General features: G+C 45.5%; 1 protein-coding gene across 1 annotated transcript; it reads left to right on the forward strand.

The window, feature by feature from the left end:
* The first annotated feature begins 11,945 nt into the window (after window positions 1-11,945).
* On the forward strand, window positions 11,946-88,725 carry NSG2 (neuronal vesicle trafficking associated 2). Its single transcript, XM_052659246.1, has 6 exons — window positions 11,946-12,025; window positions 15,186-15,277; window positions 16,170-16,320; window positions 35,341-35,424; window positions 85,007-85,117; window positions 88,534-88,725. The coding sequence occupies exons 3-6, from the start codon at window positions 16,192-16,194 to the stop codon at window positions 88,723-88,725; spliced, it is 516 nt and encodes a 171-aa protein (XP_052515206.1). The 5' UTR covers window positions 11,946-12,025; window positions 15,186-15,277; window positions 16,170-16,191.
* The last annotated feature ends 55,454 nt before the right edge of the window (window positions 88,726-144,179 follow it).

Below are 144,179 nucleotides of genomic sequence, written 5' to 3' on the forward strand. Positions count from 1 at the left end.
CAAGAGACAGAGACCAATTGAAAACTGAATTATCTTAACACAAGTCATACCAAATCATTACCAAACATGTACTACCCACTCCCGCCTGAAGGTGGGAGTCAATTATCAATATATAATGATCTAGGGTAGAGCTTCCAAGTACTGCATTTCAGACTCTTTTGTTGACCATGATGGCTACTCCATTTCTTCTAAGGGATTCCTGCCCACAGTAGTAGATATAATGGTCATCTGAGTTAAATTCACCTATTCCAGTCAATTTTAGTTCTCTGATTCCTAGAATGTCGATGTTCACTTTTGCCATCTCTTGTTTGACCACTTCCAATTTGCCTTGATTCATGGACCTAACTTTCCAGGTTCCTATGCAATATTGCTCTTTACAGCATCGGACCTTGCTTCTATCACCAGTCACATCCACAACTGGGTATTGTTTTTGCTTTGGCTCCATCCCTTCATTCTTTCTGGAGTTATATCTCCACTGATCTGCAATAGCATATTGGGCACCTACTGACCTGGGGAGTTCCTCTTTTGGTATCCTATCATTTTGCCTTTTCATACTGTTCATGGGGTTCTCAAGGCAAGAATACTGAAGTGGTTTGCCATTTCCTTCTCCAGTGGACCACATTCTGTCAGACCTCTGCACCATAACCCGTCCATCTTGGGTGGCTCTGCACGGCATAGCTTAGTTTCATATCTCTTCACTGCCACTCCAGCAAAGCGCAGCCACTGCTCCTTACCTTAGACGAGGGGTATCTCCTCATGGCCACTCCTCCTGACCTTGAACGTGGAGTAGCTCCTCTTGGCCCGTGCAGCCACCGCTCCTTGGACAGAACAATCTGTTTGTTTCCAAGGCAAACCATACAATATCACAGTAATCCAAGCCTATGCCCCAAACAATAACACTGAAGAAGCTGAAGCTGAACGGTTCTATGAAGACCTATGAGACCTTTTAGAACTAACACCCAAAAAAGATGTCCTTTTCATTACAGGGGACTGGAATGCAAAAGTAGGAAGTCAAGAAACATCTGGAGTAACAGGCACATTTGGCCTTGGAGTACGGAATGAAGTGGGGCAAAGGCTAATAGAGTTTTGCCAAGAGAACACACTGGTCATATCAAACACCCTCTTCCAACAACACAAGAGAAGACTCTACACATGGACATCATCAGATGGTCAACACCAAAATCAGATTGATTATATTCTTTGCAGCCAAAGATGGAGAAGATCTATACAGTCAGTAAAAACAAGACCAGGAGCTGACTGTGGCTCAGATCATGAACTCCTTATTGCCAAATTCAGACTTAAATTGAAGAAAGTAGGGAAAACCACTAGACCATTCAGATATGACCTAAATCAAATCCCTTATGATTATACAGTGGAAGTAAGAAATAGTTTTAAGGGTCTAGATCTGATAGACAGAGTGCCTGATGAGCTATGGACGGAGGTTTGTGACACTGTACAGGAAACAGGGATCAAGACCATCCCCATGGAATAGAAATGCAAAAAAGTAAAATGTCTGTCTGGGGAGGGCTTACAAATAGCTGTGAAAAGAAGAGAGGCGAAAAACAAAGGAGAAAAGGAAAGATATAAGCATCTGAATGCAGAGTTCCAAAGAATAGCAAGGAGAGATAATAAAGCCTTACTCAGCAATCAATGCAAAGAAATGGAAAACAACAGAACGAGAAAGACTAGAGATCTCTTCAAGAAAATTAGAGACACCAAGGGAACATTTCATGCAAAGATGGGCTCGATAAAGGACAGAAAGGGTCTGGACCTAACAGAAGCAGAATATATTAAGAAGAGGTGGCAATAATACACAGAAGAACTGTACGAAAAAAGAGCTTCATGACCCAGATAATCATGATGGTGTGATCACTCACCTAGAGCCAGACATCCTAGAATGTGAAGTCAAGTGGGCCCTAGAAAGCATCACTACAAACAAAGCTAGTGGAGATGATGGAATTCCAGTTGAGCTATTTCAAATCCTGAAAGATGATGCTGTGAAAGTGCTGCACTCAATATGCCAGCAAATTTGGAAAACTCAGCAGTGGCCACAGGACTGGAAAAGGTCAAAAGAAAGGCAATGTCAAAGAGTGTTCAAACTACTGCACAATTGCACTCATCTCACACACTAGCAGAGTAATGCTCCAAATTCTCCAAGCCAGGCTTCAACAATATGTGAACCGTGAACTTCCAGATTCAAGCTGAATTTAGAAAAAGCAGAGGAACCAGAGATCAAATTGCCAACATCTATTAGATCATTGAAAAAGCAAGAGAGTTGCAGAAAAACATCTACCTCTGCTTTATTGACTATGCCAAAGCCTTTGACTGTGTGGATCACAACAAACTGTGGAAAATTCTAAAAGAGATGGGAATACCAGACACCTGACCTGCCTCTTGAGAAACCTATATGCAGGTCAGGAAGCAACAGTTAGAACTGGACATGGAACAACAGACTGGTTCCAAATAGGAAAAGGAGTATGTCAAGGCTGTATGTTGTCACCCTGCTTATTTAACTTATATGCAGAATACATCATAAGAAACGCTGGGCTGGAAGAAGCACAAGCTGGAATCAAGATTGCTGGGAGAAATATCAATAACCTCGGATATGCAGATGACACCACCCTTATGGCAGAAAGTGAAGAGGAGCTAAAGAGCCTCTTGAAGAAAGTGAAAGAGAGTGAAAAGGTTGGCTTAAAACTCAACATTCAGAAAACTAAGGTCATGGCATCTGGTCCCATCACTTCATGGGAAGTAGATGGGGAAACAGTGGAAGCAGTGTCAGATTTTATTTGTTTTGGGCTCCAAAATCACTGCAGATGGTGACTGCAGCCATGAAATTGAAAGACGCTTACTCCTTGAAAAGAAAGTTATGACCAACCTACATAGCACATTGAAAAGCAGAGACATTACTTTTCCAACAAAGGTCTGTCTAGTCAAGGCTATTGTTTTTCCAGTGGTCGTGTATGGATGTGAGTTGGACTGTGAAGAAAGCTGAGCACTGAAGAATTGATGCTTTTGAACTGTGGTATTGGAAAAGACTCTTGTGAGTGCCTTGGACTGCAGGGAGATCCAACCAGTCCATTCTAAAGGAGATCAGTCCTGTGTGTTCATTGGAATGACTGATGCTGAAGCTAAAACTCCAATATTTTGGCCACCTCATGCGAAGAGTTGAGTCATTGGAAAAAAACTCTGATGCTGGGAGGGATTGGGGGCAGGAGGAGAGGGGACAACAGAGGATGAGATGGCTGGATGGCATCACTGACTCGATGGACATGAGTCTGAGTAAACTCTGGGAGTTGGTGATGGACAGGGAGGCCTGGCATGCTGCAATTCATGGGGTCGCAAAGAGTTGTACATGACTGCCTGAACTGAACTGAGGGTAGAGCTTGTGGAGGAGTGGTGATATCCAGCCCTAACTTATATGAGTCTCGTTGCAGTGAGACATTCATTTTTCACTCATTCATTTATATGTAATATTTGCTGAATCCATATCATGCTCCTGAATCTGTTCTAGACCTGGGGAAGCAGAAGTAAAAAAATATGCAGAAATCCATATCTGTAGGGAAAGACATAAAATAATTAAAATGTATAGTATAAGAAAAAAATGCTATGGAGAAAAATAAAGGAGATGAGGGTATGTCAAGGGAGGCACTATTAGGGAGATGAGAAGACATCACGTAGATGGTTACATTTAGATAAAAACTTAAGTCATACATGCAGAAGCAGCATAGAACGTTTGGGTAGAGGTCAAGGACCTCTGAGGCTGGAGATTAGGAAAGAAAAACAGGAAGAGTTCTGGTGGAGTAAGAAAGGTATGGTAGAAGATGAGGGGAGAGGGTAGAAAAGTGAAGTATACTGTTTTGAGGACTTCCCATAGATGGAAAGCTATTGAAAAGTTTTGAGCAGAGAATTGCCAAGAACGGACTAACATTTAACAGAACTGCTTTGGCAACTGCTTTGAGAATGGATTAGAAGGAGGCAGACCTTTCTTATATGAGAGGGACAGTTTTTCTTCCATTCTTTAATATGGACTTAAAAAGTCAAGCAAGTGAAATTTCTCTACAAAAAGGAGCTTTTCATTGGAATTTGCAAATATAAGCTCTCACTCCTTGGTGTAGATAGATACATAGTCCATCTTTTGGGACGGGTCACTCATATTCTTCTTGCACTTCAGGAATGACAGGTACATGAAAAATTGCTAAACATCACTAATCATCAGGGAAATGTAAATCAAAGCCACAATGAAATACCAGATCACACTGCTAGGATAGCTGTTATCAAAAAGGTAAAAGATAACAAATATTGGGAAGTGTGTGGAGACAAGGTGACCCTTGTGCACTGTTGATGGAAATGTTCATCTACTAGGGAAAAAGTATGGAGGTTCCTAATAAAATAAAAAATAGAATTACCATATGACCAGCAGTCCCACTTCTGGGTATATACCCAAGGGAAATGAAGTCACTATCTCGAAGTAATAGCTGCACTATATAACATGTTAATTTGATACATTTCTATGTTATAATATGATTGTCCTTGTAGCAAAAATTAGCACCTCTATCACATTACATAATTTTTTTTCTTTTTAGTAGTTGTTATTTCAGTCTTTATGTTCTCATATAATGCTCAAAATTCTCCAAGCCAGGCTTCAGCAATATGTGAACCGTGAACTCCCTGATGTTCAAGCTGGTTTTAGAAAAGGCAGAGGAACCAGAGATCAAATTGCCAACATCTGCTGGATCATGGAAAAAGCAAGAGAGTTCCAGAAAAACATCTATTTCTAGTTTATTGACTATGCCAAAGCCTTTGACTGTGTGGATCACAATAAACTGTGGAAAATTCTACGAGAGATAGGAATACCTGCCTCTTGAGAAACCTATATGCAGGTCAGGAAGCAACAGTTAGAACTGGACATGGAACAACAGACTGGTTCCAAATAGGAAAAGGAGTACATCAAGGCTGTATATTGTCACCCTGCTTATTTAACTTATATGCAGAGTACATCATGAGAAAGGCTGGACTGGAAGAAACACAAGCTGGAATCAAGATTGCTGGGAGAAATATCAATCACCTCAGATATGCAGATGACACCACCCTTATGGCAGAAAGTGAAGAGGAACTAAAAAGCCTCTTGATGAAAGTGAAAGAGAAGAGTGAAAAATTTGGCTTAAAGCTCAACATTCAGAAAATGAAAATCATGGCATCTGGTCCCATCACTTTATGGGAAGTAGATGGGGAAACAGTGGAAACAGTGTCAGACTTTATTTTTTTGGACTCCAAAATCACTGCAGATGATGACTGCAGCCGTGAAATTAAAAGATGCTTACTCCTTGGAAGAAAAGTTATGACCAACCTAGATAGCATATTCAAAAGCAGAGACATTACTTTGCCGACTAAGGTCAGTCTAGTTAAGGCTATGGTTTTTCCTGTGGTCATGTATGGATGTGAGAGCTGGACTGTGAAGAAGGCTGAGCGCCGAAGAATTGATGCTTTTGAACTGTGGTGTTGGAGAAGACTCTTGCGAGTCCCTTGGACTGCAAGGAGACCCAACCAGTCCATTCTGAAGGAGATCAGCCCTGGGATTTCTTTGGAAGGACTGATGGTGAAGCTGAAACTCCAGTACTATGGCCACCTCATCTGAAGAGTTGACTCATTGGAAAAGACTCTGATGCTGGGAGGCATTGGGGGCAGAAGGAGAAGGGGACAACAGAGGATGAGATGGCTAGATGGCATCACTGACTTGATGGGCGTGAATCTGAGTGAACTCCGGGAGTTGGTGATGGACAGGGAGGCCTGGTGTGCTGTGATTCATGGGGTCGCAAAGAGTTGGACACGACTGAGCGACTGAACTGAACTGAACTGAATAGTTGAAATCATAATATCTAATACAATTTTGATTCCTCTTTTTACTCAACGTTATAAACACTTCCCATGTTATTCACTATTCTACTACATTTTTAAAGACTGCATACTATTTCACAACATGGGATGAACCAAAGTTCACCTATTCACCCCTTGGTTGTTGTTATTTAGGTTCCAAGAACTCAGTCCCTACTCTCACTAAACTGTAATTACGTAGATAATCATATATTTTTGAGAAAAGGTATTTAAGCATAGAGGAAGGAGCGCTGAGTACAAGAGAAGCTGATAGAGTCTAGCGTCTCAGAGACTTCTCTGAGGGAGTAATATTTAAATGACTCTGAAGACTCCTGAGACAGTAATTAAAGGAGTGGAAAGGGCATGCCCTCGAGCACACCACAGGGGAGACATCAGGTGAGAAGTCACCTGGGTGGGAAAGGAGTGTGTATTTGGAAGGTCAGTAAAGCTGAAATGCAGTTTCAAGGGGAAGAGTGACAGCAGGTGAAGTTTGTGGAGTAGTCAGGGGAGAAATCATAAAAGAGCCTTACAGTCTTAAGTTTGAGGTTTGGGTCTTTATCTTAAAAGAAAAGAAAAGCTTCTCAAGGGTTCTGAGCAAGGAAGCAACTCTACCAGAATTTTATTTTATAGAAGTTGCTTGGACTATTGTCTGAAGAATAGATTGGTGGAGAGGAAAGCACAGTTGTTAGAAAGCTTGTTGGGTAGGGAGGTGGAGTGCACTTAGGGAGAGTCATGGACAAAGGGAAGGGCGGACTGCTGTGAGAAACACTTGGGAGGGAGAAGAAGCAGGGCTTGATGATCGGATGCGGGACTGAGGAAAACGTCAGGAGCTCCTCGCGGTTTTCTGGGCCAGCAATGGGGACAATGGGGCAGGTCACCGAAAGACGATGCAGCAGAAGGAGCAGCTTGCGGGAGGCATCGGCTTTGGTTTGGGACATGTTGAGATGCAGGTAGCTGTGTACCATTCAAGTGCAGATGTCAAGGAAATAGCTGTCGATAGGGTCTGGAGTCCAGAACAAATCTGTCTGCTGGAATCTAAGAGTTACAAATATATAAATGCCGTTTGAAGTCTCGGGGTGTGGTGGTCACGTGAGGAAGTATGACGTGAAGACAGACGAGGACAGAGCCTGTGGCAGATGCCACGCTCCTAGATAGATCCCCCCTTCAGGCTGGGAAGTCTGGCCGTTGTTCCTCATCTGCTAGCTAACAGCCTTAGCTATTCACCCTCTCCAGGAATTGCCCTTGGCTCAAGAGTGACAGCTTGCCAAGGCCCCGCCCTCTTGGGGAAGGGCGCTCATCTGCATCTCAACTCAGCACAACTACAAAGGGCTTATCCCAGCTTTATAGGTAGTGTTGATGTTGGCTGAGGGCTTCCTCGGGACTGTTTCACCATTCAAGTTCTCCCTCTAACCAGTTCTGCTTTCTTCCCTTCTGTTCGTTTTCCTGAGAGCACTCCTGAGTAAACTTTGTGCATTCAAAACTCTGAAAATCAGCTTTTTGAGGAATCCGTCCCACAACAAAACTTTCTGCTCAACTGGGACTAATTTTACAACTGAGACTGGGAAGGCTTTTGTTGGAAGAGACAGACAACTTGATCGATCATTTAATAGGAAAAGAGTCCCATGGAATGCCTTCTAAAAACAGATTTCCAGGCAAAATTCAAAAACTTCCTCAAAAAGCCTTTGTTCTTATCAGCTTATTTCTTTCTAAGTGGATCCCCAGACCTTAATTGGAAAGGTTCTTTGTGAGCCTTCCTGCCTGAACTAAGCTGGTGTCAATTTTCACCCCCAGGGCTTGCCTCCTCTAGTGTCTCCTTCATCTATTTCTAGCCAATCAGAGGAGAAATGTGGGCTGGCCTTTCTGCCATTTGCCTTTCTGCCTCTTCATTGTCCTTTTTCCCTTTAAATCAAAAGTAGGCAATGTCTGCTTCCCTTTTTAAGAAGAAAGAGAATCTCAAGCTTTTCATAGCTTTCTGACTGCCATTATTCGAAATTTAAATATAGAGCACCTAGCAATAATATAGCCATAGCTTCCTTTTATACTTGCCTCTGGGAGATTCTTAGGACAGATTTCTAGAAAGCTTATGTTCCTATCATACTATTAAATTTTGAATACATTCTTAAATTGACAACAAGATTTAGAATGAGACATCTAAAGTGCTTTTATCATTTCTTTCATTGGAGGTGTATCTATGCATGGAAACAAAACAAAACAGATTTTAAGTGCTAAGATATATTAAAAACCAATCACAGAAGCATCACAGATCCTTTGAAACTTATGTATGTAGAATTATTATTTTCAGATAAGTCATCATCAAGCCCATTGGAAAATGGCTCACATTGTATTCACTTTTCTTCCATTTCCAATTCTGACAAGAGTGTAACAGGAAATGGAAATAAAGGAGGAAAATATGCATTAGTGAAAATAAAAACTTGGATTTAACATCTGATACATATGGGAGAAATGAGAGGCAGGAGAGGAGAAGAAATACATGTGAGCTAATTATCTCATTTTGCATGTAGTGGGTATCAAAATAATCTGTTTTATTCTGAAGGCTAGGAGATGAATGTCTATTCAAATCTTTTTTTTTTTTTGACATATTAAAAAATAACTTCAGAGATGATTTTAAAGAATTATTTGTGTCTTCCAAGTTACTGGTGGAAAAAAGTTCATCTAGGGTTACTGTAGCAAAAGTGTATTGTAGGAAAACAATGAAGGAGATCGAAAGGAACTATCAAAATGATAATAAGTACAGGACAATACACATCATGGTAAGTGTTAACTGCTGCTGCTAAGTCGCTTCAGTCGTGTCCGACTCTGTGCAACGCTGTAGATGGCAGCCCACCAGGCTCCCCCGTCCCTGGGATTCTCCAGGCAAGAACACTGGGGTGGGTTGCCATTTCCTTTTCCAATGCGTGAAAGTGAAAAGTGAAAGGGAAGTCACTCAGTCGTGTCCGACTCTTAGCGACCCCAGGGACTGCAGCCCACCAGGCTCCTCCGTCCATGGGATTTTCCAGGCAAGAGTAGTAGAGTGGGGTGCCATTGCCTTCTCCAAGTGTTAATTATAAGGAGTTAAATTCCCATATTAAAAAAAAGTTACTTAAAGTGACCTCATCAAGAAAGTTCAATTATAAAATACTTGTTCAGTCGCTAACTCAGGTCTGACTCTCTGCAACCCATGAACTGTAGCGCACCTTGAAGGCTTTCCTGTCATTCACTATTTCCCTGAGCTTGCTCAAACTCATGTCCACTGAGTCAGTGATGCCATCCAGCTATTTCATCCTCTGTTGCCCCTTTCTCCTCTTGCTCTCAATCTTCCCAGCATCAGGATCTTTTCCAGTGAGTCAGTTCTTTGCATCAGGTGGCCAAAGTATTGGTGCTTCAGCTTCAGCATCAGTTCTTCCAATGACTATTCAGGGTTGATTTTCTTTAGGATTTACTAGTTTGATCTCCTTGCAGTCCAAGGGACTCTCAAGAGTCTTCTCCCAGGACCATAGTTCAAAAGTATCAATTATTTGGCCCTGAGACTTCCTTATGGTCCAACTCACATACATACATGACTACTGGAAAAATCATAGCTTTGATGAGACAGACCGTTGTCGGCAAGGTGATGTCTCTGCTTTTTAATATGCCGTCTAGTTTCATCATAGCTGGCATTTCACATGATGAGGTCTGCACAGAAGTTAAAGAAGTGGGGTGACAATATACAGCTTTGATGTACTTCTTTCCCAATTTTGAACCAGTCTGTTGTTTCATGTCTGGTTCTGTTGCTTCTAGTTCTGCATACATTTCTCAGGAAGAAGGTAAGGTGGTCTGGTATTCCCATCTCTTTAAGAATTTTCCACAGTTTCTTGTGATTCACACAAATTCTTTAGCATAGTCAATGAAGCTTTTTTTTTTTTTAATTCCCTTGCTTTTTCTATGATCCAGCAGATGTTGGCAATTTGATCTGCCTTTTCCAAATCCAGCTCGTACATCTGGAAGTTCACAGTTCACGTACTGCTGAAGCCTAGCTTGAAGGATTCTGAGCATTATCTTGCTATATGTGAAATGAGTGCAATTGTACAAAAATTTGAACATTTTTTGGCATTGTCTTTCTTTGGGATTGGAATGAAAACTGACCTTTTCTAGTCCTGTGGCCACTGCTGAGTTCTCGAAATTTGCTGGCATACTGACTGCAGCAGTTTAACAGCATTGTCTTTTAGGATTTGAAATAGCTCAACTAGAATCCCATCACCTCCACTAGCTCTGTTTGTAGTAATACTTCTTAAGGCCCCCTTGATGTTACACTTCAGGATGTCTGGCTCTAGGTGAGTGACCACACCGATGTGGTTATCTGGGTCATTAGGATTTTTTTTATACAGCTTTTCTGTGTATTCTTGCCACCTCTTCTTAAACTTCTGCTTCTGTTAGGTCCATACCATTTCTGTCCTTCATTGTACCCATCTTTGCATGAAATGTTTCTTTGGTATCTCTTAATTTTCTTGAAGAGAGCTCTAGTCTTTCCCATTCTATTGTTTTCCTCTGTTTGGAAGAGTAAAATACAAACTACAGAAGGAAGGGTTTGCAATTACATTTTATACAAACAAGAATTCAAATCATGAAACATTAATTATGACTAATAGGTTATTTTCTTACTCCTTGGAAGAAAAGTTATGACCAACCTAGACAGCATATTCAAAAGCAGAGACATTACTTTGCCAACAAAGGTCCGTCTAGTCAAGGCTGTGGTTTTTCCAGTAGTCATGTATGGATGTGAGAGTTGGACTGTGAAGAAAGCTGAGTGGTGAAGAATTGATGCGTTTGAACTGTGGTGTTGGAGAAGACTCTTGAGAGTCCCTTGGACTGCAAGGAGATCCAACCAGTCCATTCTGAAGGAGATCAGCCCTGGGATTTCTTTGGAAGGAATGATGCTAAAGCTGAAACTCCAGTACTTTGGCCACCTCATGTGAAGAGTTGACTCACTGGAAAAGACTCTGATGCTGGGAGGGATTGGGGGGAGGAGGAAAAGGGGATGACAGAGGATGAGATGGCTGGATGGCATCACTGACTCGACGAACATGAGTTTGAGTGAACTCCGGGCGTTGGTGATGGACAGGGAGGCCTAGCATGCTGTGATTCATGGGGTCACAAAGAGTCGGACACGACTGAGTGACTGAGCAGAACTGAACTGAACTGAATAGGTTTACATCTATAAGCAAAACCTGTAGGATGTGGCATCAAGGAGAAATATCACAGCAATAATGGAAAATAGCAACACCCCTCTCTCATTTCTTGATAGATAAATAAGTAAAAAATCAATGAGAGTATAGAAGATTTAAATAACTTAAGGAAGAGACTTGAGTTAATAGTTATGTATAATAATCTGTATTTATATACAATATGATTTCTTTCCTTATGCTCAGAGGATTTTAGCTGAAACAGTTCATATGTTAGGCTACAAAGAAAATTTAATACATTCCCCAAAGCAGAAAATATACAGAAAACAGTCTTGGACTACATGCAGTGAAACTAGAAACTAGTCTCAAGAGATATAAATTAGCAACCGTGAGAGTCAAACATTTAAAAATTAAAATGAAACAAAATTCTATTACTGAATGACTTGAGTCAAAGACACAAATATTCAGTTACACACTATTTGAAGGAGGATAATAAAAAGCATCACTAATCAGAGATACATTAAAGTAATAGCATTAATTTCTTTCATTATAAAACAGAAAGCAAATCAAAACTAGATATTTATCTGGGGAAGCTCAAAACAGAAAAATGGGGTAAAAATAAGGGAGTAAAGAATAAGAAAATAATTTTAAAAAATAAATTGATAGGTTATAAAACTAAAAAAAGCCCTGAAAGCTAGTTATAAAAAAATGATTATCTAATAATTGAATAATAAGAATAAATACTTGTTTTTCACTTTTAGGTATTGTTCTATGCAGTGTGTGTGTGTGTGTGTGTGTTTGCTGTGCTTAGTTGCTCAATCATGTCTGACTCTTTGCACCCCATGGACTGTAGCCCACCAGGCTCCTCTGTCCATGGGGATTCTCCAGGCAAGCATGCTGCAGTGGGTTGCCATGGCCTCCTCCAGGGGGTTTTTCCAACCCAGGGATCAAACCCAGGCCTCCCGCATTGCAAGCGGATTCTTTATCACCAGGTAAGCCCATATATATAATGTGAAAGTGAAAGTGAAGTCGCTCAGTGGTGTCCAGCTCTGCGGCCCCACAGACTGTAGCCCCACAGGCTCCTTGGTCCATGGGATTCTCTAGGCATGAATACTGGAGTGGGTTGCTATTTCCTTCTCCAGGGGATCTTCTTGACCCAGGGATTGAGCCCAGTTTTCCTGCATTGTAAGCAGACGCTTTACCGTCTGAGCTACCAAGGAAAGCTTTCTTCATATATATACATACATATGTATATATATAGTGATATATATGTATATATGTATATATATATAAATATACTTATCCAATCCTTATAATGACTCTGTGAATTATTGCTGCTGCTGCTGCTGCTAAGTCACTTCAGTCGTGTCCGACTCTGTGCGACCCCATAGACGGCAGCCCACCAGGCTCGCCTCTCCCTGGGATTCTCCAGGCAAGAACACTGGAGTGGGTTGCCATTGCCTTCTCCAATGCGTGAAAGTGAAGTCACTCAGTCATGTCTGACTCTTAGTGACCCCATAGACTGCAGCCTACCAGGCTCCTCCATCTATGGGATTTTCCAGGCAAGAGTACTGGAGTGGGGTGCCATTGCCTTCTCCGAATTATTGCTAGTACCATCAATTTACAATTAGGACATCCAGGCATAGAGAGGTTAGGTAACTTTTACCTAAATCAGAAATATAGCAAGTGACAGAGCTGCGATTTAATCTCACCTGTCTCTTTTGAGTCAGGTCAGTTTCTCTGTGAAATCCTTCGACCCTTCAGTAACCAGTTGTCTTGGTGATGTCATCACTAACATTGTATTTGGAGACAGACCCAGAAAGATGATCTTGGGGGTCAGGGAAGATGTGGTACTAACTTCTTCACTATTGAATCTAAGTTTCATGACTTTGATCACATTGGGGTCAAACTTGGGCAGCATGACAGAGGCAGCTGGTGTCAGATAAACTCAGATGTGGGAGGAGAGAAGAAAAGTTGCACTGTGACTTCCTCTGAGCTGAAAGCCGAAAGCCTAACCCAGTACCTCTGTGTTCCATTTCCTGCCTTCTTTTGGGCTATTTGAACTTTATTTTTATTGTATTTCATTTAAACTTATATGTCACATTTTGGACTTTCCTTTTGGTATATTTTTGGTTATGCTAGGGATTACAATAAGCATACTTAAATTTTTACAGTTTAATTGGAATCAATACTTTACCACTTCAAGTGGAATACAGAAATAATACCATCAGATTGGCCCCTTTACCCTTCACTTATTGTCTTATAGACTATATCTACATCCACATACTTGGAGAACCTCATGACAAAATGGCATTATTTTTGTTGTCAATTGTCAAACATCTTTTCCAGGGCTCTACAAGAGAATAATTGTCCATTATATTAAACACCCCTCATATCATTCTCCAACAAGGGGCTTCTCTACATCACTACAGACCCCCATTTCTTTCTGCACCCTCTCTCCTGGCCTCAAATATCAAGAATCCTGGATTTTACACGAGGCAGGCCCTTATCCTGGACCTTACTAGATTCTCAGGTCCTGTGGTTCTCTGCTTGTGACTCTGTCATAAGCTGTGTTAAAGGGACTTCCCTGTTCCTTTGGAGGCAGCAGTAATAGGATCAAGTAAGTACAAGTGTTCACAGCTGCTTCCATTATGTTGCCCTTAGTGCTTGCACCTGAAAATCACCCAGGTCTTTGGGAAAGCAGGGAATGGAGGGCTCACATTTATTGGAATACCTCCCTCTTATGTGTATGCATTCTTCTATTAATAGAAGTGTCCCACTCAGCTCTGATGCAATATAGCCTCTATTGTCTCAGAAACATCTCTTTTTCTATATACAAACACACATTCACACACACACATACACACACACCCATTTCATTCCTAAACAGTACAGGTAATATATGTGTTTTCTCCTGGCATTTTAACTAGGAGAGTGTATGCTATGCTCCATATGTGAACACCAACCAAGGTGACCAAATAATTTATCGTGCAAGCTGGGATACTTTTGACAGTCAAAGAGGATGCTATTACTTACACCAAGACCTTATGAAGTACATCATAAACAGCATTGCAGCTGGGAATGAATGGCCAGTGGTGGTGTGGATGCATCTGGGAGAAACTAGTGGAAACAGTCTTGACCTCAGAGGACTGAAAGGGCCTGTAAGAGCAATCTCCAGGGATGAAACAGTTTAACCATTCAGAACCCTGTCCCTGAGCTGAAAGGGGCTTCCTTGAGTGCAATATCTTCTCATATTCACAACTGCTTGGCAAGGGAGATGTTATTATACCCACATCAGAGATAAAGAAGGCTTGGAGAGGGAATTCAAAATGTCCCCACAGCTGAAACTTCATAGAACTGACTCCAGCACTTTGCCCTCTCTGATTCCAGACACCAACCTAGAAGCTCTGTCATGTGGACTGCACACACACTTTGACAGCAGTGGCTCAGGGTTCAGATACCTGGTGCTCAGCTAGCTCTGTGACCTTAGCTGACCTGCATGGTCACAGCATTGTGAGAAAAGGTGCTTACACTTATGCACTGCTAGTCATGCACCTTGCTCTGAGCTAAGTGCTTTCTGCAAGTTATCACATTCACACTTCACTCTAACCCCATCATGTAGGCACTATTAGAAATCGCGATTTGCAAATGAGAGAAATAGTCTGAAATAACCTGGAAAAGGGCCCAGTGCATGGGAGATACTCAATAAATATTAGTTCTCCTTTCCATACACAGGTCAGAGCACGGAGTTAAGTCCTGAACAATTCTGTCTTTCATAATATTGTCCTGGAAAGTCTTCTGAGTGGTCCCTTTTCATAATGAATATGCCGCCTCCTCCAGTTTTTCTAAAGGCTCAAGGATTGCTTGTATAATAAGACGGTGCCTATTAATTTCTTTCTTTCTTTTTTTAATGGCCAGAATCCCTCCCACTTTCTTGAAACCATTTTGTCCCATGCTGTGGTTGTGGCCATGCATGAGAAACAGCAGGTGGTGCCAGATGACAGATGGTGTGGGAGCCCGTTTCCCGGTGGGAGGGGGCGCGAGCGAGCGAGCGAGCGAGCAAGCGGGCAGACAGCTGCCAGGAGCCCGCTCGCTGGCGCCTCGCTCTCAGAAGCTCCCAATCCAGACGCACGCAAGGCGCTGTCCTTTCAGCACCACAAGCTCCGGCTGAGGAGGCAGGACTCCCGGCTGTCCTCCTCTTCAAACTGGTTTGAATCTGCTCTGACCCCGGAGAGTGCTGCACAGTAAGTAGGCATTTGTTTTTGCTATAACCACTCCCCAGTATCCTCCAACCCTTGCCCATCCCTTTCACCCCCACAACAACCCTATTTTGTCTAATAATGTTCCAGTCAGCAGGATTGACAAGAAAAATTCAGTTGTATTGGGCTTCTGGGGGTGGGGTGGGAACACCGTTTGACTTCCAAGGGAGCTGGAAAGAAATAAATGTGATTTGTTTATTTAGTTGGCAATCTTGCAATACGGGGGTTGCTAACTTTCCGTGGAACCAAAAAAAAAAAAAAATGGCCCTTTGCTATTGAGGAAATGGAGGCATTCCATGGCTGAATAACAGGATCAGGTTCAAGCCAGTCCTTTTTTGTTTTAAGAAATTGTATCTCCTGTACAACCTACGTATTGTGTAAAAGGGTATACTACACATAGAGGCATTGAATGTATTTATTGTATTTTAGGGAGATTAATGGGGGAAAAACACAATATAATAAAATAGCAATCAAGATAGTAAGGTGAAATTTATCATACTGCAGGATGACCCAGAATAATAGGATTTATTTTTTCACTAAGAATTAGCTTTCCACTGAGATTATGTGATTATGTTAGCTCTGTGTCTTGGCTAATTTTTTAAGGTTGTATATTTTGTGTATAAGACTGGGATTTTCCTTGAGTTCCTCAAATTTGAAAGCTGGTAAGTGCCATAGGCAGGTGGTATTTCTTGATGATTAAAGAAGTTTTCCTGGATAATAGGGATCATGTCAGGAAATCTAGCAGAAGACCAATGACTATGTCTACACTGAAGCCACCAGAGTGGAGCTGTTGAGGGCAGCGCTGTCTTCTCTGTCGTCAGCCCTCTCTTTCCTGCCTCTCTCCCCACTATAACTAGAATTCTACTGCTTGTCCTAGGTCTGGGAAGAAAGGCATCAGAATGGTGAAGCTGAACAGTAACCCCAGTGAGAAGGGAGCCAAACCACCTTCGGTTGAGGACGGCTTCCAGACCGTCCCTCTCATCACGCCCCTGGAGGTTAATCACTTACAGCTGCCTGCTCCGGAAAAGGTAAAGCAGGTGCTCTGGTTCTCATCAGCAGCCCCTGTGCTCCCCTCATCTCAGGAAATAAAGCAGCAAGAAAATTCCACCTCCCTCAAACCCCTTCATTCCCTTATCAGCCAAATACGTTCCCCTTCTTGTAAAACGTAGGTATTCCTTCTAGAGACATGACACCTCTTGTGTTGTTTCAGGTTTATGGTAAGTGCTTGTCCATGATTTTGTTCACATATGTAGGCAAAAAAATTAACCTTTCTTTTAAAAAGTTTTATCATAGTGGATGAATACTAATAAGCTTCCAGATTTGAAGAAAAAGAAAATGGTCTTGATTATTTGGGGAAGGGCTTTTAAAAATTGACTGCTACAAATCTGAGGTCAGAGAATTGGATGCAGTCCAACAAGCATTTAGTTTGCACCCGCTAAAGCCCTGTTCCTACCCTGGAAGTTGGATATAAAAACACACATTACAAAATCCCTCATCAATATGAGACTTAAATTAATATAAAGCATCATGGTAAAAGCAATGCCTGAGCGTTACGAAGATTGTGAGATCACTGGGATGGAAACAACTAAATTCTGTTGTGGCAGAGAGGGAACTGGGAGGACAGGTTAGGTCAGCTGCAGAGGGGAACATTTGAAATTGGAGGCCATTGGAGGGAAAGGCATTTAAGGCAAAGGGCACAAATGTGCAAAGCATGGAGAGCTTTGGGGAAATAGCATGACTGGAATAGAGTGTTTTTTGGGAGGCGTGGCTGGAAATGAGTGACTGGCTGATGGCACATCTCCTGACGTGGGAGGAGTCCATGAAGAATGGAGGTGAGCGTTTATACAAAAGTGGGAGAGTCATTCTATGAGCACAGGTGGGAGAAGTGATATTAAGATCCCTCTGAGAGAACTTGGGGTTTTATAATGTGAGCTTTTGCATGCCATAAGAGATAGATTAGGAGGCAAATGATGAAGTTCCCTAGCTGAAGAGTGAACAATGGATCATTCCATTTGTTTGATTTTCTCATTGGCATCTCCAGGAAGGCATTGTGTGTCTTAACCAATTGGCTCTATCCAGTGAACAGAAGAGAAGCCAAAGCTAGATAAAGGGCCTGGCTGATTGGCTGAGGGTTGAGTCATCTGTTTTGAAAGTGCAGAGGTTGTCAATATGAAAATATGCATAGGGGTTCCAGAAATAAAGAATCACGGAGCCATCCTGAGAAACTGATAAGGCCTTTTGAAGATAAAATTTGCTAACAGGCAGTTAACACTGTTACTGTGAAGGAGTAATATTAATTGGGTATTAGTTACCTGTAGAGCAGAGGTTCTCAGTTTGTGACTGTATGTTAGGGTTAACTGGGGAACCTTTGAAAATCCTGATACCTAGGCCACACCCCAGAACAATTATATCAGGATCTCTGGGGGGTGAGACCCAAGCATCACTATTAACTAAACCTTCCCAGGTGGACTCCTGTGTGCCGCCAAAGTTGAGAACCACTGTGCTAGAGGCATGTTGCCTGGGGATTATACATCCATCCACGTCTGCAGGCAAAAGGTGGAGGAGGATCAGAGAAATTTGGCGATTTATCCAAGCTCACAGAGGAGTAACTGGCAATGCTGGAATTTGATCGCAGATTTAGTGGAAACTGAGGAGAAGCAGAGGGGATATTTGCTCAAGGTTTTGCGAAGTTTTAGGAAGAATCTTTCCGCTTTAGTCTCAAGGATCTTTACGTACCTGAGAGGCATGCAAGGAAAAGGGACTGTGGTGAGGTTACCTCTCCCCTCAACTCTACACACACCTGCGGGCCATCCAGAGATATCGTGGTCTCTGTCACCCCTTTCTCCTCACCCCATTCCCCACCTCCAAGGGCTTCTTTCTCTCCTTGTGACAGGAAATGTGCCTGATAACCACTGAGCCAGTCCAGATGTGCCAAAAAACTGTCCCAAAGCCTGAAGATAAGTACATCGTGGACTTGCATGCATGCAAAAGGAAACCAGTGCATCTTGGAGGGTGAAAATCCCTGAGTGGACACATCCCCCGGGGGCACCTCACAGACTTTGGCAGGTGTCCTTAACAGAGTCTTCATACCAGGTGGACCTCAGTGTCCTCCATGAAGTGAGGAGGGTCACACCTACTTCATAATGGTCGGGGCAGTGTTAGATTTAGCCTTATATATACAGTGCCTGGCACAAAACTAGCCATACGAGAATAATAACTATCATTTTCATGTGCTACTTATGGTAGATTTTAAGTCAGAAGTACACACATACACACAGACACAGAATTTCCTTTCATCCTTTCAGTAGTTAATAGGATCTAATAAAGGAGTTGCTCCTTTAATCCCGTTTTTAAAGATGATGAAACTCAGGCATGGTGGTAAAGTCACTTCCCAAATCCCAGAGTTGATAAGCCTCCTGGAAGACCCAGAGCCCAGGCAGTGCTCAGCAGGAATAGGGGGCCAGCTGGCCCAGCCTCAGCCTCCTCATGGGTGGAGGGAGCACTCCACCTCACAGGGCTTTAGAGAGGGCGAGGCGAGTTCTGGCACATTTGTCAGCCCTCTCATTAGGTCCAGCCAGATGGTGAGGGTTTAAAGCTAAAAAGGTTATCAGAAAGGCGTATATTAGACCCCAATATTATGAGTTTTCTTCCTGAAAACGTAAAATACAGAGTGTGCTTTGGCATGTAATACTGACAATTATTTCTAGATTTGTCCACTGAATACTCTTAGTATGGAATGTGAGCTTCTGGGGGAAAGGTTTTGGAGGCTAAGTGGAGAGGATGAGTATGTCTGAAGCCCTTGCTCTGGGCTAGAAATGGGCCATGCAGGGCATTCACAGCTATGGTTTCAATTAATCTTCCCAGCAACCCTATGAGGTGGGTATTAGTGCACCCATTTCACTGGTGGGGAAACTGAGGCTTGGGTCAATAGACATGCTCAAGCTTCACAGAGAGAGTGGAAGAGCTGAGTTTGGAAGCCCAGTGCCCCTGACACCTCGGTTTCCCCTTCTGCACCTTGCTGCCTTCAATAACGAGAAACTTCCCACCCCAGGCAGTGCTTCTTCAGACTCTACATCCCTTCATCCCTGGCTGAGGGTCCTTGTTGCGCTCTCTTGGGCCTGCAGGTAAGGCCTGGGGCCATCCTGGAAAGAGAGCATCACAGCCTCCAATGCTCCCTCTGTCCCCAGTGCTGGAGGAGCTGTGCCTGCCTTAGGAGAGGAGGCCTGTGTCTGTTCCCCCGCCTCTTCTATCACTCTGATCAGTCCTCCAGCTGTGATCAGTCCTTCTCCCTTGGAAAGCATTTCCAGTGCCCCCCACAGGGCACAGTCCTCCCCACAGCGTGCAGTCCTCAAATCCTGACCTTGACACTCCAGGTCCTCCCTCACCTGCTCCACTGGCTTCCATTCCTACCACTTCTCACTTTGTACCTTGAACACGAGCATGGCAGAACTACCTCGAGCATTGTTCTCAGCCAGGGGGTGACTCCCCTCCCTCCTGGAGGGACATTTGGCTGTGTCTAGAGACACTTTTCGGTTGTGACAATAAGGTGGGGGTGCTGCTTTGGGCCAGAAATGCTGGTAAATGCATGACAATGCACAAAATGCCACCCCTGAAGAATTGTCCTGCCCAAAATGTCCACAGTGCTGAGGTTGAAAAACCAGCCCTGAAATTTTCCATACTCTCCAGGGTGTTTCTTGCTCCCTCCTCCTTGCCCACGCCATTCCTTCTGCCCAGAATGCCCTGCTTGTCCCTTTTCCTGTCTGATAAGCCAGTGGTCATGGCAGCTCGAAACCCAGTTCAGATGGCAGCTCTCCTGGACACCTTCCCTGGCCACTCATAATTATAGCTAAGGTTACACTTACTATGCTGGAAGGAACTCATTTTTTCATTCACTCATCCATCGTTTCTATGGGGCACCTTCTATGTGCTGGGCACCACGTTAGGCTATACATACACAGCCAGGAAAAGTCAGGCATGGTCATTACTTTCATGGAGCTTCTAGTCCCAGTGAGAAAGGGGGTCTTCAAACAGGCCAGCACACAAATAGAAGTTCAGAGATGCAGCTTGCAAGAAGGGCTATTAAGGAAAGAGTAAGATGCTAGATTGTAAAGGCTAAGACTTAAGAGGGCTTAATTATGGTGGAACAGTGGTCAGGGAAGGTCCTTCTGAAGAAGCAACCCTGGCTGAGAGCTGGAGGGTTGGGGGTGGCGAGGGAGGTAGAGGCAGAGGGGTCAGCATGCGGATAGGCCCCGAGGGGAGAAGAAGGACAGTCAGGGTCGAGTTGCCTGGGTGCACTGAGTGGGGGGCGATGTGGCATGCGAGGTGCAGTGGGACGCCAGTTCACATGGTACATTTTTGGAAGGGGTTTAAAGAAGTCAAGTAACAGAATCAGATTTCTATTTTAGGAAGATTCCCCTGGCTGCTGTGGGCTTCCCTACGGCCTGTTCTCTTCTTCCTCCTTTCTTCCAATCCATCTCCCAAATGAGCCAGCACCAGAGAAATTTACCCCAAATAGAGGCTCCTGGGTTTCTACCTGCACCCTCCCCTCCATGAGTCGGGGAAGAGAAGAGTGGAGGGCAGGAGATCGACTAGAAAGTCTCTGCTGTGTTTGTGATTGGCAACAGAAATGGGGAGATGGACAGATTGATTATGACAGTGCTGGGTCAGCCCTGAGGAGCTTTTCCCACCAGGCCTGAGGGTCCTGGCTCTGTCTCATCTTTGTAGCCTTGGTTCTGGCATATGGTGGGAAACCAGAAATGATGGCTGAATGAGACCCCTGGCCCCTTGCCTAGGGTAAAGGTAGGCTTAGCTAATCCATTTAAATCTAAGCAGTTTGGTAGCTCTCTCCAGGCCATGGTAGCAAGCTCTTGAGAAGCTGGGACATCAGTCTGTAGATACCAAATTCCAGGATGTGCCTTTGGTTTATTTAAGTGACCCAGATAATGGCACAACTCCTCTATGAGGTCATGACCACTATATCCATATGAAAACAGGCTCAGAGAACTAAAATACTATCCTAGGACATACCAAAAGAAAACAGGGCAACCAAGATCTGCACCCAGGAGTCTGGAAATGCCAGCTAAAGGATGGTTATTCCCCTGAAAGCAAGCCAGATAGGCACAGCCCTCCTTGGCAAAGGCCCAGATGAATCATGTATTCAGCCAGCTGCGAGGCTCTAGGCAGTTTGTTCCTTTCCTTTCTACTGATTACTAAATCTTTACACGTCCCACAGGAGGTTGGCTCACCTGCCTGTGGGAGGAAAGGAATGCAGACCTTAAAAGATCGATTATTAATGTTTGGCACACTTCACATTTTGTGTGGTAGACCACATGTGCTTTGTTGTCCTAGAGACTTGTATTCAAATCTCAGCTAAACTATTCATGTACTGTGTGGCTTTAGGCAAGTTGCTTGGTATCTCTGGGCCTTTTTTTTTTTTTCCTTTCTGTGAAATGAGCGTAATAGCTACCTAACAGGGTTACTGTGAGGAAACAAGTGAAAATTGTCTAATGACACAAACATGGGGCTCATTGACAGTTTCCTTTCTCTCCTTGGATATTCAGACTGTGTCTCCCAAAAGTGACATTTTTGGAGGATGACTATTAAAGTAAAACTTGCTGAGAAGGATGGGGTTTCAGTGGTAGAGGTTCAGGGTTTGATGGAGCAGATCTGGAAAGAAAGGAGCAAAGGAGACGTTGCTCCTGTCACTGGTCCTGAATGCCTTCTTGGTCTTTGTCGTGGCTTCACCAGAGGATTTATTTTTCTCCCTGCTACACAGGATCAGAGGACCATCAGCCTTTCCCTGGGAAGCAGAAAATGCATATCCCTGCAGATTCCAGGCTGATAGAGCCCCCTTGTTCTGCTCTTCAGGGGCTCACAAGAGGCAGATTGTGCATCACCCCAAATTGGGGCAAGGGCTCGGACTAGGTGATTCCAACAAATAGACAGAAAGTGACCAATAAGCAGCTTAAAAATTCTTTATAATTTAAAACAGAAGAATTTTAAATGGAGCATAGCATCTTACATATCTGATTGGCAATAAATAAATAAATAAAGTGATAATGCCCAGTGTTGCTAACGCTAGGGGAAAGCAGATCTTCTTGTTGCACTCTGCTTGGTTATATAATTTGATGCAGTGGTTTTTAGAGGGTATTTGGACATTGCTTATAAATTAAAACTGTATATCCCATTTAATTGGTATGTTGCTACTGGCACCAGAAATTTATCCTATGGATATATTTTTCGAATCTGCAAAGCCATATATGTATGTGGCGATTGGAGCGGTTAAACAAATGTTCTATGAGATTGAAGTGGTTAAATAAACCATAGTGCATGGATGAGGAAAAGTAAGCAATTGTTATAAGGATGAGACAGATTTGCTTGTGTTTGTGCTAATGTGGAAAAAGCAACAGACACACTGCTCCTTTAAAACAGCTTTGAAGAATGTGGCATGGAGCCCCATTTGTGGAAATATGGGTGTATGTTTCACTCTTATAAAACAGTCTTGAAAAGACACACAAAAACCATCGAATGGTTAGGGACTATGACTGGGGTGTTTGGGGACTACAGATGGGGTGGTTGAGGCCCATTTGAAGACTGTGTGTGTATATATATATAATTCTACAAGTTTCATACTTATTTTTTTACCATGAGGATATATCAAATTTTATATATTTTTTAATAAATCACCTCCGTTTCACAGATGGTGAAGCAATCTCAGAGAGCTGAAGTGCCTTACTTGCTTATGTTTACGCACAGAGAGACAGTGAGCTAGTGAGCCAATGTCCCTGCAAGCAAAGGGGGGCCTATACAGAGACACATGCATTGTAACAATGCAGTTGGCATTGTTACAAATCCTAATTCTACCACCTACTTACTGTGTGACCCTGGGCAAGTTTACTAACCACTCTGTCCCTCTGTTTTCTTATTAAAATGAGGACAGTAGTATCTTCCTTTAAGAAGTGTTTAAAGGGTAAAATGAGAAAATGCAATGTCGAATGTCTATCACAGTACCTGGCATAGGGTAGGTGCTTAATGCAAGGTTGTTTTGATTGTTGTTACCATCATCACCATCAATTCAGTCCCATAGTTCCTGGAGTGCACAGGGGTGCAAGAAGGGTTGAACAGTGAGGTGGGCTGAGCTTCTGCCCTGTAGAGGATGGGTCTGGATGGCAGAGCTATGGACCTCGCTGTAGGGACTCCAGCCCAGGCAACAAGCCTCTGCTCAAAGCAGGAGCTGGCAGTTCCTGTAGCACCAATGAAGAGCCCCTCATCTTCCCCAGCTATATGCCTTGTCACAGAGTTGAAGAGTCATAGACTCACTGGGCTAGTCCATCCATATGTGGCCTTCCTGGCCAATATTCCATTCTACCCTGAGAAATCAAAGGCCCAGCAAGGAAAAGAGATTTGAGCACACAGGAAAGAGCCCTGGACTGGGAGTCAGCAGGTCCATACTAGAATCTTTGCTGTGTGACCTGCAGCAAATCCCTCCCCCTTTCTGGGCTCCCATGATCCCATCTGTGGATTGGTGGGATTGGACGATACTACCACTAATGTCCTTTGAACACCGATATCTTACTTGTGTTCTGGGCCTAGTACCAAACTTCAAGGGCCCAGGGAGAGACTCAAACCCAAAGAGATGGAGTGTGAGTTGAGGAGTGAGGTGGTAAGTGGGAGAAAGTTCCCAGATATGTACCCAGGCCCCACTAGGGTAGCTTCACCTCGTCTCTTTAGGTGCAGGATTCACTCATTAGGGCATTCATTCAATAGCATTTATAGAGCATCAGGTGCCACAGAATTCGAGTTTGAGTGCTACGATTTTTGAATGATGACCTTACTAGTGGCAATTGATCTGAGCCAGAAGCCCAGGCTCAAGCCTTGAGTCAGCCCATTAGTGGTTATGTGAGGTTGTGCAGTCATTTCTGCTCCCCAAGACTCCGACTCTTGTAAAATGGGGATACTCTCTCCTTCCTCAAAGTGATTGAAAGGATTGTCTGAGATATAGGATGTAAAGCTTTTGGTACAGTGCCAGGCACATAGCAGGTACCTTAAAAATTATAGAAAAGAGCATCATATTCTTCAGTTCTTCCAGCTCAACCACTTACCTGTCATTTGATCACAGGCAAGTGACTGAAGTCTCTGAGGCTAAATTTCCTCATCTGAAAGATGGGCATAATAATGATCTTAAAGGAGAGATGTGAAGGTCAGAGAGAATCTCTAAGTTGGGGAGAGGGTATGAGACTTTGTGAGTACACATGAGTAGCACCATGTCTGGCACACAGGAGGTGCTCAGAGGCTAGCCGTTCATTGTCCTGCTCCGAACTTCTCTCTTTGCTGCAAGAATGAGCTGAAAGGTACAGCTTAGATCTATTTCTGGCCTGTGCCAGTCCAGCTCATAAAAATACAATTATGCTCCTTGTCAGCACTTCTGCACCTTTATTTATTGTCCCTGCCAATCCTAGGGCCTCTTCATGTGGGAACCTCTTCACTATTGATAATCCTGGGAAGTAGTATTTTAAATTTTTATGATCTGCACTTTGCGCCATCTGAACCACCATGTATTACCTGGCCTTGCCAGCGAAGGGGGAATATGTCCAGACAAGGGGCCCTTTCGGATGAATAATTTATCCCATTTTCACAATGCCAATTATGTTAAATTATGTTCTTCATATCAACTGCCAACAGAACAATAGGGACTGATGCATTGATATGAAAAGAAAACAAATTTATTTCTTTGCCTAAATTCAAAATGATATTTGAAAACCAGGAGTTTCATTCTTCCAAGTATCTATAAAATCCTACTTTTAATAAAAACAAGTAGAAAGAATTTTTCTTTCCCCCCTCCCCACTTTTTCATTACATTTCAGTTATTAATCAAGCAGCTCAGAGCTCCATTTTGCTCCATTTTTTTTTCAACTGCAGAAAATAGAACCTTTTTACCAAATTTGTTTTCTCTCTTCTCTCTTTCTTTGCATAAGCAAGCTGATTCCTCCAAGGTACAATTAATAATGATTGGCTAACATTTCTTATGCTTTCTCCTTCATAGTACTAAAAAAAGTCACTGTTACTATGTCTCCTTTTATAGAAAGGCTCTGTTTCTGGCGGCAGTCCACGAGAACAGCACACCACGCTTCATGACATGCCCAATAGCTGGTTGATTCCAGTAACTGTAAGGCTGTTTTTTCTTGCTCTCTGCATCTCTCCAGTGTATCTCCATTGTGCCAGAGGCTTCTCCTCTAATTGTAATGCCTGCCTGGAAAGCCATTACCTGGTTTATAAACCTTCCTTAGCTCCTCGCTGCTCTTGAGTTCATCTTTAATATGCAAGGCAAGGCATGCAGAGCCTCGGCTTACCCCTCGCTTCACCCACTCTGTTCCCAGTCCACTCAAAGCTACATCTTTGTGGTCCTCCCAGGTCCAGCCTCCTGGATGTCTTCTGAATGTTTGCTGGCTGATGCTCTCTTAGTCTAGAAAGCTCTTTTTATTTGGATTTTGGGAGGCAAGGATGGAAGCAAGGAAGATGGTCAGAGCAAACGTTCGTGGCGAGAGGATGACGCTCTGGACTCGGGCAGTGTAACTGGACAAATGGGTTTATTTGAGAGAAAGTTTTGAGGAAGCAGAGACTAGTGGTGGTGGGATAGATTTGGAGACTGAAGGGAAGGGAGGGATCATGAGAGACTCCTGTATATGACTTGACATAAACATGGCTTATCATGCTGCTATTTTTCTTAGCTAGGGATTACACAAGAGAGAGAATGTCAAGGGCAAGATGGTTGGGGCAGGTGAGTCAGGGAACCCAAGAGCTTTGCTGTGGACATGATAAATTCAGGTGTGTCTGTCCAAGGGCAAACACCCAGTAGGGTAATCTAAATGCTGAGGCAAACATCCAGTAGGGTAATCTGAATGCTGAATAGGGTCTGAATTGGAGATATAAATTTGAGACTTATGAGAATAAAGATGGAGCTTGAAGTGATAGGAGTAAGAACCTTCAGAAGGAATTTGTAGGAAAGAAGTATCCCGTGGCCTAACCCGGAGAGATTCTAATGCTGAGAGGTTAAGCAGAGTGGGTGGGACTTGAGGAGGAAACTGAGGAGGGATGGTCAGTGAGCAGGAAGAGGACCATGGACCTGGGGGGAGGACCTTTATGGAGGAGTGAGTGAGAAAGCCTGTCAAATACAACTGAGAGGTTGAAAACGACCAGTCCAGAGGACTGCCCATTTGTTCCAGGCAAACAGGCAAAGACCTGCTTTTGATGTGGAGAAGGGGTTCTAATAAGCTAATATTTCCTTGGGAACGTGAACGTGAAGTCGCTCAGTCGTGTCCGACTCTTTGCGACCCCATGGACTGTAGCCTACCAGGTTCCTCTGTCCATGGGATTTTCCAGGCAATAGTACTGGAGTGGATTGCCATTTCCTTCTCCAAGGGATCTTCCCAACCCAGGGATCGAACCTGGGTCTCCCGCATCGTAGACAGATGCTTTACCATCTGAGCCCCCAGGGAAGCAAAGGTAAAATATTAGCTGGGCTGCTTTTGGAGAAAGTATGGCTTAGCTAAAGGGAGGAGCAGATGACTGAGGATGGACATGGGGTCAGGGGCCCCTTTGTCTGTTGGCCTACTTTGAACCTGGTGGTTTGGGAAGTGTTCTGAAGCCAAAAGAAGTGTTTTCATTAGTAACTCATTCAGAGCATAAGCAACATTGCTTAGGTGTTCAGGGCAAAGCAGGACGTGGAGGGCTATGACCCCAACTCTACTAAAATCAGCATCTCTCCTATTACTGTAAATGGTAGTTCTGCTCTGCTCTGCTAAGTCGCTTCAGTCGTGTCTGACTCTGTGCGACCCCATAGACAGCAGCCCATCAGGCTCCCCTGTCCCTGGGATTCTCCAGGCAAGAACACTGGACTGGGTTGCCATTTCCTTCTCCAATGCATGAAAGTGAAAAGTGAAAGGGAAGTCACTCAGTCGTGTCCGACTCTTCGCGACCCCATGGACTGCAGCCTACCAGGCTCCTCTGTCCATGGGATTTTCCAGGCAAGAGCCTTCTCCGAAATGGTAATTGGGATGCTATATATATATATAGTATTATATATGTATGTACTATATAGTGTACATGTATAGTATATATATTTGTTTAGATCATATAACAGAGAAGGCAATGGCAACCCACTCCAGTACTCTTGCCTGGAAAATCTCATGGATGGAGGAGCCTGGTAGGCTGCAGTCCATGGGGTCTCTAGGAGTTGGACATGACTGAGCGACTTCCCTTTCACTTTTCACTTTCATGCAATGGAGAAGGAAATGGCAACCCACTCCAGTGTTCTTGCCTGGAGAATCCCAGGGATGGGGGAGCCTGGTGGGCTGCCGTCTATGGGGTCACGAAGAGTCGGACACGACTGAAGCGGCTCAGCAGCAGTAGAAGATCATATAAAAATTATTTCATTTATATTGAACTTGATACAAATGAAATCACAGGATATAAAAAAATGTTTTGCATCAGATTTCTTCAGTTTAATGTAATGCCTGTGAGATTCACCCATGTGTGTAGCATTGCTGTGTAACATTCCATCTTATGAGTAAACCACAATTTATCCATTCTCCTATTAATAGACATTTGAGTTGTTCTCAGTTTGGGCTATCATGAAAAAAAGTGGTTGTGAACATTTTTGTATGTATCTTTGGGTGGATCCATCATATTCTGAGGTGATTTTTTTTTTTGCTGGTGCCAAGAAAATCTATTGCTTTTGTTATGATTTTAGTACTTGGCCATCTTACTAAATTCTAATAGCTTTTCAGTTCGTGTTCTTGGAACACACTTGTATCAGATAGAAAGCTTTTCACACCAAATATCAGAAAACCCAGCATAAATTGGATTAAGGCCCAAAGAGTAAGATTTGACTCCTCTACCCCTGCCCCATGACCGCAGGGTTCAGTATGGGTCTGGTTTCAGGCAAGGTATGATCCAGGATGTCATCAGGGCTCACTTCCATTTCTCCGGGCTCCTCTTGACTCTGTCCTCTTTTATATGCTGCCTTTGACCTCATCCTGGCTTCTCCTCATAGTAGCAACAAATGCATCAACTGTTTCAGAATGAGGTCCTCACTATACAATCCAGAGGAAGACCATGCTCTTTAGGGAACACTCATAAAGAGCAAGGAGGCTTCTTCCCCCAAGTTCCCAGTCAGTATTGCCTCATATACTTTTCTTTTTTTTTTAAATAACCACACCTGACTGGCTTGTTTTATTGGAGAAGAGGACGTGGAGTTAACAATGTGAATGAAGACAGTTGGAACCTGAGGTTGGGAAGAACACCCTCCCCTCCCCAAACAAGCCCACTGCCCCAAATGAAAAATAACCAACTATGGGAGAGCAGCTGAGACAGCGACTGGGGGGCAGGGGAAGGACCATGCGTGTGCTGGGAGGGCCCAGAGGCAGCAGCTGCATGAATTCGCAAGTATGTCTCTGAATCTTCCATCTAGGTCTGTATAAACATAAAGATACGCTGTTCGCTTGTCTCCCCTTCTCTTCCTTCTGCTCCGTGCTGCGTGCTGTGGTCCCAGCTCCTCTTTCCACATGAGGGCGAAGGGAAGGGGATGATGAGCAAGTCATCGCTGGATGGCTATCAGACTCACATCCATCAGCTTCTGGATCTTCTGTGCTATCACAGGATTCTTTAAGTGTTTGCTGAGCGCCTGTGGGTCCTTCTGTTCCAGGATGAGCCGCATGGCCGGGTCACTCATTATTTGCTGCGCCTCCGGTCGGCCATGGCCCGCCGCTTCATATCTTCAGGGCTGCCGTGTCGGTTGTACTGGGCCATCATGCAGCGCTGGTGACCATCTGCGGCCTCCTTACCGTTGAGTCCAGGTCGAGTGCTTTCTGGTAGACATCCATGGCTTTCAAGTAGTCCTTCATCGCCTCCAGTGAGGCTGCTTTCCGGGTATAACCCTTGATGAAGGTTGGCTCCAGCTGGATGCACTCCTCACAGTCCTTGAGCGCCAGCTGGAACTCCAGGAGCTTGGTGTAGCGGGCAGCTCGGTTGCTATACAGTTTGGCATCTCTGGGGTTCTGTTTGATGGCTTCCATGTAGAGCTTCATGGCCTGGGGGTAGTCCTCTTTCTGAAAACACTCATTGCCTTTGTTCTTCTCCTCCAGGGCCAGGTCAGGATTTATGTAGGCCAGCTGCTCTTGCTCCTTCAAGATTTTCTCTGCCTGTTGGCATTTCTTGAGCACATTTGGGGTTCGGTGCTCTGCCAGAGACTTGTTATAGAAATGGATGGCATCCTTGTACTTTTCTTCTTTGAAATAAGAGTTGCCAGTTCGTGCATAAGCTTTGGCAATCTGTCAGTAGTCTTATTGGTTTTCTTGGCCCCCTTCAATGGCCTTCTCACAAAGCTCCCTGCGTTGGCCATAGTCACCCTTTTCGAAGTACACGGCTGCTTGGTTGGTTATGTAAGTCATATTGGTGAGATCCAGGTCCTTGGCTCTGTCATAGTGCTTCAAGGCTGTGTCAAAGTCCTTCTTCTTATAGGCTTCATTCCCCAGCTCTTTTCCTTTCAGCCCCTGCTTCTTATTCTCTGGAAGATCTTCTTCCATTGGCTCTGGTTTTGTCTCCTTTTTGGGAGGAGGTGGTGGTGGAGGTGTTGCAACTTCCTCCCCTTCGTCCATACTGCCCAGATCAACTCCGAGCAGGACGCTAAGAGCAGTCATGATCCAGGGATCTTGCAGTTTCGTGCCCAGGTCGGAAGGCTTGTTCCGCAGCTGCTCCATCAGTTCCCGGTAGGTAGGATCTGCGGGCAGAGTCTTGGTCCTGGGATCACTCTCCAACTTCTGGTACAGATTAGGCATGTTGAAAGGGTTCATGAATTTCCTTTCTGCCAACCGGGCCTCCATACTCTGTAAACCTCCTTTGAACTGAGGATTGTTTGCTTCTTGTGTTAAACCCTCCTCATAGGTTTGCTTGGCTTCTTCAAATCGGTTTAAGAATCCAAGAGCCACTGCTTTTCATGAATAGCCCTGGCCCCAGTCAGGCTTTAGGTCAACGGTTCTGCAGCCGTCCTCATACACCTTCTGGTAGTCTCCTTTCTTGGCATAGGCAGCTCTGCGATTGCTGTAGAGCACATGTTTCTGGGGGTCTAACTTAATGGCTTCGGAGTAGCACTGTAACGCATCGTCAATGTTGCCAGCACTCAGGGCCTTGTTGCCTTTCTCATTGAGCTCATTTACCTGCTCCATTGCTCGGTCTGGAACCCCACTGAATAGACTCCATCGGCTCCATGTTCCCAACCGCCTCCTATGCTTTGATCCAAATTGGATAACATGTGCATCTCTGAGTCAATCAAATTTTGTGATCAATAGAACAGTATGTTCTGATTGGCCTAACTTAATTAGGGACCATCCTTGTCCTCAAGGAAGGCAACAGTTCCACCAAACCACATGGCTGTTACATAGGACAGGGCTCTTGAAAGGAGGATTGGGGGCTTTTGATTGAAGAAGGGAATGGATACTAGAGAAACAACCACAAAATATTTATTATGGCATTTATAGCAGAATGATATGCCTGTAATGGTTATTCATTGTCTCATTTCAGCAGTAATATTTGTTTAGCTTTGTCCCTGTCTCAACACGTTGACTGCTGCGTGAGGTCTTTTAAATTAAATAGAATGATATAAATGGTCTAGAACTCTTTGAGATGTTTTGAGAAAGATGTCTATAAAATAGAAGGGCAGAGGAGAAGACCAAGTAGCAAATGCTTCTTGACGTTTGATGTGTGATGCTTGAGATGAGTCTGATGGCTAAGGATCTAGAAATGAACAAGTCTAGTTAAGAGATGGTTGAGATGGATTTGACAATGTGGGGAGGAATTTTGGTTTTTCTGTTTTTATGTAACCAGTTACCAAAGTTTTAGTACCTCAAAACAACACAAATTTATCACCTCACAGGTCAGAAACCTCACAGGTTTTTATAGGTCAGAAGTCCAGTCACAATTTAGGTGGGTTGTCTGCTCAGGAGGGTCTCACAGTTCTGAAGTCAAGGTTTTAGCTGGGCTGCATTTTACCTGATGCTTGGGGTCCTTTTCCAAGCTCATGCCAGTTATTGGCAGAATTCAGTTCTTGTGGTTGTAGGACTGAAGTGCCATTTTCCTGCATGACCTTACTATTGGCCCGGGTCATTTTCAGCTCCCAGAGTCCACCCTCAGGCATTGGCTGCATAGCCCTCTCCAACATGTTGACTTACTTGAAGGCCAGAAGGAGCATCTCCCTCCAGTCTGCTCTGACGGAGTTTTAGATAGCATAGCATACTCGTGGGAGTGACTGTGCCATCATATTCATGGGTCCTGTCCACACTGTTGAGGAAGGAGATTATATGGGGGTGGGCATAGACTGGGAAGTTTGGGGACTATCTTAGAATGCTGTCTAGCATAAAAGGCAAAGGCAATTATTGCCCCAAGTTTTATGGGTTACATAGCACACTGACCAGGAAATTTACTAAGCTTAGAAATAGATGCTGAGCTGTATTATAATATGTTTATATATACATGCACACATCAGGCATGTATACACATATAACATGAAGAATTGGGAGAAGAAATTATAATTCCCAGTTTGTAAATATTTTAAGAAATGATCAGACATCTAAATATTCTATACATTTCATAACCTGCCAGTTGATCTAGTACTATCCCAACAATTTTTAATGATTACATTTTGTAGAACATCTTTTAAGTTCACAAAACACCAGCATATTTCATTTGGCCCTTCCTAGAATATTGTGAGTTTCTAATAGAAACAGCTAGCCTGTGGAGGCCACACAGCCATCTCTAGAGGGTTTCCCTGGTAGCTCAGCTGGTAAAGAATCCACCTGCAATGCAGGAGACCCCAGTTTGATTCCTGGGTCAGGAAGATCCCCAGGAAAAGGGATGTGACGTGCTGCGCTTAGTCACTTGAGGAAGGATAGGCTACCCATTCCAGTATTCCTGGGCTTCCTTGGTGGCTCAGACGGTAAAGAATCTGCCTGCATGTAGGAGACCCCAGTTTGATTCCTGGATCAGGAAGATCCCCAGGAAAAGGGATGTGACGTGCTGCGCTTAGTCACTTGAGGAAGGATAGGCTACCCATTCCAGTATTCCTGGGCTTCCCTGGTGGCTCAGATGGTAAAGAATCTGCCTGCATGTAGGAGACCTAGGTTCAATCCCTGGGTTGGGAAGACCCCCTGGAGGAGGGCATGGTGACCCACTCCAGTATTCTTGCCTGGAGAATCCCCATGGACAGAGGAGCCTGGTGGGCTACAGTCCACGGGGTCGCCAAGGGCCGGACACGACTGAGCGACTAAGCACGGCACAGCCTATGAGCTGTGCCTTTGCGTTTGCCCTTGGAGTTATATTAGCTCTCAATTCTTCCTTATACACTGAAGTTCATGTGACACCGAAGCACCCAAACACCGAGGCCACATGCTGCTTCACACTTTAGTTTCTTAAACCACGTGGTTCACTTTGCATAAAATGTCTTGGCTTGTTCTCTCAGGAAAACTGTATTCATCCTTGAAAGCCTCCCTTTTTAGACCATGCTTGAAGAGCATCATTCTTGAGAAATCCTTGTGTTGTTCTGTAAGGGCTGGATACAGGCTGACATGTGCAAGCCAGGCCCAAGCTACATCTGCTTCAGACATCTACTGGAAAAACATTTGGCAGCACTCAGAGGCAGTGTTTCAAAAAACATTTATTATTGAATAAACGATGTGAGTGCTTGACTTATATTGACTCATATAAGCCTCCTAAAAATTCAACCAGGTAGTTATGGTTATTTCCCATTTAATGGATGAGAAAACTAAGACACAGAACGCTCAGTGCTAGAGTTGGGATTCAAACATATTGTGCAATCTTTCATCTCCCTACAATATTGACAATGTCAGTATTTGCCCCACAACACAGAATTGAGAGAGCGCCTGTCAAGTGCTCAGTGTCTGCCGTACAGTACATTTGCAAAGCATGAGGGATATTTTTTTACTTGTGGCAAGGAGGCTTCTGTTTTCTTCTTCTTTAGAGCAGGAGATGGAGAAAAATTGAACATTCCCTAACCCCATTTTCGCCCCAAACCCCTCACCCTTGTTTGACTGTATCATTTCTTAGTTTAAGGAAGCCAGGGATCACTTTTTGTTGTTTGGAGGAGCAGAATTGAGAGAGGGGGAGCACAGCACCAGAATTTACATCTGCAAATGAATTCTGTGTGTCAGGGAGGGAGTGGTGTTTTCCATGGGCTGGGACCCAGATCCTCCCTAACCAACATATTTAAGTGCCACACAGGAGATGTTCAATCATGGAAGTTCCTCCCCTACCCCTTCCTTGTGAGCTGTATTTTGTCCACAGTATGCCTCAGAGACCCTAAAGAGCATTCTTCATAGAATTCTTGCAGGAGTCCATACACTTGACTGTCATTTCTAGGAAAACTTGGGGTGAAAGTTTTCAGTGAAAATTCAGTTAGTTTAAGCTCTAATGGGAAGACTGATGATAGTTAGCAGATTGCTTCCTTTGAGCTGTGTTACCTTGGATACCAAGTATGACTTGGCAGTCCTCTGCTTCAGTTTCCCTTTCAGGAGAATGGAAATAGTAGTGGTTTATGGATAAGGTATATGGAGAGCTTGATCTAGCCCTGGCACATAATAAACTATTCCAAAAATTTTGCCCATTATCATCTCATTTAACTCTCAAAACAATCTTGTTAAATAGGGGTTTTGATTATGATCATTGTCCTTACTTTCCAGGTGAGACCTCAAGGCTCAGACAGCTCCTGTGTTCCCCCATGACACCGTGGCACTCAGCAATAGTTATTGATTATCTGTCAAGTTCCTTTTTTCCTTCCACTTTGCCTACACTGTGGGATGAAGTTCCATAAATGTCTTGGCAGGTTGACAGCTTATCTTGAAAAGATATTAGCCACCTCTGCAAAATATTCAGACTTCAGAAAAATAAGATGGTACAATAGATTCAATAGACCTTTATATTTTGCTTCGTGGAAGTCTCCAAATTAAACTGGAATTAAGTATATGTGCAAAAGTTTAGCTACAAGATGTTCATCATAACTTGCTTAGATAATCCAAACTGTGGAAACACCCTACATGTTCAACGGTCAATAATGGTTAGAGTAACTGTAGTAACACATACAATGAAACATAAAGGGACATCGAAAGGCAAACTAAAGTCATACATTTGTCTACATGGGAAAAAATGTTAGTGTAGTGTTGTGTGATAAAATGAAGTGCCAGTCCATTTCACAAAAATATATTTGTATAAATAGCTAATCAGTTCAGTTCAGTTCCGTTCAGTCACTCAGTCGTGTCTGACTCTTTGCAACCCCATGCAGCACTCCAGGCCTCCCTGTCCATCACCATCTCCCGGAGTCACTCAAACTCACGTCCATCAAGTTGGTGATGTCATCCAGCCATCTCATCCTCTGTCGTCCCCTTCTCCTCCTGCCCCCAATCCCTCCCAGCATCAGAGTCTTTTCCAATGAGTCAACTCTTCGCATGAGGTGGCCAAAGTACTGGAGTTTCAGCTTTAGCATGATTCCTTCCAAAGAACACTCAGGACTGATCTCCTTTAGAATGGACTGGTTGGATCTCCTTGCAGTCCAAAGGACTCTCAAGAATCTTTTCCAACACCACAGTTCAAAAGCATCAATTCTTCGGTGTTTAGCTTTCTTCAGAGTCCAACTCTCACATCCATACATGACCACTGGAAAAACCATAGCCTTGACTAAATGGACCTTTGTAGGCAAAGTAATGTCTCTGCTTTTGAATATGCTCATAAATACAATATAATACATATATATGCATGTAAAAACATCTGAAAAGGTGTGACCAGAATTGTGACCTATGGTTGTCTCTGCTGGAATGGGAAAATATTATGGATGATTTGAATTTTTAATTTTCTTGTGTGTGTTTGAGGAAGTGTGTGTTTTCTGATCTTTATGCAATATATAGTAAATTCTAGTTACTAAAAAAAAAAAAAGGAAGAGAAAACTCTTCCAAGTATTTATGTGTGCTAACACTGGTTGATCATTTTAGGTGATTGTGAAGACAAGAACAGAATATCAGCCTGAACAGAAGAACAAAGGGAAGTTCCGGGTGCCGAAAATCGCCGAATTTACGGTCAGTGTCGTGATGGTGTAACAGGAAGACTGCACATGAGTCACTGAGTCTAGTCAAATAACAAAACTCTGCCTCTTGAGGATGAATTGGCCTTTCTCTTGCCCCGAAATGTTCAGACAATTTGAGAACTGTTAAATGTGTCTCATTTCTTCTTTTACCTCCGGTCCCTGTCTCTCTGCCTTTCCATCACAGTCTCCAGGAAATGTGATGGAAATGTGTAAAGAAACATAAATTGTAGACAGTGGCTGATTGCAACAAGTACAAAAATGACGAAGGGAGAGAAAAGTTGACTTAGTGGTGAAAACTAGATGATTGAGTTTCTGTTTCTTGGTGGAGGGGTCACTAGGATAACTGAGGAGTATATATCACTGTGATGAATTGCATGAAGGAGCCATGAGACCTGCTCTGCAAAGATGTACGGAGGCACCTCGGGAAAGTACCATGGGGAAGTCACTTAGGACTTAGGGCCCTGAGGCTGGAGGGGAGTTGGACCCAACACTGAATAGGCATAAGGGCAGTGAATCTGGGCTCTGGGAGAGGTGTGGGGAGCAGGCAGAGAGGAGGCAGGAGAAATAGGCAGAGGGCAGACAATCCTAGGCCTCATATGCTGTAAGGAGGAATTTGGGTTTTTATGAAGATACCCTAGAAGGACTTCAGGTAAAGGAAGGACATGATTACAGTTGGTTTTTGGAAAAAGCAGACTGGCTTTTACATGACTAACAGAGTGTAGTGGGCAAGAGGGAACATGCAGAGACTGCTGGGCTACTGCATTTGTCCATGTTCAAACACCAGTAGTGGCTTTGAGAAGGATGGTGAGTAGATTAGAGACCTGAAAAATGTTTTGGAGGCAAAATCTGCCATGGAGGCAGTAGAATAAGTGGTTCTGTAGAAGGATGCTGGAGCAGTCTGGCTGGGCTTGAGCTCTGGTTTCTGCCTCATACCAGCCATGTGGCCACAAGCAAGGCAGTTGTTGTTTAGTTGCTAAGCCATGCCTGACTCTTTCCAGCCCCATAGACTGTAGCCCACCAAGTTCCTCTGTCCATGGAATTTCCCAGGCAAGAATACTGGAGTGGGTAGCCATTTCCTTCTCTAGGAGATCTTCCTGACCCAGGGATCAAATCCATGTCTCCTGCATTGGCGGGTGAATAATCTTTACCACTGAGCCACTTAGGAAGTACAAGCAAGTCTGTAAACTTCACTTATCAAAGGGAGATACCAGAAGGTTACTGTGAGGATGACGTACAGAATACATGCAAAGCAGATGAAGTACGTGACTAATAGCAGCTATTTCATGTCAACTGTGGCTCAGGGGCTTTGGACGTGGAAACAGTCCTTGGTTGCTTGTCTGGGGATTGGAGTATGTATGCGGGTATGTATGCTGGTCTGCTCCTGTCCTTGTCTTTCTCCTTGCTGAATCTGTATTAGAGCAGCTGGGTGTGTGAGCCTGGGAGGGAGCATGGCACCTCTGTGTACATCCCCCAGCATGTTGGACTTCCCTGGATGTTGACCCCCTCTTAGAGGGCAAGGATTGCTTTTATTTCTGACTATGGCTTTAGTGTCTGGCACACAGCATGGGCCAAGTGAACTTGGACCTGGCCTGAACTGCATGCAAGTACCTGCCTGCAAGAGCTAGCAGGTAGCCATGAGGGGAGGGTGGGAGTGTCTTGGTACACAGTGTAGGGGGACCAGGCCAGGGAGTGAAGCTGACCTGTCCTCCTAGCAGCAGAGATCATCAGAAATACATTCAGATTCATGAGCACAGGTGTTTACTGCAATGTTATTTGTCAACTCAAAGCATTGGAAACAATGCTAGGTTTTCAGCAACTTCCTCATGATTCCATATGTAAGACCACATGCGTAGGATGGAGTAATTCAACAATTTTTTAAGAACCACTTTTGCAGGGCGAGTAGTTTACTCTGAAATATGGGCTCGTGAGATATTTTCTTCTTTCTTTTACATTCCCAATTCTACAAGAGCATGACTTATTACAATAATCAGAAAAAAATTAGAAGCATTTAAAAATTTTGCTCGTTTTACCAAATAGAGGGTTACAGTTTTTGATGGAATTAATCCTTATTTAGCAATCATTTAAAATGATGGTTATGAAGACATGTGATAATTTGGGCAGATTCTTATTATAGAGGAGGTTGAGTGAAAAAAGCAGAGATTAAAATTGTATGTTTTCTATGATTGGAATTATGAAAAAACTGCAAGTATATAGAGGAAAGAAATGTCTCAGTGTCATCTGTGGCTGTGTCATCAGCAGTGGCGTTGGGACCACGTTGTTTCATTTCTGTTTCCTCTTTGTTGGCAACTTCTGGTGATGTGGCTGTTTTATCATATGGTAAACATCATACCATATCATGAGGCCCATGGGTCCCTGAGAGGCTGATATAATCCCATTTTTTTTCAAGAGGATCTTTAGCTCAGAGCAGCAATGCAACCTCCTCCCCCACTAGCAAGTGGCCGGGACTGTCTGTTCATCCACGCAGCCTGCCATAGGTAACTATGGGTTAGAACAGAAATGAGTCAGCCAAGAAAAAATGAGTAGTTCATCAGGGATCAGGGCCTATGGAAGCCCATCCCCCAGCCCCCCACAACTTGACTCATTTGGTCCTGGGGGTGGGAAAAAAGGGTGCTGGGATTCGGGGTCAGTCCTTTGTCAGCACTGGTGTGGGTGGAGGGCCCTGCCACTTGGAACAAAATGGAAGGAATGGAGCAAATTTGTTTGCTTTTGTAAAGCTGCGAGCATCCATTTGACCAGCTTTTCACTTCCTTAATGAGAGCTTCCCCTGGGCCGTGTGGAGGATGTTTCTACTGGGGTGATGGTTGATGCTGCAGTCTAAGGAGGAGGCTGGTGGTGACTGAGAGGAGTCTGAGGGTCTGAGCGTCAGGTGCAGGGGCACTCAGGCATCCAGGTGGGCTGTTACAGAGGTGAACTTGCAGGACTTGTTCCTGGTTGGAGAATCAGGGGCTCCATCAGGAGCTTCTGGGTGCTTGGCTTGGCTGACTGGATAGGAGATGGGGGACTGGCCAGTGGGGAACACGTTGAGTGGAGGGCGTGCGGGCACCATGGGAGAGGTGGTTGGGGGAGGAGTCTGTCTGGCCACCCTTGGATGTAACTAGTCTGGAGCTCAGGATGGAAATTGAGGCTAGGGAACTGGAGCTTGAAGTCAGAAAATTCCCAGTTCATTTCAGAGAGCATAATGCTGATAAACAATGGCCAGGCGCCCCCTCCAGGATATCACCCACGGCAGAAGTAACCATGGGGATGACAAAGATGCATCTGACCCTTATTCCCAGTACCTTCGAGGAGGTGGAACAGCTTGTGACTTCACAGCTCAAATCTGAGCTGGGGAGATCAGCTCATAGCAATTGTACCTTGAGAGAGAATGAGAGGAGAGAGCAGGGAGGGAGAGAGGAATGGAGAAAGATTGAAAGAATCGCCTGGATTTTTTTTTTTTTTAACATGAAGGCTCTTGCAGTCATTGCCAAGGGTCACAGACTTGCGAGAATGTTCATCAGGCTTCTTTGAGAAGATGGGAGCATGCAAAGAGAAGCCCTGCCTTCTTTCTTGGTCCTGGGAGGTGGAGTTTCTTCTGAAGCTGATTTTTTTTCGCTGTGAAAGGCGCTGTTTGTCCCCAGGTTCACCTGAGAGAAGAAACTTGAGTCTTGCATTTGGAAGCGGTGCTAAACTGAGGAGAGGTATTCTAGGGAACACCTGTACTTTGGGACTAGATTCACCTGGCAACTCAGGTCATGTCCCTGTCACCTCTTAGCTTCATGACCTTGGGAATTCCCTTCACCTCTCTGAGCTCTTGATTCCTCATCAATTAACTGAGACACAGTCTTGAGATAGCCCGAATTGTAAGTTCTTGGAGCACTCTAGTTCTCAATGAATGATCATTTTATTCTCTTCCTGTTCGGATCTCTTTCCTTCATCCTGGGTTCTTAGTTTCCTGCCTAATTAGCTGGGTTTTGACAATTGGTTGAGACAGACCTGGTCTTCCCTTTCCTGGCTTTTCCTCCTGGGAAAGTGACTGGATAAACCTGGAGGAACTGTTCTACTGCTGCTGCTAAGTCGCTTCAGTTGTGTCCGACTCTGTGCGACCCCAGGGACGGCAGCCCACCAGGCTTCCCTGTCCCTGGGATTCTCCAGGCAAGAACACTGGACTGGGTTGCCATTTCCTTCTCCAACGCATGAAAGTGAAAAGTGAAAGTGAAGTCGCTCAGTCGTGTCCAACTCCTAGCGACCCCACGGACTGCAGCCCACCAGGCCCCTCCGTCCATGGGATTTGCCAGGCCAGAGTCCTGGAGCGGCTGCCATCGCCTTCTCCGGGAGGAGCTGTTCTAAGAGTAGCCAATTCAATGTCAGAACCCATGGGCCGCCTCTGGCTCTCTACAGTGACCTCGGGGGCCATCTCTTTGCCTTTGGGGAATGCAGGCAGTAGTTTTTGGTAAGCTACTTCTCAACACATCAGTTATAACATGAATAATCCTAGCACTTGTGAGAAATGCCTTTATATCCACTTTTCAGGTTGATGACAACCTTATGTACTACTACTCTTATTATTATCAGTACCACTTTTATTATTACCTCCATTATCACTACTCTTATTATTACCTCCATTTTATGGATGAGGAAACAGATGCTCAAAGAAGTGAAGTGTTTGGCAAGGCCACGCAGCAAGGACATTTAAGGACAAATAAGAACCCAGAACTATGGCTCCATTACCCTATTTTCTCTGCTATACCTCGATGACACCCTGCCCAGCTGTGGCTTGCCTGACTTCCTCCCTTTCTGCCCTTTCTCCCCTTTTGTTTTTGTCTTTATAAAATTTGCACTGTGCTGCATTGGATGTGTTGCTGGGAGACACACAGAGGTGCAAGACAAAAGCCTTGCTCTGGAGGAGCTTGCAAATGTGTGGTTTAGACAAGAAGATGCCAACCAACTTCTTGTCTGTGTCCTTGTAGGGTCACCTCCTCTGAGATGCCTCCCCTGATCTTCCGAGTCTGATGCCTCCTCTGAGCTCTGCAGGTCATCAGGGGGTCATGCATACTACTGTGTTGTTGCTACTCTGGTACCTTCAGCCTCTGGTCCCTGGAGGGTAGGGTCGCAGTGGCCCACTCATGTGTTCTCAGTTCTCAGAAGAGGGTATAGTATAGAGTGAGTGTCAGGTGTGCTGCAAGTTGAGCCCCACCCAGCCTTGGGACTGCCTCAGCATCCAACCCTGATAATACATCCTGAGTCAGGATTCAGAAAACCTGCCCCTGGTGGCTACGACCTGGGCAAACTCAGACTGGAGGGTGTCCAGGTATGTGAGGAAAGATCCTGAGGGTGCCTGAAGACCAGACCCTGAGCACAGTCAGTGGGGAGAATGCAGGGTGCAAGGGACGCATCAGGGCAAAGGGACCAGACCTCACCATTCCTGTCAGGCAAATGGACACATTACGTAAAACTGGTGGCGGAGAATTAGAAGTGAGAAGCTAGCAGTTTTTAAAGAGTTGGTGTCTGTGGCTTGTTGCTAAAAACAAGCAGCAACAGCACACCAATAAAACAAACAGAAACAGATACCCAGCTGAAGCCTCGGAACTAATATTACAGGATATTGACTTAGTGTTCCATCCACTTGTCAGTCCACTCACTGTCTGAGGCTTGTGCTCTGCTTTCGACCTGACCTGTGGTTGGCACTATGTAAGATATCGCACTGCATGACCCCAGCACACCAGGCTGGTGAGATCGTCACCCTGGTCGCAGGTGAGGCAAACAGGCTCACAGAAGCTGGGCATTCTCCCGAGTTCCATGCCCAGGAGGCTGTGGAGCCAGGCTGTACTTGCAGGCCTTAGCAGGGGCCTTGGCTGGGCGTAAGGGGTGAGGGAAGCTGCCGCCAGGGGAAGGGGAGCCCGGCTACCAGGGAATCACAGGCAGGGGCTGCTGCCGTGCCCAGCGAGCTGCGTCTTTCCTTCTGCTCTTCCTCTTCTGGCCAAAGGCTGGGGGTGCTGGCACTCTGTGTCAGGCCACCGCTCTGCTCACCTCCACCCAGCACTACACGGGGGAGTGCCAGAGCCAGTCTCCCCAGGAGGGTGGCCCGTCCACAGTCGGCAGAGCCCAGGCCCCTCTCCCGCCTGCAGGGCTCCGGTCACACGCTTTCTGCTCTGCTCTCTGTCCCACTCGTCATCTGCTGGCCCAGCCTCCTTCAGCTCCCGCTGCCTCCTTTTTCAGCCCCTCCTGCCCATTCTCCTCTCTCCCCACAGGAAGACTCTTCCTAATGCATGAATGGATGCATACAGACATGATACATTTGCTGTCCTTCCAACATCCCACGGCTTCCACGGGTGCCCTGCTCATTTGCCTCCTCCCACAGGTGCCCTCACCTGCCCAAAGTCCTGGTCCTTTCCTCGTAACATACGTCGTATGCCTCCCCGTCTTTTTCATGCTGTCTCTTCCAACCAAACTGCCTTACCTGCCTCCACCATTGGGCCAACTCCCTTCTCACCCCTCAGCACCCAACTCAAATGGCCCTGCCTATGAAGGCTTGCCTGCCTACCCACGTGCAGTCTGTCCTTCCCCCTCGGGATTCCCACACCTGCTGTATAACCTTCCAGTGACACACTGTTGGCATCGACTTTACCCGCTGTGTCTCCCACTATCTTCATCTTTGCACCCCAAAAGCCTAGTGAATGCTTGGCCACCCTAGGCACCAAATGATATCTTTAGTAAATAGGCAGGTAAATGAACAAACAAACAAAAAACCCCATGGTTGATGGAAGAACTCCATGGTGATAAATACCAGAGCTCTGGCTGACTCATTTTCAATGTATTTATTTAAAATTGGGGCCATATTTTTGCTTCTAAGCTTCTTGCTGATGACACATTCTCATAGATGTCCTCTTCCTGATATCACATTCCCCAGGAGGTGAGACCTCTTTTATAGCTTTGCCATTTGCTTCTTCCAGTTTTTCATCAAAATCCCAGGGGCTGCCTTCCATTGATGGGATTCTAATATTTGCTGACAGCAGCAAAAGGAGATAAGCGATTTTACTTTATTATCTGTTGTCTTGGTTTTTATTGCTCTCTTATTTTTTTTAATTTTGAGAAACACTTTAGGTAAGTTATTAAAAACACTGCCTGCTGGGTTAGGAGCAGAGTCATTAACTGGCATGAAGAGAATTTGCATGTGAGTGCTTGGTGGAAAAAAAAAAGGCTGTAAGAGTGTTTGATGTTTATTATTGCACTTCTGGCTAGGGTTTTATTGAAAATCAGAACAAAGATGTTTATGGCTGGGTGCTTTCTCTTGGCCTCATGAAATTGTACCATTGGAGTAACCTTGAAAAACATATATTATTGAGAATTGAAAAGCGAATGCAGCTTATTATTATTATTTTTTTTAAACAAAACATGTCTCTGGGAGAGAAAACGTCTGTGGCGCTGTCTCAGGCGGAATGTGCTCAGGGTGTGAGGCACATGCAAGCCCTGGCTGACGCGGTAACAGCTCCACTCCAGAGCCTGATGACTGGGCTGCTGTTATTGCCAGCTTCTCATTCTCATTGATTCAAACACTGGCACATAAATGCTGTAATAAAGCAAGTTACTTGCTAGTGAGTTTGGTATAGAAGACTCCTAGAATTTAGTGAATATTTTTATTTCCTGTGGGACTCCTGAGGGAGTTGGCCGATTTAAAGTCTGCACACCAGTTGTTAAACTGTTGCAAGTATGTAACCAAGCTTTGGGGGAATATTTATACCATGGAAATGAGCAAACACTGAATCATGCATCATCCTCCTTTCCCAGCCCAGGGCAGTTAACCAGCACACTTGCGTGAAGGGCAGTACAGAAAAGGGGAAATCCGTGGGTTGGAGGTTTGACACTGTGAGTTTATATGAACTAGAGCAAGTCATTTCAGGTCTCTGAACCTGCATTTCCCAAGCTGTAAAATAAGACAATGCTGTCTGCACCATAGGCCTGGCCTGAGGACAAAATGAGATAACATAAACCCCACAGAAGCTTCAGAAACGTGAATTTCCTCCTGTTTCATTTTTGGGAAGTTGGTCATGCGACTGGATGGAATGCTCCCACCTAGGGCGGGCCTCAGTGGGGAGCCACAGCTGGCTCCATCTCACTAGGCCCTCCTTCTCAACACCCTGGCTCAGTTCTTTCTCCTCGCCCACCCTTTCCACCAGGCCAGCTTTTGACCTTCCAGTTCCATCCCACCTTCGCCTTTCCACCTTTGTGTAGTTAAGACAACCATCAGATCTTGCTTGAGAAATCCTTGGTGGCCCCCACGTCCTGTCGGCAACAGTGTGAGGTTTTAGCATGGTAGTGCAGGCTCTGGCAACCCACTCCAGTGTTCTTGCCTGGAGAGTCCCAGGGACGGGGGAGCCTGGTGGGCTGCCGTCTATGGGGTCACACAGAGTCAGACACGACTGAGCGACTCAGCAGCAGCAGCAGCAGGCTCTCCCAGAGGTGGCCCTTGCTGCTCGTCCCTCTGCCATTCCCTGTGTTTCAGTGCTTCAGGCCTCTCTCAGTTCTACAAAACCCCCTCTCCTTTCACTTCTCCTGGTCTTTGCCCATGCAGTTTCCTCTGGCTCGATTGCCTACATTTTCTGCCTTGTGACCCAGACCAGGTCTCACCTCCTTCTGAAATTTACCCTTGATTCCCCAAGTCACTTTCTCATCTGGATTCCCAGAGTCCCAGCCCTTCCTGCACCCATCACTCCCCTGAGACGGCACGTTGACTTCACCTAGAGTTCCCGTGATACCTGGTTGGATTGCTGAAAGTAGTGAAGGGCTTCATAAAGTTTTCTCACATCCCCTGCTGGGATAATAAAAGCAAGATAGATGTTCATGGACAGTGAAACAAGAATTTAAAAATTATTGTTTTTACTTAATTGATTTCATTGAGCTCTTATTATGTGCTGTGTAGTTTGCTAGTCATTTTCCATTTTATCTTTACTCTAACTTATGAAGTAGGCATTGTTTTTGATGTACAGGTAAGGAAACTGAGGATCAGTGAGGTTAGCTAAGATGCTCAACGTCACACAGCTAATAAGTCAGGCTTTCTGGCTCAGAGGGGTATGTTTGTCTATGATGTGCATATATGTTTGTGTGTGTGTCCTTTTGTCTGTATCAGCTTCCAAATCAGGAAACCCTGCACATATGGGGAATTGGCTAAATTAAACTAAACTGAAAAGTGGTTTACTAGAATACTAAAATTTTGCTGCCTATCCCTATTTGCCAAGCATTAGGCCAATTTTTCTTTGGCTCTCTTTTTTTCTTCTCTTTAAATACCCTGCTTGGCCAAGTCCTAAAAGCATTGATCCAAAAGGAAAAAGAGAAGCAAACATTTCCCGAGGGAGAAATGCTATTTTCCTCATGGCTTGCCATGTGGCTTGCCTCCTGGTCCCCTCACACAGGGGAGGGTTAAGCTCCTGACTTCCTCACCCTCTGGGCCTCTGCTGCGGCACTGCATGATTCTTTTAAATGGGACTTAAAAAAAAATTATGATATTTAAGCTCCTGGAACTGTCAGAGGAAGACAGGTCCTAACAAAGTGATTGTCTGTGAGCTTTGTCGTGTCACCACCATGTTCTATAATTATAAGGAAACGTCGTCATAGCAACTGCCACAGAGGCCTGGCTTCCTCTCAGAGATGCTGGCAAGCTCCTCAGCTCTGTGATCCGAACAACTGCGGGGGAGTTTGTTTCTCTGAAGGGATTCAGCTCTCTCTTGGGCAGTAATCGTGAACTCATTCTAAGTCTCCGCAACCTGTGCTCAGTTTCACTCTACAGTCTGACGGACTTGAGTTCAAACGCCAGTCTGAGAACTCACTAGCTGTGTGAGCATGTCACCTTACTTCCCTGAGCCTCAGTTTCCTTTTTAGGAATATGAGTAAGCTTGCCAATGCCCACCTCTGAGGGTTGTTGTAATAATTGTGTTTAGGATGTGCCAGGCAGAGTGCCTGGCACACAGACACTCAAATATATATATTGGACATCTTCCCCTTCACCTCTTCACTGCTAACAAATGAAAAATATTGAATTAGAGAAGTATGGATGTTTCCTATTATTATTATTAATAATATTATTATTAATTTTCTATTATTATTAATTTTTCTATTATTATTATTTTTCTATTATTATTATTTTTGTTAGCATTTCTATTATTATTAATTTTCTATTATTAATTATTATTAATAATTATTATTTCTATTATTATTTTCTATTATTATTAATATTTAATTATTATTAATTATTATTTCTATTATTATTTTCTATTATTATTACTTTTGTTAGCATTTGTATCTAGAAAAACAAGTAAATAGAAATTCTAGGCTGAATAATTTATATCAAGGAGAGAGAGGTAAAAAGAGAGGAGAGAGGAAAAACAAATGAATATTCAGCTAGATGAAACTAAATTTGCTTTATTTTTTTCTTATCTTTTTTCTTTAATTTTTCATTTTACTTTGGAGCATAGTTGATTAACAATATTGTTTTAGTTTCAGGTGTACAACAAATATATCTATTCTTTTTCAAATTCTTTTATCTAAAAAGAAATGACAGAAATGAACTTACCTACAAAAACAGAAAGAGACTCACAGACTCAGAGAATGAACTTATGGTTGCTGGGGGGGGGAAGGGATAGTTACAGAAAGAGACTCACAGACTTAGAGAATGGACTTATGGTTGCTGGAGGGGAGGGATAGTTAGGGAGTTTGGGAAGGTCATGTACACACTGCTATATTCAAAATGGATAACCAGCAAGGACCTGTTATTGTAGGTCCTTGTCAGTTATCTTATTTTAAATACAGCAGTGTGTACCTGTCAATCCCTCACTTCAGTCTAGCCCTATCCCTACTCCTTCCCCACTGGTAACCGTTAAGTTCCTTCTCTAAGTCTGTGAGTCTGGTTTGTAAATAAGTTCATTTCTGTCGTGTTTTTTTTTTTTTAAGATTCCATATATAAGTGATATCATATGATATTTGTCTTTCTGTGTCTCACTTCACTTAGTATGATAATCGTTAGGTCTATCCATGTGAAACTGATATTTAGAATTCCTCCAACACTTTAAAAAAAATTGCATTTCTCTGAGGCTAAGAAAAAAGATATCTAATCTCTAAAAAATATTCTAACCCGAGTAAGGAAACCTGGTTTCTAGTCTTAGTCTCTGAGCTTCCGTTTTCTCATCTGTAAAACGAGGAAGTTGAGTGGGAGGGTCCCCAGGGGCGCTTCCGTCTGAGATGTTCTAAGGCAGTGCTTTCCATCAGGGATGACTTTGTTCCCCAGGAGACATTTTTGGTTGTCACCAGTCTGTGTGTGCATTTGCATATATCTGTGCTACTGGTATCTAGTAGGTTAAGTAAGGCCAGAGATGCTGTGGCCTTAAATATCCTATGATGAACAGGACAGCTCCCCACAATGAAGCATTACCCTACCTAAAATATCAATAGTGCTGAGGCTGAGAAAAACTTGGCCCAGGATTTATCACTATATTTGTTGGTCTGAAAATGGGAATTATGCCCCTGTCACCCCACCGTGACATATCAGATTTGTTGAATATTCAGTTTCTTATCCTAGCTGTCTCCTGGAGATTTGAAGCCCTAGAAAAATTAGTAAGGGTAAAAACAAGACCTCTCAAGGTCCTAAGGGACTTGATAAAATACGAGATAGTCACAGAAAGTGGGAAAAATGAGCTCTCTTGAATTTTCTTTTCCCTTGGTACCGCATAACACTTAATGGATCAAAGGCGATTGTTCACGGGCAAAGTAAAATGTACACAATGCAATTTTAAATCCATAAATAGCTTTATTATCTTTATAGATAGGATAAAAATAAGTCATGTTTATATTTCAACTGCATCCCTCATTTTCCAGCTTGTCTTTGATTTTGACATTCCAAGTCCTAGCCAGTGTTTGTCTCTTCTGAGAGTCATGTGTGACCACCTTCCCCGGCTGCTTAAAACCCTTCTGGGGCTTTCCCTGGCCTTCAGGGTGAAATCTAAACTCTTAAGTCTACTAACCCTGGTCCTCAGAACCTCTTTCTCATCTCTTCAACCTCCTCTCCTTTCTCACTTTGCACCCCTCCCACCAACCTAAATTACTCATGGAATGCTGGACACACTCTGCCCTATCCTGCATCCACTCCTCCAAACAGCTGTTTCTCCCGCCCTGAATGCTTTTTTCTCTGCCATGGTCTAGCATGTACGTTTTCGTCTCATAGGCTGGCTCACACATCCCCTTCCGGGTGAAGCCTGTTCTAACAGCCCCTCCTCGCTTCCCCACTGTCAGCTGTGGTCCTGCCCCTTTCTTCCTCCAGGACCTCACTCACTCGGGAATTTGTCAGCTGGACCTCCTCCTTGCAGTTGTTTTCTTACATGTGTTTTCTCTGGCCCTATGAAAGCCTGGGCTCCTGAGGACAGACACCACCCTTGGTTCACTTCTGAATCCTCTACTGTGACTATCAACCCTGGGACCTTAGGGGTCAGTAACTTTTAAAATATGAGTAAGAATTGGATGAAGGTACTCAACGGTACAAACTTCCATTTATAAAAAGATAAATACTAGGGGTGTAATGTACAACATGATAAATATAATTAATGTTGCGGTATGTTACATGTGAAAGTTGGTAAGAGTAAATCCTAAGAGTATTCATCACACGGAGAAACTTTTTCTTTTATTTTGTATTCATACGAGATGATGGATGTTCACTAAATTTATTGTAGCAGTCATTTCATAAGGTATGTAAGTCAAATGATTATGCTGTCCACCTGAAACTTATTCAGTGCTATATGTCAATTATATCTCAATAAAACTGGGAGAAATAAAGAACGCAAAAGTTTTGGAGATTTTGTGTAGGAAATGCCCATTGAAGAGCACTCAGATTGCTGGGTAGAGAAAACTTTACACAGATAAGAAGTTGAAGATAACTAAAACCTGCTTTAAACTATAAAAAAGTAATACATATAGTACATGCACAAAATTCCAACAGTATAGAAAGGCAAAAACTGAAAAAATATCTCCCCTTCTCTCCATAATCCTTTCATCCAAACTATCCATTGTCCATGTCTGTGCTATCCAAATTAGAAGTTTCTAGCCTAGCCATGTGTGGCTATATATATTTAAATTAATAAAAATAAACTAAAATTCAAAATTTAATTCCTGAGTCACGCAAGCCACATTTCAAGTGCTCGATAATCACGTAAGTCTAGCAGCTACCATACGGGACAGATTTACAGGGCGTCACCATATTGTGGAAAGCTCTGTTGAATAGCCCAGGAACATCGCCTTGTGTTTCTATCCAGAAGCGCTTTCTTACACATCAGCACATACAGATAAATGCATATGCACATTTGATATTCTTTTTCTCAAATGAGACCATTTTACATACCTGGCTTTTTCTTTTCCCTTAATAATGTATCTCAGATATCTTTCCACATTAGCACATTGGACTCCTTTTTTATTCTTGTTAATGACTGTAGCTTCCCTGGTGGCTCAGAGGTTAAAGCATCTGCATGCAATGCGGGAGACCTGGATTCGACCCCTGGAGAAGGAAATGGCAACTCACTCCAGTCCTCTTGCCTGGAGAATCCCATAGATGGAGGAGCCTGGTGGGCTACAATCCGCGGGGTCGCAAAGAGTCGGACACGACTGAGCGACTTCACATTCACTTTCACTTTTCAATGACTGTAGACTGAGGATTTCTGCAATCTTTCTCAATCAGTCCCCTATTGTTTTAGCTTTCAGTCTTTTGCTGCTAAGAGCTCTGCTTCGGTAAATTTCCTAGTATGTGTGTTTTCACATACACACACCTTTCGTATATTTCTACAAGTATATTTGTAAGGTATGAGAATCTTTATCATAAAAGCTTCCAGAGTGAATGTGAGTCTTCAATTTTAATAAATTTTGCCAAATTACCTTCCAAAAAGTTCCCAATAATCTATACATCCTCCTTCGTGCCTACAAATGTGTTTTTCCCCACGTTGCCAGCATCTGTTTTAATTATGTTTAATAGTTTCACTGGAAGATTGGATATATTTCCTTGGGATAAACAGTAATGGAAAAGAGTATGAAAAGAATGTCTATACGTATATAACGGGGTCACTTTACTGTACAACAGAGATTGGCCAACATTGTAAATCAACTGTATTTCAAAAATTAAAAAATTAAATTAAATTTTAAAGAAAGTTTCATCAATCTGATGGGTAGAAAATGGCTCTTCACCTTTGCTTCAGTTTGTATGTCTTTCATTACTGATGAGAGTGTGCCTTTTCCCACATACCAGTTGACTGTTTAATGCATCCTTCCTGGAACATACCCTGCTTGGTGAGACCATTTGCTGTTCCTTCCTGGCGATTTGCATGGCCTCTTCCAGAAGCTGAGAACTTAGTCATTCTCATTTATTTAGGATTTTCTCAGTTGTCCTTTGCCTTTTTGTTCTGTTTATGGTACAACTTCTTTCTTCAGCCTGCGGTATTTCTTACTTTTGCTTTAACTCAAATTAATCACAGGCTCCTGAAGGCTTAAAGGAAATTATGGGTACATTTGACACTATAAAAATTAAAGCCTTCTCTCACCATAAACTCATGTTTTCTTCTGCTACTTTTGTGATTTTATGTTAATGTTTGGATTCATCTGGAATTTGTAAACAGTAGAGTAGGAGTCCAGTTTTCCTTCTTTTTGAATGGCAGTTTGACAGTTGATCTGATTATTCCTTCGTCCTTCCTGTTTGACTTGACATGCCAAGTTTTTTAGATATTGCATATGCATTTGAGTTTACTTCTCTGCACTTTTCTTCCATGGATCTGACAATTATTTGGTATCAATAACTGAGAGAATGCCAAACTGTTTCAATTAATAGTTCTATAATACTTCTTTAAAATCTGCATATTAAAAATCTGTATTCTTCTACTTTTTGAGAACTCTCAATCCATTCTTGCACACTTACTTTTCCAGATACATATTAATGTATCTTTAGGTCCCAAAACTCTTGTTAACTTTCACATTTGGGTTACATGAATTCAAAGATTAGCTTGAAGAGGACTACATCTTTATTTAGCCTATTTATTTAAAAAAAATTTTGTATTGGACTATAGTTGATTTGCAATGTTATGTTGCTTTCTGTGGTACAACAAAGTAGATCAGTTATCCATATACATATACCCACTCTTTAAGATTCTGTTTCCATATAGGTCATTACAGAGTGTGGAGCAGAGCTCCCCATGCTATATAGTAGGTCCTTATTAGTTATCTATATAGTAGTACATATATGTCAATCCCGAATTCCCAGTTTATCCCTCCTCTCACTTTCACCCCTGGTAACCATGATGGTTTTCTACATCTATAATTCTATTTCTGTTTTGTACAATTTTTTAGACTCTATGCATAAGAGATATCAAATAAGATTTAATTTTGCATTTGTTAAAATCTCCTTTTAAGGTTCTCTGTTAAACTTTAAAATCATCTTTACAGTTCCTATTAAATTTATTCCAAAGTATTTTACCTAATTTTTGTTGGTATCCTAAAAGGCCCTTTTCTGCCATTATATTTGCTAACTTAATTTTTATTGTTACTTATACTTAATAAAGATGCTTTGAATTTTGTACTTTTATTTGCCACCACACAGTTACCAATTTCTCTTATTGTTTCTAATAATTTTTCTAAAAATTTGACTCTTTGTCTTTTCTACATATATAATTGTATCTTCTGTCCGTAATACTAATATTGCTTCCCTTTTGGTATGTTTAGTTTTCTTATGTTATTTCCTCTTTGAAATTATCGATTCCTGGGTTGGGAAGATCCCCTGGAGAAGGAAATGGCAACCCACTCCAGTATCCTTGCCTGGAAAATCTCTTGACAGAGGGCTGCAGTCCATGGGGTCGCAAAGAGTTGGGCACGACTGAGCGACTAACACTAACTAACACTACTGTCATTTTTGCGCTGGCCAGTACTTTAGACCTACTGTTTCTAGCATCTCACCATGCACATTTTGATGATTTTTCCCCCTCAAAAGCCCTTCCTGCATTTATGGAGATGATCATATGGTTCATTTTCTTTAACCTGGTAAATTATACTGCTAGACTTTTAAATATTAATTCACTCTTACACTTCCTATTTGGTCATTGTGTATCACTGAATTCTGCTTGCTAATATGTTATTTAAAATTGTTACTTTAATAATAATGTAAAGTTTTATGAGCTTCTTTTTGTGTATGTACCATTTTTGTCAGGTAAGGTTATTAGAGTTATGCTATTTTTGTAAAGAGAATGTACATGCCTTTTCCTTTCTCCATGCTCTAAAAAATTGGAAAATGCTGAGAAATAATGATTCGTTGAGCCCTTTATATAACAAAGTTAACCCATAAAGTCATTTGGCTTAGTGTTATTGGGAGGGCATGGGTCATTTTCAGCAAATAAGTGGAGAGTTATTAATTATAAACAAATTCCATTTGTACCCAGCTATCTCTAAAGCTTTAAAAGGTGACATACGAAGTGCACTTATTGACATTCTCCTAATTGTAGCTCCCTTTAGTAATTTTTCTTGTAGTGGCCCCAGTCAGTCAATATGTATTTAGACAGTAGCCGCCATGTCCCCAGCCTTGAGGAAGGTGTGTAGGTGATTCATGGATGTACGAGGCATGGCCCCCAACCTAATGTTCCCGGGATGCTGGCACACAGCTGAAACCTCCATTTGTATGAATTTGATTTGAAAGCAACATCATTTATCATTGAATATTAATAGAGCTCGGGGCTCTGTGTTTACAGATCCCCCTTTAGGCACACATTAGTCATCTTTGGATCGAGACTACAACTTCTCATTCCAAGCTGCAACAAATTGTCTTTCCTTTCTGTATTTGAGGGGCTTCCCTGGTAGCTTGGATAAGGCAATGGCAACCCACTCCAGTTCTCTTGCCTAGAGAATCCCAGGGACAGAGGAGCCTGGTGGGCTGCTGTCCATGGGGTTGCACAGTCGGACACCACTGAAGCGACTTAGCAGCAGCAGCAGGCTAATAGCTCAGATGGTAAAGAATCCGCCTACAATGCAGGAGACCTAGGTTCTATTCCTGGAGAAGGAAATGGCAACTCACTCCAGTATTCTTGCCTGGGAAATCCCATGGACAGAGGAGCCTGGCAGGCTACAGTCCATGGGGTTGCAGAGAGTCAGACACGACTGGGCGACTAACACACACTTTCTGAGTTTGAGCCTGCCCCATTTCTGATCCTGGTCTACAGGGTGCAGCCACCCTGGTCAGCAGTGGGTGGAGCCTGTCAGACCTACCTTATCACAGACTTTCCCCATATGAACCACTTCTCTTTACCTCCCTGAACTTTAGGCTTTTTAATCTGTAAGAAAGAGGTACTTATCTTGTTTTGTGATACTTAAATGTGACAAGATCTGTAAAGCATGGAAATACATTTGGCATCCAGTCAGTTTATCTCTCCCTCTTTATTTTTGGTTTTTCCCAAAGTAACTCAGTACTGGGCTGTGAAGAAGACACTCATGGAATACTTGTTTAGGTTTGGACTATTTTTAGAGCATTTGCCTGGTTCTCCTACCTCCCAGCTTCATGCCCTCCAATTAAATCTCCACCCATCCAATTTTATTGTAAAACAATGGAGCCATATCAGTGAATACCAGATATCAAATAGCTGTTAGCTCTCCAATGCTCACAATAAACCCTTTAGTCTGACAGCCACGCTCCTCCTTGAGCTTGCCTCTGTTTACCTTCTAAGCTTCATCTTTCATGTACCACCCACACCTCCATATCTTTGCACAGACTGTCCTCTCTGCCTGAATTACCCTTTCTCCATCTCTTCCCAGGCTAGCTTAGGAACCCCTTTTCCAGTGCTTTCTCCATCACAGTGCTTCTTGCCTTGCCTTCTGAAGCCTCCCGTAAGCACAGAGGCCACATGTGTGTCATCCTGCATCCCATGTGTCTGGTCCTGGCCCTGCTCTGGACCAGGTGTCCCACCAGGATCTGTCGTCAGGCGCGTGATTAGTCTTTGGGTTACATGGTAAAATATGGACGAGATTTTCCCCCATTTCAGTTCTCTGAGGAGCTCTGGGGACACAGTTCTTTAAAATATGAAAACGAGGCCAGGAAAATCAATTGCATTTCTTGGCTGCAGGAGACTATGGAAAGTGTGACTTTCCTGAGCATCCCAGGGCACAGTGCTATAATGGGGAGTAAGAGGCACCTTCCATGTTAATGTGGATTTAAGCAGGACCCAGACTGGAACTCACTGAACCATTCACCGTTCATGAAATTTAGGAGCAGGGATGCTCGAAAAGCCTTGCACAGCTTCTTTCTTCTTTTTAGGCAGTAATGAACTGGCTGGGAGGTCTTGCCAATGATTTTACAGTTAAACATCCACGCTCCAAGATGCCTCCTTCAATAAGTGGAAGGAGAGAGAAGGCCAGAAATATGACAGGGTGAGTAATTGATGGAACAGCCTTTGGGTTCCAGGCACTGGGCTTGCTGCATTTATCATCTCCTTTGACCTTTGTAACTGCTCTGTGATGGGGACATTATTGTAATCACTCTCTTTGAACAGAAAAAAAAAAAAAACCCAAGAAGCCAGAGGATGAAAAAGTAGTGACTTGTGACTTACCCATGGCCACACATATTCAGTTCAGTTCAGTTCAGTCGCTCAGTCATGTCCGACTCTTTGTGACCCCATGAACTGCAGCATGCCAGGCCTCCCTGTCCATCACCAACTCCTGGAGTCCACCCAAACCCATGTCCATTGAGTCAGTGATGCCATCCAACCATCTCATCCTCTGTTGTCCCCTTCTCCTCCGGCCCTCAATCTTTCCCAGCATCAGGGTCTTTTCAAATGAGTCAGCTCTTCGCATCAGGCGGTCAAAGTATTGGAGTTTCAGCTTCATCAGTCCTTCCAATGAACACCCAGAACTGATCTCCTTTAGGATGGACTGGTTGGGTCTCCTTGCAGTCCAAGGGACTCTCAAGAGTCTTCTCCAACACCACATATTAGATAGGAGCAACTTGTGCATATTCTGAGCAGTCAGTTTGTTTCTGTCTTCCGGACTCTTGAATGTTACAGTGGATCCAGTTCCTGTCTTTGGCCAGGCTTCTAAAATACCTTTCACCGATGTATTGCCCCCTGCAGCAAGTACAGGCACTGTTATAACACCTGCTTCTGATGAATACTCATCCTTGTTCCATTTTGTTATTGTCATTCAGTAGCTAAGTCATGTCTGGCTCTTTGTGACCCCATGGATTGTGGCACACCAGGCTTCCTTGTCCTTCACCATCTCCCAGAGCTGGCTTAAACTCAGGTCCATTGAGTCAGTAATGGTATCCAGCCATCTCATCCTCTGCCGCCCTCTTCTCCCCTTGCCCTCAATCTTTCTCAGCATCAGGGTCTGTTCCTGATGTTCCATTTACTGTGTTCCTGTTTTCCTTATCTGTAAAATGGGGACAATAATAATAATACCTATCATAAAAGATTGCTGTAAAGACATAATGAGGAAACCATATAAAATGCTTAGGGCAGAACCTAGCATATTGGGAGCACTTAGCAAATGTTAGTGATTACTAATCATGTAGCCTGTAAGGTGCCTTAAATTATTTCTGGAAAAACATAGGAGTGTAATGAAAATAATGAATGAAACTAGTTAAGGGCATTTATTTACTAAGCACTGATTTATCTTGCACCCACTGCAGTCAAACACAGGGGCTACCAAGATGAATCCTCAAGGGCTGGGGCCCTCAAGGAGCAAACAGCTCAGTCAAAATTCAAGTCCCGCACAAGCTTTCTCAGCTGGCTTGCAGTTTCCCAGCACGGAGTCTGTAGCTCAGAGCATCCTGCCCTCTCGGTATATCCTGTCTTGCTTTATTTTCTGTACCCAGGAAGCAGCCCTGACCTGAACCTCACCTCCCAGCCCCATGGTTTCCAGCAACCCTGCAAAGAGCAGCTTCACATATGTGAAGCACACTGACCCTTTGCTGTGGGTCACCAAGCCCAGCTCACCCTGCCAGGGGTGCTGGGAAGACACGGCCTGAGGTCACAGTTGAATAAGCTCACAAACCGGAGACCCAGATTGCAGCTACTGTAGGGAACTCATTGAGGGAAGGCAATTTCCTTAGTTTCCAAGCCTTTGCCTCCTTAATACTCTGTGGAAAGCCTTGCCTTGTTGCAGTCTGGTTGCCTGTGTGGCTCTACGGGTGATTTACTCATCTGTGTAGAGTCAGAATGGTTTATAAAAGACGTGAACTTCCATCATGTGGAGCCAGGGAGAAGGGACGAAAGGCAAGGGCCTGATACATGGTTTCCCAGTGAAACCATGGGAAAGTTAATTGAAGCTGTGACTCAACAGATGATTTTGATGAAATTAAGAGGTCCAGGCATCCTGCTATTTTAGTGACAGGATGTCAAGCAGGTGGCTTTCTGGGCAACTGCATATGGAATGTACTTCAGTAACGATGGCAGTGATGCTATCCAGCTCTGCTGGGAGCTTTATACCCAGTGTCCTTGGGAGTCCTACCAATGTGCCGGGTAGTGAGCATTATGATCAATCCCATTTTTGCAGATAAGGAGACTGAGGCTCAGAGAGGTGGCATCACTTGCCTGAGGTCACACAGCCAGTAAGTGGTGGAGCAGAGATTGGATCCAGGTCAGTGTGGTGCTAGGGCCTGGCTCGCTCTCACACCACCTGAAATTGCTTCCCTGGTAGATGTCTGAATCCCAGTCTCTGCAGAGCCACAGGTGGACTGTCACCCACCCTGGACCCTGGGCCCTTGGATGCCTTTCAGTTTCTTAACAATAAATAAAAATCATAATCACGGCAGCAGTAAACAAACTTCATGACCTATCTTCTCAGAGCCCATTTGCCTGCACGTTGGGACAGATTTGTAGCTATAGTCCCTCCCCGTGGAAATAGCAAAGCTTGTGTGACATCTTCATTTACTGAGTTTCACTGTGTGCAAAATAACCCTGGTAAGATTTGTGAGGTCTTCTGTCCTGGACTGTTATTCACAAAATGCTGGTGGTTGACCACATGGCAGTGGAAGCTCCAACCCTCTCCTTGCCTAAAGCCCAGGTGTTTCAAGTAAATGTTAGAATGAAGAGGTTCACCTTGGGCTGGCTGTGTTGCCCTGGGAAGTGCCCTCGGGAAGACAGGAATAGTAACATCTTCAAATAGTTGTGTTCAGTTCAGTTCAGTCGCTTAGTAGTGTTCGACTCTTTGTGACCCCATGGACTGCAACACACCAGGCTTCCCTGTCCATCACCAACTCCCAGAGTTCACTCAAACTCATGTCCATCGAGTCAGTGATGCCATCCAATCATCTCATGCTCTGTCGTCCCCTTCTCATGCTCTGTCGTCCCCTTCTCCTCCTGCCTTCAGTCTTTCCCAGCATCAGGGTCTTTTCAAATGAGTCAGTTTTTCACATCAGGTGGCCAGAGTATTGGAGTTTCAGCTTCAGCATCAGTCTTTCCAATGAATATTCAGGACTGATTTCCTTTAGGATGGACTGGTTGGATCTCCTTGCGGTCCAAAGGACTCTCAAGAGTCTTCTTCAACACCACAGTTAAAAAGCATTAATTCTTTGGTGCTCAGCTTTCTTTATGATCCACTTCTCACACCCATACATGACTACCAGAAAAACCATAACTTTGACTAGACAGACCTTTGTTGGCAAAGTAATGTCTCGGCTTTTTAATCTTCTGTCTAGATTGGTCATAACTTTTCTTCCAGGGAGCAAGCATCTCTTAATTTCATGGCTGCAGTCACCATCTGCAGTGATTTGGGAGCCCTGAAAGATAAAGTCTGCCACTGTTTCCCCATCTATTTTCCATGAAGTGATGGGACCAGATGCCTTGATCTTCATTTTCTGAATGTTGAGTTTTAAGCCAACTTTTTCACTCTCCTCTTTCACTTTTGTCAAGAGGCTCCTTAGTTCTTCTTCGCTTTCAGCCATAAGGGTGGTGTCATCTGTATTGCTGAGGTTATTGATATTTCTCCTGGCAATCTTGATTCCAGCCTGTGCTTCCTCCAGTCCAGCATTTCTTATGACGTACTCTGCATAGAAGTTAAATGAGCAGGTTGACAATATCCAGCCTTGTGTGGAGATTCTGTAAAGCAATGCATATAGAGCCTGGGGTCTGGCTTCTAGTAGTTGCTCAGTAAATATTAGGTCCTCCTTCTCCACGATCCCCAATCCTTTCCCCATGGTAGATAGTACTTTCAGCTGATTTCTAGAATGCACTCCAGACCTCTCTAATCCCCGCCTTGCCTGACCCAGGGTCACAGGTATTCTTGGTGTACTGACTTTCCACTCAGCCCCAGGCCAGTCACACTCCCCAGCTCATCCCCTTAGACCTGGGCACCTCCCTCTCAGAACAAATTGAGAGTATGTGCTGGTTTCAGCCATTGCTGGCTGTTTGACCCTAGACCAACCACTTTTTGGAACCATATTTCCTGTAAAATAGGTTTTAAAAGACTGACTTTACAGAGTCATTGGAAGGTTTAGAAGGAATAATGAAAGAAAGCATAGTGTTGTATCAGCTGCCCCTAGTTTGAAGATCGGGACATTTTACTTATGGACAGAATCTCCGTATGTCCTGGCAAATGCAGAACACCAGTCATATGAGGGCCTCCTTCCCATCCTTGACAGTTGTCAGGGACTGGGCAGCTGCCCCATGTCGATGCGGCACGTTCCCTCCTCTTCCCTGCGCTCCCCACCCCTGGCCCTCTTCCCTCAGTTACCTGGCTTGCACAGAGTAGGTGACCGGGAAACATCGACTCCTCCCTTTGCTAGGCACACTGGTTAAGGGGCTTCCCAGGTGGTGCTAGTGGTAAAGAACCTGCCTGCTGATGCAGGAGACAAACGAGACAAGGGTTCCATCTCTGGGTTGGGAAGCTTCCTTGGAGGTGGGCATGGCAACCCACTCCACTATTCTTGCCTGGAGAATCCCCTGGACAGAGGAGCCTGGCGGGCTACAGTCCATGAGGTCACAGAGAATCGGACATGGCTGAAGTGACTGAGCACGCACACGCGCACACTGGTTGAGATCTATATTCTACATTTGCCTTTGTTACTGATAAAGACACAACCTTCTGAAGTAAGCCCTCAGCTTCTCCCACCTGTAAGAAGTTTACTCTCAAAGATCTTAATATCCTCTGATCCAAGTTGAACAAGGGTCTGCACTTTCAAAATGAAAAAATGCTTTAGGAGGTCAGAGATTTATCTCCTACGTAAACTGGGACGTAAACTGGGCCCCAGGCCCCTGTTTCTTCTTTCTGATGATTGTGCCAATAGCAAATTAAATTGGAAAATGAGTTATTGCTTTAGAGTGTTCCAATTTAAATTGTGCTTTCTCTCTTTCAAGGGTTCCGCTGATATTAATGAATTTCTGGCTTTGGCCAGGTTCACGCTTCTGTACTGCCCCTGCCTCCGTGGGGAGTTGTCCTCTCTGGGTTCCGAAAGAGACCCTTGAGTTATTGCTCGTATAAAGTTTGAGGCCACAGATGTTTCATTTTCCCTTTCCTTTCCGAAGGCAATTTACTCGAGAGGATTCACTGGGGCCCTAGATAATAGGCCTCTTTAATGGATACTGGGGGCTTTCACGGGGAACTGACTAACCAGTCTCATGCGTAATCTTTCTGGTTTGGGATAGAGAGAACCTTGTATTCCAAACAGCTAATCTGGTAGCATCCATTCCAGAGGAAGTGCAGGGGGTGAGTAGCACACACAGCCTTGGGGTTGATGCCTGAGTTCAAAATCTACTTCATTCACTGTTTGAATTTACTTAGGCAAGTGACTTCACTTCCTCAGGCCTTTGCTGCTAAGTCGCTTCAGTCGTGTCCAACTCTGTGCGAACCCATAGACGGCAGCCCACCAGGCTCCCCCGTCCCTGGGATTCTCCAGGCAAGAGCGCTGGAGTGGGTTGCCATTGCCTTCTCCAATGCATGAAAGTGAAAAAAGAAAGTGAAGTCACTCAGTCGTGTCCGACTCTTAGCGACCCCATGGACCGCAGCCTACCAGGCTCCTCCGTCCATGGGATTTTCTAGGCAAGAGTACTGGAGTGGGGTGCCATTGCCTTCTCTGCCTCAGGTCTTTGGTTCTTCATTTATAAAATAGCAAAAAATGATAAGACCTATCTTCTAGGTTTTAAAAATTATTTATAAGAAATAAATTATATATATATATATATATATATACACACCATGTTCATTAATTCTTAATGTTTATCTTATCCCTTTCCAATGAAACCGTCTTGCTCATGGGAGCACAGTTCATAAGCAAAACCAAATCCTTGTCTAGGAACTGACCCCGACTGAGGAGTTAAACAGAATACGAGCAGTAAACAGAACAGATGTTCACCCTCCGGACCTGTCTTGCCGTTTTAGAGCTGGCATTCCTACCTGAGAGAGAACATATCAATAGAAAACATTCTGATACATTCACTTAGAAGACACTTACTGAACACTGCTTCAGACCAAAGGCATGCATGTGATCTGTGTGACCTCATGTTGCCTTTGAAAGCCTCTGGAAACTAGGGATCGTTGTAACTTCCATTTCGTAGATGAAGAAACTCGGCCTTAGAGATGTCACAGAACTTGTCTGAAGTCACCTGGGTAGCAGCGGGAGGAGCTGCCAGTGGAGGACGTATATGTTCTCAGAGTCTGCACTGGCTCTGGTCTGGATCTGGCTAGCAGTGATGGCTGTCTTCAGTCTTGTCCCAATCTTTCATAAAACCCAAAGGCAACAGTTTCTTTTCTTCTGATTAGTTCAAACATCCAACAGAAAATGCTGTAGGTCTTTGCTTTGGTCCTTCGAGTTATTTCCCATTCATAGCTATGTGCATCAGTCTGATGAGTCCAAAACAGGAGAATGAATTCCTTAGCACTGATTGAGTGGATGTGTCTGTTTGGTATGAAAAAATAAAATCACTGAAATCGTGGACCAATGGGACAGTCAGAGGGCACATGGTTTTATATCCTAAGACGTGTCTCTTCTTTCTGGATCCTCAGGACTCGTATCTCTGGGCACCGACTCGGTGCCAGGTGTTGCCCGCAGTGTTTTCACTGAGTGATCTTGTATCATCTTTACACTGATGCTCCAAGGTATCCCAGTTTCAGATCCCAGATGAGAAAGCTGAAACCCAGGAAATGTAAAAAAGGGAACCAGGAGGTGGTGGGATTAGAATACAAACATGGGCGCTTCTGGCTTCCAAGTCAGGGCTCTGGCCACTACCCCACTGAAACATATTTAGCTGACCTGGGAACATTTGTACCTGGGGGGTAGATTCAGCTTCTAGGTGCGACTGAAATGTGAGAATCGTGACCCTTGACCGAGTCAGCTGGCTGTAGGGGTCAGCCTACACACTCACAGCTGTAGACTGACAAGGGCTGGAAAGAGGTCTTAGTGCCAGTATCCTTCCACTCTTTCCTTCTGAGGCTTCTGCCAAGGAGATCTGAACATAAGGATGGACCCCAAACGGCAGATGAAGAACTACCCTACTCACCTGCCACGTGTCTGGTAATCCAGGAGGCAGCTCCTCCCGTGAGCACGGCTGGGCCTAAGGCTCAGGATGGGAGGCCCAGGTGGTTTTCTAGCTTCTCAGCCTGTTTTTCCCACCCTCACCCCAGGGAGGGATCTCATGCTGATGGATACTCACCATCCCTGGAGGGAAAACTGAGGCAGAAGGCAGGAGGGAGAGTGTTTGCTCCTAATTCTTAGTGTCGGTCTCACCAAGTGATAACCTTGGTCAAGATGCTGCAGGTGCCGGGAAGGATGGAAGGAAAAGAGATGGCACAGGCTCCTCCCATGTAGGAAGAGTGAGAACTTTACCTCCATCCGGACCCATGTGGCAAGGAGGCATGGGGTCTGGGTGCTGGGGGCAGGAAGGGAAAGGTTTACAGCTGGAACCTGATGCTGCTTTTAAGGCAGAGCGTCGGTAGTAAAGTGTAACCTTTGCTGCCAGGCTCTGAAAAATAAGATCCAGGGGAGACCAAAAAGGGGACAGCAAGGGAGCTGTATCAGAGGTCACTGAGGAGGATGATTCACTGGAAGAACTCACAGGACTCGGGGTGTAGCTATAGTACAGCTATGATTTATTGCGGTGAAAGGATACAAACCACAGGCGGCAAAGGAAAAAGGTGCAGGGACCGCACCAGAGGAAAGCAGGCGGGAGCTGGCGGAGGCCTCTCCTCCGGGAATTGCATGGGACGTGCTCACGCGCCCCAGCAAGGGGTTGTGAGCATACTCATGGAGAGTGGTGGACCAGGGAACTAGCTAGATACTCAGTGCCCAGGGCTTCTGCTGGGAGCTGGGTCACATCAGCAGACTTGCATGTACCTAAGTTCTGGACTCTGGGTTCTGGGCGCAGGAAGGGAAAGAACGCAGGTGTTCAGCATAAACCATGTTGTTTGAATAGTGTAGGCACAGCGAGTCCTTCTTACTAGTTCTGGGACTCATGGGAAATGTTAGTTGCTCAGTCTGTCCAACTCTTTGTGACCCCATGGACTGTAGCCCACCGGGCTCCTCTGTCCATGGGATTCTCCAGGCAAGAATACTGGAGTGGGTTGCCATTCTCTTCTCCAGGGGATCCTCCTGACCCAGGGATCAAAACTGGGTCTCCCGCATTACAGGCAGTTTCTTTACCATCTGAGCCACTAGGAAAGCATCATGGGAACCTTCCTGTTACCAAATTCCTGGATGCCAGCTAGCAAGTGGACCTCTCCAAGGGAAGCAGTCTCAGGCCTGCTATGTTAACTGTGTTCTGTGAAAACTCCTCCAAGACTCCTCCTAGGTAGCGAGTGTGTGCCTCTGTGTGTGTGTGTGTGTGTGTGTATGCATGTATATATGTAGGGTGGGAGGAGTGAGGAGGTGGAAGATTGGGTAGAGATTCCTTCCTTCTCGTGGACAAAAGTAGTGAATTCAATAGAGGCAGAAATGCTGCCTCCTCCAAACGTGGCCACCTTCTGTACAGAGGCAATCCCTCTGCGTGCGCTGTTGTGTTACTGGCAGGCATCGGCGCTCAGCCTTGCAGGAATTACAGGAAGACGTGGAACAGCTTATCTGGCTCAGAACCCCCCACTGGCATCCAAGCGGTGCCACACATGGGAACTTGGAGAAGATGATTTCTAATTTTCCAAACCAATTTTGCTGACCTGATTTTTTTTTTTTTTTATCAGTTCTTCTGCCAAGAAAGAGGATTGAGGAATGAAAGTAGCTTAACAGAACAGGCTATTTGGGCTGCAGGGCTGGCATCTCCGTGGAGATGAAGATGCAGGCTGCGTCTGGACAAGGCTCGGCTGGATGCAGTGAGGCAGTGATGCACCTCTGATTGTGGCCAAGACGTGTGTGGCTGGTACCCTGGGGGAGGGGACCACCTGCCCTGTGCTGGGCCTACCTCTGGGCTGGCTGAAACAAAGAGATATGTGATCTCTGAAGCTCATTTGTGTGCTTGTGGTGCTGAGCCCTGGCTGAGAGCTGGGCTGGAGGTTGGTGAGGTACAGTCCTTGCCCCCGAGAGGCTCATGGTGTGGTGGAGCAGGCTGATGGGTTTAGAAGTCGTGATGACACGGAGCAGGACATGACAGTGGCCAGGATGGAATTCGGGGGAACCCAGAGAGAACACCCTTCTGAGGGAGAGGTCTGGGGCGGCTTCCTGGGGTGTCAGGGAGACACCCTCCAGGGCAAGACAGTGGAAAGGCGTGCCAGCAGCAGAAAGCCTGGAATCTAAGCGGCTAGGCCTATACTGTGTGCATCTGTGTGTGTCTGTGCGACTGTGTTTCTCTGTCTCTGGGTGTTTGTGTGTGTGTGTGTGTGTCTGCATGTGCTTGTGTGTGCCTCTGCCTGTGTGAATCTGGGTGTATTTGTAGTGTCTGTGTTGCTGTGTATATCTGTATATTTGTATGCATTTGTCTGTGTGTGTGTATATTTATGTCTGTGTGTCTTTGGGTCTCTGTGTCTGCGTGTGTCTCTGTGTGTCTGTATTTGCCTGTGTGTGTATCTGTGTATCTGTGCATTTCTGTGTGAGTGAGAGAGGGCTCCTAGGGTCACCGTGGTTGGTGTTGTCGGATAGGTAAGCAGGACCAGAGGATTAAGCGCAGTGCCAAGGGACGAAAATGTGTTTTAGATCCCAACAGACCTGGCTCCTGGGTGTTGCTCTACGACTGATGGCCCGGAAAATCTTGACAACTATACAACTTCTGCAGTCCTCAGTTTCCTCATCTGAGAAGCAAGAACATGGGCAGTACCCACTTTATGGGACACTGGGTGGGACTGAATGAGACCCACTTTGTGCTTAATATCTGACTCTCAAGGATGTACGATTCTTGTTGCCTTCTCTTCAAAGGATGTCTGCCCTTGTCTTGATCTAACTGTACGCTCCAGGTCACTTGCATCCAAACCTCCTGGACTTAGGTTGAAATGCTGATTTGTGAATGTTGTGGAGACCAAAGGAACCTGAATCTCTAAGTGCAGGGCCCAGGACTAACACTTTCTACTTTCAGGACCCTAGAAGCTGAGAGACAGAGCGCTGCTCCGCTCCTGAGGGGCTGTTAGTCAGCCTGGGAGGACAGGTCACAGGTGATGGTAAGGCAGTATAACACCCAGCGGTCCTTGTGCTGAGGAAATAACTGAGTTAAACTTAACTCTAGTAATGCGCGGAGAAGGAAACGGCAACCCACTCCAGTGTCCTTGCCTGGAGAATCCCAGGGACGGGGAAGCCTGGTGGGCTGCCGTCTATGGGTTCGCACAGAGTCCGACATGACTGAAGCGACTTAGCAGCAGCAGCGGCAGCTAGTAACGCGCAACTGTAACAACAGCATTGCTGGCAATAAGAAGCATTAGTTTATCATGTTTGCCTTTACTTGAGTGATTTGTCATTTGCATTACTCATCTTTGTTGCACCTCATGACAGTTTTGTGCAGATTAGTGTAATGCTTTGGAGTCATTTTGTAGATGGTGAAGTTGAGACCTGTCTTGTTCTGGGATGGCCTGGACTGGGCTTGTGATGAAGTTCTCCATGATCAGAAACAGTTGGATGGGCCACAAATGGGCAAAAAGAGAAGGAGCAGGGGGGTCAGGACTTATGCAGGGAGGCACGTGGACAGAAACAAATAGCAAGCATGTAAAACTGGCCTTGAGACGGTGGCAGCGTCATAACGGGTGGTTCCTCTTGGATTTCCCGTTTTGTTCTTATAACACAATACATTGTTAGTAAAAATAAACTCTAACACAGTTATAGATTTATTGGCAAAATACGTATAGTTAGGTAACTGACTTCTGAGTTAGACAGACCTGAGTTCAAATCCTCGGTCTCCCCTCATGTAGGTAAAGTCATTCCATCTGCCTCTGATAGATAATCTGTAACATGGGCACATTGTTCATACCTTTCCCACAGATTTGCCAGAACACAAGGTGATGTGTGTGTGTTCGCTCTGGATGCTAACTGAGGTCATTACCTTGGGCTAGGCCTATGCTTTAGGGCTTCAGACACGATCAAATTCTATTTCACAACATCTGGTGGAAAGAACTAAGCCGAAGAGTTGAAAAAGCACTCAACTTGCCCAGGGCCACAGCAAGTAAGAGTCAGAACTGGACTTGAAGACTAGGCCCCCTGGAGACTCTACTCTATTTGCTGCTTGGCACTAGGGGGAGGGGTAGGAGAGTGTGTCATTTGGGCAGAATTTATGGATTCGGCGATCCTCCCCCACTTCCTACTCAAGCCCTTTTGTCACGATCTTTGGGGCCGAGCCAGGAGCATGGTGCCGGGCGGCCTAATTCTGTCTCTAGAGGTTCCAGCTGTCACATACTGAAGACGAATATCTGTTGGGCAGCTCTGTTTTTATCTCCCCACAAAGTTTTATTTCTCCGATGTGAGTGATTCTATTGCTTTGAGGTTTCCAGGGTTTGCGTTCTTCCTAACGAAGGATGGTTCATTGGGTACCATGGGGCCGAGATGGTGCAGTGCATGAATGTTAATGAAGTTCTTGTTTCCTGGCATAATGAGGGTCTAGATCAGCGCCCTGGCTTAACAGACAGTGGGAGAGTTTTTTGTTTTTCTCTTCTCTCTTCCTCACTCCTGGGGTTTCATGTCTGCTGTGGCATTATCTTCTGGGAATAAGTTTACTGGACACATCATCTCGCGTCATTGCACTGTTACAAGCCAAAGCAACTGCAGGGCAGAGAAATATTCATGGAAAGGTCTGTTAAGGTGGCGTTTAGAGTTGAGGGCTTCAGAAGCTGATAGTCCAGAGTTCCAATCAGGCTCTGTTACTTCAATAACCACCTGCACTCAGACAAGTTACTTTATGCCTTTGTGCCTCAGTGTGCAAAGCTGTAAAATGGATGTAATAATGAGGCGTATAGGGCTATCATGAGGATTAAAGGAGATATTATATAAGAAGCACCTCACACAGTACCCAGTGCCTTACTGAAGAGTCAGTAAGTGACTGCTATTATCGGTTAAGCCCAGGGACCAGGACAAGACCAGGTAATTCACAGGCATCATCTCATACAGTCATCACACCAATCTTGTGGGGTGGAATTTTTGTTTCTATTCAACAGAAGAGGAAATAGGACTTCAGAGAGAAGAAGCATTTTGTGGAAGGTCACACAGCTCATCAGAATCTGAAGCAGAATGGGAACCTTCTTGGGATAGGGCCATAGCTACTGCAGAAAACTGCATGGACATTGCCTAGAATGAAAAACCTAGTCCTCCCAGACATCAGAGAGAAGTTTCTTATCTTTTCAGGGCACAGCAGGCAGACAAGGAGGTTGCTTCATGGGAAAAGCTAATCATTTCCCGGCATCAGACAGACTGCCTCCGATGGCTCAATGCAATGATTTTATCCGGTTACTCTGTCAGGTGTGGAACAGTTAAAAGGGGCCCTAAAATTCACTCAAGGAAGTGCTTTGTGCCAAAAATGAAGAAAGAGGTGTGGCATCAAATGTGGGATGGGAAATCTGATCTGTGCCAAGTCATGAGCTGGACCACAGAGGCAAACAAGGTACAGTCCAGATAGTCATGATACAGTGGGCTGAGTGCTGTGTGGTGAAGGGAAAACAAAGTGTGGGGAGAAAACAAGTTAGCAAGGGAGGGCTTCCTAGAGGAGGTGAGATGTTGTGAGTTGGGTTTCGAAGCATGAATAGGAGTTCTCCAAGGAAAAAAGGGCTGGACATGTATACAAGAGAAATCTGTGTTGAGAAATGGCAGTCTTCCTGAGTGATTGGAGCCCTTGAAGTGCGTGCTAAAGAGCATGGCAGATGACATGGCAAGAAAGGGGAGCACACACATCTGTAGGCCATAGGCCAGGCAGTGTGGGAAAGCACCAGGTTAGTTTCCTGGGCTGCCACAACCAATTGCCACACACTGGATGAATGCAACAGAAATTTATTCTTTTGCATTTCTGGAGATCAGAATTTCAAAATCAAGGTGTAGGCAGGGCCATGCTTCCTCTGAAGCCTCTAGAGAAGGATCTGTCCTTGCCTTTTCTGGCTTCTGGTGCCTCCAGGTGTCCCTTAGCTTGTGGCTGCATCAGTTCAATCTCAGCCTCTCTAGTTCTGTGCCCTTCTCTCCTCCCCGTGTTTGTCTCCCTCTGTGTGTCTCACATAAGGGCATTTGTCCTTGCATTTAGGACCCACCTGGACAGCCCTGGATGATGTCATCTCATGATCCTTAGTTTAACTACATCTATACAGACTGGTTCCAAATAGGAAAAGGAGTACGTCAAGGCTGTATATTGTCACCCTGCTCATTTAACTTCTATGCAGAGGACATCAGGAGAAATGCTGGGCTGGAGGAAGCACAAGCTGGAATCAAGATTGCCAGGAGAAATATCAATAACCTCAGATATGCAGATGACACCACCCTTATGGCAGAAAGTGAAGAGGAACTCAAAAGCCTCTTGATGAAAGTGAAAGAGGAGAGTGAAAAAGTTGGCTTAAAGCTCAACATTCAGAAAATGAAGATCATGGCATCTGGTCCCATCACTTCATGGCAAATAGATGGGGAAACAGTGGAAACAGTGTCAGACTTTATTTTGGGGGGCTCCAAAATCCCTGCAGATGGTGACTGCAGCCATGAAATTAAAAGACGCTTACTACTTGGAAGGAAAGTTATGACCAACCTAGATAGCATGTTGAAAAGCAGAGACATTACTTTGCCAACAAAGGTCCATCTAGTCAAGGCTATGGTTTTTCCAGTGGTCATGTATGGATGCGAGAGTTGGACTGTGAAGAAAGCTGAGCGGCGAAGAATTGATGCTTTTGAACTGTGGTGTTGGAAAAGACTCTTGCGAGTCCCTTGGACTGCAAGGAGATGCAATCAGTCCATTCTAAAGGAGATCAGTCCTGGGTGTTCATTGGAAGGACAGATGCTGAAGCTGAAACTCCAGTACTTTGGCTACCTCATGCAAAGAGTTGACTCATTGGAAGAGACTCTGATGCTGGGAGGGATTGGGGGCAGGAGGAGAAGGGGACGACAGAGGATGAGATGGCTGGATGGCATCACCAACTCGATGGACATGAGTTTGAGTGAACTCCAGGAGTTGGTGATGGACAGGGAAGCCTGGCATGCTGTGATTCATGTGGTCACAAAGAGTCAGACATGACTGAGCAACTGAACTGAACTGATACAGACCTCTTTTCCAAGTAAGATGATATTTGTAGATTCTGGTGATTAATACGTGGACCTACCTGCCAGGGTCCTGCCCTGGTGGATCCAGGGTAGTTCGAAGCGGGGATGGCTTGGTGAGGAAAAACTTTTTTATTTAGAAATATAAAGAGAGATTAGAAAGAAATAGTGTAGTAGGAAAATTTAGTGGAGAAAAGAGGCTGAATAACTTGGTTTACGTGGAGAACTAATAAAACCTCAGGACAAGAGATTTGCACCATCTCTGTTAGGCCACCAGTGCCCATTTGAATAGCGGAGGGTGCCCCGCCTTGGGCTCCCTCTCTCATGGGTCTTAGAAGCCAGGGTAAATAAGTAGACATGGCGAGCCTCCACGCCCCAGATGGGAATTCAGCCTGAAAATAGAGTAAGAAAAGAAGACACGGGGGAAAACAGTCTTTCCAGTGACTGGCCCATCCTCTATTGTCCGGAAAGGCCTTTTATACTTTTGATTGTACATAGAGATCAATGGATAATACAAAATTATGCAGCGTCAGCAGCCCTGACTCTTATCAAGACCAGGCTTTCCCTCTGCATACCTAGTTGTATACACAAGTCTTAGGTGATTTACATCATCTTCTGGCCAGAAGGCCAATTAACATTTTACGGCCCTTTTCTGATAAGGGTTTGTCAACCAGAAGACTTATTTGCCTTAATAGTGTTGTTCTTCCCAAAGTCTGGTGCCATTCTCAGAAAGCACTAAATAAAGTTACATTCTTACATAGCAAGGACATAACAATTTATAACAAGGAAAAGGAGTACAGTGATTTATAACAAAGAGAAAAGTAATTAACTCAAAAGTCTAGTGTTGCTAACATCAAAAGTACTATATTCCTTTTTCTATATCCCAGTTACATTGATGAATATCCTTCAGGTGCCTAAAAGATAAAGAATATGGAGGCCTGGCAGCAGTCATTGACTCAACAGTGAAACCCGTCACCAATATAATTTTTAGCTCTTTAGAAAAGGCTCTGTATCTTTAAGATGCTTTAAGCTTTTTTGTGCCTCTCACTGTTGGGGGGCTGTAAACAATTCACAAGTTGTAAAAGTCCGGACAGACCGGTCAGCTAAGTTAGAAAGCTAGCAGAGGGGTTTAAGAAGAGACATTCTCTTTATATGCAGGAGACTGTTAACTAGATCCCTAAGTTAATTCCTTTTAGAGGCAGAAGAGTGGAAAGCACAGTACAATAAGGCAGGCAGACTCTGGTTTTGGGGGGTAGATGTTCAGGAAAACCCAGGGGGAACCCCTGAAGCCAGATCATGCCTTTGAGTATGTTTGGCTTCCTTCCTCATGACCTTAGCCATGGGCAGGATTCCTCATGCTGGCTCCTGGCACCTATCTTTTAAGAGGTCATCATTCAACACACTACAGGGCCTCCCATGCACCATCTGATTTAATCCTCAAAATTCTGAGGGGCAGATACCATTACTATTCTGCTTTACAGAAGTAGACACTTGTTGAAACAGATTAAAGGTTAACTTTAGGAGAGCAGGGACCTCCCTTCCTCAGCACTCTACTCTCAGTGTGTGGAATTCTCTGGCACATTGTAGGTGCTCAGTTAATGTTTAGTGAATAAATGCTTTATGAGGAATATATCGTAGGCTAAAAACCTAGGCCATACTTCATAGAGTCCTGACTGTATTACCTAATTATCTGTGTTACCTTGTGAAAACGACATAACCTCTCTGTGCTTTAGTCAAAAGAAATGAAAGGGCACTATCTTATGGGGCTGTTATAAGAATAAATTCATATACAGTGATGAGAAGTGTGCCTGGACATCATCAGTTCAGTTCAGTCGCTCAGCAGTGTCTGACTCTTTGCGACTCAATGGAATGCAGCATGCCAGGCCTCCTGTCCATCATCAACTCCCGGAGTCCACCCAAACCCATGTCTATTGAGTTGGTGATGCCATCCAACCATCTCATCCTCTGTCGTACCCTTTTTCTCCTGCTTTCAATCCTTCCCAGCATCAGAGTCTTTTCAAATGAGTCAGTTCTTCGCATCAGGTAGCTAAAGTATTGGAGTTTCAGCTTCAGCATCAGTTCTTTCAATGAATATTCAGGACTGATTTTCTTTAACATGGACTGGATTGATCTCCTTGCAGTCCAAGGGACTCTCAAGAGTCTTCTTCAACATCACAGTTGAAAAGAATCAATTCATTGGCGCTGAGCTTTCTTTATAGTCCAACTCTCACATCCATACATGACTACTGGAAAAACCATAGCCTGGATGAGATGGACTTTTGTTGGCAAAGTAATGTCTCTGCTTTTTAATGTGCTGTCTATGTTGGTCATAACTTTCCTTTCAAGGAGAAAGCATCTTTTAATTTCATGGCTGCAATCACCATCTGCAGTGATTTTGGAGCCCCCCCAAAATAAAGTCTGACACTGTTTCTACTGTTTCCCCATCTATTTGCCATGAAGTGATGGGACCAGATGCCATGATCTTCGTTTTCTGAATGTTGAGCTTTAAACCAACTTTTTCACTCTCCTCTTTCACTTTCATCAAGAGGCTTTTTAGTTGTTCTTCACTTTCTGCACTTCTTCACTTTTTTCTTCTTCACTTCTTCACTTTTCCTGGAGAAGGAAATGGCACCCCACTCCAGTACTCCTGCCTGGAAAATCCCATGGATGGAAGAGCCTGGTAGGCTACAGTCCATGGGGTCTCAAAGAGTCGGACACGACTGAGTGACTTCACCTCAATTTCTGCCATAAGGGTGGTGTCATCTGCATATCTGAGGTTATTGATATTTCTTGTGGCAATCTTGATTCCAGCTTGTGCTTCATCCAGCCCAGTGTTTCTCATGATGTACTCTGTGTATAAGTTAAATAAGTATGGTAACAATATACAGCCTTGACATACCCCCTTCCCTATTTGGAACCAGTTCCATGTCCAGTTCTAACTGTTGATTCCTGACCTGCATACAAATTTCTCAAGAAGCAGGTCAGGTGGTCCGGTATTCCCATCTCTTTCAGAATTTTCCATAGTCTGTTGTGATCCACACAGTAAAAGGCTTTGGCATAGTCAATAAGGCAGAAATAGATGTTTTTCTGGAAGTCTTTTGCTTTTTCAATGATCCAATAGATGTTGGCAATTTGATCTCTGGTTCCTCTGTCTTTTCTAAAACCAGCTTGAACATCTGGATGTTCGTGGTTCATGTATTGCTGAAGCCTGGCTTAGATAATTTTGAGCATCCTTTACTAGCATGCGAGATGAGTGCAGTTGTGTGGTAGTATGAGCATTCTTTGGCATTGCCTTTTTCTGGGATTGGAATAAAAACTGACCTTTTCCTGTCCTGTGGCCACTGCTGAGTTTTCCAAATTTGCTGGCATATTGAGTGCAGCACTTTCACAGCATCATCTTTCAGGATTTGAAATAGCTCCACTGGAATTCCATCACCTCCACTAGCTTTGTTCATAGTGATGCCTCCTAAGGCTCACTTGACTTCATATTGCAGGATGTCTAGCTCTAGGTGAGTGATCCTACCATTGTGATTATCTGGGTCGTAAAGATCTTTTTTGTATACTTCTGTGTATTCTTGCCACCTCTTCCTAATATCTTCTGCTTCTGTTGAGTCCATACCATTTCTGTCCTTTATTGAGCCCATCTTTGCAAGAAATGTTCCCTTGGTGTCTCTAATTTTCTTGAAGAGGTCTCTAGTCTTTCCTATTCTATTGTTTTCCTCTATTTCTTTGCATTGATCACTTAGGAAGGCTTTCTTTTCTCTCCTTGCTATTCTTTGGAACTCTGGATTCAAGTGGGTTTATCTTTCCTTTTCTCCTTTGCTTTTCACTTCTCTTCTTTTCACAGCTATTTGTAAGGCCTCCTCAGACAGCCATTTAGTTTTTTAACATTTCTTTATGCCGGGGATGATCTTGATCTCTGTCTCCTGTACAATGTCGTGAACCTCTGTCCATAGTTGTTCAGGCACTCTGTCTATCAGATCTAGGCCCTTAAATCTATTTCTCACTTCCACTGTATAATCGTAAGGGATGACATTTAGGTCATACCTGAATGGTCTAGTGGTTTTCCCCACTTTCTTCAACTTAAGTCTGAATTTGGCCATAAGGAGTTCATGATCTGAGCCACAGTCAGCTCCTGGTCTTGTTTTTGCTGACTGTATAGAGCTTCTCCATCTTTGGCTGCAAAGAATATAATCAATCTGATTTCGGTGTTGACCATCTGGTGATGTCCTTGTGTAGAGTCTTCTCTTTTGTTGGAAGAAGGTGTTTGCTATGACCAGTGTGTTCTCTTGGCAAAACTCTATTAGCCTTTTCCCTGCTTCATTCTGTACTCCAAGGCCAAATTTGCCTGTTACTCCAGGTGTTTCTTGACTTCCTAGTTTTGCATTCCAGTCCGCTATAATGAAAAGGACATCTTTTCTTGGGTGTTAGTTCTAGAAGGTCTTGTAGGTCTTCATAGAACCATCCAACTTCAGCTTCTTCAGCGTTACTGGTCAGAGCATAGACTTGGATTACTGTGATATTGAATGGTTTGCCTTGGAAACAAACAGAGATCATTCTGTCGTTTTTGAGATTGCATCCAAGTACTGCATTTCGGACTCTTTTGTTGACCATGATGGCTACTCTATTTCTTCTAAGGGATTCCTGCCCACAGTAGTAGATATAATGGTCATCTGAGTTAAATCCACCCATTCCAGTCCATCTTAGTTTGCTGATTCCTAGAATGTCGACGTTCACTCTTGCTGTCTCCTGTTTGACCACTTCCAATTTGCCTTGATTCATGGACCTAACATTCTAGGTTCCTATGCAATATTGCTCTTTACAGCATTGGACGTTTCTTCTATCACCAGTCACATCCACAACTGGGTGTTGTTTTTCTTTGGCTCCGTCTCCTTATTCTTTCTGGAGTTATATCTCCACTGATCTGCAGTAGCATATTGGGCACCTACTGACCTGGGGAGTTCATCTTTCACTGTCCTATCATTTTGCCTTTTCATACTGTTCATGGGGTTCTCAAGGCAAGAATACTGAAGTGGTTCTCTCCTTGACATATGGTCAAAAGTTGGAGGAGAAATCTTGGATAGGTCTTAGTTGAAGCTACCCTACACCTTGATTCTTTCCAAGGTTAAAGTTCTTTAGTTTGAGCCTGTGTGTGGGTGGTGGAAGGGGTTGAGACTAGTGACTGGAGAAGACCAGATGTTGCAGCACCTTATCCCATCCCATGTGAATACAGTATGTTTTTTGGCAGGTTGCATATCTTTGGGTGTGTGTCTGGGGAGAGGGGTGTGCGTGTGTGTATGTGTGAGTGTGTGTGTGTGTGTTTGCACTCCAGGTCTTAATTCAGTTCAGCATTTCTCTTCAGGAAACGCTGGTCCCCTCATGGAGTCAAGGTGCTGGGTACAGGGGTAAAGGATGAGATTGCTGGCTGCCCGAGGCACTCCCAGCAGAAGGAGGCTAGAGGCTGGTGGGGGAGGCCAGGCTGAGCGGGGCCTGTCCAGGAAAGCCCTGGATGGAAGCGGGAGGAAGCTCCTCTCCTGGGTGGAGGAGGTGACTGTGGTCTCCACAGCCCTGGACTCCCCTCAGTGCTGTGTCCCCACCTCAGGGAGCTGCTTCTCCCAGGCTCTGAGCTCCTCTTCTGTTTAGGCTTAAGCCTCAGGTGAGGCGGCGGCTCTGGCCCAGGGTCTTCTTGTGTGGTGGCCCCTGCCCACCGTATCCAGGCTCCTCTCCTTTTCGCTGTCCAGATCCTGCTCAGGTCTGGTTTTGTCATTGTTTATCAGGTGATTTGCTTGTTCAGCGTCTGAAGCTCTCTTTCTCTGCACTCCCCATGTGCTGAGGGAATGAACGGATGAGCAGGGAGGTGGGGAGCAGGGAGGATCACATTTCAGATCCAGCTCCAGGAACTTGTTTATTTCTAATCCTGGGCTGTTGCATTTGGAAGGTAAAGCCAAGGGCTTTCCACCATCTGCAAGCAACGAAGTTATATGAACCAAGCCAATGGATGCTGAATTATGGCCGACCTTCATGCTCAGAGGCTCTCTGTGGGGAAGGGGGGATCCTCTCCCAGGTTTTCTCACTCCCACAGCACCCCCCGCCCCCGCCTCAGGAGCTTGGCTGTCCGGAGCAGGCACTGGGAGTTCCCCCTTCCGTGAGGTTAATCCCTCTGAAAGGGAGAGTGTAGCTGCCTGCAGGGTGCCCTGTGGAGACCCGCCTTCAGGAAAAATCTCAGCCTGGCACCAGTCAGAAACCTCAGTGGCGTTCCCATGCCCCACCCAGTAGCCAACACTGACCCGGTCATTAAGGATAAGAATCCAGACGCAGCTCAAACGTCGTCCGCAGCTCAAACGTCCTCTTCACATCACCCTCCTCACCTCCCAGGCCTGCTCAAGCTGTCGACCCCTTCCACCCTCACAGCCCCAGGTCTGGTCTCAGCGTTTAGGTCATGCCCTGGTACATCAGCCTTCCCACCAGCCTCCCTGCCTCCAGCCTTGCCCCTCCCAAATTATATATGCCTCTGTGTTCACTTCCCTCTTTTACCATCTTTCTGATCCTGTCACTTTCCTGCTTAAATCCTTCAGGGGCTCTCTGTCAGCCTGGAGCCAAAGTCTGAGTTTTAGCCTGGTCCTTCTTTACCTATTCTCTCTTACCTGCCCACTGTCCCAGGCCCATCTCTCCCTCACTTGCATCCTCTGGACCAGCCATGACAAGCCATAAGACGTTTCTAGAACAGCTCCAGTCTGCTCTATGGCAGATGCGGTTTCTTCTGTCAGACCCTTCTTCCTCCCCTGTCCTGGCATTCTTCCCTGAAGTCATTTCCGGAGTCGCCTCCCCCAGGAGGCCTTCCTTGATCCCCCACCCCCAGGCTGGTTAGGTCCAGCAGCCCCGGGCTGGCACCCCCCATGGTGCCACCCTTGTGTTCCAAGTGTCTGTGTCCTTGAGCCCACCTCTCCCTCGCCCTGTGGCCCGTGAGGCCTCAAGGGAAGACTGGTGCCTGGCTGACAGCCCTGACCTCTCTGACCCCCACAGGCCCCCAAGGGATGACTGACCTCGAGTTGTTTCAGAAGTTACTAATGTTCTGGGGAGGCAGACTTATCTTTGCCTAAAATGGCCTGCTATTCCGCTCATTCTGGGCTGTGGGATGCATGGCAGAGGTTAGCCTTGCTGGGTAGAATCCCCTGGGGTGGGCTGCGCTCCTGGTGTCCCAGTCAGCATCAGACCCTTGACTCCTGTGGTTGTGTATGCACGCCTCTGTCTCTCTCTGTGCCGACTCTTCTCGGCACTTGCCTGCACATGGCAAACACCATGGGACTCTGATGTAACTGGTCTGGATGGAGCCGGAAGATCAGGATTGTTTAAAGCACTACCCAGGTGATTCTAAGCTCGAGAACCCTCAGACCTAGTCATCCAGGAGTAGTGGTTCTCGTGTCTGGTTGTACACTAAAGTCACCTGGAGAGCGTCTTGGGCCCACCGTCCCTGACCTGATAAATCAGAATGCACCGGTTGGTGGCCGTCTGGGCATCAGCTGTGAATTCTTTAGGATCCTCCCTCTCTCCCTTCTTCCCTCCCTCTCTTTTCCTTTTCCAAAACATGTGCTGTGCTCTGCCGGTCAAGCCTGAGTGCTGTGGTGAATCAGACTCTGCCCCTGCTAGGTGGGGGCTGTTAGCTCAAGGCTGTTAGGAATGAAAGAGCACCCCCTCCAACCCAAGACAAAAAGAAACCCACTGTAAGGGAACTTGTCCCACAGCCAGCCTGCAGGGCCCTGCTCTAGCTCCCAGCAGCTTCACCAGGCTGCTGGGGACCAGACCCACTGGAGACCCCTGAGCTGGAGTCTTGCCCTGCTCCCGGGTCACAGAGAGGCCCGGCTCCCTGCTCAGGCAGAGGCTGGAGCTGCGTGTGGCCATTAGGATGGGAGGGGCGGGGGGGCTGTCCACAGGTTCTCCCAGACCCTGCATCAGGCTGGCAGTGGTGACAGGGTCGGCAAAAACTCTCGACTTTTTCTTTGCAAGTTCAAGGTCTGCACACCTGTGGAGGTGCCTCTGAGCATATCTGTCCCAGTCTTGGGGGAGCACAGGTGACAGGGTACTTGCAGGAGCTTAAGGTCCCTTTGACAGAATCAGCCAGAGCTCGGGGCATGTATTTTAAAGTTGAGGTAGGACAAATTCCCTGGTGGCTCAGTGGCTAAGATTCCACACTCCCAGTACAGGGTGCCTGAGTTTGATTCCTGGTCAGGAAAGAAGACCCCACATGCCACGACAGAGACTGAAGATCCCATGTGCTGCAAGTTAGACCCAGAGCAGCCAAACAAAGCAAAAAGCTAAGGTAGAATTCACATGCTGTAAAGTTAAGAGCGTTAGAGTAAAAACTCCAGTGGCACTGAGTTCATTCACAGTGTTGGGCAACTATCACCTCCATCTAGTTCTGAAAGGCTTCAATACCCCAAAAGGAGACTCTGTCCCCGTTAGCAGTTATCTCCCATGCCCCCTGGCAACCAGCAGTCTGCACTCTGTCCCTGTGGTTTACTTATCTGGATATTTTATATAAATGGGACCATACAGTATGTGGCCTTTCATTTAGCATGTTTTCAAAGCCCACCCACACTTGCATAAGAACTTCATTCCTTTTTATAGCTGAATAATATTCTGTTGTACAGATGGACTACAGTTTGTTTATCCATTTATCAGTTGATAGACTTTCAGGCTATTTCTACCTTTTGGTTACTGGGAAAGCTGAGCATTTAAAATTCTATATGACTATGCTCCAGACGTCTGCTCACTGAGTATTCCTAGGTCCTCAGCGTTGGGCAGTGGTCCTGGGTGCTCCTGTCCCTGTACGAGTCAAATACCATCTTTGGGGAACCTAAGGGGGATATCTCAATCTCAAAAATGAATGATCTCTGTTCATTTCCAAGGCAAACCATTCAATATCACAGTGATCCAAGCCTATGCCCCAACTAGTAATGCTGAAGAAGCTGAAGTTGAACGGTTGTATGAAGACCTACAAGACCTTTTAGAACTAACACCCAAAAAAGATGTCCTTTTCATTATAAGGGACTGGAATGCAAAAGTAGGAAGTCAAGAAACACCTGGAGTAACAGGCAAATTTGGCCTTAGAATACGGAATGAAGCAGGGCAAATGCTAATAGAGTTTTGCCAAGAGAGCGCACTGGTCATAACAAACACCCTCTTCCAACAACACAAGAGAAGACTCTATACATGGACATTACCAGATGGTTAACACCAAAATCAGATTGATTATATTCTTTGCAGCCAAAGATGAAGAAGGCCTATACAGTTAGCAAAAAACAAGACTGGGAGTGGACTGTGGCTCAGATCATGAACTACTTTTGCCAAATTCAGACTTAAATTGAAGAAAATAGGGAAAACCACTAGACCATTCAGGTATGACCTAAATCAAATCCCTTATCATTATCCAGTGGAAGTGAGAAATAGATTTAAGGGACTAGATCTGATAGATAGAGTGCCTGATAAACTATGGACAGAGGTTTCTGACATTGTACAGGAGACAGGGATCAAGACCATCCCCATGGAAAAGAAATGCAGAAAAGCTAAATGGCTGTCTGAGGAGGCCTCACAAATAGCTGTGAAAAGAAGAGAAGTGAAAATCAAAGGAGAAAGGGAAAGATAAAAGCATCTGAATGCAGAGTTCCAAAGAATAGCAAAGAGAGATAAGAAAGCCTTCCTCAGCAATCAATGCAAAGAAAGAGGAAAACAACAGAACGGGAAAGACTAGAGATCTCTTCAAGAAAATTAGAGACACCAAGGGAACATTTCATGCAAAGATGGGCTCGATAAAGGACAGAAATGATATGGACCTAACAGAAGCAGAAGATATTAAGAAGAGGTGGCAAGAATACACAGAAGAACTGTACAAAAAAGATCCTCACGACCCAGATAATCACAATGGTAGGATCACTCACCTAGAGCCAGACATCCTGCAATGTGAAGTTAAGTGGGCCTTAGAAAGCATCACTATGAACAAAGCTAGTGGAGGTGATAATGGAATTCCAGTGGAGGTATTTCAAATCCTGAAAGATGATGCTGTGAAAGTGCTGCACTCAATATGCCAGCAAATTTGGAAAACTCAGCAGTGGCCACAGGACAGGAAAAGGTCAGTTTTCATTCCAATCCCAAAGAAAGGCAATGCCAAAGAATGCTCAAACTACCACAAAATTGCACTCATCTCACACACTAGTAAAGTAATGCTCAAAATCTCCAAGCCAGGCTTCAGTAATACGTGAACCATGAACTTCTAGATGTTCAAGCTGGTTTTAGAAAAGACAGAGGAACCAGAGATCAAATTGCCAGCACCTGCTGGATCATGGAAAAAGCAAGAGAGTTCCAGAAAAACATCTATTTCTGCTTTATTGACTACACCAAAGCCTTTGATCACAATAAACTGTGGAAAATTCTGAGAGAGATGGGAATACCGGACCACCTGACCTGCCTCTTGAGAAACCTGTATGCAGGTCAGGAAGCAACAGTTAGAACTGGACATGGAACAACAGCCTGGTTCCAAATAGGAAAAGGAGTCCGTCAAGGCTTTATATTGTCACCATACTTATTTAACTTATATGCAGAGTATATCATGAGAAACGCTGGGCTGGAAGAAGCACAAAGCTGGAATCAAGATTGCCGGGAGAAATATCAATAACCTCAGATATGCAGATAACACCACCCTTATGGCAGAAAGTGAAGAGGGACTAAAAAGCCTCTTGATGAAAGTGAAAGAAGAGAGTGAAAAAGTTGGCTTAAAGCTCATCATTCAGAAAACGAAGATCATGGCATCCGGTCCCATCACTTCATGGGAAGTAGATGGGGAAACAGTAGAAACAGTGAGAGAATTTATTTTTGGGGGGCTCCAAAATCACTGCAGATGGTGACTGCAGCCATGAAATTAAAAGATGCTTACTTCTTGGAAGAAAAGTTATGACCAACCTAGACAGCATATTGAAAAGCAGAGACATTACTTTGCCAACAAAGGTCCATCTAGTCAAAGCTTTCATTTTTCCAGTGGTCATGTATGGATGTGAGAGTTGGACTGTGAAGAAAGCTGAGCACCGAAGAATTGATGCTTTTGAACTGTGGTGTTGGAGAAGATTCTTGAGAGTCCTTTGGGCTGCAAGGAGATCCAACCGGTCCATCCTAAAGGAGATGAGTCCTAGGTGTTGATTTGAAGGACTGATTCTGAAGGTGAAACTCCAAAGCTTTGGCCACCTCATGTGACGAGTTGACTCATTGGAAAAGACTTTGATGTTGGGAGGGATTGGGGGCAGGAGGAGAAGGGGACGACAGGGGATGAGATGGCTGGATGGCATCACTGACTCGATGCACACGAGTTTGGGTGAACTCTGGGAGTTGGTGATGGACAGGGAGGCATGGAGTGCTGTGATTCATGGGGTCACAAAGAGTTGGACACGACTGAGTGACTGAACTGAACTGAACTGATCTTTAATCAGATATAAGATTAAAAGTTTTTCCTTTAATTTTTTGGTGTGGTCGATGGTGACTTATGGTATCCATCTTATTTCCTTTTATGCACTGGTTATTAGGAATCTGGAGAAGGAAATGGCAACCCACTCCAGTATTCTTGCCTGGAGAATCCTATGGATGGAGGACCCTGGTGGGCTGCTGTCTATGGGGTCACACAGAGTCGGACACAACTGAAGCAGCTTAGCGTAGCAAGGCGGATATGCGTCTTTTTGGCACCTCTTGCTCCATGTTCTGGCCTCTGACCTCTCTCTCTCTTTCCACAACTTGCTGGGGGACTCCAGTCTGCCGCTGTACCATCTCACCCCTCTGTTGCCACCAGCTCGGTCCTGGCCAGGAGGCTGATGAGTGAGCAACAGGCTGCAGCAGAGAGCTTGGGATGTCAGTGGAGAGGACAGACAGCACATTGTTTGGACAGTCATTTAGAAATGAATTTCACCTGTCAACATATAAAAGGGAAAAATACTTTTTCTCTGTACCCTTGCTTCTGACACCAAACGTGGTTTTTCCCATACCATGCAATTCTCCAATTCTTGGTGGAAGCTGACTGAATTCCCTACGACTTCACTCATCTCATTAACTGCCCTACGTTAGCACACACCCCACAGGTCAAAGGCTCAGTCCCACAAGCCTGCATCCACTCAGACGCCACTCGCAAGTCTCAGGCTATAACCTGGGGCTCTCCACCACTTCTTCCACAGGCTCAGTGATTTGCTAGAATGGTTCACAGACCCCAAGAGAACACTTTACTTTCTGATTTATTGTGAGGGATATTATATGATACACATGAACAGCCAGACGAGGAGATACATGGGGCAAGGGCCGGAAGGCTCCTGAGCAAGGAGTTCCTGTCCCAGTGGGGTTTGGGGTGCACCGCCCTCAGAGGCATGATGCATTCTTGTTCACCAAACTGGAAGGTTTTTGAGCCCTTCAGTTAGGGTTTTCTGGAGCCTTCATGATTTATTAAAGCATTGGCCGTTGGTGGTTTATTTGATCTCCAGCCCCTCTTTCTTCCCTCTGAGGTGAGGGAGGCAGTTAAGTTACAACCCTCCTATCAGTGGTTTCTTCCCCAGCCTTAGGGGCCTTCCAAAAGTCACCTCATAACATAATATAGCATTAACTCAGGTATAGTTGAAAGGGGTTGTTATGAATAATAAAAGGTGCTCCTTTCACTTTGAAGAATTGGAATTATTTCAGGAACTGGGCACAAAAACCAAATATTAGAACAAAAGATGCTGCTACCCTACTCTTATCACGTAGGAAATTATACGGGTTTTAACTCTGTGCCAGGAACTGGGAACAAGACCAAATAGATGTGTTTCTTATATCACAATAGTCCACTAACCTGACACTTCATACCCACATACAGAGGAACTTCATGGACAGTGTCTGCCCATAGGATTCAAATGACTGCATCCCACATCCATCTTCTTTTCCTCTTCAGATTCCTTCCTTTCAGGATTTATGGCTGCTAACATATGACTCCTTTGGGAGCAATGCAGAATCCCATCTCCACTTGTCCTTATAAACCATGGCCTGAGGTGGGAAGGAGATGGGATAGGGACCTCCCCATTCCCGCCACCCAAGATGATTTTATTTTTCTTGCAAATCAAACTAAGCGTTCTCTCCATGACAGGAATTCTGCCATATTTCTAGGTTAACTGACTCAAAAGGCTACCAGCTTTGAAAGTAACGTAGAAAAAAAACTCTGTATATAACACCCAGAGCCCGGCATCAGGGCGGTCGCCCCACCACTTTGTACACAGGTGGCGGTTCTGTGTATAACACCCAGAGCCCAGCATCGGGGTGGTCACCCCCCGTACTTTGTACACAGGTGGTGGTTCTGTGTGTAACACCCAGAGCCCAGCATCAGGGCGGTCGCCCCCTCAACTTTGTATACAGGTGGCGATTCTGTGTATAACACCCAGAGCCCAGGATCAGGGTGGTTGCCCCACCTCTTTGTACACAGGTGGCGGTTCTGTGTATAACACCCAGAGCCCAGCATCAGGGCGGTCGCCCCACCTCTTTGTACACAGGTGGCGGTTCTGTGTATAACACCCAGAGCCCAGCATTGGGGTGGTCGCCCCCCACTTTGTACACAGGTGGCGGTTCTGTGTATAACACCCAGAGCCCAGCATCGGGGTGGTCACCCCCCACTTTGTACACAGGTGGCGGTTCTGTGTATAACACCCAGAGCCCAGCATCGGGGTGGTCACCCCCCGTACTTTGTACACAGGTGGTGGTTCTGTGTGTAACACCCAGAGCCCAGCATCAGGGCGGTCGCCCCCTCAACTTTGTATACAGGTGGCGATTCTGTGTATAACACCCAGAGCCCAGCATCAGGGCGGTCGCCCCACCTCTTTGTACACAGGTGGCGGTTCTGTGTATAACACCCAGAGCCCAGCATCGGGGTGGTTGCCCCCCACTTTGCACACAGGTGGCGGTTCTGTGTATAACACCCAGAGCCCAGCATCGGGGTGGTCGCCCCCCACTTTGCACACAGGTGGCGGTTCTGTGTGTAACACCCAGAGCCCAGCATCGGGGCGGTCGCCCCCCACTTTGCACACAGGTGGCGGTTCTGTGTGTAACACCCAGAGCCCAGCATCGGGGCGGTCGCCCCCCACTTTGCACACAGGTGGCGGTTCTGTGTATAACACCCAGAGCCCAGCATCGGGGTGGTCGCCCCCCTCTACTTTGTACACAGGTGGCGGTTCTGTGTGTAACACCCAGAGCCCAGCATCGGGGTGGTCGCCCCCACTTTGCACACAGGTGGCGGTTCTGTGTATAACACCCAGAGCCCAGCATCGGGGTGGTCGCCCCCCTCTACTTTGTACACAGGTGGCGGTTCTGTGTGTAACACCCAGAGCCCAGCATCGGGGCGGTCGCCCCCCACTTTGCACACAGGTGGCGGTTCTGTGTATAACACCCAGAGCCCAGCATCGGGGTGGTCACCCCCCGTACTTTGTACACAGGTGGTGGTTCTGTGTGTAACACCCAGAGCCCAGCATCAGGGCGGTCGCCCCGTCAACTTTGTATACAGGTGGCGATTCTGTGTATAACACCCAGAGCCCAGGATCAGGGTGGTTGCCCCACCTCTTTGTACACAGGTGGCGGTTCTGTGTATAACACCCAGAGCCCAGCATCAGGGCGGTCGCCCCACCTCTTTGTACACAGGTGGCGGTTCTGTGTATAACACCCAGAGCCCAGCATCGGGGTGGTCACCCCCCACTTTGTACACAGGTGGCGGTTCTGTGTATAACACCCAGAGCCCAGCATCGGGGTGGTCACCCCCCGTACTTTGTACACAGGTGGTGGTTCTGTGTGTAACACCCAGAGCCCAGCATCAGGGCGGTCGCCCCCTCAACTTTGTATACAGGTGGCGATTCTGTGTATAACACCCAGAGCCCAGCATCAGGGCGGTCGCCCCACCTCTTTGTACACAGGTGGCGGTTCTGTGTATAACACCCAGAGCCCAGCATCGGGGTGGTTGCCCCCCACTTTGCACACAGGTGGCGGTTCTGTGTATAACACCCAGAGCCCAGCATCGGGGTGGTCGCCCCCCACTTTGCACACAGGTGGCGGTTCTGTGTGTAACACCCAGAGCCCAGCATCGGGGCGGTCGCCCCCCACTTTGCACACAGGTGGCGGTTTTGTGTGTAACACCCAGAGCCCAGCATCGGGGCGGTCGCCCCCCACTTTGCACACAGGTGGCGGTTCTGTGTATAACACCCAGAGCCCAGCATCGGGGTGGTCGCCCCCCTCTACTTTGTACACAGGTGGCGGTTCTGTGTGTAACACCCAGAGCCCAGCATCGGGGTGGTCGCCCCCCACTTTGCACACAGGTGGCGGTTCTGTGTATAACACCCAGAGCCCAGCATCGGGGTGGTCGCCCCCCTCTACTTTGTACACAGGTGGCGGTTCTGTGTGTAACACCCAGAGCCCAGCATCGGGGCGGTCGCCCCCCACTTTGCACACAGGTGGCGGTTCTGTGTATAACACCCAGAGCCCAGCATCGGGGTGGTCGCCCCCCACTTTGCACACAGGTGGCGGTTCTGTGTGTAACACCCAGAGCCCAGCATCGGGGTGGTCGCCCCCCACTTTGCACACAGGTGGCGGTTCTGTGTATAACACCCAGAGCCCAGCATCGGGGTGGTCGCCCCCCTCTACTTTGTACACAGGTGGCGGTTCTGTGTGTAACACCCAGAGCCCAGCATCGGGGTGGTCGCCCCCCACTTTGCACACAGGTGGCGGTTCTGTGTATAACACCCAGAGCCCAGCATCGGGGTGGTCGCCCCCCTCTACTTTGTACACAGGTGGCGGTTCTGTGTGTAACACCCAGAGCCCAGCATCGGGGCGGTCGCCCCCCACTTTGCACACAGGTGGCGGTTCTGTGTATAACACCCAGAGCCCAGCATCGGGGTGGTCGCCCCCCACTTTGCACACAGGTGGCGGTTCTGTGTATAACACCCAGAGCCCAGCATCGGGGTGGTCGCCCCCCGCTTTGCACACAGGTGGCGGCATGGGACCAGTGCAGACCTGGAGGTGCCTCTGGAGTCAGCCACTCCATCCTTTCTAGTAAAGCCTGACGGTGCCTTCGGGTTGTTTGGTGGTGTATTGTTTTTTAAAGCTTGTTGATAATGGTCAAGAGCTGGGTTTTCACTGTGAGCAATTTTGGAGACCATTAGATGCTTCTGAGCAGAAAGGGGATGTGCTTTGACTTGGATTTTGAATGGGGTTCTCAGGTTACTGTGTGAACACACGTGGGGGTTGAGGAGGCCACTAGTTAGAAGGCAGTTGCAGTCCCGCGGGTGAGGGGGGATGATGGCTCTGGCCCCAGTGGAGCTGCCTGAGAGTGTAAGAAGTGATTCCATGAGGCGTGTGCTGGGGGCAGAAATGATAGCTTCTGCCGGTAGCTGGGATGTAGAGTGTGAGGAAAAGAGAATCGGGGAGAACTTCAGATTCTTTGGCCAGAGCGACTGCAAAGGCGGCGTTGACATTTTCTGAGATGGGAAAGTGTGGGTGGAGAGGACGGGAGGGGAGCAAGGACTTGAGAACACAATTCAGCTGAGTATTGGACATCCAAGTGGAGGTAGCGTGAGCTTGGATATCTGAGATGGAACTCAGTAGTGGCAGGGAGGTGGTGATCAAAGGCAGACTTGCTGGATGTGATCACTTGATGATCAACCCCTGCCCACACAAAATCAACAGGAAAAGTACATGGGGAGGGGAGCGGGCCTCACACATGGGGCCAAGACGGAGCTCCCAAGAGTATCAGGAGATGGAGACACCAAGGCTCAAAGACAGCAGGTTGGTGACGGAGCTGAGACCGAGCTGGTTCTTGGGGTCCCTGGTCACCCTCTACCTTTTCTAACATACCAGGCTTCCTACCAGCTCCAGGTTTTGAAGGCTGCATGTGTAGACAGAAAGCAGGCAAGCTGAGGCTGGAGCCTTCTGTCCTGTGTTTCTCCAGGTCACCATCCTCGTCAGCCTGGCCCTAGCTTTCCTCGCCTGCATCGTGTTCCTGGTGGTTTACAAAGCCTTCACTTATGACCACAGCTGCCCAGAGGGATTTGTCTACAAGGTAAGGGGCTTCTGGCAGGGGAGTGGCTCCTGGTGACCATCAACTTCAGTTAGAGGGTCAACATCTTTTCATTGGTATTGAAGTTCTGGGTATGGTAACCTCTCTGCAAATTGTTTAAAGTGTAGTATGTGTCTGAAGAAAATGAAAACACTAATTTGAAGATATATGCACTCCAATGTTGATAGCAGTGCACTGTTTATAGTAGTCAAGACATAAAAGCAACCCTTGGACCACCAGGCTCCTCTGTCCATGGGATTTTCCAGACAAGAATACTGGAGTGGGTTGCCATTTCCTTCTCCAGGAGATCTTCCCGACCCAGGGATTGAACCCGGGTCTCCCACATTGTAGGCAGATGCTTTACCGTCTGAGCCACCAGGGAAGTCTAAAGGCAATCTAAGTGTCCATCAATGCTGAATGGATAAAGATGTCATATGTGTGTGATGTGTATACACACACGTTTTATACGTGATATACACACAATGGAATACTACTCAACCATAAAGAAAAATGAAAATTTGCTACTCACAGCAGCATGGATGGACTCGAAGGGCATTATACTAAGTGAAATAACTCAGACAGAGAAATACAAATACTGTATGACATCACTTATATGTGGAATCTAAAAAATACAACAGCCTAGTAAATATGACATAAAAGAAACAGACTCACAGACATAGAGAACAAACTTCGGTTACCAGCGTGTAGAGGGAAGTGCAGAAAGGCAAGATAGAGATAGAGGATTAAGAGGTATGAACTACTGTATATAAAATAATAAGCTATAATGATACATTATACAGCCCAGGGAGTAGAGACAATATTTTATAACAACTATGAATGGAGTATAACCTTTAGAAATTGTGACTCCTGTTGTTACACACCTGAAACTTACGAAGTATTGTAAATCAAGTATACCTCAATAAAAAAGAAAACTTTATGCACTCAATAAAGGCATTGAAATATGTTTTTAAAAAGTATAAAGAAATATAGAAGTAAAACCAAAGCAAAACTGATGACGGCAATCTAAAATTATTTTCACTCTCTGAAATACTGTATATTTACAGTACATTTTGATGTGAAATTATAAAATCACAATAAAAAAAAGTCCTATGTGTGGCAGGGAGTTTTCAGGCTTTCATGAAGCACTTGGTTGCCAGTAGGCAATAGAGGGTGCTCTCCAGAGTGTGGGAAAGGGAGGCAGGCCGGCTTCAGACTACAAGTCAGAAGTCGGGGAGAGCTCCTTGTCCCATCTCCAGAACACTCCGCTTTAGGGTGACCCTGGTTTGATGGCTGATTCCTTGTCCCTGTAGAGGTGTGAAGACAGGGAACAGAGCTTCTGAGGTGGCCTCCTCCCCGGTCTTGCAGCTGGGCCTCCTCCTCCCCGACTCTGATTGCACGCCTTCCCTTGAAAGACAGAACTGGCTGCATGACCTCCAGCCCTCCCATGCCCCTCTGAGCCTCAGGTTTCTCGCTTGCAGTGGGCACCAGTGATGTTTGTCATGGGATCTTGGAGAGAATATAAGTAAAATCAAGACGGCAAAGGGCCTGCTAGAGAATAGGCTGGCAATAACTATTAGAGGTAATAGAGCTAGAATCTAGTTCAGAGTTGAAATGAATATCAATAAGTTACCACTTACTGAGTACCAATTAGATGTCACCTTCCTTCCTAGACTATTTTCATAAATAGTATCTCAGTTGAGCTGTCCACCCATTCTGAAAAAGAGGTTTCATTGCCCCCATTTTGCATCTGAGGAAATGGAGATTAAGAGTATTCTGTCTTGAGAGTTTTCTAAGACATCACTGCTGTTACGTTCCAAAGTGAGGGAATCAAATGGGGACTTTTCTGCCTTAAAAACACATGTCTTCTGGTTCTGCTGCATGATTCCCTAAGATGACCTTCTTAGGCGTTAGAAGCTGGGGTTCTGAAAGACTAGCAACCACTATCAGTATTGGGATGTCAGGAGGGGACAGTGGAATAAACTATGATGTGTCTGCATATGAAATTCCAAACAACTGCGACAGTGAGTGAGGGTGTCTCCAGACATGGAGAGAGAATACCCTCTGGGAGAAGAGTGAAGAACAAAAGGTGCTATTTTTGAGTGAGAAAAGGGAATGTGAATGATGTTTGCTTATATTTTCAGGAAGAAATTCTGGAAGGATAAATTTAAAAAAACAGCAACAACAACTGAGAAACACATTGAGTCAGGTGGGCAGGGAGGGAACAGAAGGAACAGGAATGAGGAGCAAGGCTTCTCTGCCTTTGTCTTGATATACATTTGTCCTGGATGTGTGTCAATGTTTGACATGTTTATAAAAACTAGATTAAAAAAAAATTCCTAAAATTAAAACCAAGTTAAAATCCAGCTGTATATCAAGTTGAGGACTAAACTTACCAAGAAAGTAATTGCTCCAAATGACTGTATAATACAGTATATTGACTCTACGCCCTCAGTGGAATGTATTCTAAGGACACAGAGAGCTGCAGAGAAATGATATAGTCCATTCAGTAGTCTGTTACTCATCATATTGCTGTTATTTTGGGACCATTTGATTGATATTGTAGGATAATGCAAATATATAATTATATGTTGTTAGGAACCAAGGCTTTGATATAAGAAGAAAGAGTAATAAATTTCCAATCAAAGAAAAGAAATGGACAGCATTTGGCTGCAGGCAGTGGTCCAGCAAAGCAGTTAGGGGATGGGTGAATCAGCCAGACAAAGAGCTATCAACAGTGTCCACTGTAACCCTGCAGTTGGTAAGCAGACCTTGAATTAGTATTGGCATCAGTTTCCTCCCTCCTTCCCTCCTTCCTCTTCCTTCCTTTCTTTTTCTCTCCCTCCTTCCTTTCCTTTATTTCTTCTCCTTTTATTGAGGTTTAATTGACATATAACATTGTATTAGTTTCAAGTGTTCAACATAGTGATTAAACATTTGTAAATACTGCAGAATAATCACCGTTGTAAGTCAATATCCATCACTCTGCATAGTCACAAATTTTTTTCTTGTGATGACGACTTTTTAAGACCTACTCTCTCGGCAACTTTCAGATATCCACTACATTACTATTAACTGTGCCACTATGCTGTACATTACCCGCGCCAGGACATCCTCATTTCATAACTGGAAACTCGTACCTTTTGATCCCCTTGACCCGTTTCTCTCACCCCTTCTCTGCCTCTGGGAACGATTCTAACATCAGGTTAGTTTCCTCTGTCTTCTTGTAGGTGGCAGCTTTGATGATGGTGATGGTGATGACGTGAAGGAAGGTCTGACGAGTACCAGGCCCAGGCCAGATGCCATCCCCTCCGGCTGGCTGCGAGCTGGGCATGGCCGGGGCCCCCGGATGGGATGGCCTCGTTGCAGGGCAGGTGGGAAGCGTTCACTGAGCTCCTCCTGACTGTCTCTCTCTTCCCCAGCACAAGCGCTGTATCCCGGCCTCCCTGGATGCTTACTACTCATCCCAGGACCCCAGCTCCAGAAGCCGCTTCTACACTGTCATCAGCCACTACAGCGTGGCCAAGCAGAGCACCGCCCGGGCCATCGGGCCGTGGCTGTCTGCGGCTGCCGTCATCCACGAACCCAAGCCTCCCAAGACCCAGGGCCACTAGAGGCGCCCCCGCCAGCCAGCATGGGGAGTGGGGAGGGGAACCCCGCTGGCTAAGCCGAGCTCCAGTTACAACACTGTACTCCTGGGATATGGGGGCGGGGGTGGGGCCAGGGTGGGTGGGGGGAGCTCACCGAAAGTCTCGTGTGCTGGAGTTGTCTGAATCAGTATTTCTTTTTGTCCTTTGGTATTGTTGATTCGTCCCCAAGTCAGGCCCATGTACAAAGGCATGTTTCGTGTTGACTGTTCCCATGTAAGATATTTTCAAAGCCACTGCTTATTATTTGTTAGGAAAATTTAAAAACAGGAAAGGAGAGAAAGAAAATGAACATGGAATTCTTAGACTGGATGCATCTGGAGTGTGTTGAAAGGTGGTGAAGAGCACAGACCTTCCGGGCTGCTCAGACTGGGGGAGATGGTTGCTTCAGGGTGGGCTTCGGAAGGTGCAAAATGTGAGTGAGGCAGGCAGTCTGCTCACTTGGCCTCGGGTCTGCAGAGGAGGAACACTGAAAGTTAGGAACTGTCAAGTTAGAAAGAAGACTGAGTTTGGCATTTGTAGGCCGGAACGCGCACAACCCAGAGAGAAAAGCCTCAACCATGTGTGTTTTGCAGAATGCGGATAAGGACGTGCACAACCCAGAGAGAAAAGCCTCAACCACGTGTGTTTTGCAGAATGCGGATAAGCTTGTCTGTATGGGCACCGGAGCGGGGCTTGGGATGCATGGTCTGGGAATGCAGAGGATAGAGGCGAACACTCAACAGTGGGCAGGCTTTCTTTGCCTCTCTCTTGCGTTTCCAGCCTTACACCTGGGTGCTGCCCACGTCTAGGAGATGGCAGGGGTAGAAAGAGGAGGAAGGAGGGACTGCAGGATGAAAAAGGCAGAGGACGGGCAGGTGGCTTTGACTAAGCTGTAAGCCCAGCACCCAAGTTTAACATTTTTGTCGGTTTGTTGTTTCCCAAACTGGTGATAAACAGGAAGAACAGGAAGGGTCGTGACCAGGTGACAGCCAGGGAGGCTTTCGGCTGGGTCTCAGCAATGCTAAGTCATTTTTTCTAAGGGAGACTGAGAACCGTAGCCGTCTTGTGCACACTTCACTGTGTTGACAGGAGCATAGCCCAAACTTTCCCATCTGCTTCTAGAAGCTTCTGACCAAGAGGCGACAGCTGGCATTGCCCAGGCCACCCATTGCCTTGCACCCACATCAGGCACTCCCACACGGCTCTCCCACTAATGTTTTGGGGAGACCCCCTCTGTGTGGTGTTGGCTCTGGGCCCAGCAGAGCCAGAACTGGCTAGGAGAGTTGGCTATTTGAGACGTGATTCTGTTTTCCCATGAAGCTTGAACAGGCCATTTAAAGGGCATTTTTTTCGTGGCTTGCTGTGATGCTGAAATCATCCTATACAACAGCTGGGTAATAAGACTAGCATAGCTCAAACTATTCTGCTAAAAGCTATCATTTGACTTTTCCTCTCCCCACCCCCACCCTCCAGTCACCTCGAGTCACCTGTAAATTCATTTGTCATCTAAAGTGGAATAACAGATTGTCCCTAGCGAAACTGCTGAGCGCTTTATAACTTTGTGGTGTATTTTTGTCAGTAGGTAGCAGAGGCTGAAGTATTTTTTGGTGTAATTCTTGAACTTTTCTGACAGGAAACAAATAAAGATAGATGTGTCTGAGAGTCTTGACCTTCCTTTGCATTTTTCTTCATCTTCTGCTCAGTGAGCCTGGTGGGGAAGATGCAGGGAGCAGGGTGTCCTGTTAGGCCGGGGCTGGAGCTGAGGTGGGGGGACCTCCATCCTCCGCCAGTGAAATGATGCTGAGGTCAGAGGCAAGGACCAAGAGATGCAGCTGGCTCTTGTCTTGCAGCGCAACGTCCTTCACCCTGTGAGCATCTGCTGAGCACCTGCAGAGGGCCAGGCTGTGCTGGGTATGGGGCACCCAGCCCCAGATGACACATATTCACCCCCTGAAGTCTGAAGGTAGAGTCGGATGTGGACATAGACTTTGGCATGAGAAGAGTCCGAGAGTGCCATCTGGCCATTTGCCAACAGTTTGAGGAGGAAGCTGATGGGTGATGAGTGACCCTTTTCATAATGAGCCCACTTAAAGCTTATTATAACCTAGGTAGGTAGAGATTATTGGTCCCCATTTGACAGAGTAAGACACTGAGGCTCAGAAGGATGGAGAGATGCCTGGGGCTCTAGCAGATGAGCTGAGATTCAAACTCAGGTATGTGTGACTACTTTATCCCCCTCGACTGCTTTTATAAAATCCAGAGCAACACTGTCAAGGTTCATGCCTCAGAAATTCAAGTCACATTTATAAAAGCGAACTAGCTTATCCTTTACCCGAATCAGCAACAGCAGTGAGTGTTTAGGATAGTAAACATTTAACAGCCCCTTGCTACATGCCACATACCATTAGAGCTTCCCCGCAGTTCAAATGGTAAAGAATCTGCCTGCGATGCAGGAGAACTGGGTTCTATACCTGGGTTCAGTCCCTGGGTCGGGAAGATCCCCTGGAGAAGGACATGGCAACCCACCCCATTCTTGCCTGGAGAATCCCATGGGCAGAGGAGCCTGGCGGGCTACAGTCCAGGCGGCCACAGAGAGTGGGACAGACTGAGCGACCAACAGTACAAGTGCTGCTCCATGCCAAGCGTTAAGTGCTCTGGGTGTCTTGGCTCCTGGAACTCTTCCCCCAGTTTCATGAGTTGGGTACGTCCATCCTCAACATCACTGTCTTCATATGACCATCGCCCCCACTTTGAGATGAGGGAATGGAAGCTCAGAGCAGTGCTTCAGCTACAAAGGAAGCCGCCGTTAGGAAGCAGCCGATTCCCACCCGCACGTTGAATACCAGTGTCTCAACAATGGTGCCATTCTACCAGCTCATCTCTGCACTTGCTTGGGAGTTTCTAGTGTGTGTTCACAACTCTTCTCAGACTCAGATGGCAGACCATTGAGGGAGAGGCCAGGATTAACTAGGGACAGAGCTGAAGGCTGAGGCTCCAGGCTCAGTGCTGCCCTGGGGTGGTGGCCGTGAACGTGTGGCTGGTGGGAAGGAGGAGGGGGGCCACCTGAGCCCTGCCCTTCGGGGCCGCACAGGCTGCTGAGCACGAACTGGCCTTAGACAACCCCGCCTGCACCCACAAGGCCTTAGACTGTGGTTTCAGGGCCCAATGAGCTGGGCAGGCAGGGCTGTTTTGCTGGCCTCCCACTTGCAGAGGCAGCCTCATCCATACGGCCAGTGTGTAAACACCCACTATTTTTCTCAATTACACAGAGTCAGCTAAAGACTTAATGAACACATGTTCAAACATTCTGTCATAAATGGATTTGCCACTCCATTGCCTCAAAAAAATAAACCAAAGCTATCTCTTCTCTGGAATGAGCAGGCTCTGTGAGTGTGTGACTGAAGGAAGGGCACACGTCAGGGACAGGAGACATGGCAGAAATTTCTGATTTGAAGAGAGGCCTTGGGGCCATGTGCTATTCGTGGCAGAGTCAGAATTTCCTCATCAGAAAAAAAAAAAGGAGGATGCTTAACTCCTCCCACAAATACCCACAGAGTGGGAGATTAGTTCTAGGAGAGCTTAATCAAGTGGGGTTTGGTTGGGGGAAGCTGCTCTGGGTTTTGGAGGATGGGGTCTCACAGGGCTCTGCTGGCTGACAAAGGGTTAAGCCAGAAAATGGTAAAGATAGCTCTTTGATTCATAGAACAAGCTCTGTTTGTGGCTTTTGCACTTTTGAATCTGTTCACCAGAAGTGGGGACCCCTCTCAAGATGCTCACAGTCTGTGGGAAGGGCAGACACACATTCCACATGTGCATAGGAAGGGGAGCTGGGGCAGAAATTCTCAGAAGGGCAGAGCGTGGCAGTGGGGTGCCAGCCAGGGGCTTTGGAGGAGCTCAACTTCTACCTCAGCCTTGATCCATTGCGTTTTGACAGGGAGAAATCAGAAGGTACAGAGAAGACACCCCAGAGTCATCCCCCCAGGCCCTGGGAACTGCATCATAAAGGTGCTAAGAGGAGACAGCCCAGGGCTGGGAGGGCTCCCCGCTGTCAGTGCCAGACCCCGAGGTTAAACAGGCACAGGAAGCTACTGCCACTACCCTGGGGCCCGTGGTTCAGGCCGGGGGATGGGAGGGAGAGAAATGATGATACAGTTTCTGCACTTCAGGGAGAGGCAGGGATGGCGCCTGGGGTGATCCCAGCCATCAGTCAGGTCCAAAGATATGAGGGAAGGCACATTTTTCTGGCAAATTGAAAGACCACTTGTTGGAACTGCTGTCAATCACTTTATTCCCCCGTCTCCACCCCTACAATGTGCTCTAATCCCAGGGGGTCTCTTGTGGAGGAAGAGAAAGAAATCCTCAATCGCTTTCTCAACAAGCACACAGCACAGTCTCTTTAGAAAAACAACACGCCTGAACCACTGAGGGAAAAGGGTTGGTTTCCATGGCAACATCAATGCCATGAGAAGCAGTCTGGCACGGCGGAGTGTTCATCTGACTCTGCTCTTTTGTCAGAAATGATGTGTTTCAGAGAACCCAGCCCCAGAGATCACGAGTCCAAGTTGCCTGGAGAGATGGCCACACCCCTCTCGGACACCCTGCCGCTTCTCATCTGCATCTGTCCTTGTCTTTGTCTCTGCCTCTCTGCCTCCTTCAAGGGAGCGGTGTCTGGAGGTGTTGACTGGTGCTGTAATTTATGCTTCAATTTGAGGGCCCTCGTGAGCGCTGTGCTGGGTTTGGGTCCAGTGTGGGGTGGGGTGTGCGGCTGAGGGCAAGACAGCTCAGAGGAGCTCAGAAGGAGCATGGCATTCAAATTCTGCTCCTCTTGGCTCTGTAGCCTTGGTTGGTTCCTTTCTTCTCTCTCTAAGCTGCAGCTTCCCATCTCTAAAATGGAGATAATAATTTTAATCTGCCTCATTTTGCAAAAAAATGCAATGAAATAATATGTAAAGTTCTACCTATAGCAGGCACTCAACAAATTGTAGCTGCTGTATCTTGAGTAAGTCTCTCTCAGACTCAGGTTCCTCACTGGTAAATCGGAATTACTTATAAACAACTCCTCCCCCTCATAGGGTTGCTGCGGCTTAAAACAAGGCAGTGGCTGTGAAGTACCCATGGCAAAAGTCACTTTACCTCCCACCCACCCTCATTTGCTAGAGAAGTCTCCTTGCTTCTCACTGTCCTCTTCGTGGACAGTTAGGACATGACGGATGTACAGCAGTCCATGTGTGCACAGACACCTCTCTCTCTCTCCATATCTCTATCTGTCTACCTTCTATTATCTATCATCCATCTCTATCAAAATCAAATATACATTTATTTTGATACCTCTGATTTCAATGCAAAACCAAAGGGTGTATTGTACCATCCTCTCTGCTTGATTGTAGCTTCTTTCTCTGACAGTGAGAAAGATGACTCTATTATTTACAACATATTTACTTACTCTTTCAGCTTTTGTGTGCATATAAAGTCGTTTCAGATATGTGACTTTTTTGACATTTAGAATTTCTGACATCAGTAGAGAGATGTTTTGAGTAATTAACTTGGTATTTTAGGATACACCGTCTTGCTTGGTGTTTCATTGTAAAGATGGATATGTGTTAGTTGCTCAGTCATGCCCGACTCTTTGCAACCCCATGGACAGTATCCTGCCAGGCTCCTCTGTCCATGGAATTCTCCAGGCAAGAATGTTGGAGTGGGTTGCCATTTCCTTCTCCAAAAGACGTATGTAAAGCCACTTACTTTCTAAAGGCTAACATTTTGGACAGAATCAGTGTTGGAGCAACAGTAGTGTTGGAGCAGGAACTGGCAGCCCATTCCAGCATTCTTGCCTGGAGAACTCCATGGACAGAGGAGCCTGGCGGGCTACAGTCCATGGGGTCGCACAGACTCGGACACGAATGAAGCGACTTAGCACAATGTATTGTGTTATATTTAAGCTGAGTTTCTCAGGTCTCACCACTTACATTCAGAGTAGTGACAGGGTTTTAATAACAATAGCACCTTAAATGTCATAGACACTTGCTCCCAACTGCTTATGGGATCTTCTGCCCCCTTGTGAAGACCACTCTCCCCAGCCCAGGTGGACTCTCGCGTGTGCTGGAGAACAGGTGTGAACCTGCTGGACTCTGTTCTCCACTGAGCTCCATGGATATCCCGAACTTTTTAAACAGATGGACAAGGCCACTGATGTGCTAGGGCCGTGCAGCTGACAGTTCCCTCAGGCTCTGGTGGTGTGAGGAAAGAAGTCGTCCTCTTCCCTTCGCATTTCGCTCTGTTCTCAGGGGCCCACCTGGGATGGCTTGCGCTTCCTGTGCCCTCCAGGGTTTGATCAAATGACTCCTTCTCCTGACAGCGCCTTTGCCTCCTTCACACTCTACCTGGGACCCCAACATGAATCCATGCAACTGCACTAAAAGGCAAATCTGAGGAAGAGCTATGACGCTGGGGTTGGAAGTAACTGGCCATACACCATAACTCTTCTTATCTGCACCCGTGGCAGACAGTGACTCTATCACATCAACTTTCTTCCTGAGCCCTGCCGCAGCCATATCATCTTTCCTTACAACAGTTCTCCACGTCCCCCTCTCTCACTCACTTGGATGCTGAGAGTGACAGAGATCACTGGTTCTACTGAAAACCCCATGACTTCCTTCCATAGCCTGGAGTTGTCACCAGGATGGCCTCGATTGGTAAGGGACTCTCTTTCCCAGCCCCTCATTTCCAAGCCTGATTAGACTAGTTTTCAGCATTCTAACGTGAGTGGAAGGTGAAAGTGATGTGTGTCCCTTCTAGGACGGCACTTGGAGGCAGGTGACGCAGCTTCTCTAATCTCTCTTCCTTCCCTTTCCTCCCTGTGCTGTGATGTGGTGAAGCTGAGGACTCCTGGGGAGATGATGGAGGTGCAAGGTGGGAGGAGCCCGGATCCCTGAATCCCCAGGTGGACAGCCATCTGCCCACACTGGGCTATTATATGAATGAAAGAGAACTTCCAAAATTTGGGGGTCTATTTGATACAGTAAAAAGGATTACCGTGACCAGTACACACAGGAAATCTATTTTCCATCTGGGTACCACCCCGTGTTTAGGATTGGCTGTGACAAAGGCCAGGCTCTCCTTTGAGGTCAGGCTTGTGACTCCAGCCGCATCCTCAGGTGAGTTCTCTCAAGGAAACTGCCCAGCCTCCAAGCCCTCTCACCCATCAAGCTCTTTCCAGTCCACACCTCAGGACTCAGTTCAGGTGCTGATTTTTCTGTGATCTCCCCAAACTGGATGGGAGTCTCCACAGCAGTCCCTACCTTCCCACACATACCAGTTCTGCATATCCCTGGGTCACAGAATGACTACAATCTATTTCTGTCATCAGATTACTTGTCAGTGGTATCCTGGATGGATGGCTGAATGGATGGGTGAAAAAAATCAGCTCTACGCCAATAACTTTTAAATGTCTGTTTTTAGTCCAGCTCTCTCTATTGAGACTCACTCCATGTATATTCTTTCTTTCTGGTCCTTGCTAACTGAATATCCTTGCAGGCACTTCAAGGTCATAATGTCCTTTAGAGCCTTCATCATATTACCCCCCAAAGATGCTTTATGTCCCATGTCCTTTAAGTGGGGTGATGACTCCACCAGCTGCTCTGCTTTCTAGACCCAGCTGCCACTTTTGATGTTCCCCTTTACATCAGTGAACATTGGATTGGCTGCTAAATTCCGACCATTCCGTTTTCAAAGTGGCTCGAGTCAGCCCCTTCCTTTGCCAGAATCTGAGTGTAGGTCCCTGACCTTGACATCAAAAGCCCATCACAGTCTGACCCCTGGCTGCTCTCACCCCCTCATGTCTACCATGGACCATGCCCCCCACCCCCACCATGCACTCTCAGTCTCACTGAACTGGTGCTTCACAGCACGCACAGTCTCATGTGCCCTGTGAGCTGGGGCACTATGATGGAGACTGTTTCACTTTTTCGCCTTCCTCTATTCCCCTCACCACGCCCGACTGAGATTGGTCATTGTCTTTGTGCTCCTTTCATGGGAGAAGGATGAGGCAGCAAGGAACACAGAAAGCACTTTCCTGACCTTCTTGCATTTGTTTCCAAAACCCATACCACAGAGGGGAGACCATCCTTAGGTACACATGAAGTGTCTTGAAGACACATACAGAAAATCTGTCTCATTCCAGAAAAGATTCTCTTGCCTGAAGGCAGCAGGGGATGGAGCAGAGAGGTTGGGGATCTGACAGAGGAGGGCCCTGCACGCTGTTCACCCCTCCCGCAAGGGTGCCGAGGCCCTGGAGAGGAGAGGGAACTTCCTGTCTGGGAGAGTGGTCAGTCACCAGGCACATTGCGTCTCCAAGAGACGCCTCAGGTCACAGGACCAGACTCCTCACAGGGCTGAGGCAGCAGCTCCTGCTGGCCCAGCAGGATGAGGGCTCAAGGTAGGCGTTCACTGAGTTTTGGGAGAAAAGAGAGACTTTGCCCCGCTGCACTTATGGAGGGAGGTACATACCCTCTCTGTCCTTCTCATCATCTTCATCTCTTCGTGTTTTCAGGTCAGTCTCATCAGCCTCGTGGTACAGACTTGCTCTGGCCAGAGGAACCCCTCCTCTGGGCCTTCGGAGCTCCTTGACTATCCCTCTATCACATTCCCCACTTTATAATCTTTCATACGTGCAGTAGCATATGTGGTCGGTATTATTCTTCTTTCATTTCACAGGTGAAGAAACAGGCTCAGAAGGGTCAGTGCTGGGTTTGCACCCGCCCTGCTGCACAGGTGCCCAGCCTCGGCACCCTGGCCTGGACTCTGTGCCCTGCCCGCCCTTGCCACCCTCCATCCTCCTTGCAGCCGTCTGCCATCTGGTTTGGAGGCCCCTGGTCCTGCTCTCCTGCACGATTTCGGCATCCACTGCATCTCCACAGGCCAGCTCTTTTCCCCGCAGCTTTAAACAAACACATTTGATTAGGAGGGTGTATCTCTCCATGCCAGCAATTTATTCCCCTCCATGCAAATTTTCCCACTAATTAACAAAGAAAAAACAACACAATTCAGACCAGTGAGCTCTTGAAAGGGAAAATGAAGGAGCTTTCAGCAAATTGTGGCATCCAGAGTCCTGGGCTGGGAGTCAAACAGACCTGGATTTGAATCCTAGTCTCATTGCTCTCTGCCCACCAGCTCTGGGCAGGTGACTTCACCTCTCTGAGCCTCACTTTCCTCAACTTTGAAGTGGTGCTACTGATCGCTACTTCCCAGCATGGCTAGGAAGTTCATTTGAGAAAGAATCCAGGTGTTTTGGGAATTCTAAGATACTCTGGCAGTAGGAAAAGAATAGTGCTTTACATTAAATTGCAGAAAAACACACAAGTGTATCCTCTTAAGACCCTAGAGCATAGGGTCTCACTGCAGAAAACTTACCCATATCTGGTTGACTCTGCTGTGGATTGAAATGTGTCCCCACCAAAAAAAAATGATTTATTATATGCGAGAGCCCCTAGCATCTCAGATTGTGATCTTATTTGGGAAAAGGGTCATTAGCGAGATAACCATGTTCAAGCAAGATGGCCCCTAAGCCCATGTGACTAGTGTCCAAAAAGGAGGAGTTCAGACACAGAAACACACACACGAGGTGAGCACCTTGTGAGGCAGAGGATGGGAGCAATGCAGCTACAAACTGAGACACACAAAGACTGCCTGCACATCTCCAGAATCTAGAGAGGGGAAGGGACAGATTCTCCCTCACGACCCAGACCCCGTCAACCCATCCTTGATCTCGGACTTGTAACCTTCAGAACTATGAGGACTGTATATTTCTGTTATTTTAAGCCACTCAGTCTGTTGTCCTGGCAAACGAATACAGACCTCAAAGCTGTGCTCTTTCCCTGAACCGCATGTGACAAACTATTCACTGTGTAGTTGTTACTGAAATAAGAACTCTGGGGGCTCTGGGGAACAAAAGTCTTTCTGGGTGACCCCCATTTCTTTTTTTTTCATTTGTGTCATATTTTATTTTTCTTCTTTCTTTTTTCTTTTTTAAATTATAAAAATATAACACATTTACAGAAGACTTAGAAAATACAGAACAAAATTACATATAGTTCAACTATATATTATAATTTTTAAGTAGATAAATTAAGATTTTTAGCTTTAATTTGAATATCAAACTCTCAAAAATTAGTAAGATGAATAGGCAGAAAAGTAGAGGGATATAATAGACCTGAAAAGCACTAGGAATCAATTCAATATAATTAAGATTTATACAATTTCCAGTATATAGCAGGATACAAATTCTACTCAGGTTCCCATAGACTATAGACCAGGAGACACTCGAACATATCCAGGGACATAAAACAAGGTGCAAAAATTTCGGTCTAAAAGTATTGAAATGATACAGAGTCTGTTCTCTTATCACTGTGGAATTATGTCAGAAATCCATATCAAAAGGTATTTGAAAATAGCCCACATATTTTCAAGTGCAGTGTGACATTTATCAAGAAAGATCTTTGACTTAACCATTGAAAGCCTCAATAAAGTTAAGACTGAAAAAACACAGAGGGCAGTTGCAGAGAATAAATCATTTAGATGAGAAATTAATATCAAAGATACTTTAAAAAAACCCATATATTTGGAAACTAAATGTTTACTTTTAAATGGTGGTTGTATCTAAGAAACCATAAAAAGGAAATAGAAAATGTTTGTAACAGAGTAAAAATGAAAAGAGAATTCACTAGTATTTGTTGTAGGCAGCTGAAGCTGCTCAGTGCAGCTTAATACAATATGGAATCTTGAATAAGTTATGAAAGCAGATAATTGACACTAGTATAAAATTTTGTGAAATTTCAACAAAATTTTTACTTTAGTTAATAATACTGTATTACATGTTAATTTCTTGGCTTTTTTTTTTTTTTTTTTTACAACATAGTATTTCTTTATAGTCTCAGAATTGGATTAGAAGTTTCAAGCCTCATTCAAAATTTTTTTTAAATCGCTAAAATTGTAAGCTTTTTAGACTTTTAGCAGTAATACTAGATGCCAGAATAAATAAAACTACATTAAGGTTTTGAGTGAATATAAATTAGAAGTCTAGCATTCTTTTCATACTAAGTAAAACAAGTGGAACCAAAATATCATAAATTTTTTAGCTAAGCAAAAATTCATGTTTTCTAAAATATATATTATATACACTTTGTATATGGATACAAACGATTTTCCACTACACTTGATAAATAACAATAACAACAACAAAAAACAGATGGAGAAATTGGAAAACATAAACTAAATGAAATGGGAGCACTGAATATGAAATAGAAAAAGTGAAACAAACTAGATAAAAGTAAAAGGTAATCAGGTAGTCCATTTATTTTGAAACATGCCTCCTCATTAGAATCATCTGGAGCTTTGGAGAGAAAAAAAACAATACCTGGGCATTTTTATTTTTCAAAAAATGCCGAGCTAATTCTAATTGCATCTAGATTTTAAAACGTGATTACATTTTTTTCCTATTAAATGCTAGTTTTTAGTGATATAGAATTCTATTATTTTCTGTTGACCAATCATGATACAATGGTATTAAAATGAATAAAAGTTACATAATCACAATAGTAAAAGATGTTTATCAGTGTTTTGGTTTCACAGACCAAAAAAGTAAAAGATAATTACAATTGCAAGCCATAATGGAAACATGATTAACCTAACCATACAAACTAATTACATAAATCAGAGGGGTCAAGTAGAGAGTGATGTGGTAAGTGGAAATGCACGCATAGACGTGTTTTCATTCATCCAGCCAGTGCATTTAACCCATTTACATGTAAGGTAATTATTGATATATATGATCCTATTACCATTTTCTTAATTGTCTGGGGTTAATTTTTTGTAGGTCTTTTCCTTCTCTTGGTGACTTCTCTGGTGGCTCAGACGGTAAAGCGTCTGTCTACAATGCAGGAGACCCAGGTTCGATCCCTGGGTCGGGAAGATCCCCTGGAGAAGGAAATGGCAATCCACTCTAGTACTATTGCCTGGAAAATCCCATGGACAGAGGAGCCTGGTAGGCTACAGTCCATGGGGTCACAAAGAGTTGGACACGACTGAGCGACTTCACTTTCCTTCTCTTGTGTTTCCTGCCTAGAGAAGTTCCTTTAGCATTTGTTGTAAAGTTGGCTTGGTGATGCTAAAGTACCTTAACTTTTGCTTGTCTGTAAAACTTTTGATTTCTACATCAAATCTGAATGAGAGTCTTGCTAGATAGTCTGTTCTTGGTTGTAGGTTCTTCCCATTCATCGCCTTAAATATATCATGCCATCCCCTACTGGCTTGTAGAGTTTCTGTTGAGAAGTCTTCTAATAACTTAATGTGAATTCCCTTGTGTGTTGTCATTTTTCCCTTGTTGCTCTCAATATTTTATCTTTTTCTTTAATTTTTATCAATTTGATTACTGTTTATCTTGGTGTGTTCCTCCTTGGGTTTATCCTGCCTGGGACTCTCTGTGCTTCTTGGACTTGACTGACTATTTCCTTTCACATGTTATAGAAGTCTTCAGCTATTATCTTTTCAAATATTTCTCTCTCTCTTCCCCTTCGGGGACCCCTATAAGGTGAATGTTGGTGCATTTAATGTTGTCCCAGAGGTCTCTTAGACTGTCTTCACTTTATTTTATTTTTTTCTGTATTCTGTTCTGCAGCAGTGATTTTCATCATTCTGTCCTCCAGGTCACTTACCCATTCTTTGGCCACAGTTATTCTGCTATCGATTTCTTTTAGTGTGTTGTTCATCTCTGTTTAGTTTTTAGTTCTTCAAGGTCTTTGGAAAACTTTTCTTGCATCTTCATTCTTTTTCCAAGATTCTGAATCAGCTTTTCTATCATTTTTATGAATTATTTTTTTGGAAGGTTGCCTATCTCCATTTCATTTAGTTGCTTTTCTGGGGTTTTCTCTTGTCCCTTCATCTGGGGGACATAATCCTCTGCCTTTTCATTTTGATGAACTTTCTGTGATGTGGTCAGCTGCAGGATTGTGGTTCTTTTTCTTCTTCTGTTTGCCCTATGGTAGATGAGTCTAAGAGGCTTTTATCAGCTTTCTGATAGGATAGAGTGGCAGTGGGAAAAACGGAATCTTGCTCTGGTGGGCAGGGCCACGCTCAGTAAGACTTTAATCTGATTGTTTGCTGATGGGTAGAGCTGTACTCCCTTCCTGTTAGTTGTTTGGCTTGAGGCAACCCAGCCCTGGAGTCTACAGGTGCTATGGTAGGGTTAATCGTGACTTGCAAGAAGGCTTATGCCAGAGGGCACCTCCTGGGACTGCTGCTGGTGGTGCCCCCATGCCATGGTGAGCCACTGCTGACCCACACCTTCACAGGAGACCCTCCAACACTAGCAGGTAGGTCTGATTCAGTCTCCTGTGGGGTCACTGCTCCTATCCCCTGGGTCCTGGTGCATGCAAGATTTTGTTTATGTCCTCCAAGAGTGGAGTCTCTGTTCCCCCAGTCCTGTGGAAGTCCTACAATCAAATCCTGCTGGCCTTCAAACTCAGATTTCCTGGGGTTCCTAGTCCATTTGCAGATCCTCAGTCTGGGAAGCCTGATGTGGGGCTCAGAACCTTCACAATAGTGAGAGAATTTCTTCGGTATTATTGTTCTCCAGTTTGTGGGTCACCCATCTGGCAGGTGTGGGATTTGATTTTATCATGATTATGTTCCTCCTGACTCATTTGAAAAGACCCTGATACTGGGAAAGATTGAAGGTGGGAGGAGAAGGGGACAACAGAGGATGAGATGGTTGGATGGCATCACCAACTTAATGGACATGAGTTTGAGTAAACTCCGCGAGTTGTTGATGGACAGGGAGGCCTGCGTGCTGCAGTCCATGGGGTCACAAAGAGCTGGATATGACTGAGCGACTGAACTGATGTTCCTCCGACCATCTCGTTGTGGCTTCTCCTTTGCTTTGGGCATGGGGTATCTTTTTTTGATGAGTTCCAGTGTCCTCCTGTCAATGATTGTTCAATAGCTAGTTGCAATTTTGGTGCTTTTGCAGAAGGAGATGAGTACACATCCTTTTACTCTGCCATCTTGAACCAATCTCTACCCCCGTTTTTTGATTACAGGAAATAGGCTTCATTCAGCCTCCATGACCTTCCCTGAGTTCCAAAGGGCAGGTTCAAAGAGCTGCTAATCAAAGAAGGGAGGGGATGCAGAGACAATAAAGGACAATCAAGAAGAAACAGTGCAGCCTTGGGGTAGGGTCCTCGTTCCCCCATCGAGGGGTGATCGAGGGATGATCATAGCAACATCTTTGAGCTGTTTTGCAGACAGTGAAGTCCCCACTGGGTGAAAGAAGTTAACTGTATGCTGTCCACAAGCATACAAACCTCAGACTGGTTGGAACCAGAAGATTGATGATGCTAATTCCAATTTACCCCACCACCAACCAGTCAGAAGAACACCATGAGCTGATCAGAGCCTCTTTGAACCATTACTCCAAAACTCTTTACTACTTTCTCCAGGTTGGGACACATAGTTTTGAGAATTTTAGCCCACTGTGGCCCCGTTTGCATGACAAAGCAATAAAGCTATTCTTTCTACTTCACCCAAAACTCTGTCTCTGAGATTTAATTTGGTGTCAGGATACAGAGGCCAGACTCAATATCATTACAAGAAATGAACAAAAAGTTGAGTGATCCATCCCATTCAGTGTTCACCTGAATGGTTCCCACACAGTGTTCCCACACAGTGATCACCTCCTGTGTGCTGAGTCTCTGCTAGGAACTGAGTAACCAGTGACATCTAAAATGCAGACTTCACCTTCAAGGAGACAGTGTGTGTGTGTGTGTGTGTGTGTGTGTGTGTGTGTGTGTGCATGCGCTAAGTTATTTCAGCTGTGTCCAACTCTTTGTGACCCTGTGGACCGTAGCCTACCAGGCTCCACTGTCCATAGGATTCTCCAGGCAAGAATACTGGAGCGCATTGTCATGCCCTCCTCCCGGGATCTTCCCAACCAAGGGATGAAACCCAAGTCTCTTACGTCTCCTGCACTGGCAGACTGGTTCTTTACCACTAGCATCACCTGGGGAGCCCCTTTACAGAGACAGTGACAGATACCAAACACATACAGCTTCCGAGTTATGCTCTTTCATCCCTTTGAGTATCCTGGAGCCATACAGGCTGTGCTCACATGGCCTGGATCAGCTGCTTGACACTTTCAGATGGGAGGACCTGTCTCTGCCCTTATAGAGCTCCCAGACTGACCCTTGTAAGACAGGAGGTGGGGTCACAGTTTGGAGGGGGCTGTGGGAAGGGAGTTTGCCACAAACTCTGATGCTGGGGGTTCCACAGTGTGTCGAGGGAAGCACGCTCCACAGATAACAACAATTGTCATGGGACTTCTCTGGTGGTCCAGGGGCTTAGACTCTGCACTCCCGGTGCAAGGGACCTGGGTTTGATTCCTGGACAAGGAACTAGATCCCACATGCTGCAACTAGGATTCTGCATGCAACAACTAAAGATCTCAAGTGCCATAATGAAGACCCGCTGCAGCCAAATAAATACACAAGTAATAAATATATATTAAAAAAAAAAAACAGGTTGTGTTCTTTAAAAAGAGAGTTAAAAATAAAAACAAAACTGTTATATCCCCCCACTGCAGCCCAACCATGAGCTTGCCTACAGAGGGAAAAAAAGAAAAAAGAAAAACTTCATTTAGACTAGATGAGCTGGAAAACAAACTCTCTCCCTCGCATATTTGCTGTTAGCTCTCCAACACTTTTATAATCATGTATTAGATAAAATAGCATCAGCCATTTGGACTTGAGATCAGCCAAGGTGCTTGGCATATAATCGTGTTCAGAAAGAAAACAGGAAAATCTTTTAAAGGCATTATTGTATTTTCTCCAGCGTGAGAAGTGGTGCTTTTAATTAGCTGTTCTTTGACCTTTTTCTCAACAGCACACATGAAACGGTGGAGCTGGGCTTGAGCCAGCTGGGCAGCCAGATCTATCCTCTCTCCACGTTTCCTAAACAAGCAAGGGGACACTGTTGGTGGGAAAAGCTCTTCACTGGAGGGAGCACTGCCCTCCAAGTGGAGGTGGCAAGTGGGATTTAGACTCAGCATTGGTGGGAAGCAACAGGCAGTATGTTTTGGTTAGACTTTAGCCTGCAGCCCCTTCCTGCAGTTCTGGGAAGAAAGCCTCTTTCAGTGGAGGCCTGTGGAATATGAATGGGCTGAAAAGAGCACCATGTGATTCTGTTAGTCTCTGACATGCGCAGTCTTTCATCAAGGCCTATCAGGCAACTTTATTGTGGCTAATCAAATCCTTTGCAAATAGATTTCCTTTCCCCTCAGTAAAGGGACAGCTTTATCATTTCCTTCCCCTAATGCCATGAGATGGGGGAGAATTCAATTCTCCAGACTTCCTCCTGAAAAGAACACAATAGCATTTATTTGGAAGAAGCACTTTGAGAAGCCAGTTTGGATGAAGGGTGATATCCCAAGGCAGGGGTCTTGAAAAAATTTTACTCCAAATCCCCCTAAAACAATAATTGTAAAAATTTATTTCTCTTTGCACGTTTTTTTTTTTTTTCAGGTTGATAATGTAAATTCTTTTAAGTGACAAGTTTAAATGGTTGTAAAATATATAGCTTACTATTCATTGCATCGGAGAAGGCATGGCACCCCACTCCAGTACTCTTGCCTGGAAAATCCCATGGACGGAGGAGCCTGGTGGGCTGCAGTCCATGGGGTCACCAAGAGTCGCACACGACTGAGCGACTTCACTTTCACTTTTCACTTTCATGCATTGAAGGACATGGCAACCCACTCCAGTGTTCTTGCCTGGAGAATCCCAGGGACAGGGGAGCCTGGTGGGCTGCCATCTATGGGGTCACACAGAGTTGGATACAACTGAAGCGACTTAGAAGCAGCAGCAGCAGCAGCAGCAGCATTCATTGTATAAGTATTTTATTAAAATCCATTTTCTTTGAAATCTTGAAGCTGCACATTTAGTGCTTTCAACTTTGAAAAATGGCAACCTAAATTGCAAAGCCATTTACTGAAACCATCAACCAACTCAAAGTGTTTGAAAGAAAACATCTAGCTTCATTACTTAGTTCAAATAAACTTGACCATGAGGTAACTACTGCACTTGTGAATTCTCAGTTAGTACATAAAACAGATAACCAACAAGGACCTACTGTATAGCACGAAGAACTATACTCGATATCTTGTAATAACCTATAATGGGAAAGAATCTTAAAAAATATATATATACATATATACACACACATTATATACATATTCTTTTAAAGATATAAACTTGAATCACTTCCTGTATACCTGAAGCTAACACAATATTGTAAGTCAACTATATCTCAAAAAAATTAAAAAACAAAAATTATAAGTTAGACAGAGACAGATATTTGAATCAAGTTAGAGGGCTCCTACAAAGTGTCTGCTTTGGAGCTCCTCACTGCAGGGCTTTGCTCAGGGACTCCCTCACTTGGAAGCTGACCATCTGGACTCTTTCCCCTTTCTTTGGTCCTGGAGGTGTTTGACCTTTGTAGCGATAATACCCTGGAGGAGAAGCAAGCTTTCTTTTGTGAACTGCAAGAGGCATGATTGTGAAAGAGAAGGTGGGAAAGAACAGGCAGATTCTGGAAGTGACCTGAGGGTGCATTTTACAAACAGGGCTCTTGGAAGCTGAAGATCTGGAAACAGTCCCCACAACATATCTGAGTCTTTCTATTCTCTCTGGGATCTGCTTCCCACCCTGGTTTGAAAATTGCCACATAGTATAGGAGGAAAAGGGATTGATTAAAATTTGCTAAGGGAGACTTCCCAGCTGGTCCAGAGGTTAGGACTCCACGCTACCAATGCAGGGCCTGGTTTTGACCCCTGCCAGGGAATTAGATCCTACGTGTGGCAACTAGAGATCCCACATGCTGCGACAATCTATCCCTGGTGGCTCAGAGGTAAAGAATCTGCCTGCAATGCAGGAGACTGTCAGTCTCTGGGCCGGGAAGATCCCTTGGAGGAGGGTGTGGCAACCCACTCCAGGATTCTTTCCTGGGAAATTCCACAGACTAAGGAGCCTGGTGGGCTACAGTCCATGGTGTAGCAAGAGTCGGACATAACTTAGCAACAAAACCACCTAAACCATGCCACAACTAAGACCCAGCACAGCCTAATAAATAAATAAATAAAGTAATAAATATAAAAAAAGTTTGCTAAGGGGGACTTCCCTAGTGGTCCAGTGGTTAAGACTCCAGCCTTACACTGAAGGAGACATGAGTTTGATCCCTGGTCAGAGAACTAAGATCCCTCATGCCATACAGGTGTGGCCAAAAGAAAAAAAAAAATTCAAAGAGGTTCATAGCTTGGTTAAGACAGCTGGAGACTCCAACACAAGCTAAGCCTAGCTCCCTGGGCAGCACCCACAACCCTGTGGGGGGACACTGCCAGGGAGATCACTCACTGCACCAGCTTCCGGTTGGAGAACAAATGGAGAAACAGCGCGGAAATATCCTCATTTCAGGCCCAGAGTGTCCCCTTTCGGTATTAAATAGGTCAAACCTCTTTAGAGTTAATAAAAAAAAATATGCTCGAACAAAAGTTAAAGTAGTCCACATGTGTAAGTCTCTTTTCTCCCAAGAAATTACTGTCTAAATTCAGAATGGAGACTTCTTTCTCTCAGCCCCATCTGGTGTCCTGGTAGTAGTGTGGGATTATTCTGAGCACACATAGGATCAAAATTCTGCTGCATTATGAACCTTTTAAACAGAAGAGAGAGGTCTTGGGGACTCGGGGTGCCCTTACACCGCTCTTTCCACCTGCTCCAGAAGGTTGCAGAGGCCTCTCTGCCTGGTCTGGGCCCTCCTTCCTCCAGTTCACCTTCCTGAGAGGCCACCTGGGTGATCTTCCTTTTTCAAAATCTTAGGAAGTTTTTAGGAGCATAGAGTGATTTAGCTACATTGTAAAACATTCTGGATGTTTTTAAAAAAATAAAATAAAATTAGGCATATCCCTACTCTCTGACGCACAGTTAAATTCCCAAGAAATATGAAAGCACATCTGGATACAAAGACTCATGTAATAATATCCATAGCACTGTTTTTTTTTTTTTAGAACAACCAAAATGCAGAAAATAGCTCAGGTGTCCATTTGTAGGAGGATAGCTAAACAAGCTGTGATCTATCTGTACAATGGAAGATGACTCAAGAGACAAAAGGAACAGCCCACTGAGACATATGATAACACAGGGGTAGCTCAAAAACATTTTGTGAGTGAAAGAAGCTTGCCTCAAAGAGCACCCACTGTCTGATTCTGGATATAAAGTTCTGCAACAATCAAAACTAGTCTCTAATGATAGAAATCAAGACAACAGCTGCCTCTGTGGAGTAGGTGGGTGTAGAGATTGATTCAGAAGGGGCAAGAAGGAAAGTTCTGGAGTCGATGGAAATGTTCTGTGTCTTGATAATTGCTTGCATTTCATAGGGGTTCAGTTCAGTTCAGTTAAGTCGCTCAGTCGTGTCCAACTCTTTGCGACCCCATGAATCGCAGCACGCCAGGCCTCCCTGTCCATCACCAACTCCTGGAGTTCACTCAGACTCACATCCATCGAGTCAGTGATGCCATCCAGCCATCTCATCCTCTGTCATCCCCTTCTCCTCCTGCCCCCAATCCCCCCCAGCATCAGAGTCTTTTCCAGTGAGTCAACTTTTCACATGAGGTGGCCAAAGTACTGGAGCTTCAGCTTTAGCATCATTCCTTCCAAAGAAATCCCAGGGCTGATCTCCTTCAGAATGGACTGGTTGGATCTCCTTGCAGTCCAAGGGACTCTCAAGAGTCTTCTCCAACACCCAGTTCAAAAGCATCAATTCTTCGGTGCTCAGCCTTCTTCACAGTCCAACTCTCACATCCATACATGACCACAGGAAAAACCATAGCCTTGACTAGATGGACCTTTGTTGGCAAAGTAATGTCTCTGCTTTTGAATATACTATCTAGGTTGGTAATAACTTTTCATCCAAGGAGTAAGCGTCTTTTAATTTCATGGCTGCAGGGGTATCACTTGTCAAAACACAAGGGCACTCTTAAGATTTGTGCATTTCACTATGCCAAATTTTCTCTCAAAAAATATATTGAATGCTGAATGAGTGCTGAAATGTTAAGGAGGTAGAGCGTTGGTGCTGGCAACTTACTTTGAAGTATACCAAATCTGAGATGGAGGAACGGAGGGCTAGAGGAGGTGGAGAGATGGAGAGGTATGTGAGGGAGATGTAGCAAAGCACTAATCTCATCTAGGTGGTGGGCACATGGTGGCTCACCATAAAACTCTTTCAGGGTAAGCTTGTCCTAAGCATTGCTCTGTACGCCTTAGCTCGATGCTACTTATCAGGTGTTTTGCTCACTGAATCATGATGATCTTATGAGATCTGCATCAGTCTAGGCTACAGAGGAGAAAACAAAGGCTCATCATAAATTCATTTAGTTGGTTAAGTGTAAACCTGGATCAGGGCCCAGGCCGTCTGCCTCTAGCACCCACCTTCTAATTCTCTTGACAATCCCACAGACCATTATTTAGAGGTCAATTCCTTTTTTCAGTCCTGGGAAAGAAGCTTGGAGAAATCAGAAGTGTTTTCTGTCCTCTCCTGTGGATCAGGAGGCATCACAGAGGCGGACTGGCTTCTAGGCAGTGCGCCTTGTTCTGACATGGCCCCTGCTATTTCTCCTCTGGACATTTTGATTTTGAGACAATGACTGTTATGGGTTGAATTGTGTCTTCATCAAATTCATGTGTTGAAGTCCTACACCCCAGGACCTCAGAATACAATCTTCTTTGGAAAATAGGGTTCTTCCAAGGTGTTGCAACTGTGTGATTTTAACCATATGATTCTGAAAAAGGTAAAACTAAGGAGACAGTAAAAATATCAGCCAGGGCTTAGGGAGGAGAGGCAATGAACAGGTAGAAGATAGAGGAGCTTTAGGAAAGTGAAGCTACTTTGTATGACACCATAATGGTTGATATATTTAATTTTATATTTGCCCAATCCCATAGAAAGCACAGCAACCAGAGTGAACCCTCAATAAGCTATAGACTTTGGGTGAAACGACATATGTCAGCAGGCTCGTTGGTTGTAAGAAGTGGGCCATGGTGCTGGGGGATGTCGATGGAGAGAGAGGCGATGCATATATGGGCGCCAGGGCTACACGTGAAAACTCTGTGCCTGCCAGTCAATTTTCCTGTGAGCCTAAAACTTTTCTGAAAAGGAAGCCATACCACATAGCTGGTATTCTAAAACAGCAGTATCAGTAGTGTTATCAATAACAAAATATAGTTAAAATAAAAATAATTTGTAGGGTAATAAAAAGAAAATAGGTTCTTTCCAAATGATCAAGTTAAGGTCATATAATCCAGTATGGTTGGTGTCCTGATGAGAAGGGGGAATCTGGGCACAGAGACAGACATGCCCTAGTGAGAATGCCCTGGGAACATGGAAGCAGAGAGCAGGGTGACACACCCACAAGTCCAAGCATGTGAAGGTGACCAGCAAGTCCCTGGGCACCAGGAGGGACGCACAGGACAGGGTCTTCCTCGTAGTCAACATGTGCAACCAACACCACCATCTCCATCTCAGACTTCTGGCCTCCGGAGCTATGAAATAATCCACTTCTGTTGTTTAAGACACCCAGCTTATGGTACTTAGTTACTGCATCCTCAGGAAACTAATACCATATCTAAGCAATTCTTAGTCCCAGGTCATTTCCCTGTGTGACTTGCTTCAAGAACCGTCTCTCACACACACACACACCCAAGACTGTGATATTACATGTTTCACTGGATTCGTAAAGAGGATATGGCTTAGAAATATGTTCCCAGAGAACAACTCTGATAGCACTGTGAAGGTCAGGGGAAGACAAGATTTAATTTATAGAAAAGTATTTTACAAGTGACCTTTCAGGAATAAATCTATACAGGATATATACCCCCCAAAAATTCTGGGAGTGAAAATAAATCTGCTTAATAAAACAATAAGGTTTTCACTGCTTTATCCTAACTATTCATATATCTGTAGAAAACGTAGTTCATGCTCATTCAAAATGATGAGACTTACGGAGGAGTAGAATTTTTTCCCACCTAAAGGAAAAGGACCAGGGCAAACTGTCTTCCTCTGTCCCTCTTTTGCAGCATTCTTCCCTCCCTCAGCTGAGTTCCTATAACTTGTCTGGCCCTGTGCTAGCTGCTGGTGACAGTGTGTGGCAGACGCCGTCCATAAAGGTCCTGTGCATCCCTTCCATGGTATAGAGTTGCTGCAAGGACTTAGCTGTTGAGCTTTGGACTACATTTCCCAGACTCTCTTGCTTCTAGGAGGGGTTCCTATAACCGAGTCCTGGACAGCTTGTTCACGGAGGTGATGAACACCATCTTCTCACAAGCCTGGTCCTTAATGGTGAATTAGAACCACTGGGCCCCTTAATTGCAAGTACGTCATTTTGTTATGTGTTTGGCTGCCAAGATCAGAAAACTGTTGATAGATGTAGATCAGGGAGAACAAATCTATCAGAGGGAGAAGGAAGGGATTTGTTTGAACACTAGCTTTTTTTTTTTTTAGATTAAAAAAAGTTTTATGAAAGTATAGTTTCTTTATGATGTGGTCTACAGCAAAGTGAATCAGCTATACTTACACATATTCCCCTCTCTTTTGGATTTCCTTCCCATTTACGTCACCACAGAACTTTGAGTAAAGTCCCCTGTGCTACACAGTAGGTTCTCATTAGTCATCCATTTCATACACAGTGTAGCGTATATACATGTCAATCTCAACCTCCCAGTTTATCCCACTCCCCTTCCCCTTTGGTGTCCATGTTTCAGAACCACTAAGGCGGGAAGACGATTTTAGGAAGCTGGAAAGAAGGTATGCAATAACACTGAATGACTCCAAGAGAGGGTTACATTTTCTCTAAACCTCTATGAATCCTGATTACATCGAGAAGAAAGTCTCAGGTTGGGTCCACTCTGTCTGAATGCATTTCTTCAGCACGTGATGGTACCAAGTTAGCATTTACATCTTTTAATTTCTATTATATTCACTTCCATTATTACTTCTAAGTAGACAAATTCTGTAAACATTTTATTTACAGCCTTCACATGAAATTTCCTCTTCAAGTTAAAAGTGTTGAGAAAAAAGTATCTAGTCAATTGAGAGAAGAGTATTAGCAAATAGTAGCGGATGTGGGGAGAGAATGTGATCAATATTTTAAAAAAATGGTGTTTGAATGCCCAAACACTGGTTTTTGTAAGGTGATTGGGAAATGTGGGAAAGGAAGATCCCTAGGTCATCTTAGGGGCTCCACCTCAGGAGCAAGAGAGTGGGGAGGACATCTGTGTTGCGACAACCTTCCGTTGAGTCCTGCTTCTGCTTCTCTCCACACACATATTGTATTTTGGGGTCATCCTGAAGCTTTGTCACAGCAGAAAATAGTCATCAACAGTTCCCACATTTGATAGCCAAATTTGGGAAGAGATTGATTGATTTGCTCTGAGTCCCCGTTTCACTTTTCTTAATAATGAGATCACTGGCTCAGCAAAGCCAGGTGCCCTCCCGTGACTCAGTCATGTGTATCCATGAAGGGAAGATAACCCTGAAGGCATGGGATTGTCTCAGCAGTCACCACCTGATTGGGACCGAGAGTAAACCGGGAGGAAAGCGGGCATTCCTGGCAAGCCATAGAGCAAATCTGGATGAATCTGACATTAAAGTGGAGGATTCTCTCTCAATGAAGAATTGCACCAGAAAAGTTAAAAGACAAGTGACAGATTCAGTGATGATTTTTGTAGTATGTCCTATCAACAGATTAATGGTATATAAAAGTGAGTGAAAGTTGCTCAGTAGTGTCCAACTCTTTGCGACCCCGTGGATAGTCCATGGAATTCTCCAGGCCAGAATATTGGAGTGGGTAGCCTTTCCCTTCTCCAGGAGATCTTCCCAACCCAGGGATCAAACCCAGATCTTCCTCACTGCAGGCAGATTCTCTACCAGCTGAGGCACCAGGGGAAGCCAATGGTATGTAAGAATTCTTACAAACCAATTTTTTAAGACAGGATTCAATAGACACTGGGCAAAAGAGAGGGACAGAAGAGGAAATTCATATGGCTAATCAGTACATGAAGAAGGGCTCAAAGTCACTAGAAATGGGGGAAAGTGAAAGTGAGAACAACTGTGGTCACCAGTTTACATGTATGACTTTGCAAACATTAATAAGCAAATAATTCTACATGCTGGTGGGCATGTGGAGAGACCAGAACTCCCCTGCTTAGGAACAGGAACATCGATTGGCAGAGTCCTTCTGGAAAGTGCTCTGAAGCACTTAGCAAAATGAAGCCTGCATATTCCATACATTCCCTTTAGCACATTCTTAGGTTTACAGTGCAGATAAATCACTTCTGAGGTCTGCAAAGGAGCATGTCCTAGGACAGTCATTGCTAGGCTCTGAATGGAAGAGGAAGAGAGGATGAAAGGCAACCTGAGTGGAACACCACTGGGGAAAGACCAAGTGAAATATAGCAGATGCCTGCTGGGATATTCTGCAGAAGCCTGGAACCTCAAACCGGGTATATTTATAGCTGCTTGGAAAGGTCTCCATGAAACACAACAGAGAGAGAAGGGAAAGCAAATGAACTTAATAACGTGATACTATTTATTTAAATTAAAATGCATTTTATACAAAGCTGCTGCTGCTGCTGCTGCTGCTAAGTCGCTTCAGTCGTGTCCGACTCTGTGCGACCCCATAGATGGCAGCCCACCAGGCTCCCCCATCCCTGGGATTCTCCAGGCAAGAATACTGGAGTGGGTTGCCATTTCCTTCTCCAGTGCATGAAAGTGAAAAGTGAAAGTGAAGTCGCTCAGTCGTGTCCGACTCTTCGCGACCCCACGGACTGCAGCCTACCAGGCTCCATCCATGGGATTTTCCAGGCAAGAGTACTGGAGTGGGGTGCCATTGCCTTCTCCGTTATACAAAGCAATCTTACTTAACTGATAGGAATCAATGCATATTTAACGTCACATATGAGATACCTTGGGCTTCCCTGGTGGTTCAGATGGTAAAGAATCTGCCTGCAGTGCAGGAGACCCAGGTTCTGTCCTTAGGTTGGGAATATCCCCTGGAGAAGGGAATGGTTCACTCCAGTGTTCTTGTGTGAAGAATTCCATGGACAGAGGAGCCTGGAGGGCTATAGTCCAGGGGGTCGCAAAGAGTCATATACAACTGAGTGATTAACACACACACACACACACACACACACACACACACACACACACACGAGATAGATTAAGCTGAATGCTGAGGTGGGTAATGCTCATAAAGAATCAGGGAGGAAGGAGAGAAAAGTGAAAAAAAGAAAAATGCAGACCATCAGAAGGATGTTTGACTGCTAGCTTAGGTGGGGTAGAAATCAGAGGAGGGAGAGGGGTCAGAGGACCCAGTCAGGGCGCTATTGTAAAGACTGGGGGAAAGAGGATAAGACTTGAACTAAGCACATAAAAGGGCTCGAGGAATGTCAACTGATTTAGGAGACATACACAACGAGGCAGAAATGATGAGATATGTACCAGATTAAGTATGGTAGAGAGGAATAGGGAAGAGTCTAGAATATTCTTGTGTTTCTGGGCATCTGAGTAACGGTGCTGGCATTACTATGACAGGGAACCTGGGAAGAGAACCAGGTTTGGGGTGGAAAAAAAAAGAACTCTATTTTGGTTGTCAATACATGATGGTGCATTCACGATGAAGCGTGTACACGTTTCATCGCAGATAAAGATTGGGACAGTCCATCTGAGCAGATTCCCTGCCTAATCCTACACAAGCTGCCATGCTAAATTAGCTTCTTGTAAACAAAAACAGTTAGGAGACTTAGTCAAACACATTTCTGGACTTAAGAAGAAAGCAAATCATATTTATACTCCAATGAACGTTAGAAAATTGGGCAGACCCAGACTGAATCCAATGTTTTTATCTGAAATTTGAACAGAAATGCTGAAGTTCATTTTTAAATCTCAGAGATAGAGGCCAGGATTTGTGCAAAGTACTTTATTCCCTATTGACTCCAACTCATGGGGAATATCAATATTTTAGGGCTCTCATAATAAAACACCAGAGTTTACTGAAGGAAATAAATACTCATGGCAGTGAAAAAAGTTTCCTTTTGCAATCACTCCGTTTATGCAGCAGTAGGCAACCAGAAGGGTGGAGGAGCAGGGGAATAGGGATTTGACATCTGTGATGGCACTCCCCATCTACAGCAAGAATGGATTTCAGGAACACTCATCTGTGTGGGACGTAGTAGACTCCACAAGGGTCCTGCTAGATACAGGGATGGGAAGGCAGAGATTCCACGAGAGGCAGGCGAAAGGCACGAGCTCACTGCCTGGGTTCCAATTCTGCCACAAACTCTCTGGGGCAGCGGGGGCGGGGAGGGGGGGTTGGATGAGTCTCAGGTCTATTGTCCTTGAGTCTCATGATTCCTCTTTTACAGGTTAAACCAGTTCAATGATGAGGTCTCCGAGCTTTCCCCCTGCTTAGATCCAATTCCCTGTGCTCCCCTCCAACTTTCTAGTTTCTGAAAACATATTTCAAAATTGGCTCACATGCATGAGATCCTTTATAGGAGACTTCCCCACCCATCATGCCCCTGGGCCCCTCAGCACAGTGTCTGTAAGGTAGCTGACCAGGTTATGTCTCACTTCCTAAGTGAAGAGCGTGGGGCTCAGAAAGGCAAAATCACTTCTGGAGGCTATGCAGCCAAGATGTTGGCTGCTTCAGTTGGCTTCAAACACCCAAAGTCCCACATCCCAGGAACTCCTCACACTGGGGTGAGAAGTCATCCCAGGGAAGTATAGTCTCAAATAGTCTCTTAAATATACTAAGTATAGTCTCTAAAATTGTGCCTCTCATTTTTCAAATCCTGTGCTTTTTGTTTTTTTTCAAGATTTTTTTGATGCAGACCATTTTAAAAGTCTTTACTGAATTTGTTACCGAATTGCTTCTGTTTTATATTTTGGATGTTTGATTGTGAGGCATGTGGGATCTTACTTAGCTCCTCGACCAGGGATTGAACCTGAACCCCCTGCATAGGAAGGTGGAAGTCTTAACCACTGGACTAGCAGGGAAGTCTCTGTACTCTTGTTAAACAGATACCTCACTGTATGTTCAGAGAAGTGGTCCCCCCTTTCTTTCTGTTTCTTGATCCCACTCCCCATTATCTTCACCTCTGCTTCCTAAGAGATTCCTGGAAATCTTGAAACACTTTTGTAAAGTTTAGCTTAGAATTAAAGCACAATGTTAGACAAGATATGAAAACAACATAAATGTCTACTGACAGAAGGATAGAGAAGAAAGATGTAGGATATATATATATATATATATATAATGGAATACTACTCAGCCATAAAAAAGAATACATTAGTGCCTTTTGCAGCAGCATGGATGCACTGAGAGTTTGGGATTAACATATATACACTACTTCATATAAAGCAGATAAACAACAAGATTCTACTCTATGGCACAGGGGACTATACTTTATATTTTGCAATAACCTATAAAGGAAAAGAATCTGAAAAAGCCTATCTATCTATCTAGCTGAATCACTTTGCTATATATCTGAAACTTACACAACATTGCGAATCAAGTGTACTTCAAGAAAAAAAAAAAAGAATGGCAACGTCTGGCTCGTGGTTCATGAAAGCATTCCTTTTTTCTCTTCCTTCTGCCCACAAGCTAGACTACAATTCCCAGCCTTCTGTGGACAGGCATGGCTCAGTGACTGAGTTCTGGCCAGTGTAATATGGGCACAGCACTTCAGGTCTGCACCATTAAGTTCTCTCTCCTCCTGATCCTTTATTCTCTTTCACTATCCTCCCGTTATATAGAGAAAGCTCTAATGGTCTGGAGGAGGGTTTGGAAGGAGGCTGGATCCTTGAGCCCTTGTTTGGCAGGGAGTCCCTCTGGAAGACAGCGTTTCCTGGGGCTCTTGCCTTTCTGTATGTCTTGAGAGCAGAGGCACTAGTAGTTTTTGCTCCGGACTACTCTTTTCAAGGATGTTTCTACAGTGAGCAGGTTTGGAAGATAAAGAGGTGTCTCCTGCAGGTTTGTTTGCTGCCTTTAGAATAAAGATATACTTCCTTCCAGGGCAAAGTTCAGGTAGACTTACCACCCAGGCCAAAAGATTTTGGTTCTGGAAGCATGGGTCTCCCCATCCAGTGTAAGCTGGCTGTGCAGCACCAGATTGGCCGCCACGGGGCTTGGGGGCAAGGGGAACCATTGTGAGCGTGACACTCAGCTTGTTTGCCACTGATCCCGAGTCCTGTGCCTTCTGCCAGCATCCATGGAGTGGCGGCAAGCCAGCTTAGAGCCTCATGACTCTTCCTCATTACCTAGGGAATCTACCACCCAGGAACATTCACTTTGAACTTCTGTGTGAATCAGCAAGAGACTTTCTTATGATGATCCACCAAAATGAGGGGGTTGTTACAGCAATTGGTCTAATCTGACACACACCAAGGGTCTGAAAGGACTTTGCAAGACTGCCACCTGCTTAGCATTCTTCTAGCCTAGAGAGGAAGGCAGGCAGGCATGACTGTGGAAAAGGCTGATAAGTTCAGCATCTTTGGGTTCAAATTCTGGTTCTTTCCAGAGTCCATAACCCACTGGGCATGCGGCAGAGCTTGGTAAGTTTCAGTCTTCCACCCCACCCCTTCCTCCTACCTCCCACTGCAGAGACCAGAGAGGCAAAGAAATGTCCCTCTCAGGGGGCAGACGGAATTCAGCCCTTGGAGCGCACTGCTGTTCAGGTGGAGGTAACAGAGGACCGCTGTGTCTCTGGAATGTATTTGAAGTCAGGGGAGGCAAACACTTCTCTAGTGGGGAGATAAAGGTCTTGAATTTTATAGCCTTTGAGAAAAGATTATTGATTCATATCCTCAGCAGGAAGGTAACAGCTGTTTGGATCCAGGCAACAAATCCCACCAGACACTTTTGAGAAGGTTTTAAAGGCAAATGTTTATGGCTGAAATTTCCAAAAAACAGCTCTCATGTGTCTTCACCTTTTCTCCCAGGCCAGCCTCTATTTTCCAGCATACAGATATGTGCTAGTTTGGGCCAGAGACAACTCTGAGGTTATCCATACTTGCAAGTTTAATTGCATCTTCTAAAAATATGCTGAAATCCTAATCTCTGGTAACTGTGAACATGACTATATTTGGAAATAAGTAATCAAGTGAAGGTCATTAGTGAAAAAAAAAACAATTAAATTGTTGTTAGCTCATTTGTGTCTGATTCTTTGTGACACCATGGACTATAGCCCACCAGGTTCCTCTGTCCATGGAATTCTCCAGGCAAGAACTCTAGAGTGGATTGCCATTCCCTCCTGCAGGGGATTTTCCTGACCCAGGGATAGAACCCTCATCTCTTATGTCTCCTGCATTGGCAGGCAGATTCTTTACCGCTAGCACCACCTGGGAAGCCCAAGGAACTACGAAGATTGCCATCAAATAACCAGAAGCTCGGAAGAGGCGATGCTGGATTCTTCTGCTTTCAGAGAGAGCACAGCTCTGCTGACACCTCGACTTTAGACTTTTAGCCTCCACATGGTGAGGCAATCAATTTCTGTTTTAAAACACCCAGTTTGTAGGGCTTCATTACTGCAGCCCGAGTGTGGTGATCTTCCTAAAACATCAAGTTGGATTTACGGTGGCTCCTACTCATGGAGGCTAGAGCTCAAATGCCTTTTTGTCCCTGCTACATCTTCTCCAGTCACTACCCACACCAACCACCCTGAAGTCCAGCCAGAGCCACGAGGAAGCCAGACTCACACATCTGAGCCTTTTGCCCACAAGTGCTCTTGCCTGCAAATGGTCATCATGCCCCTACTTCATCAAATCCCTTCATTCTGGGCCATGTTTCATTCATCTCATCTCCTCCCACTCTTCCTTTGGTGAACTTGGCTCCAGCCACACTGATCTGTTTTCTCCTCTTTGAACTTGCCACGCTGATTCCCGACCTCTTGGGAGATATTCTGGCATGAAGTCTTGGGCTGAGTGTCATGCATTCAGCCAGCGTTATCCAGCCTGCCACAGTCACTGTCCAGCTCTGTCTCCAGATCTTTCCCAGCTGTCTTCTTCTCATCCTCAGAGAAATAGCTCACTTTAAATAAAGCCTTTCCTGAGCAGGCTATCTAAGTCACTCACTCCCCTGATGTATTTCCATCACAGCACTTACTGTTAACATACACTATCTCATTCATTTATTGTTTTTACATCCTTACTGCTTGTTTTCCCTCACTAGAGTATTAAGTGCATGAAGGCAAGGACCTTGTTTATTTGGTCCCCTATGATGTCAGATGTTACTTTGCCAACAAAGGGCCATCTAGTCAAAGCTATGGTTTTCCGGTGGTCATGTATGGATGTGAGAGGTGAACCATAAAGAAAGCTGAGTGCCGAAGAATTGATGCTTTTGAACTGTGATGTTGGAGAAGACTCTTGAGAGTCCTTTGGACTGCAAGGAGATCCAACCAGTCCATTCTAAAGGAAATCAGTCCTGAATAGTCATTGGAAGAACTGATGATGAAGCTGAAAGTCCAATGCTGTGGCCACCTGATGCGAAGAACTGATTCATTGGAAAAGACTCTGTTGCTGGGAAAGATTGAAGGCAGGAGGAGAAGGGGATGACAGAGGAAGAGATGGTTGGATGGCATCACCGACTCGATGGACATGAGTTTGAGCAAGCTTCAGGAGTTGGTGATGGACAGGGAGGCCTGGCGTGCTGCAGTCCATAGAGTCACAGAGTCAGACACGACTGAGCAACTGGACTGAATTGAACTGAACTGTTCGTGTCTCCAGTGATTAGAACTATGTCTGGCATGCAGGGCACCTTAATACAGTCACTGAATAAGTGGGTCTATTCCATCAAATGTATAGAGCATTTACTTTTGTGGGGGGCATGGTTTTCAGTGCTTGAGTTGTGTTAACTTGTGTAATTCTCTAACGACCCCAGTGAAGAAGCAGAAGTTAAGAGACTCAGCCAAGGCCACATAGTAACCTGGCAAATGGGCAGGGCTGAGATTTAAGTGGAGGGCTGGCACTCTTAACCACATTCCATGCCACCTCTTGGGAGCAGGAAGGAAAGGAAAAACATGGTTGCAGTTATTTTTTCCTCTGAGAATTCTTCTAAAACTCTTCTCATGTGCTTGCCTAGGGCTCCTGCCAGTGCCTGGGCAAAATTTAGCCCTAGCACCCTCCGTATTATGTTATTATTATGACTATAATATAATAATCTAGGTTTCCATCTCTCTTCCTAGAGTGCATGCCCCCTAGAGAGCTGCTCCAGTCGGCTTTTCCCATACCCAGCACTGAGCACAGGGTCTGCACACAGGGCGAGCTCTGCAGATTCCTCCCGACTGCCATCCACTGCCTTGCCTGTGTGTTTCTCTCCTCCTGTGCTCTGTCTGTGCCAACCTCGCCTGGCTTGGGGCTACGGCACACACAGTCTTTTACATAGGATGCTTTTTCCCTCCTCTCTTCCTGGTTCAGTGCCCTTTCCCACTTGAAGTCCCTCACCTCCTCCAGGAAGGACTCTCTGGTTTCCTAGTTTGGCTTGGATGCCCTTGTTGTGGGGGTTCAGCCTGTTAGTCGTCCACCATGGCACCAAGGTCACCAGGGGCCATGACACGGCTATCTGCCTCACCAGGCGGGGCGTGATGTCAGGACTGAAGTCACATCTTCTTTATCTCTGTATCCTCCAAGTCCAGAATCCAGAACAGAGCAAACGTGGAGTGAGGGAGAGTTAAATGGCAAAATCTCTTTGATTTTGCTTTCAGCCAGTATCCACCTCTTGGGTATCTACAGTGCACCAGGCGTAGCTCTCATGCTTTCCCTGTGAGAACTCACTAATCCCCACAACAACCCAGAGAGGCAGATGCTGTTTTACTCTCAGTTGATAGGTTTGGAAACCAAGGCGTAGAGAGGTCATGTGACTTGTCTAAACCTGCTCAAGTAATACAAAGCACAGTTGATTTTCAAACCCAGACAGCTCAAGAGCGCACACTCTCAGCTACTAAACTAAGTTTGCAGAAGTCCAGTAAGCTCTCTAGGAGCTGCCTAAAACACCCAGTCTCCGCTGTGGCGATGCCTTCTCCATGTGCTGGGGTAGGCCTCTGGTTGATTGGTCAGACTAGGACAGGGTGAGGCCGATCATCAGAGCAGCATCCCTGGGCCACGCCCTTAAAGCCACCACTCTAGTTCCAAAGGAGGGTGGGTGTGAAGTAAGGCTCCAGCATGGCTCACATCACACTTTTCAGTAAGCACGATCTCAGGATGCTTGGAAATGTGAATTTGCAGCTTCTCTTACATCCAGGTGTCTCATATTTACAAACTCTAAGGTCTTACCAAAATGCATATTCCCTTTTTCATTCATTCATTCATCTGTCCATTCCTTCATCCTCAGTGATTTATTGCGGCTTTACTGTGCACCAGTCAGTATGTAGAGGGCTTTGCAGACCTCATCTCATTCAATCCCCTAGGTGGTGGAGTTGGGGTACTGACTCAGATCTGCCTAACATCAAAGCTTCCAATGAGTGTGCCAGTGAGAACAGTCATTTACTCACTGAGGAAGGAAAGCTGCAGAGAGGCATCTCCCTGTTTGGCTGTGCATTTGCTTAGCTATCCCCCGCCCCAACCTCTTCTTTTTTAAGGCTTCTTCACCCTTCCAGATCTTAGGCTCCACTCTAGGAAGAAGCGAGGGAATATTTGATCATGTCCTTTCTAACTAGTGAAAGGTAGTAATTTCCAGTTATTCCCTGATTCATCAAGAGACACTAGTAGGTTCTAAGAAGTCTGCTTAGTGTTCTAAGGGCTCTATTAGAACTATCTAGTACTCATACCAGGGCCAGTAATAATGATCACAAGGTTTCTGAAGCAGAGTGAGGCAGGGGACATCTTTGATGGGTCTTTGCTCTTTCCTGCCACCTTTCTGGCATCCCTTCTCCAGCTTTAGCCATTCAAAAACAAGGGTGCTCTGCTCCTCTCTCCCCTCCCCTCAGCCTACCAAGCCTGCTGTAATTTCAATTAACTTACTCACACACTCCTATAGACACTGGTCCAGTAAATACATACCTACAGAGCATCTCTGGTATGTAGTGAACAGGATAGACAGGGGCCCTACCCTCAGGGAGCTTACATTCTCGTAGGGGAGATGGGATCCTGCTTTGGGGGGCAGATGTGTGAGGAGACTAGAGCCTTAGGAGAAGGAGCTATGGGAACAGCCCAGGACAGGGTATGTGAAAGAAGGCACAAGTGACTGGGAAGCCCTAAAAAGGAAGAGGCTGGGAGGGTAGCTGCAAAAAGGAGAATTTGCTGATCCTCACCCTAAAGAGAATTAATCAGCTTCCCACCTGTGTTCCTGCAGCACTGTGCTTCTTTCTGCTCAAGTCTGTGCTGTACGGAAATTATTGATTCATGTCTTTGCTTTCCCAATGGAACTCTGAGTGCTTCTAGGTCAGGGACCATCTAACAGGTAGTTAATAATTGTGCAAGCCTTACAAACCTCACGGGGTCATTGGGAAGCCTTTAGAAAAGTTTCTGAAACTGCAAATGTCCAATATACGTTAATCATTATTATTGGTAGTAGCCTAGTACCCACCAGCCAAGGTATGGCACAGAGAAGGGAGTCACTACTGTTTGAGTATGCCCAGAAATGAAGAAAGCAGTTGAGCTGGCCCTACAGAAAGCTGTAAAGGCTGTGGATGGGTTGCTCCCAACTGGCTGATGATTTCTGCTTCGAGGAAAATATGCCCACTGAGAATCCCACGCACTTAGTGCAAGAAACATCATTTCTATCATTTATATTAATTAATTCTATTTTTAGTCCCCATTCTAGGGTGGTGGACATGATCAAATATTCCCCTGCTTGTTCCTAGAGTGGAGCCTGAGATCTGGAGGGGTGAAGGAGCTGGCTATCTGGTGTTTGTCAACAGCCAACAGAATCCAGAATTCCACCTGACTGACCCTTGGTTAGTTGCCAATACGGGATATTTATTTATCCAGTATGTATTCATTGATCACAAAGGAACATCAGGCACTGCCCTAGGTGCTGGGGATACGGCCATGGAAGAACTAACAAAGCCATGCTTTCCCAACTTATACAGACTGGGTTCTCAGCTAGTGTTTGAGCCAAGATCTGAACAAATTAAAGGAGTAAGTTCTGTGCCAGCCCAGGAGCATTCTAGATCCTGTGCAAAGACCCTGAGCTAGGGGGTGAGCTCAGAGTGTCTGAGCAGCATCTAGGAAGTGGAGTGGCTGGTGCTGAGTGGACACAGCAGATGTGATTGGGAGATAAGTTCTGGGGGCAGGCAGGTGAGACCTTGCAGGGCACAGAAGGCATTTGCTTTTGTGCTGAGTGAGGTGAGACGGCGCTGCAGGAGTCTGAACAGAGGAGTGTCGTGAGCTAACTTGCGGTTTTAAAGGAACACACTGACTGCTGAGGCCAGGAAAACTGTAGTGGGATGAGTGTGGGAGTCAGTTAGGAGGCTCGTGCAGCAATTCAGGTGAGAGATGACGTTGGTGGGATCTAGGATGTGAGGGTGGCTAGAAAGTCAAAGTAGAAATAATAATGATGGTGGGACAACCCCTTGTGTACTTATGTTTTGAAGGATCGGTCTAAGATTTCCTGATGGGTGTGTGTGTGTGTGTGTGTGTGTGTGTGTGTGTGTTTGTAAAGAGACAGATTAGAAAGAGGGAGACAGAGAGACCGAGGGAGTGAGAGACAGAGGAAGGCAAGGATATGAGAGAGAGAGGGAGGGACACACAAAGAGAGCCACTCCCCAGCTTCACTCCTTCCATGCCTGGGGCATAAACAAGAGCAAGAGCAGTGTAAATTTCCCCCTCTTCTCTTCTTCGAATATAGGCTCATAAACTCTGCACCATGCTTCCTACACAACCTCTCCTGTTGATTCTCCAGAGCCGATTTGGGGAGTCAGTAAAGCACACATCTGCCCTGTCTGTCTCTTGGTCTTCCTGTTTGGATGACCCAAATTCCCCACAAGGCCGTGCCAAGACCTCCAGTCTACAGAAAGATCAGCAGAACCTAGAGTGTGAACTAACCCCAGATGACTATCTAGAGACATCACTCTGAGATTTGTGTATCTGTTCTCTGCATAGAGTAGAGGATTAACATCTCAGGATCTCTCTCCCCTTCCCCTTCCTTCTGAAGGAAACTTCTAGGCAGTGAGAACCCTTTAGCCAGCCAGGCAGATGGTTTGGATGGAGGAAGAGTAAGTAGATGCAGTGGGGGAAGTTTTGAGTCAGATGACTGTAGCTCTGCCATATGCTGGTCATTCTCTCTCTGAGCCCCAGTATTCTCATCTGTAAAATGGGGATGATCTCCTCTTCCTGAAAAGCTGCCTTTGAGGACATAAGGAGATAATGTATGTGAAGTCACTTTATAATCATAAAGTGCTGTTCAAAGATGAGCTGTTTCTCCTGGTGGCTGACTGATTAGCTCAATATGTTTGCCTGCTGCTGCTGCTGCTGCTGCTAAGTCACTTCAGTCGTGTCCGACTCTGTGCGACCCCCTAGACGGCAGCCCACCAGGCTCCCCCATCCCTGGGATTCTCCAGCCAAGGATACTGGAGTGCGTTGCCATTTTCTTCTCCAATGCATGACCGTGAAAAGTGAAAGTGAAGTCGCTCAGTCGTGTCCGACTCTTAGCGACCCCATGGACTACAGCCTACCAGGCTCCTCCATCCATGGGATTTTCCAGGCAAGACAATGTGTTTGCCTACTTGTCCTGAACTGACCAATAAACTTTAGAGGCTGAGTAGTGGCTGTGGGGGCATGGTGACCACAGCAACATAAAATACTAGTCTCTTCCCAGCATATGACCAGTGAAAACTCCATAATAAGAAGGAGCTGTGTGAGGATAAACTCTGCCCCATGTCACCATTTCCTCTGTGCTTGAAGATGATCAAGTGAGGCTGTGATGCCTGGTGCCATGACAGCTATCTTGCAACTATGAGCAGGACAAGAGAACTCAAGGGGTATTGCTCTAGCCTGCTAGTACTGTTGAGCTCACATACAAACCCTGGGTCACTCTCTGACTTTTTCTATGAGAGATAAATAAATGCTCTTAGTACAGGAACCAGAGTCAGTTCACTTTTTGTCACTTCCACTGAAAGCCAGGCAGTGGTACACTCCTGGACCATCATCACCTTCAGTCCCACCATCTTCAACTTCCCATTAAGCTCCAGCTCTTGTCCATCTTTTCAGCTGGTCCATCTCTCTGTGGCAGGTCCAAGGAGAAAGCAAAGAGGAGTCTGCTGCCTGAGATTTTCCCCTTATCTAACTTTGTATGACCCCCCAGAAAAGCCATGTCAGGTAAAAGTGACCACGGCAGACCCCAGCCACAGTTACCACTTTACTGTATTAATACCTCAACCCTGAATCCTGTTAGTTTCTGACCCAAGCTCTTTGTTCTTGTCATACCCTCTTCCAGTCACATGGCCCCATCTGCGTACAAATGGAAGGTCCGTCTGTGCCTAGGAAACCAGGCAGATGGGTTGGGTAAGTTCCCAGCCTGCCTTCTCTGCGGTAGCTCTACACAAGCCCACCTTCCTGGCTCGACCCTCTGTCAGTCATGGCCTGCTGGGCAGGGACAGCTCTGTACGATGGGTATATCGTTGGGACCCCAGCAGGAGACTGTTCTGCTGCTGGGCACCAAGAAGGACATGATTTGCCAGTCTCCTCAACAAACCTGGATGGAGTAGCACTCGTTATCAGGTAGTATACTTGGAGATGCAGGTAGAGAAGTGGATGTCACAGCGAGCAAGATGGCACTCATCCAGCTAGTCACTCATGCATTCCACAAACATTTGTCAAGTGCCCACGCTGTGCCCAGTGATGAAGAAATGGCCATGGGCTCTGCCATGCCTGGTGGCATGGATCCACGTGGTGGACCTGATATGTCTGGTCTTCATTTACCAGTGTGACCCGGTGCGAAAAAGTTCACCTCTGACTCGCAGTTTTCTCATCTGTAAAATGAAGATGATTGTATGTCATGATTCAACAATCTTGCACAGAAGGCATCTACGGTAATAGCACTCTCTCGGGTATTCAATAACTGGGATTTTCCTTCCCTTTTAAGAGCTTGGACCGTCTGTTCTGAAATTCTCATTTTAAAGCCAAAGGTTTTTCCAACAATTGGCGCCAGAAAAGAGGGAGCAAAGCAGGTCAGAGTTTGCATTTCCACAGTCTCAGTTTAATGTATGAAAAGGAAAATGGTGCCTGAATCCAGGAATGAGGCAGGATTTTAAAAATGTTTGATGTTAACCTAACTAGCACAGAAGAAAAAAGATAATTTGTTCTCTTTACTATGAACACTTAGACAAGACAGAATTGAGCAGCAAGAAAGATCCCCATGGAGGTGGGCCCCAATAGCAGTGTCTTGGTTGGGACTGCTGTAATACCATACCACCAACTGTGTGTGTGTGTGTGCCTGCTTAGTCACTTGTGACCAACTCTTTGCAACCCCATGGAGTGTAGCCTGCCAGGCTCCTCTGTAACTGGGTACCTTATAAATGACAGAAACATGTTGGTGGTATTTCTGAAAGCTAGAAGTCCAAGGTCACGATGCAGCATGGTTGCCACCTTCCAGGGAATGTCCTCTTCCTTGTTCATAGCCCATATCTTCTCTCTGCGTTCTCCCACGGTGAGAATGGTGAGGGGGCTCTCTGGAGCCTCTTTTATAAGGGCACTAATCCCACTCATGAGTGCTCCACCCTGAAATGCAAGCACTTCTTCACAAGAGCAATGTGGTGCTCAGCATTGCTGAACTTAAGCACCTTCCAAAGGCCCCACCTCCTAATATCAGCATCTTTAGGGGTTAGGGCTTCAGCATATACGTTTTGAGGGGACACATTCATACCATAGCAAGCAGCACAGTGTTGCCCCTTGCTACTTTCTTTTCTTCCTCTCTTTCTAAAACCCATGCCTATTGAGTCTTCTAGGAGGCGGTGATATAAGGTGAGGAGCTTGGCTTTTAACATCAGAAGAATCTGGGTTTAATTCCTGACACCGCCTTACTTACGAAAAATTGAGCAGCTTCTTCAACCTCCCTTAACATTTTTCCTCACCTGTAAAATGGAGAAAATAATGCCCGCCTCACGGACCAAGCTAAGCAACGAACCAAAAGTATCTGGCATATAGTAAATATCTATATGTGGTTCTATCTCCTTCTTTTTTACCTCTGGAATCTAGACTAGTGCTAACGTCACAAAGCAGTTGAGTTTTTCATGTAAAAATCTCTCAGGTCTTCGAAGTTGCTAACTTTGTTCTCATGCAGATTCCAGACATTGTCGTTCAGGCAGCATCTTTAGCTCCCAGTTCCTGCCCTGTGCAGGAGGCTCCGCCTCTCCCCTGGACACGCCCCTCCTAGACATGCCCCTCCCCTGGACTCGCCCCTCTCCTAGACCTGTCCTCCCCCTGAAACCACACCTTTGCGCTCTGGCACCAACCTCCTCCCTGTCCATTGCTGCGTCCAGTCTCTTACTACCTTCTCCTCCCCACTGCATCAAACTGATCTTCCTAACTGTAACTGTATCCCACCACGCTTCTGCCGAGAAGCTCTCTGAACACCGCATTGCTCTTTACAATGAAGTGCTTGGGTCCTAACCTTGTATTTCAGAAACAGCTCCCCACCCTACCCCCACCCCCAGCCCCACTTCTCTCAACAGAGCCTGCAAACCTTCAGCTGCAGCCATAAGAACAAAATGTCCTTTCACCAATGCATCCCATTGTTTCACACCCTGATTCTTTGCGCAGAGAGCTTCCTCATCCACCTGGCTAACTCCTACTCACCCATCAAGGTCCAGCTCAAATCTGCACTCAGGGAAGCCTTCCCTGACACCTCAGGAGCAGAGTTCCTGCTATTCCTTGATATCTGTTATCACGGCCCTAATCGCTCTGGATTGATGCCATCTTGATACTTGTCTTTTATTCCTCCACCAGAGCTCTATGGGTTCAGAGATTACACTTTGTTCTCCACTTGTTTATAAATTCATCCAACTGCCATAGATTCAATATCTCTTATGCCAGGTCCTGGGCTGGCACTGGGACCTGGGTGGAAAACATGAGAGAGCAGGCCCTACTCTAGCAGGAGAGGACAGCTAGGGGGAAGCAGATGAATTAGAAGTGTCTGATGGTTATAAGCAGAGAGAAGGAAACATATTAGCAGGAGAAGGACTAGAGGGGCGGCCTGTGTTGGGACTATGTTGGGTGATCTGGGAAGGACTCTGGTCTACCACAGAAGGTTCTAGAATGCTTGCTGGCAGAAAGGAAGGGGGGAGGGAGATGGTGGGAGCATGTCCCTCTCTTGGGTGCACATGACCTTATGACTGGCTCATTAGTGAGGAGTCTAAGTGAATGCCACCTTGGTCAGTATTTTTCTAGAATGACAATTCTCACATTGGATTGGCATCTTCAAAAAGTGGTCAAATGCTTCTCTCTCTCACCACAATCACCGTGATCAACCCATGGTGGGAAGACCCTGTGCACAGAGGCTGATGGGGAGCGAGTGTGGGCGCTACATCAGAGAAGCTCCAGAACAATTAACGCTGTGTCACAGCCTCATAATAACGGCAATTATGATAAAAATAACCCTCGCCATCGGCATGCAGCTTGCCATTTGAAAACTACATCCATAACCAATATTGTATATGAATCTCTATGCAGACCTGTGAACCAGGAGCCCTGTTTATGGAAAGGGAGAGGCTGGAACTGACAGGAGTGAAGTGGCTTCTCCAGGGTCCCGTGTGGGACCGAATACCCAATGCAGGGCTCTGATTCCAAAATCTGGGTTGCGGGAGGGCTCTGTCTTGAGAAGTGGTAAGCTCTCCATCAGTAGAGTTACGTAAGGAGAAGCTCAGTATGCCTAAACAAGGGGATAGAAGAGGCAACAGGGTGAGAGGTAGGCTGTGTGGCCTCTTCCGCCCACTCTCAAGCTCTGGCTTTCATATTGTAAGGTCGTGCAAACATTGCTTCACCAGATAAAGGCTTTCTGTCCCCCTGCCTCTGGGAGATAACCAAAAAGAGATCCTGCCCTCTTTCACACTTTAATTGTATGGTGTTCAGTTCTTCCTGCTGGGTGAGAAAGAAAATCTGAAAGCTAGCTTGTGTTTTGGCAGATGAACCCAAAGTTTTTGAGCTTTAATATCTGATGGGTCTCACACAGATGCCAGAATCTCAGTTCTGCACATTCTCCTGTTCTGGCACCCAGGACAAAGGGCCAGAAGAGATGACTTTCCTGATAACTGCTGGCTAGGTCACTGTCAGGCTCATAGCCACAGCCAGACACCTCTTGGGGCATCTGTTGGGTGGAAGAGGGAATGGAACAAGAATTGTCCAAACAGACAAGTTCAAGGAGGGTGTTGATGGCAAAGCTCTGAGTCAGAAGTCCTGAAGCATGGAGCCAGGCCCCTCCTGCTTTCCGGTGCCACGGCCTTTGTGACATCTCAGCCAGGGGATGCTGCAGTCACCCAGCCGGGATTGGAGGGCACTTTCACTCACTCCACGCCTTCGGGGCCTTCTTTTCATCTGCAGGTCTCAGAGGGCTGTTGGGGCAGCTGATGGATGGTGTGGGAGTTGGGACATGTGCTACACTCTGAAGCAAAGCCAGGCTCCCGGCTTCGGGGAGTGCTCCCTGGGTTCCCGTGCCCCTGATGCGCAAGTGGGAGCATGTTCGAAAGACAGAGCCTCAGAAACTGGCTGCAGCCAGAGCTCAATCTTTTAGAAGAGCCTGAGGAGGTGAGAAGAGGGGCCAGATCGCCAAATGCCCCTGGGCAGCAGCTTTAAGTCAGATGGAACAGGTTTGTGTCCTGGCTCTGCAGCTTGCTCCCTGGGGCACCTCGGCCATAGCTCTCAGTTCTCTGAGCTTCAGGTCTGCCATCTGTCCCAGGAGAGGATGCTCCCACACATGAGGATTCACGCACATAAGGCACTCAGCAGAGTGAGAGCTTGGTAGAGGACTGTGGTCACCTATTATTTTATTAGTATTGTTATTGTTTTTAGGGTAAGCATCACTTTATAGGAAAAGGCTGAGAATCATCAGGCTGACATTTTTTCTAAGCAGAGTAATGACATTGACTTCCAGCGATCACAGAATATAGGCTTTTTGTGAAAGATCTAATAAGCCGAGAACAACTGTGCAGATATTAGGCTGGTGATTTTTTTGTCTATTTAGCATTTAATATGGATGATGTGGGCTTCCCTCTTTGGGAAGCTGAATTCCCAGAAACTGTTTCATTTTCTTATCTTTTGCAAACAATGAGAGTGGTAACTGAAATTAGTTGGTCTTCCTATATAGAAATAGTCTCTGCTATGGTTGAAAATTCAAGGTAAATGTTCCAAATAGGAAATGGAGTACATCAAGGCTGTATACTGTCACCCTGCTTATTTAACTTATATGCATTGGAGAAGGAAATGGCAACCCATTCCAGTGTTCTTGCCTGGAGAATCCCAGGGACGGTGGAGCCTGGTGGGCTGCCGTCTATGGGGTTGCACAGAGTCAGACATGACTGAAGTGACTTAGCAGCAGCAGCAGAGTACATCATGAGAAACGCTGGGCTGCATGAAGCACAGCTGGAATCAAGATTGCCGGGAGAAATATCAATAGCCTCAGATATGCAGATGACACTACCCTTATGGCAGAAAGTGAAGAGGAACTAAAGAGCCTCTTGATGAAAGTGAAAGAGGAGAGTGAAAAAGTTGGCTTAAAGCTCAACATTCAGAAAACAAAGATCATGGCATCTGGTCCCATCACTTCATGGGAAATAGATGGAGAAACAGTGGAAACAGTGTCAAACTATTTTTTGGGGCTCCAAAATCACTGCAGATGGTGACTGCAGCCATGAAATTAAAAGACGTTTACTCCTTGAAAGAAAGTTATGACCAACCTAGATAGCATATTCAAAAGCAGAGATATTACTTTGCTAACAAAGGTCCGTCTAGTCAAGGCTATGGTTTTTCCAGTCATCATGTATGGATGTGAGAGTTGGACTGTGAAGAAAGCTAAACACCAAAGAATTGATGCTTTTGAACTGTGGTGTTGGAGAAGACTCTTGAGAGTCCCTTGGACTGCAAGGAGATCCAACCAGTCCATTCTGAAGGAGATCAGCCCTGGGATTTCTTTGGAAGGAATGATGCTAAAGCTGAAACTCCAGTACTTTGGCCACCTCATGTGAAGAGTTGACTCATTGGAAAAGACTCTGATGCTGGGAGGGATTGGGGGCAGTAGGAGAAGGGTACGACAGAGGATGAGATGGCTGGATGGCATCACCGACTTGATGCACATGAGTTTGAGTGAACTCTCGGAGTTGGTGATGGACAGGGACGCCTGGCGTGCTGCAATTCATGGGGTCGCAAAGAGTCGGACACGACTGAGCGACTGAACTGATGGTTGAAAATTCAAGGTAAATAGAGCAGGTGTGGTTTGGTATGTTTCCATATTTGACAAGTGTTAAGGGAGCAAGTAAAGAAGCAGAAGGGCTTCTCTGGTGGCTCAGTGGTAAAAAGTCTGTCTGCAATGCAGGAGATGCAGTTCAATCCCTGGGTCAGGAAGATCTTGAGGAAAAGGAAATGGCAACCTACTCCAGTGTTCTTACCTGGGAAATACTGTGGACAGAGGAGCCTGACAGCCTACAGCCCTTAGGGTCACAAAGAGTCGGACATGACTTAGCGACTGGAACAAAAAAACAGTGGAGAATATTGAAGGGTGTTGTTCTACAGACTGTCAGATACAGCAAGTTATATTTAAAAATAAAATACCAAAAGTTGTTCAGTGTTGCTCAGGAGAATCACACTTTGGAAATGAGAGTCTTTGGAGATGAAAAAGAAACATTTTATAATAAATAATAATAGAAACTATAAGCAATACTGATAATTATTGAATGTTTTGCAGAGTCCAGGCACTGTGGTAAACAGTCCCTAGTCACTAACCCTTTTCATATTTTCACACTGTCCATGTGTTCTTATTAATCCTGTTTTACAGATGGAGAAATGGAGGCGCAGAGAGATTAGACAATTTCTTCTAGGACATTGTATTAGTTATCCATGGCTGTGGAGCAAATCACCCTGCAACTTGGCACCTTACAACCAACCTTTATTATCTCAAGGTTTCAGTGGGTGAGGATTCCCAGAGTGGATTTGCTAGGTGGTTCTGGGTTGAGTTCTCTCATGAAGCACTAATCCAGGGGTTGACTGATACTTCAGTCATCTGAAGCCTTGATAGATAGTGGGACCCGCTTCCAGGATGGCTGTGTGTGTGTGTATCTGTGTGCAGTAGGCAGCTGGCATGGGGACTGGATAGTGGGATCTTGCAGGCCCTGGTAAGTAGTCTGGGCTTTAAACTGTGGCGGGAAGAGTCATATAGGGTTGAAGCAAAAAGTGCCAGGGTCAGACTTGGCTTTTGGGAAGAGCTGTGGGGTGGAGTGTGGGGTGTGAAGCCGTCACTGGTCAGGGGTGAGCACACGCCAGCCGGGAGACCAAGGTCAGAAGTGATTTGGATAAATGACCTGGGAAGAAGGGTGGGGAGGGGACAGTTGCTGACTTGGTGACAGGCCTGAAGTCGAGGAAGGAGGGAAGGCCCACCAGACACCCACTTTATTCCACGTGGCTTCCCCATTGGTGCTGATACCATCACAGAGAGGAGGACTCAGGAGAGGGAAGAGCTGGGTGAGGGATGACGCGGAGCCCAGTTTTGATGTTGAGTGCAGTGCAGTTGTTCAGTCATGTCCACCTCTTCGTGACCCTATGGGCCACAGCCCGCCGGGCTCCTCTGTCCATGGGATTCTCCAGGCAAGAATCCTGGGGTGGGTTGCCATGCCCTCCTCCAGGGGAGCTGGAGAAGAGCCATCCTGAAGGCGGCACACATAGTGCCCACAGGGTACTCTGGCAAGCAGTGGCACGCTAGCAACTCTCAGTCCCCTCCTGGTACCAGGGAGTCCAGGGGCTGGTGAGAGGGGTGGGTCCCTGGGGAGAAAACAGGAGCTAGAACTGAGGCAGGTCCCTGCCTTGAGCTAGAATTTGGGTATATTTGATTCCCCTAACCCTCCAATAAAGGCCCTGCTCCCACCAGTTCCCAGTGACTGGCTGTGAGTCAGTTCCACTGCTGCCTTTGTTTTGATGGGTGCTTGATGCAGCCTGGCTCCACAATGATGCAGAGGCTGATGCTGTTGCTAGGCAACTGAGCTACAGCACAAATCCTGTGAGGCCTTTCTGCAACTCACCCCTCAGCCCAGACCTGCTGACAGTGGCTGCTTGGGAACTGGTTATAAAAATGGGGAGAGATTCACCTGAAGTCCAACGGTGTATTAGAGTAGTGGGTGTTTACGTGCCCAACAAGGAGGAAGAGGAGCAAAGGTGATACCTTCTGATTACCGCTCACTTGTCCTGTGCCAACCACTGTCCATAGATCAACTCATTTAATATTTTATAACAGCTCCAAGAGGCTTCCCAGTTGGTGCTAGTGGTGAAGAACTTGCCTGCCAATGCAGGAGATGTAAGAGATGCAAGTCTGATTCCTGAGTTGGAAGATCCCCTGGAGAACAGCATGGCAACCCTCTCCAGTATTCTTGCCTGGAGAATCCCCATGGACAGAGGAGCCTGGGGGGCAGGGTCCATACAGTCACAAAGTATTAGAAACAACTGAAGTGACTAAGCATGCACACACACACACACACACACACACACGCAAAAGCTCAAAGATGAATGTTACAACTATTCCCATTTCACAGGTGAGAAATCCAGAATTTAGAGAGAAAAAGTGACTTAGCCATGTCTGCCTAAATATTAATCTGAGATTTAAACTGAGGCCCCTTCTGATTCTGGGGCTCACAAGTGGAAGAGAAATTCAGCTTTGATTTCTTGCCTGATTTCAGCTCTCCCTGCTCCATGTACTGTCCTTAATTCATTCTCTGCAAGGCAACCAGAAATCAGATCTGCGCTCCTGCTAACAGCCCGCCCACGTGGCCTGTACCCTCAGGACACTCCTTAAATTGAATAGCACTGCTGTTTGTGGCCTCAAGCTGCCAGGCCCTCTGTGAAGGGATGGGATGGCAAGCGAGGCCTCCCCCTTTTGTGCTTCCTCCTCCCTCCTTTTTGTAAGTGCTCCCTTTCCTGTAGGCTTCATCGAGCTGTTGAGTGCCTGCAGTAGGTGACATCCCCCATCTGGCCTTTGGGAGCTCTTCCCTCTCCTGGTTTCAGCTCAGACACTTATCCTCTCAGCAGCCTGTGCAGAGGCTGACCGGGGGGCCTTTTGACTCCCAGATCCCCCTGCAGCCCACTCTCTGCACATTCACATGACTCTCCCTTGCCAAGGTCTGGGATTCCCTGTGGCACTCACACTCCATCTGCTCCAATATCTGGGCCAGGCCCTGGCACACAGGACAGGCCTCAGGAACACCTTCTGAATGAATGAACAGCTGGAGAGTAGACGTTTGAATCTGGGAGTGAGCTTCCTGGGGCCTGTGCTTTTATATTCATTTGGGAGAAAGCTGAGCATTAGCGTTCAATCTGCTGCTCTTCTGGGCCAGACCTTCTGCTGGGGTCTAGGGCCTATCTGAGGGTAAACACTTAGGCTGAACAAGTAGCCCATTTTGTAGGTGAGCAATTGAGGCTCCGAGACTGGAAGCAGCTTGCTCAAGACTAACGGGATCTAAGCCCAAATCTACTGTGAAGCTGTAGGTCTCTCTGAAGAACATTTACAGTGAAATGGAGCATAAAGAAGAGCACTGACATTTTCACAAATCCGCAGTGTTTCCAGGCACTTTTGGTTCAGAGACAATACCTGCCAGAAAATGAAAAAAACCAGATGCGAGGAGGGAGCTGAGGGGTGTGGAGAACAGCGGGGTTAGAGGGTTACAGGAAAGCACAGGGAATGAGCAGCAGCTTTGTCCTGCAGAGTCCTGGCCCCTCCCCAGGACACCAGGAGTGCCACCTCCCAACCTCCTGGAGGAGGCAGGTGGAAGGGATGTGGGCCCCTCAGGGTCAGACCACCGGGGCCATTTGTCCCATTTCAGGGCAGCATCAGAGACAAGGTTCTTTCTCCATGACCTCCATGAGCTCCTCTGATCTTCACAAAGGGAGGAATTATTATCCCAAGTGTAGAGAGGACATGGAGTCCCATTCATTCATTCATTCATCCAGCGGGTTTTATTGGCCAGTTGAGCCACAGCAGCTACATGAGGCTGCCTCACAGACACTGCAGCTCTCCCCTTTCAGGCCTCCTGTTGCCGTAAGCAGCTCCCCATAGCCCGCGAAGAGAGCCGTTCTCAGTCCTTCTCTTCCAAATCCCATTCATTTGTGTCTACTGCTTCTCTGCCTCAGAGATGTACTAACTGAATTCTCTGATTCCAATACTCGCCCTCCAACCCTAGTGTTAGCTGCTCAGTTGTGTCTGACTCGTTGCGACTCCACGGACTGTAACACCCCAGACTCCTCCGTCCGTGGACTTCTCCAGACAAGGATACTGGAGTGGTTTGCTGTTTCCTCCTCCAGGGAACCTTCCCGACCCAGGGACCGATCCCGTGTCTCCTGCGATGCAGGTGGATTCTTCACCATCAGGATGACTGGATCAGTCTCCTGATTGGTCCCTGGTTCCACCCCTCCCCTTTGCCGATCACAAACTCTATCACATCCCACCCCTGATGGAAGTCTTCTGTGGCTACCTGGATCCCTTAGAAGGACCTGTGTGCCCAAGATGGCTGGCCCTCTGCCTGCCTCTCGCCACACTCATGGCTGCCCCAGGGCCTTTGCCTTTGTGAGTTTCCTGTAACACCTCACTCCACATTTGCACAGTTGACATTCATGCTGCAGTTCAAGTCACTGTCACCTTGAAGTCTTCCCTAGCCTTCGCCATCTGTCACCTCACCCTATTTTAGTTATTGTAATATTTAATTTATTGTCTTATTTGTTTTTACCCTTCCTTACTATGATGCAAGCTCTATGAGAGTATGATCCTGTTTTCAGCACCTAATACAATGCCAGACATATTGCTTGAAGGGTGGATGCACTGCACAACTCTAGAAGACATGATATGCATCAAATCTGTACGAAGGATGCTCTGGAATAAAGTAGTGTGCAACTTGTACGACTGTACGTGACAGACCTAGGGTTACGTTAGTGAAAACAGAAATAGCTCCTGACCTCACAGACTTTACACTTTAAAAGGCTTACTTCAACAATTTGAGACTTTTTTAACAGTGGGTGCCAGACACTACCAGACACTTCACGTTTATGATATACATTTTTCCTATAAGTCACCATTTTACAGATAAGGAAATGGAGGCTCAGAGAAATAAAATGATCTGCTCTAAGGTCACTTGCCTGATAAAGGGAGGCTTCCCTGGTAGCTCAGTTGGGTAAAGAATGAACCTGAAATGCAGGAGACCCCAGTTCGATTCCTGGATTGGGACGATCCCCTGGAGAAGGGATAGGCTACCCACTCCAGGATTCTTGGGCTTCCCTGGTGGCTCAGACAGTAAAGAATCTGCCTGCAATGTGGGAGACTTGGGTTCAATCCCTGGATTGGGAAGATCGCCTGAAGGAGAACATGGCGACCCACTCCATGGACAGAGGAGCCTGGCGGGCTACAGTCCATGGGGTCACAAAAAGTCGGACACAACTGAGCAACTAAGAACCCACACACCTGATAAGAAGCAGAGCCGGGACGTGGACACTTTTCAAGCTAGTAGTGAAGTCCAGATCCTTGAAGATACGGAAGATAGAGGGTCCCTGTCCTAACAGAACTTGCCATCTTCTTGGGCTGAGGGCCTACTTTTTATTGTTAAGTTAGCATGTGCCCATCATGATAATATGCAATTTATGCACATTTTTCTTCCCGTGTTTGAAACCTCGCAACAGTGAGGTCTAGAAACCTAAAGAGGAACAGAGCCTTCCCCACGGTTACATATAGTGAGAGGAAAGGCTTGGACTGGAAACTCCAAATAGTCCGTTTTCCTGGTTCTTTCTACTCTGTGACACTGATCAGGAATGATCATAATTAAATATGGCAGCTGCTGTAATTGAGGGATGAACAGGATGCTGAGGAGCAAAAAGGAAAATGTCTACCTCTGCCGAGAGTGATTCGAGAGTCACAGAAAGTGGCCTTGAAAAAAAGAGAAAGTTTCCAGGCAAGCTGGAGCATTCCAGTAGAAGGGCCAGGCTTACAGCCATCATTAGAAGTGGCTCGGTGATCAGAAGGCAGACCTCCTGACTCTAAGGCCAGCCCTATGCTTAGCCCAGGATCCCAGATGCTGTTGACATTCATCTCCCCCTCACATTTCTCTTCTCTCCTTCCTCCCTCCAAACAAGGGGTTCATTAGACAACAGCTGGAATCGAAAAAGTGGGTGATTTCCTAACCATCTAAGCTCAACTGAAAATTCCTGGTTCCATTTCTTTCTAGATTCATCCACAATTCAAATAAAGGTCTAGAAATATATCAGTAATAGCTGGGACTTGAGGGAAAGGGGGTGTTATGTGACTCTGCTTCCAAAGGTGTCAATTCCTTGTGAAGATTTCTCTCCTGTGACATTGTTGTCATGGGAGCTGGGACTCCTGCTTCCATGGGACTTTCAGTCGTCCCGTCCCCTCCATAGATGCCCCAGATGTCTTTCTCCATCCCCTCTCATGGAGCAAATGGCTCCATTTTCCACCTTTGCTTATACCAGAGAGCTGGGTGTATTTACCCCTCCTTCAGCCAGCATTCTCCCCACATCCACTTCATCTTCAAGTTCTGTTAATTCTGTCTCCCAGTGAATCACAGCCCTGTGCATGGCCCTCCACCCTGTAGGTGTTTTCCTCTGAAGTTCTTCCCAGGATGGGATGCTGCTATTGCAGAGCCAGTTATAACCCTGGGAGGAGCTGCTGTTACAAAGCCTTGGGCGTGAGACGGAGAGAATCACTAGATTCTGAGGGTGGGACCAAAGGGGTGGGATTTGAGCTGAGCCTGGAAGGTTGGGTGAGGAAGTGGTCACCAGGCTCACAAAGCAGCTGCTGACAGAGGGCCCCAGGGAGCTCTAGAACCAAGCATGATCTATCCTGGCGCCACTGCCCCTGCTCTGTGAAGGTAGAGAAGGCACGGCCCGGACAAGGAGGTGCAAGTGGGAAGAGGGCCTGCAGGGCGCGCTGATGTCCTCATCTATATAGTGGGTGGAATCCTACCTGCCCTGCCAGGTCTGTGGCAGGGTCAAAGAGGCTCATGGCTGACTGCATCCTGCCGGAGGTGAGGAAAGCAAAGTGGTCATGGTGTGAGACCTCAGGGCCAGGATGTGGGCATAGCAGGGCATTTCCTGCTGTGGAGGGTGAGCTTGGGAGCCAGGATCTGAATCCCCCCTTCACCACTCACCTCTGGGTGACCCTGGGTAAATTAATCACCTGGTGCTTCTCACCATTTCCCAGATCACATAGGAAATGCACACATTTTGGTCGTTGTGCTGGAGGCAGATGAGTCTGCTCAGTCAAGACTCAACGCCAAGGGTGTGCATACTCTCTCAGAACAGCCCTAACTCCACAGGGGCACCTTGGTGGGGAACACAGCATGCCTCTCTGAACCGCTGGCTCCTCATCTGTAAAGTGGGGATGTTGATAGAAAGCACTCCCCTCCTAGTGTCAGAGAGCTGTTCAGTTCAGTACAGTTCAATCACTCAGTCGTGTCCAACTCTTTGAAACCCCATGGACTACAGCACGCCAAGCTTCTCTGTCCATCACCCACACCTGGAGCTTGCTCAAACTCATGTCCATCAAGTCAGTGATGCCATCCAACCATCTTATCCTCTGTCGTCCCTTTTTCCTCCTGCCCCCAATCCCTCCCAGTATCAGAGTCTTTTCCAATGAGTCAGTTCTTTGCATCAGGTGGCCAAAATATTGGAGTTTCAGCTTCAGCATCAGCCCTTCCAATGAATATTCAGGACTGATTTCCTTTAGGATGGACTTGTTGGATGTCTTTGCTGTGCAAGGGACTCTCAAGAGTCTTCTCTAGCACCACAGTTGAAAAGTAGCAGTTCTTCAGCCCTCAGCTTTCTTTATAGTCCAACTCTCACATTCATACATTACTTCTGGAAAACCATAGCTTTGACTAGATGGGCCTTTGTTGGCAAAGTAATGTCTCTGCTTTTTAATATTGTGTCTAGGTGGGTCATAGGTTTTTTTTCCAGGAGCAAGCGTCTTTTAATTTCATGGCTGCAGTTACCATCTGCAGTGATTTTTGGAGCCCAAGAAAATAAAGTCTGTCATTGTTTCCAGTTCCCATATGTATTTGCCATGAGGTGATGGGACCACATACCATGATCTTAGTTTTCTGATTGTTGAGTTTTAAGCCAACATTTTCGCTCTCCTCTTTCACTTTCATCAAGAGGCTCTTTAGTTCTTCTTTGCTTTCTGCCATAAAGGTGGTGTCATCTGCATATCTGAGGTTATTGACATTTCTCCTGGCAATCTTGATTTCAGCTTGTGCTTCATCCACCCACCATTTCACATGATGTGCTCTGCATATAAGTTAAATAAGCAGGGTGACAAATACTACCTTGATGTACTCCTTTCCCAATTGGAAACCAGTCTGCTGTTCCATGTACAGTTCTAACTGTTGCTTTTTGACCTGCATGCAGATTTCTCAGGAGGCATGTAAGGTTGTCTGGTATTCCCATCTCTTGAAGAATTTTCCACAGTTTGTTGTGATCCTCACAGTCAAAGGCTTTGGTGTAGTCAATAAGGCAGAAGTAGAAGTTTTTCTGGAATTCTCTTGCTTTTTTGATGATCCAATGGATATTGGCAATTTGATCTCTGGTTCCTCTGCCGTTTCTAAATCCAGCTTGAACACCTGGAAGTTCATGTACTGTTGAAGCCAGGCTTGGATAATTTTGAATGTTACTTTGCTAGCATGTGAGATGAGTGCAATTGTGCGGTAGTTGGAGCATTCTTTGGCATTGCCTTTTTTGGGGATTGGAATGAAAACTGACCTTTTCCAGTTCTGTGGCCACTGCTGAGTTTTTCAAATTGGCTAGCATATTGGGTGCAGCACTTTAATAGCACCATCTATTAGGATTTGAAGTAGCTCAGCTGGAATTCCATCTCCTCCACTAGCTTTGTTCATAGTGTTGCTTCCTAAGGCCTGCTTGACTTTGCATTCCAGGATGTCTGGCTCTAGGTGAGTGATCAGAGCATTGTGGTTAGCTGGGTCATGAAGATCTTTTTTTGCATAGTTCTTCTGTGTATTCTTTCCACCTCTTCTTAATATCTGCTGTTTCTATTGGGTCCATACCATTTCTGTCCTTTATTGTGCACATCTTTGCAGGAAATGTTCCCTTGATATCTCTAACTTTCTTGAAGAGATCACAAATCTTTCCCATTCTATTGTTTTCCTCTATTTCTTTGCATTGATCACCGAGGAAGCCTTGCTTATCTCTCCTTGCTATTCTTTGGAACTCTATATTCAAATGGGTATATCTTTCCTTTTCTCCTTGCCTTTAGCGTCTCTTTTTTTTCTCAGCTATTTGTAAGGCCTCCTCAGAGAACCATTTTGCCTTTTTGCATTTCTTTTTCTTCAGGATGGTCTTAATCCCTGCCTCCTGTACTGTGTCATGAACCATTGCCCACAGTTCTTTAGGCACTCTGTCTATCAGATCTAATCCCTTGAATCTATTTGTCACTTCCACTGTATAATTGTAAGAAACTTGATTTAGGTCATACCTGAATGGTCTAGTGGTTTTCCCTACTTTTTTCAACTTAAGTCTGAATTTGGCAATAAGGAGTTCATGATCTGAGCCACAGTCAGCTCCCGATCTTGTTTTTGCTGACTGCATAGAGCTTCTCCGTCTTTGATTGCAAAGAATATAATCAATCTGATTTTGGTATTGACCATCTGGTGATGTCCATGTGTAGAGTCCTCTCTTGTGTTGTTGGCAGTGGGTGTTTGCTATGACCAGTGCGTTCTCTTGGCAAAACTCAGTTGGCCTTTGCCCTGCTTCATTCTGTACTCCAAGGCCAAATTTACCTGTTACTCCAGATGTCTCTTGACTTCCTACTTTTGCATTCCAGTCCCCTATAATGAAAAGAACAATTTTTGTGTGTTAGTTCTAGAAGGTCTCGTAGGTCTTCACAGAACCTACAAGAGGAGTTCCTAGAACCTAGAGAGTTGCACTGAGGATCAAATGAGAAAATCTGTGTAAGTGCTTCCCGCCCCAAGAAGACGTCAATAGATCGTCACCATTTTCCTTGCCCACTCCCTCCCCTTGCTCTGCTCCCGAGGTGCATCCCTTCCCTGGCCCTGCCCTGCCTCAGCTGTCCTCTGATGATTGCCGAGCATGTCCTCACATCGGTGGCTCAGCCCTTCTTTCTCAGGGAGTGACAGAACATGGCTCTGGCTTACGTATCCCACCCGGGTGACTCTGATGCGTTCTGAGCCCAGCTGACTCCAGGCACCTCACCACGTTCTGTTTCTGGCCACGCCGAGTTGAGGCAAGGCTTCTGGCCATGATGGGGTGTCGTACGCATGCACACATGAAGGCGAGAGAGAGCACGCACGTCAGAGAACGGCGGTCTCTTTGCATGACCCTACTAGATCCTCTCAATATCCCTGTGGGGTCACTACGATTATAAACTCTGTTTTGCAGATGTGGAGGCAAAGTCTGGGATATAGGAAGGTACTTGCCTTTTTGCACAGCTGCTAAGAGGCAATGATAGCTCACATTCAGATCTGTGTACCTTCTGAGTTGAGTGGCCATCATCTGTCCATATTACCATCCATCTATCTACTCATCCACCTGTCTGTGTATCCATCCATCTGTCCATCCCTCAATGCAGCCACGTATTCATCCACATTTGAGAACATTTACCAAAACCATTGGTAAATGGTTTTGGCCAACCAGCAGTGGCCACAAGACTGGAAAAGGTCAGTTTTCATTCCAATCCCAAAGAAAGGCAATGCCAAAGAATGCTCAAATTAGTGCACAATTGCACTCGTCTCACACGCTAGTAAAGTAATGCTCAAAATTGTCCAAGCCAGGCTTCAGCAATATGTGAACCGTGAACTTCCAGATGTTCAAGCTGGTTTTAGAAAAGACAGAGGAACCAGAGATCAAATTGCCAACATTTGCTGGATCATCGAAAAAGCAAGAGAGTTCCAGAAAAACATCTATTTCTGCTTTATTGACTATGCCAAAGCCTTTGACCGTGTGGATCACAATAAACTGGAAAATTTTGAAAGAGATGGGAATACCAGAGCACCTGACCTGCTTCTTAAGAAACCTATATGCAGGTCAGGAAGCAACAGTTAGAACTGGACATGGAACAACAGACTGGTTCCAAATTGGGAACGGAGTACGTCAAGGCTGTATATTGTCACCATACTTATTTAACTTCTATGCAGAGCACATCATGAGAAATGCTGGGTTGGATGAAGCACAAGCTGGAATCAAGATTGCCAGGAGAAATGTCTATAACCTCAGATATGCAGACGACACCACCCTTATGGCAGAAAGTGAAGAGGAACTAAAAAGCCTCTTGATGAAAGTGAAAGAGGAGAGTGAAAAAGTTGGCTTAAAGCTCAACATTCAGAAAACGAAGATCATGGCATCTGGTCCCATCACTTCATGGGAAATAGATGGGGAAACAGTGGAAACAGTATCAGACTTTATTTTTGGGGGCTCCAAAATCACTGCAGATGGTGACTGCAGCCATGAAATTAAAAGACGCTTACTCCTTGGAAGGAAAGTTATGACCAACCTAGATAGCATATTCAAAAGCAGAGACATTACTTTGCCAACAAAGGTCTGTCTAGTCAAGGCTATGGTTTTTCCAGTAGTCATGTATGGATGTGAGAATTGGACTGTGAAGAAAGCTGAGTGTCAAAGAATTGATGCTCTTGAACTGTGGTGTTGGAGAAGACTCTTGAGAGTCCCTTGGACTGGAAGGAGATCCAACCAGTCCGTTCTAAAGGAGATCAGCCCTGGCTGTTCTTTGGAAGGACAGATGTTAAAGCTGAAACTCCAGTACTTTGGCCACCTCATGCAAAGAGTTGACTCATTGGAAAAGACTCTGATGCTGGGAGGGATTAGGGGCAGGAGGAGAAGGGGACGACCGAGGATGAGATGGCTGGATGGCATCACCGACTCGACAGATGTGAGTTTGAGTGAACTCCAGGAGTTGGTGATGGACAGGGAGGCCTGGCGTGCTGCGATTCATGGCGTCGCAAAGAGTCAGACACGACTGAGTGACTGAACTGAACTGAACTGAACCAAAACCATGTCAGCGCTTCTGAGGCCCTGATTCAGGGTTCCCTGCTTCTCTCTTATCTCCTCTATTTTCTCCCCTTCCCTGTTTGGGTGAAAACCACCTGGTTTCTTTACAGCTTCTCCAAGAGGCCCTCCAGTTCCCTTCTCAGGGCATCACATATGCCAGGAACACAGTCTGCCTGGCTGGCATCTTCTCAGATTTCAAGTTCCAACTTCAGTGTGTCCTCTCAGAAAGGTACCCCATGACCCTTTCTAAAGTAGGTTCTTTTTCATTATTCCTATCATTGAATCATTGATAGGATTAATTTCCTTCCTACTCATTGTCATAGTGGTAATTACATTCAATCATGACATTAATAGCCACCACTTATTGAATGCTCACTATGTGTCAGGCACTGTTCTATTACTCCACATAATAGTATTACAAATAACATCATATAGTGTTATAAGGCTGTTCTAATCCTCACAACCTCAATTTTATAGGGAAGTCTGGTGTGCTGCAGTCCATGGGGTCACAAAGAGTCAGACACGACTGAGTAACTGAACTGAACTATTACCTCCATTTTACAGATGAAGAAACAGGCCTAGAGAAGTTATGTTTACTTATCTATGAGATTATTATTTTTCTCTCCGTTTTACTGTAATCTTCATAAAGGTGCAGTAATTACCTAGCTCATAATAGGTACACATTACATATTTGTTGAAAGAATGAATTTTAAGCTCTGTGTTGGGTGTTAGAGAAGAATGAGGCATGACAATGTAGTTCTGTGGAAGGTGTTTATGTATATAATATATGCATGGAATACAGCAGAAGGAAGAATCCATGATACCTGGGGAGGGCTTAGAGGAATTCATAGACGAGACAAAATTTGAGCTGGATTTTAAAAATAAACTTCTTTAGGTACGATTTATATACACCAAATTGCATTCATTTAAAGTTTAAAATGCAATGAGTTTTAACAGATGTATGCATCCATGTACTTATGAAAAAGTATCACAATCAATATACAGCTTTATTTCTATCATCCCCCAAAGATCCCTCATACCCTTGTCCAGTCCATGCCTCCTTCACCTACCCCACAGTCTCAGACAACTGTTGACCTGATTAATAGACATTAATTTGCCTTTCCTAGGATTTC

The sequence above is a fragment of the Budorcas taxicolor genome, chromosome 20 (genome assembly GCF_023091745.1).
Source record: "Budorcas taxicolor isolate Tak-1 chromosome 20, Takin1.1, whole genome shotgun sequence".
Taxonomy (NCBI): domain Eukaryota; kingdom Metazoa; phylum Chordata; class Mammalia; order Artiodactyla; family Bovidae; genus Budorcas; species Budorcas taxicolor.

Coding starts and splice junctions, on each gene's coding strand:
- NSG2 (XM_052659246.1), top strand. CDS start 16,192: ATGGTGAAGCTGAACAGTAACCCCAGTGAGAAGGGAGCCAAACCACCT. Junction 35,425..85,006: donor CGAAAATCGCCGAATTTACG/GTCAGTGTCGTG, acceptor GTGTTTCTCCAG/GTCACCATCCTCGTCAGCCT. Junction 85,118..88,533: donor CAGAGGGATTTGTCTACAAG/GTAAGGGGCTTC, acceptor TCTCTTCCCCAG/CACAAGCGCTGTATCCCGGC.